Source organism: Poromitra crassiceps, assembly GCF_964638095.1.
Source record: "Poromitra crassiceps genome assembly, chromosome: 1".
Lineage (NCBI taxonomy): Eukaryota > Metazoa > Chordata > Actinopteri > Beryciformes > Melamphaidae > Poromitra > Poromitra crassiceps.
In genome coordinates, this window is record NC_139623.1 from 14,748,779 (window position 1) to 14,889,966 (window position 141,188).

Here is a 141,188-nt window from a genome sequence, read left to right on the forward strand (position 1 = left end):
GTGTGTTTTTGTATGTATATATATATATATGTGTGTGTGTGTGTGTGTGTGTGTGTGTGTATATGTTGTGAAACTCAAGTGTTGTTCCCTCTCCCGCAGACTCTCCTACCCTCTCAGTATTGGTACTACATGATAGAGCTGGGTTTCTACGGCTCCCTGCTCTTCAGTGTGGCCTCTGATGTCAAACGCAAAGTAAGTCAACTCTTGTCTGACCCATTTTAGTCCATTTGCTCCTCCCCTCCTTAGTTCAAAACAAATGCAGGTGAACTGAGGGAAAAGATACATCAGAGAGCCTAAAAATCAATGGAGAGTAAATATTATCTGCTCCACTCAGCTGTAGTACGCTGACAGCATATCATGTCTACTGTGTGTGTGTGTGTGTGTGTGTGAATGGCCTGCATTTATATAGCGATTTTATCCAAAGCGCTTTACAGTCAGTAGGTAAATTCACCCATTCACACACCGATGGCGGCAGGTTACCACGCAGGGTGCTTGCACACCAACGGGAGCAATTTGTGGTTCAGTATCTTGCCCAAGGACACTTCGACACGCAGACTGGAGGAGGCGGGAATTGAACCACCGACCTCTTTTATCCAAAGCGATTAGTGGACGACCCGCTCTACCTCCTGAGCTACATATACAGCTGAGCTATATATATATATATACTGTAGCTCACCTGAGATATAGATATATATATACACACACACACACACACATATATACACACATACATATACACATATATACAGTATATATATATATATATACACATATATACAGTATATATATATATATATATACATATCACGTCTTGTACAAAATATATTGAGTTTTATATGTATGTTCACCTCTCATTGTAAGACACTCTACAGAGCATTAGGATATAATAGAGAGTTGTTACCTTCTACAGTCTCATTACATAATGATCAGCAGTTTGTAGCAAGGCACATTCTGTTATCACTATCTGATCAATTTGACATCTGGCATGGACTATGAGTGGACATTAGACTGTTGTTACACGTATGTCTGAGTGTTGTGTGTGTGTCTGGACTCTGCTCAGCTTGGGCCGGCTTAGCAAAGGGGGTAAACCTTGCCAACAAGGCATTGTGGGTAGTGCTCTGTTTTGGAGGAACACGCTGCTCTTCCCAAACAAAGTCCTCCTGACCTAGATGCTTCTTAAGCACCACACACACACACACACACACACACACGCACGCACGGACGCGTGCGCGCGCGCGCGCACACACACACACACACACACACACACACACACACACACACACACACACACACACATTCTCTCACACACACACACACACACACACACACACACACACACACACACACACACACTCACACACACACACACACACACACACACACACACACACACACTCACACAGTACACACACACACACACTCACACAGTACACACACACACACACACAGAGAGACAAGCAACACACAAATATATCTCAAAAATTTTCTTTCCCGGGCATCTGGGTAGTGCAGTGGTAGATTCCCTGCTTACAACACGGGGGTCACAAGTTCGAGCCCATATTACAGACACAGTTGGCTGTGTCTGCGGGTGGGAAGCCAGATTAAGGGTATGTCTCCTGGTGCGTCCTGGTAGCTCACCTGGTAGCACGCATACCATGACCAAGGCTCGGGCCCTTCGTGCGGCCGACCCGGGTTCGAATCCAACCTGCGGGCCTTTGCCGCATGTCATCCCCACTCTCTGTCCCCACCTTTCCTGTCTGTCTACTGTCCTATATAAAAAAATAAATAAAGGCGAAATGCCCAAAAAATAATCTTAAAAAAAAAGGGGGTATGTGTCCTGGTCGCTCCACTAGTGCCTCCTCTGGTTGGTCGGGGGGCCTGTTCGGGGGGAGGGGAACTGGGGGGAATAGTGTGATCCTCCCACATGCTACATCCTGCCAGTGTAACTCCTCGCTGTCAGGTGAAAATAAGTATGTGCTAGTATACAATTCTCCCCAGACCAGCAGAGGGAGTGGAGCAACGACCGGGACAGCAGGGGGAATTGGTGAGGTACAACTGGGGAGAAAATATGATAAAATTAAGAAGAAAAAGAAAAAAAAACATTTTGCTTTCCCAAGATAAGTAGCATGTCTCTCTGTGTCTTTAGGACTTCAAGGAGCAGATTGTCCACCATGTAGCTACCATCCTCCTCATCAGCTTCTCCTGGTGTGTCAACTACATCCGTGCTGGAACCCTCATCATGCTGGTGCACGACTCCTCCGATTACTTCCTTGAGGTAGATGTCTGCTCCCTCCTTGTAGTACAGTGTATTCATAGTATTCTGTTTATCACACTCAGATGTGTGACTGGAACCAATTGACATGTGTCCCCACAGACTTTCACGACCAGTCAGCTGTATTTATTCTCATCGTGTGACATGTGAATGCAGTGAAGGAGAATATGCACATTATGAACATTACAAGAGGAATGTATCTTATGTTGGTGCCATTTATCTCTATCAGCAAGAAATAAAATGTCTAAATTTCAAATGTTTTCATGCTGGACACCTAATGAAATTTCTTCGCATGTACCGTAATTCATTCAGTGAATGCTGTGAAACCATGTAATGTGTGAAACTGAAAAGTAGCACAAATTGACACCAGTAAACTGATGATACACTGCCACCTTGTGGAGGATACTGCTTGCTTTATAGTGATCTGCATCTTTCTCATCAATCTGTCCCTCTTACTCTGTCTCTTTCCCTCTCTCTTCATCTGTCAGTCTGCAAAGATGTTCAACTATGCTGGGTGGAGGAATGCCTGTAACTACATCTTCATCGTATTTGCTGCAGTCTTCATCGTCACCCGTCTTGTTATCTTCCCCTTCTGGTACATGCAACATCAACACAGTCACAGAAAGACACATACTTATGCTGTTGTTTTCGACGTTTTATTATTACACCAAAACCAAGCCTCAGAACTGAGACTCATCATTCGTTTCTCTCTTTCGGAGTGTCAGACAACCCCCTGCGAAATCCACTGCGGGCAACATTTTAGGACCTACTTTTTCATGTAGCAATCACAATTAAACAGTACTTTCCTTAAACCCAAGTTGTTGTCTGTTGAAACAGGCTATTTGTTTTCTTAAATATTGCGTGGTTTTCAATACCAAGTCGTTTTTGTCATGCCAGTATGTGCCAGAGCCTGTAATTTCTTTTTTTCCGGATGTGCAATTAGCCACAGCAGAGGGCGCTGTTTCCCCACTGGGAAGTGCAAAAACAACATCGGCCATTTTCAATTGAAAAGACAGGCCGAGACAGGCACGAACATGACAAAAACCCCACGGACATTGAAAACTATGCAACATTAAAGAACAGTTGGAATAGTCCGTTTCGACGGACAACAACCTTGGCTTTAACGCATCTACTGTTTTATTGTGATTCCTACAAATAGAGCCTTCTAAAATGGAGCCCACAGTGGAATTCACGGGGGGTTGTCTGAGACTCCGAAAGAGAGAAACGAAAGAGGAGTACTGTTCTGTCAGTTGTGATGCTAACCAAAACCATACTGCTGATGTTACTGAAGTGTTCATTCTCTGTGTGTTGCAGGATTATGTACTGTACATGGATCTATCCAGTCACCATGTATACTGAAGTGTTCATTCTCTGTGTGTTGCAGGATTATGTACACTACATGGATCTATCCAGTCACCATGTATAATCCCTTCTTTGGCTACTACTTTTTCAACGGCCTATTGTTGGTGCTACAGTGTCTACATATCTTCTGGGCTGTCCTCATCGTACGCATGGCAATCCGATTCCTCACCAACAATGTAAGACGACAGGAAGCACAACACACACACACACACACACACACACACACACACACACACAGACACACACACACACACACACACACACACACACACACACACACACGTGTGCACATACACACACACACACACACACACACACACACACACACACACACACACACACACATGTGCACATACACACACTCACAATGTTCTGACATTGGCCAGAGCTCCACTACAGTTTGGAGCGGAAGGTGTCCTTGATGAAGTGTTTCTAAGCACCTTTCTCTCTCATTCTCAATTCAATTCAATTCAATACATTGCCAAAGCAAGTGTAAAACAAAAACAAAAAATGTGCATACAGTTAACTCATTCTCCGCCATAGACGTCCATTTGCGTTATTTAGGAGACAACGGTTCCCCGACATTGACGCAAATCCGTCTTTTCACTGCCAAACGATAGATGGCGTTCTTGGCCACCTTCCTTATGAAGTGGTACCATACTCGTATATTCCTCCACCAGTGTCCCCCCCCCCCCCGCCCCACAAAACCAGTCAGCTTTCTCAGCATCGATCTCCCTTCATTGAGGAAGCTCAAAACACCTCCAACCTGGTGCCTCAAAGCGTACAAGGAGTTTCCCCCGGGCTGGATGCGTTGTCACACGGGCTCTTGACAGTCACTCAACACAGAAGGATTTCTTTCACAATAAACCAATCGTTGCTCCTGTCACTTAGATCAGTCATCCACTTTGTAAACCCTTCACATAGTGTACATTTCAGCAGTCAAATATGCTCCCAGACCTCCACACATCGAGTATCAGGAAGCACCAGCCCCACGGACAACATGAGAGTGTAACCCGCCCCGGTGCGCTCTCCGAACTACAGGCGAGGCCACGGAGCGCCCAAGCCTAAGCGCGCTCGATGCCTCATGTGCATGGTAAATGGTCTGCATTTATATAGCGCTTTTATCCAAAGCGCTTTACAGTCAGTAGGTACATTCACCCATTCACACACCGATGGCGGCAGGTTACCACGCAGGGTGCTGGCACGCCAACGGGAGCAATTTGGGGTTCAGTGTCTTGCTCAAGGACACTTCGACATGCAGTCACTGGAGGAGCCGGGAATCGAACCACCGACCTCTTTTATCCAAAGCGATTAGTGGACGACCTGCTCTACCTCCTGAGCTACAGCCGCCCCAATTGCATACAATTGAAGATCTATAAAGACGTGTCTAAACAGCTGTGCAACGTTGCAACATTGTAAAGTATAATGCCCATAAGAGTAGGTAAAAATTTACTTAAAAGGTACTAAGAGAAAAAATTTGCTTAAATGGCTGTTGAGCAAGATATAAACAAGTAAAGGTAACTTCGAATGAAAATATAAAGTAGAGAAATGTGGACATTGCAGTTAAAAAATATAAATACAAATAAGTTGAATAGGATATGGATATGGATATTGGATATTTGATACATCTCTCTCTTTCTCTCTCTCTCTCTCTCTCCCCGCACTCTCTTCCTCGTTCTCCCAGGAAAAAGTGGACGATGAACGGAGCGACAAAGACGAGACGGACGAATCCGAGGAGGAGGAGGAGAAAATGGAGACAAAGAAAAACGGACCAGTGCAGAACGGTCACGTGGTCCACAACAACAACCATCGCAAAACAGAGTGACAGCAAACAAGTGCCAGGACAAACAAGTGTGTGAGAAGGACTCATATCCCTCACTGGGGGGAGAAGGAGAGAGAGAGAGAGAGAGGGAGAGAGAATGAAGAAAGGTGGAGAAGGGATTGTGGATGAAGGGAGGGGGCAAGGCATTCCCTAAGTCCAAGAACAGCAAGTATCTGATTTATATTAGACACTGTAACTGTCGCACAACACACAAACACACACTCGCTCACATAACGTACGTACTTCCGTGGAGCGCGGAGATCCAGCAGACGAGATACACACCACACACAAAGTAGGTGTGGCCTTTTGCTTTGTCGTCACACACACACACATACACAAATCACATGAACGACACGTGTGGTTGGAAATGCCTCAGCCCTGTGTGGCGGTCCCTTGACTAGTTTGCCCTAAATCTGAAGAAGACAGGAGAGGAAGGAGCGAGGTGTGGAGAGGAAGGAGCGAGGTGTGGAGAGGAAGGAGCGAGGTGTGGAGAGGACGCAGGAGCGGAGTAACGCTGCGCTTCTATTATAGCTTTCCTCACTGTAGCTACGTGCCTTACAGCCAGCCAGTGGCTGTTCCCACATGTCTTTAAATGCCATTTTAAAGCTTTCTGCCTTTAGCATTTTTCTTTTTCCCCACTGTACCTTGTGTATTTACTACTAAAGGAACACGAGAAAGTGCCAGAGTGAGTTTTTTTTAAGTGAGACCAGAGGGCATTTCCCCCACAATTTTCTGTCTATGCAATTTTGTTTGCTCTTGCGATGTCTTTGCACAAACCTATTAACCTGACGCTGCCAGATGGGGACGGTATTGGTTTCACAACTTGTTGTGAAAACAATACCGCCCCCATCTGGCAGCGTCAGGTTACAAATCTATAGTGTCTCATCAAATGTGTGCAGTAGGACGGTGTGCCTCTGCTCTCCAGTATTGCCCATAAGGCCATCCATAATGTAGTCTGCCTTGTAAGGTAGAGCTCTCTGACGACAGAGGTGAGCAGTAAAGTTTGAGTAACTTTGTTTCAATTGACTGTAGTGGCTGAATTAAAAAGCACCCAAATTTAGATTATTTATTTTAATTTCTGTTGATTTCCTGAATCGTTAATTGTTTTAGATTTTCCTCTCTGTCACTATCATCTTAATGTGCCAATGCTCTCTTACGCATAACAGAAAGGTCTGCATGATATTGGAGAGATATTTTTCTGTTTATCTCCCCCCCCCCCCCCCTGAAATCGAAAGTTATATTATCTTCTTCGCCACTATACAGAGTAGATCTTTTCTGTGTCTGTTATTTGATGCTGAACACTGAACAGTTCACACAGCAGATTTATGAATTGTTTTAATTGAGACATATAATATGTCTCAATATTTTATTTAAATATTTTCTTTAATCTAATCTAAAGTAACCTAACCCATCAGGGGTTCAGCCAATCAGGAGCCCAAAAAGATATGATCTTGTTTAGCTGCTTAGCTTGCTTAGCTGACAAGTAGCTAAGTAGTCAGGAATTTCCATAGATTTGATTTGAGGGTGTTTTACAAATGCTGCAATAGAATCACAATCTCCTGCTAGCTTTGACAGAGCTGATGTCTTTCTTTCTGGTTTGGCCTGAGCAGTTTATCCAGTGGAATCCTGAACCATACTGATGATGCCATCCACCTACTGTAAAGAGATGACTATAGCCACTGACTGAAGCATTGTGGAGGCGGATTGGTCTGCGTTTTACGAAGGCGATTGGAAGGAGATTTTTTTTTTTTTTTATTATAATAAATGTAGGCCAGATATCTTGAGGTTGTTGCCTAGTAGCCTGGGTTATGTTATCCTGGGTAAGAATTGAAATGTTGATTTGTTTTCTTCTTTTTTTTACGTGATTTTAGGTATGATTCCTATGTATGAAACGGGTTTACAGTTATGTTCTTGTTTGATGTTAGTACTAAGGTAGTCTCGCTTGACCAGACTATCTCCATTTAGCACTGTACCAGCGCTGGAGAGTAGTACTAAGGAGATGAAACATCTTGAAATCAGGTTTTTAGCAACTCAATCATTCAGTTATGAGAGGTATGAAGAATTCATTAAATAATGAAAGTGTTGTCGTTTTGTTGTTATGCTTTAAGGTTGTTTTGTATGTCAAGTGCCTTATCTGTAATGTATGGGATGCTCTCTCTCTCTCTCTCTCTCTCCTGTCTTTATTTCCTCTCATCCTCTCCTCTTCTCATTTATGTCTCCACTTCACGTCACAGAGCCAACTCTTAAGTGTCATTCACTTCTCACTCCTCTCTTCATCCTCCCTTCAAACTCGCCCCCATTCCACCACCATGTTCCTTTTTTTACTAACCTTGACCAACCAGCAAACCTCTCTCCCCCAATGATACAGAAGAAATAACTGTGTCCTAATTACAGTGTTATTTTTTATTTTTGTGTTTAATGATGCCTAAGTATTGTTATTACAGTAATAATAAAAGCAAAAGCTCATGAATCACAACTACAACTCTTTGTCCAATTTTGTTTGTTTCTGCATTACACACAATGCAGGCAGCCCATAAGTCCCGTTTTCACATCAAGGACCTCCAAATAGATCTGCAATAGACCACCAAGCCCCATTTGATAAGATGTTGTCACAATGAGATCCATCTGAGAGATTATATTTTGTTATAATATTGTAGCTAATATTATAGGTGTGAAGAGGGAAATGGTCCGTGCCTAAAGTGTAGGCCTAATTTGTCTTATTGTTGATGTTGTAGCCTATATTGGATAAGGTTACCGGTAGACAACAGACCATCACACTGACCTACAGACAGACAACAGCTCTTTGAAACCTAATCATTTTACATTTTATCAATGTTATCAAGTAAATGAAATTATAGTGAAATCAAACCATTCCTCTGGGATTGCGTCAGTCAAGGAGCCATAGAGGTCCCCAGACCTGAGTTTTAGAATAATAGGCTACCCATACATTCTTACCATTGGGATAATTGATTTTGATTGCTTAGAGCAGGGATACTCAACTTGATTTGCCCGGGGGCCACTTTTGCAAAATTACAAGAGGCCAGGGGCCAGTTAATAAACAAACATTAATATACATTTTTCTGTAGTGGATTTTAGGATTTTGTCAGCTGGAGTTTAGTCTCACAATAGATAGTTAATTAAGTTAAGTTATGTAAGTACATACTACTGTAAGTGCCTGGGCGCGAGCAGACAATTTAGCTGGAGCTCAGTCAAATTGTATTAGTTTTCATTGTGAATTATAAAATGGTCAGAGGGCCACTCTGCACCCTATCGCGGGCCGCATCTGGCCCCCGGGCCACAAGTTGAGTATCACTGCCTTAGAGCATTTTGAGATTATGACACTTAACACTGAATGTTTGAGGAAAATGTAGAAGAATATGCCTCTGTCAGATCCTCCATTCAATGGAAAGGAATTGCATAAAAATTCCCCCATTCTTTAGGATCGAGTTGTACAATCTCCAGCTTCCACAGGTTACCTGAAAAAGCCCATCAACCTGGGGTCTCTGATCCCTGGGTGGGAGACCCAGGGGTCCCCTTTTCCAGCCCCCAGAGGAAGGACTCTCCTAGGGGTCGGCGACCCTCTCCAACCCCCTTCGGTGGGTCTCCGACCCCAGGGGTCGGACCCTGACCCTAAGGACCCAGGGGTCGAACACCTACCCCTAACCAGATCCTAACCCTAAGGACCCAGGGGTCCAACACCTAACCCTAACCAGACCCTAGTCTCGGTTTCCAGACGTTTGGTGAGCAGCGCCACCTAACCACCAACAGTAGTGAAACGGATTAAGACTGAGAGCTGAGTCTAACCAGACCCTAACCCTAGGACCCAGGGTCCAACGCCTAAAATTAGCATTTTCAGGTGACCTGTACAAGCTGTCCATTAAATTGGCTTTTTCCATAGACTGTAAAAGACTGTCAGTGGCTTTTTCAGGTGTGCAAGCTGGGTTGTAGAGATTGTACAACTCCACCCGTTCTACTATGAATCACCTCATTCAATGGAAAGGAATTGTTTCAAAATGTCCCCATTCTCTGGGATGGAGTTGTACAATCTCTACAACCCAGTTTCCCTTAGCCTGGGTAAACCCAGCCCCCAGTGACCTGCTCTCAGGCTCACCCTGGAACTGAGAGAGCCGGTCACGTGGGGGCTGGGTTTACCTAGGCTAAGTTTCCCTGGGGTTGTAGAGATGACTTGCAAACCCCCATTTAATGGGGAGTTGTACAATCTCTACAACCCAGTTTCCCTGGGGTTGTAGAGATTACTTGCAAAACCCCATTTAATGGATAGGATTCGGGGGTTGTACAGATTACTTGCAAAACCCCATTTAATGGATATGATTCTCCATTGGCTCTTCTCTCGACCACCCTGCCCACCTCTGCAGGCATGGGGAGGGTCTGCTTGGACCCCTGTGTCCTTAGGTTTAGGCATGGGGGGTGGGAGAGGTTAGGTTTAGGCATGGGAGGTGGGAGAGGTTAGGTTTAGGGTTAGGGGTGGGAGAGGTTAGGTTTAGGCATGGGGGGTGGGAGAGGTTAGGTTTAGGCATGGGGGTGGGAGAGGTTAGGTTTAGGCATGGGGGGTGGGAGAGGTTAGGTTTAGGCATGGGGGGTGGGAGAGGTTAGGTTTAGGGTTAGGGGTGGGAGAGGTTAGGTTAGGTTTAGGCATGGGGGGGAGGTTAGGTTTAGGCATGGGGGGTGGGAGAGGTTAGGGATGGGAGAGGTTAGGGTTAGGGGGTGGGAGAGGTCCCGAGGGTCTCCGACCCTCCGTTCTGCCCGCAGACCCCCCGAAGCGACCCCAGGATCTCCACAGGGTCCTGGGGCCCACCCAGGCCTCGGAGACCCCAGGTTTATCCATTAAATTGGCTTTTTTCTGGTAAACTCTGCAAGCTGTCCATTGAATGGGGTTTTTAAGGTAACCTGTGCAAGCTGGACATTAAATGGGGTTTTGCAAGTAATCTCTACAACCCCAGAGAAACTGGGTTGTAGAGATTGTACAACCCCAGAGAATGGGGACATTTTGAAGCAATTCCTTTCCATTGAATGAGGTGATTCTAAATTGAATGGAGCCAGAGCACCAGCTCACAACACCTCATAATGCATCATCTCTACTCTGAGTCATGACATGCTGTCTGCCCCATCTTGAGCATTTCCTCCACATATCGGGGTGGAGCAAAAAACCTGGATTTCCCAACATTGTACGTCATTTGTATCTAGCTTGTGTTATATCCAATAGAATGTGGAGAAATGTAGATACTAGACAGCTTGCATCGACTATGCTCCCTAGCCTGAAACGCCATCTTGAATAGAAGGGGGTTTAAACCGGGGGGGGGACAGTAATAGGGACCCTGAAGTATATGTAGTTATACCATAATTTATCTTAATTTCAAGTCCTCTGGGCGCTGTCAAATTATACAAGCCATGGCGGTGGTGGACATTCACTGCACGAATTAAAGGCACAGGAGTGAGGAAATCGGCAGGGAACTGGTTAGCAGCAAGCTAGCACTGGGGGGCTTGAAGGTTTTTCCGGAGCTGAAGTTGTTTTGTTTGTTTATGTTATTCCACACGGACATGTCCTCTTCAAACCCAGGTACGGTTAAAGTAGAATCGTAATTTAATGGCATGACAGCATGCAGCTGTCAAATGCGCATATAACTACGCATTTATTGTGCTCGGTTAGCTAAATCTGACACTTTTACTAACGATAGCCGGATAGCGTGACAACATCAGCTAAGTTAGCCAAGCTAATACCAGCTAGCATTAACGTTAGCGTAGCAGGCTAGCTAGATGGCAAGGGTAACGTTATTCCAGCTAACGGCGGCTAGATTAGCCTAAAACAGTTGGGACAACTCTCGCTGTGATTTTATCTTACACAGTCAAACGAGCCAAATGTGAACCAAGCATATAAAGTTCGCCAGCTACAGTTGGCTAACGTTAGCTCGGTTAAAATTGTGCTGGTTAGGTGATGTAAGGTTGGCTCAGTGTTGTGATTGAGCTATTTGGCGAAAGCTATGCTCACGACAGGCGACTGCTAGAATGACACATTTTTGATATGTAACGTCAACGCTAGCTAGTTATTGTATGTTAGAAAAACTTTAGCGTAAAACATAACGTTACGGGTAGCCAACGTTAGTTTCATTTCATTTTCTGAGAGTTTGGTTGGGATTCCAACGAGTGGTGAGGTTTCATTTTCAGTCATCATCACCTGTCATCTTCTATGGCGGACACCTGTCATCGGTTATGCTAACGTTACATTGCATCTCTTTATGTCTGTTATTAATAGAGTTACCAGATCCAAATCTGGGTATGGGGGCAAGTGGGACCCAAGCAAGTGGTGGGGCTGTCGTACCAAAAGGGACCAACAAAAGAAGAGCTGCGTAAGTCTGTGTGTGTTGTTAGTGGTAACGCTAGTTAAGTACTCTGTTACGAGTATTTGCCGATAGGAATACTTTTTGATATTGACCATTATGGTCAAAATCCTTTATACTTATGTGAAGCTATTAAAATAGTCTCTCTCCTCATTCTCACAGGTCAGACTTTGATGATGACGATGATGAAGGAAGCAAGCTGTTCAGGTACATACTTTACGGTTCTAAAGCTTGACTAGTTGGTATATTGCTAGCCTCAATGGAGACTCATCAGTCTCGAATGGGCAGCCCCAATATCCACTGGAAGATCGGCTAAAATAGCTGAACGTATATACACGTTATCAATCACAATAAAACTGTACCCATCTCCGACACAATGTTGCTATCCAAGATTTTGGGGCCATGGTATTCCAAAATATTCCGTAGTTTCTAATACAGAGCCCTCATTCACATGCCAGTGCCGAAGTTTTTAGCAAACATATTTTGGGTTTCAACTACTCCACTGCGCAGGATGTATCTGTTCGGTGCTCAGTGGTTTGGTGGTGTACGGCAGTTCACAATTTTGAGCATCGGCTCCGGCAGGTGAATAAGGGCTCGTATTGGAAACTACAGAATATTTTGGAATACCATGGCCCCGAAATCTTGGATAACAACATTGTGTCAGAGTGGGTACAGTTTTATTGTGATAATGTGTATATTGCGTGCAGCGATATACACCATCTCCCGGTGGATATAGGGGCTGCGCATCCAAGACGAAGAAGGAAGAATGACTGATGAGTCTCGCGTTGAGGCTAGTATATTGGCTGCCTGTGCTGCTTATGCCGGGCTCAGACTACACGATATATTTTGTCTTTCACGATGTCACCGTGTCAGACGAAGCAATCATTCTGCCATCAATGTGTGATGTGTCTTGGCTGGGAGAGTGGCAACACTACAAGTCTGATCCCGACCAGGACTACCAACTCTGACGGAGAACATCGGGAACGATCCGCATGCCACAAGTCCATTTTCTCACGCAGTGAAAAACTAAATAAAATTGATAACCTCACGGAGTGAAAACAGGGCACGGGCAGGCAAGGCAGACAGAACAGCGCCAGAGCAGAAAATGAGGAATAGCCTATATAGGTTACAAAATCTAGCCTGGTATATTTGTAGCCTACAGTATAATACGGGGCTTAAAATTCACTTTGCAAACTAGGGGGGAATTCCCCCCTTATGTTCTTCAGATGGGGGGGATTTATAGATTTTGGGTGGGATCTATAGACTTTAGGGGGGATCTTTTCAGCCATTAGCCTACTATAACCGACAAATACCTGCTTCTCCTGTCCAATAAGCGATAATACTGTAATTTCACATTTTTGTTTAAAAAAGGAAGTAGTTTATGCACACCTGAGTCTAAATTACTATGACTTTTGTCGTGTTTTTTCTGCAGAAGCCATAGGCTTTTGGTTCTATGAAAGCCTTTATTTTTTGTATTGAGTGATACACTCTATTAAAACACTAATATCATATTATATCAGAAGTGTTCTTTGTTTTGTGTTCACAATAGTGATGTCAGTTAGATTTGATTAGGTCAGAGCTATGGAATATTAAATCATCCATCTTTGCTCACTACATCTGCCTTTCTTACTGTCATTACTGGCAACTAAACCTGTTCGAATTTTGCATTGGGGAGAGTTCTATTGAAGGGAATGGGCAGGCATGGAAAGTCCACTATAAACCATTATCTGTTTGTCGTTTCACTTTTTATTGAAAATGCTTCCACCAGATTTTCACGGCTGTTTTATGAGAAACGCCATTTAAGTGGCGACAACAATGTTGACATCACTGGCACTCGGCATAAGGAGGATTAACGTTATTATTAACGTCATTATCGATATCAGATTCTTCATCGTCAATAACCTAACGCTAAACATCACTGACACTGACGTTACTCTGTGTTACGTTGACGTTACAGCTAGAAGTGCCTTGTTGTTCGACTTGTCCTGTTTGTTTTTTCTGAGCGAGTCCCCCTTCTGATGACGTAGTTTTACTTTTTAGCCAGCGATCTGCAAGCAGCTGTGTATCCACCGAGAAATCAGCAGAGGAGCGTTGATGTCGAGAGAGGACTGAGCGAGCATGCTAATATTTGTTGTTAACTGGCCACGTAAGTGAAATGTGGTCCGCCCGTGTAACGTGTCCCAGTGATTTGAATGCATTAAAACACGATTTCAGACGGACAAGCCCGTCTTTATTGTCACACGATTACAATCAACACATGCACGGAGGGCCACAACACACACATGCTGACGGTGGCCGGTGAAATTTGTCCTCTGCATTTAACCCATCCTGGCTTTATCCTTTCCTCCGGGGGGCAGGCCAGGAGCAGTGGTCGCTTTCTCGTACAGCGCCCGGGGACCGACTTCGGATGTTGTCGTCACTGGTCGGATGACGATGACGATCTGTAGCCTGTACTACGAAGCTAGTTTAATGCCTTATCCGAGTAAGTTTGAGTTTAAACCTGGTTTAGCCGTACTACAAAGCAAGTTAACTTTAAATCACCATGGCAACTGACGCTGCAAAGCTAACCTGGTTGCGACCAGGTTAGCTTCAGAGGATAAGATCAAAATCCATGACAGACCCATATAATCGGCTCTCTGGAGTCACTCACCGTTCATATAAGATCGCCATATGAAAAATAGATTGCAGTCAACTGAGAATATAACAAGAAAAACATTTGTGGCTCTGTAGGCTACATAATTAAATTAAGCCTACTTACCACTTTATGTCTTAACAGCTCAACTATGCGTGGAGAAATATGATCACTATTAATCACCGCAGCGCATATCATAGGCTAAACGGAGCCTCAAATGGAGTGAGGGTGATATTCTCCTACATGCCAGAAAAGCCTATAGATGGGATAAATATGGGATAGCCCCAATACTAAATATGCAGGCTTCTTGCATGTTTCAGCTGGAACTGTGTCCTGTAGGCTGTATGCCAATATATGAGCAAAAATAGGCTAGTTTTTATCAATGAAAAGTATGCCCGCATCGTCTTAATTCAGTCCAGCAGTTTTCTCTTTTATATTAGGATATCATTATTATAGCCTATATATGAATTATTCGATCAGTGCAACCACACACACATAATGAGTGATAGAGATCATTATTCATTGAACATGCTTTCTAAATCTATGGTCTAAATAGGCTTACAGATTGTGGAAATTTATAGACTGAGATTACACATTTAATGTACATTTACACTCGCACAAAGCTGTAGGAGACAGAAATCGCTGATCAAAATAAATCAAATGACTGATGTGAATACAAGCGGCAGCTTTAGACAGTCCTTCCCCCAACTATATCCAACGCGGATTTTCATTCTGCCATAGGTTACATTAAATATCCGCTAAAATCTCTGATCCCACTGTGGCTGCGCTTTTTCATTCAATGAGGAAATGGGTGTGGAAATGGGTGTGGGCGTGGATCAACTCAGCTGTTCATAATGTGATTGGCTGGCGCACCTCTTTCGCGTGGACGCGCGCCTGTGCACGAGCGAAAAACGTGCGCGTGCACAGGCAGATCCCAGGTCCACTTACACAGTAGAAAACCAGCGTCGTAGTATCAGTTAACTAGATAGCTTTGATCCTGTTCAGTCAAACCAGATCAAAGGGACTTATCGCGGATCTGTTAAACTAGTTTCGTAGTACAGGGCTCAGATCTTCTGCATGTTTTTAATGGGGGGGGTTATATACGGAGGAACCCCCCTGGGGGAGCACGGGGAGAACATGCAAACTCCACACAGACAGAAAGGCCCTTACGACGAGATACCCCACCTGGGCAGTGGGCACTGAAGATATGGGGGGGAACACAACCACAGCGCCCACAGTGTCCCAGGCGAGAATCGAACTCAGGACCTTCTGACTGCGAGGCGACAGCTCTACCACTGAGTCACCGTGCCCCGTTAAGCACCGTTCCGCACATTGATCGGTCTGCGCAAACCATTGCAGGATTACTCCCCCTTTATAAATTGAAAATATGTGGGAATTTGCGAAAATGTGCGGGATTCTCGCAATCACGCGCCAAATTTTAAGCCCTGTAATTGATTGTGTAGCTCACAGCATGCTGCTGCAGCTCTCCCTCTTCTCTCTCATCAGGCAGACAGAGAGTGAGTGAGTTGCTCTGGTTATGGGGAGGGGACACTCTGTGTTTCTCCACACTTCAAGCTGAAGTCAAAAGGAACTCGTAATAGTTGTCAAACTACACGAGAAAATAATTCAGCCCGACGAAAAGACCAGTGACGCGTCCCAGATGCTCCGACACTGGTCTTTGATTATGTCACACTACAAGAGGTAAAGACAGCTGTTCGTTGCTCCCGACGGTCATATTCGGGCCCAACGCTGAAAATATGTTGTGTGCGACCAAATCGTTTTAAAATTGTCTGTGTAGTCTGAGCCCGCCAATAGACATCGAGCCCTGTCTTTTCTGTATTCCCTCAGGTGTGACGATGACACAGGAGGTTCCAACAATGACAAGGAGCGCTTTGCCAGGTAGGGAGGGTGAATTAGGTGTGTGTGTGTGTGTGTAGGGGAGGTTATTAAATGGATATAACAGTTGCCCCTTTTGCTCCCCCTTGTTTTCTCTTCTCTCTCTCTCTCTTTCTGACTCTCCTCCTTTTCACTTTGTTAATGATTTTTGGGTCTGTGTTTTAGTGGGTTGGTTTCAATTACAGGTTTTTTGATGAATATCAGAGTTTTGCAGATAAGGAAAAACTAGCCAGGTATGGCCTGTACCACCCTGGAAGGCTGCCTCTCCTGCTCAGGGCCGGATCTACCATATGGGCAACCTGGGCAGGTGCCCAGGGGCCTTCAGTATGAAGGGGCCCTAAAAAAACCCAAAAAGGTTGGGCTCATGTCGGGCTCCACAGAACTATGACACAAATATAAGACCAATCAGAATGAAATAAAAATAGTTTCCAAGAAGATTAAGTCTCATGATTTAGTGTTATTTGATAGCTCAGTGTTTTCCGCTAGGTCAGAGAATGTCCAGCTAAGTCAAAGTAGTAGCCGGCAAGGACCCCCGAAAGGGGGACGTACATTTTGTACATTTTAAAGTAAAATGCACCAATCTGGTGCACTTTGAGAGCAAAATGATAACCTCAGAATGCTGGTACTGTCTCCCTCTCTGTGGGGCTCCTGGGTGCTGTGTCTCTCTGGTTCTGTCTCTCTCTTTCTCTGTGGGCCTCCTTGGTTCTGTCTGCCTCTTTTTCAGTGGAGGTCCCTGGTTGTGTTTGTTTGTTTGTTTGTTTGTTTATTTGGATCCACCATTAGATACAGCAAATATGCAGTAGCTATTCTTCCTGGGGTCCTCATATCATACTTTTAAACAATTTTTTCATCTTAAACACAATACAGACAATACAACTTCCATAACATTCATACCTACATACATACATACAGTAGCTCTATTATTTACTTCTTAGTTGAAGAAAACTTAGTAAATAAATACAAAACAATACAGAAAGAAAAGTGGAGAGACAAAAAACATAACTCTCCTTACCTTTGTGATCATAGGATAGCTCAATTCACCAGTGAAAAACACAATTGTTTTCAGGGTATCCCATATGTAAACAGATACATCTTTAATTTTTTGTTAAAGCAACTTCTGTTACTATTTAATACTAAAAAGCTTGGTAGTGAATTCCATGCCACCATTGCTCTGTAGTGAACCGTTCCTTTTATTAAATTTGTTCTGCATGGAGGCAGCCTAAATCGACCCTCTGATGCCTGCCGCGTACAGTGCTGATGTTCATCTGAAAAGAATGTTAGTTTATTATAGAGTACTTCTGGGATTTTATGTAAAATAATCTTTTTAATGAAAGACACAAGTGAGTAATGTAACTTACTTTTGACATTTAACCAGGCGAGTTGATTATGCATTTCCATGCCAGCTGTTCTATATGGACAATTCAGAGCTATACGAGCTGCTTTATTTTGGGCTACTTGTAGCTTGTTCAAATTACTTTGTGTTGTATTGGACCAGATGACTGCACCGTAATCTAGATGTGACAGAACTAGCGCCTGAATTAATTGTTTGATCAGGTATCTGGGTGATAGAGAATAGAATTCTATACATCCGCTTAAATGTATATGTAAATGTATATCACAGCTTATCTAATACCAAATAAATTGAAACCAATGAGTCCAGGAAGATTTACCATAAAAGTATATTTAATAGCTTACATTCTCTGCAATATGCATATATTGACAGAGGGCATGAATCTCAATGTACACATGTATCGATGTACAGAGTCAAATATTCAGCCGCGATGTCACAATTTGACATACGCTTTATACTGTAAAGGAGGGAGGAGCAGAGAGGAGGGGGTGATGACTTGACTTGGAGCCTACAGTGCTGCCTGTCTGTATCAGCAAGTGTTCCTGTCTCATGGCCATTGTCATGCTGAGTTTCTGAAGGCCAGAGCAAAGGGGAGAAATCTCCTGCTTGATAAGCTAGTTATGTGTCTCTGCATAGTGCAAATATGCATTTGTGAGATGTCATGGGTGAATCTATATGTCAGATGTCATGTCATAATGTGTATGTCATGTCATTGTTTATAGCATTAATTATGTGTATGCAATTATAGCTTATAGCTTATTGATTAGGAAATATTGATTAGGAAATGGCATGGAACTTATATTTTTCTCCAACAATCCACCCAATTGTTATGTTCATCAACTATAACAATAATAATTACAAAATTTAAGTTCACTATTCACTATAATGCTTGTATCTGTACTTGTGGGCCAGGGCTGGGCAGGGGGGGTTTTGAAAACATAGGAAACATTAAACACTTGAAAGAAAACAGAATTTTTGATCAATATGCAGTCCAGCGCAGTCTCAGCTCATATCACAGCATCTCCATTATCTATTGGAAAGAGAAAACAGTTTTTAGTGATATAATGACAAAATTACATCACCACTGCGGCTATAATATATAGGAGTGGGCCTACTAATCTTAACTCTATATGGTTCAATGCAAACAGTCTATCATTATATAATGCATTGAACTTAATATTCAGTGTGTTCCAAATCACACTTAAATCTTTTCCACTATTGTAAAAGAAGCTTCATACATACAGTATGTATATATATAATCTTTCCAGCTTCACTTTATTCAAACCTTCCTGTAAAAGGAATCATGTCTTTAAGTAAAATATTTTCAAAGTATTCACAACAGGAACAATATTTTCTCATCATTCATGTGATGACTCTAGTTCATTCATTTATTTGTTTGTTCCTGGTGCTGTTGTTATTGTTGTTATTAAACTATTTAATAGCCCAACTCCATGCAGTGGTTTAATTTCTTTTTGGGAACTATTTTATTAGAATAAAATTCTATTTCTAGTTTACTTTAATATTGGTTTGTTTGAAATAGGAACTGAAACTTTCTAAAATACAAAACATTCATAACATTGATTAATCATATTCATTAAACCATAATCACAGTATCATATAACTGATTATTCTTAAAATGATACTTTAAAACACATTTTTATTTAATATTGAAAATAGAAAGAATTTTCTTTATTCTACAAAAACTAGGTCAAGTAGACCTCTTGAACTGTGGATCAAAGTACTCAAAGTACAGATTTATGCTGGTGTTGAAGGTTTTCTGTGACGTACAACCTGTAACTATAAACATTAGATTTCACAATGTGCCTGTATTTTAGACAAAATAACTTCATTACAAGTTATTAGTACAACAAGTACGTACATACGGCAGATAATGTTTTGAGATACTCTGTGAGTACATATTCAATTGTTTACTTTATAATTTGTTTGCAATGGACCTCGTAAACAAGATGACTCCTGAGTGGGCATTCACAGCTTACAGAGTGGCAATGAATTGACCTTGTGGACTTGTGGCAATGTGCAATGGGGCGGAGGGTGACCCCAGAAAGTGCTGTTGGTGAGGGCTTTACATGGGGGGGGGGGGCGGGCTAGACCCCAGGCAGTTCACTTGAGTGATTTTGGGGATGGCAAGACCCCACTAGATAAAACAGTGAGGGCCAACATTGTTCACATGCTCCAAACGCAAACTCAGGACTGTCTGTCCTCCGAGGTCATTGTCTTATCTATAGATACTTTTGAAAACATCTCACCCGTACTTAAGTGTAAATTTTGCTTATGTGTTGAAAACATACCAAAAGTTAAATGTTGGTATGCACATTTTATAATAATATTTCTAATCTTATCCACCCAATTGGTGGTTCAATAAATGTATATTTTTCTGTTTAAGAAAATACTTCAGATTCAGATTATCTTACACAGGAACTCTTCACCCTTCACAACACATTCTATTAGGATTTATTTTCAAAATAATAATCAACAGTCTATTTATTACTATTCAAATTTGCTTACTGCACTTTAAATAATGCACAGCTTACTTCACTCTATTGATTCATAACAAACAAAAATTTCATTCAATCATATACTGTGGGGTTTGAACCTGGGGCTTGTTTCGACATTCAATTTCATAATGTATAATACTGTGGGGTTTGAACCTGTGACAGGGCTTATCTCTCCGACCTAGAAAGGCGGTGGCTGGCTCACTGTTTGCTCAAAGGTTTTGGGGATCCAATTGTTTCTGGCTAAGTTTAACCTTGTTGGAAGACTGACTGTTCCAAGGAAACATAAACAAATTATTTCAGCCTGCTATGTTCCATCACATTGGACCAGCTATAGGGGAAGATTGACCCTCGTGTTGCTGAATCAACAAGATGGCTGTTTGTCCACTGGCTGCTCCCGTTTTTTATATCGGCATTTGTTCGCGTAATGTCCTCTCTTTCCGCAGTGCTTGCATGTATATCGAGGGCATTTAGGCTGAGGGGCACCCTGTGTGGTGTACTGATATGGGGAACTTCCTGAATTGTCTATGCGTACTGGCATGTGGTCAGCTGATATAGAATGCTGAACCATCTGATGTGGCAAATGATTTGGGTCTGTTTGTATGTTCACAGGTATCTGCTTGGCCATATTTGAAACACTTTGTTCGGTACCTGTGTCAAATTTTACGGGCTCATCTCCATACTGTCTGATAACCATCTCAAGCTGTCTAATTGTCTCTCTGGCTCCTTCACACTCTGGCCTTCTACAAGGCCCTTCAGCGTCCATTATGATAGCTTTTTCAGAGAGCAGAACCAGATGGCTTCCTTACAGTATGAAAAGACAACTGAGCAGGCCTAGGCTTATCTACAGTATTTGTTTTAGTTTACACACGACTCGGTGAGCCGTTGTTTTGATCAATTCTGTTACGTCTCTCTCTCTCTCTCTCTCCCTTTGGCAAAAAGCAAAGCACTGATTCCTCTATTTACTGTGAATGTCGCATTCATTTAATGTCTCATTGATTCACATTCAACTCTTTATATTTCAGTCTTGCATTACGCACCAAGGGTATTAAAACCCGTATTAAAAGAGAGAGAGAGCTACTGTTTTTGTTTATCACTTACTTGTGATCTTGAGGTGTCCGTGTGTGTAAAGTAATATTCAACACCTTACCTTTTCGTCGATGTGGGGTGGTGACAGAGGGACGGTTGTTCTCCTGTTGACCAGTTCCGTCCGTGTGTGGGGTATCTGGAATTTACAAATTTGGTGACAGATCAATTTGTTCGATGGACAATTGATTCTGTATTTTGGGATTGGCTAAAATACACTTTTTGCAAACTTCCTTCAACTCCTTTAAAATAGGCTTCTTAAGAAATTGTTTTGTTTTACAATGAAACAGCTGCTTATTTTTGTTTGTTTGTTTGTTACATGCTTGTTACACATTGTAGGTATTTCAAAACATATCAACCATATTGGTTAGACAACTATGATTGCTTCCCAGTCTCGCTCGGTGCTCAATATCTCTGGCCGATCCTAGCCAGCGCGCCATGGGGCTACACCCCGCCGAGTGAGTGGTATGTTATGGGGAGATCTTTCAAAAGCATCAACTTGGTCCTGCGTTTGGACCTGTTGCTGGACTTGTTATGTCCTCTTAATAGCCTCAACTAAGTCCTGCTATCGGACCTGTTGCTGGACCTGTTTCACAAAAGCCTCAACTAGGTCCTGTTTGCTTGGACCTGTTGCTGGACCTCATTTAAAAGGAGATCCATAATGAAAAAGACCCATTTGTTCAAAAGCATCAACTTGGTCCTGCTTCCTTGGACCTGTTGCTGGACCTACAGTATTTATAGATCCATATCACAAAAGCCTTTTGATAAACCCACAACATGCAAATATTTCAGATTCTTTTAAATATCAGATGACAGCTCAGTAATGAATTATGAAATTAATTCAGACTTACCCGCTCTGTCATAGATATCCTGTTCGTGACGCCAATTGATAGAGAATAGAATTCTATACATCCGCTTAAATGTATATGTAAATGTATATCACAGCTTATCTAATACCAAATAAATTGAAACCAATGAGTCCAGGAAGATTTACCATAAAAGTATATTTAATAGCTTACATTCTCTGCAATATGCATATATTGACAGAGGGCATGAATCTCAATGTACACATGTATCGATGTACAGAGTCAAATATTCAGCCGCGATGTCACAATTTGACATACGCTTTATACTGTAAAGGAGGGAGGAGCAGAGAGGAGGGGGTGATGACTTGACTTGGAGCCTACAGTGCTGCCTGTCTGTATCAGCAAGTGTTCCTGTCTCATGGCCATTGTCATGCTGAGTTTCTGAAGGCCAGAGCAAAGGGGAGAAATCTCCTGCTTGATAAGCTAGTTATGTGTCTCTGCATAGTGCAAATATGCATTTGTGAGATGTCATGGGTGAATCTATATGTCAGATGTCATGTCATAATGTGTATGTCATGTCATTGTTTATAGCATTAATTATGTGTATGCAATTATAGCTTATAGCTTATTGATTAGGAAATATTGATTAGGAAATGGCATGGAACTTATATTTTTCTCCAACACTGGGCATACATTTTTTACAGTGTCTTACTACTGCCATGCCTCTGCCCATTTTTTTCACCTTCTGATCAATGTAGCTGTTCCACGACATTCTGTTATCAATAATTAATCCCAATAACTTCACCTCTGTCTTTTGTTCTATATGTTTATCTCCTATAATTAAGTTCAAAGCTGGTGCATATTTCAACTTGTTCTAAAGTTTTCCATCCTCACACTCTAAAAACCCCAAAAGAAATGTTTTATTTTTATTTTCTAATCAAAATTTTCAACAACCAATGTGCTCACCCCCCCAAAAAAGTCTTGATTCAATTCACTCTGGTGCTGGATCACTCCATGGCAAGAGGTTTCAATAGAATATAAACTGACCCGCACTCAGGAAAACCTAACCTGATCAGGTTAGTTTATACTGACCTTTTATACTGACCGGTCAGTTTATATTCTATTTTCTAATCAAAATATTTCTTTCTGGGATGAAGTAACTACCAGTCTATCTGTCTATCTAGCTAGCTAGCTATATCTATAAACAATAATAATAATTAGAATATTATAATATGGATGCCATTATTAACTTACTTTATTTTTTTCCCCTTTTTCTCTTGTTTTATCATTTTGTATAAACTGACCAGCAGCCAGTTTCCTAAAGATCTTGAAGGAGTGAGAGGCAGGAAGCAGCCTGTGGGCCACGTAACCCACATTCCTCCATTATCCTACATGATGTAATAATATAATGAGGGGTAGCCTTAGCCTATTTTCTTTCCTTTACATTTTCATAATATGGTAATGTGACGTCACACCCGTGTTGTCGTTCCATTTAAACAGTCGGGGAAACAGCCAGGGTTGACTCTAGTCAGGCTAGCCATTGTTATCAATAACAGTTGATAACAATGCATTTCGTGGTATTTTGTGTACACAAACACTAGAAGTTAGACAGTAACTTCTAGCGGTATCTGTGTGGACTGGACATGTTGCTACAACTGACACAAGCCAGATGACAAAGCATGACAGTAGCCATGAGTGACACACACTCTAAAGGTTTTTCCTTTTAGCGTGTGTGTCACGGTTAGCATGACAGGTGATGATAATGTAACGTTAGTCAAGTCCGTTTAACGTAACGTTACTGATTAGCGCTAATAACCACAAACGTGCACGGTTATATAACGACTGTTTTGTCAATCAAATGTACTTCAAATCTTGCCGTGCTGTAGCCTATACCTGCCTCGTTGTGTCCATAAAAATGAGGGCTATCCAGTCGACATTATCGTGAGCGGTGCTTCGCACAAACCAAAACACTGGCCCATGTGTCTGACTGTGATGACGTAACGTTACACAGAAAGGAGGGGGCTCTGCTCTGCCTGCTGCTGTCAATGCTGCTCGCTTCCAGGTATTTAAAGTGACAGCGAAAAATGGTGACGGTCAAAAGTAGTCGGCTGGAAATTGTTTAATGAACGGCTAATTAGCCGGCGCTTATGGAAAACCCTGATGGCTGTGGGCAAGTGGTGACTGGTGAGCCATTCATTTTTCCATAGACATTTTGTAAAATGCTTCTAAAAATAGATTTACTTGGTCAAACAAAGGAATTCAGTTATATTTAGAATCAGGAGAGACCATATACTGACCAAACCCCCCCCCTCTTGTGTCCGAGTGTAATGTAGGAGCTTCAGTGCCTAGGGGCCCCTGGGGATGCTAATCTGACCTTGCTCCTGCTTGCGTCCATATCAACATTGAATGCACTGAATCTGATCAAATACTATCCTGTACTACCAGGGCCCCAGAGCATTACTATCCTGTACTACCAGGGCCCCAGAGCATTACTATCCTGTACTACCAGGGCCCCAGAGCATTACTATCCTGTACTACCAGGGCCCCAGAGCATTACTATCCTGTACTACCAGGGCCCCAGAGCATTACTATCCTGTACTACCAGGGCCCCAGAGCATTAAGCTTCTGGCATACTCTTCGCGCACGCGCTGGAGGCGGGGCTCCGAGGAGGGCGCACGCACTCTGCGCAGGCCAAAACAGAACAGACTCAGTGCTCAGCTCGCTCCTCCAGGCAGTCTGAATGAAATTGAATGTAACGTTCCCAATTCTATGTATTAAATTCTAAAAAACAACCCTCAACATTTGGGAAGGCTAAGCCACACAACTAGTTCGTTATAATCGAACATCATGCTTTGAAGGCGACTTTACGACGGTGAGGACTCAATCACAGCAGATATCCGCTGATAGCCTACCACGGAGATCTCACAGGCACAGGCAGCAAAACCCAATGCGCTGATAGAAAAATCTCCATGGACGCGCCGCGCTGCGCTCAGGCCTCGCCCCCCGACACGCCCCGTGCAATTACGTCATAATCGCCGCGCGCCCTATGCGCTTGGCTGGGCGCAAAGAGTATGCCAGAAGCTTTACTATCCTGTACTACCAGGGCCCCAGAGCATTACTATCCTGTACTACCAGGGCCCCAGAGCATTACTATCCTGTACTACCAGGGCCCCAGAGCATTACTATCCTGTACTACCAGGGCCCCAGAGCATTGCCATTTGGTAGCACAAAAATATGGTTCTATTTCACAGCTGTATATACATGTGTTTTTGTTCCTGTCTGAATGATATACTTCTTTGCCCAAGCCAGTTGGTTAACTGTCTCAACCCACCACTGTTATGTGTCACTAACTGGAAGGCTGTATGTCAGGGACTTCAGTTCACTTTTTGTAATCCTGTACTCTTGAGCAACACTCCTCTCTCCCTCTCTCTTTCTCTCTTTCTCTCTTCCCCTCTCAGGACATCTGAAGAATCTTTTTCTTTCGGCACTTGCTCTCTTTTGTCACTCCGACTGGCTTTGAAAGACCAGGCTCTCTTGCTTCCTCACGATCATTTCGATAGCTCATTGACTTCTCTCACTCTCTCTCTCAATCCCACCTCTTCCCAATCTGCATACCTGCATTGCAACATTAACTCTAAACTCTACCCCATGTTGTCCACCTGCCCGTCTGTTGACCCCATCTCTGTCCCTCCTGTCCCGTCCACCTCTGCCTCCCTCATTCCCTCGCTCCAGGGAGAACCACAGTGAGATTGAGAGGCGGAGGCGGAACAAGATGACCGCTTACATCACAGAATTGTCGGACATGGTGCCCACATGCAGTGCACTGGCACGGAAACCAGACAAACTAACCATCCTACGAATGGCCGTGTCCCATATGAAGTCTCTGAGAGGGAGTGGCAATACCAATGCAGACGGGACACACAAACCATCTTTTCTCACTGACCAGGTATGAAGAAGAGTGACAGAGAGTTGTGGACATAGAGGGCGGGTCAGATGTTCTAACACATTGGGAGAAGCATAGATCATCCCTAATGAGAAAGAGGGTACATTCTGTGATGTAAACAATTAAGCAAAGACTTGACCAATTCACTTCCACTGTAGGCTCCTCGTCCTCAATGCTTAGCCTCGCTCTGATATTTCTTCTCTGTAGGAGCTGAAGCATCTCATCCTGGAGGCAGCCGATGGCTTCCTGTTTGTGGTGTCATGTGAGACTGGCCGTGTTGTTTATGTCTCTGACTCCATCACACCCGTCCTCAACCAATCACAATCTGAATGGCTTGGCTCCTCCCTTTATGACCAGCTCCACCCAGATGACACGGAAAAGCTCAGGGAGCAGCTCTCTACTGCAGAGAATAACAACACAGGTACGACCCCCCCCCCCCACCACACACACACACACACACACACACACACACACACACACACACACACACACACACACACACACACACACACACACACACACACACACACACACACACAGACTTTGTAGACTGTGTATTGTTAAGCTCAGACAAGACTTCTTTGAATAAATGACTGTGTTTGACATTTGCATGTGCATGGACACTTATAATAATTTCCATGAAAGATTTAGAATGATATCATCCATTGATTTAAAACCGAAAACATCAGAATAAAGGCTTTTGCCCACCAAGTCCGTATTTTTCGTCCGAAATTGTTGCACGTTTAAAAAATAAATACGACCTCATTTGGTGTCAGTTACGTTTACACATTGACTCAGAAACTTTCGTCCGTCATTAAAGTTTTCTGAACAGGTTAGATTTTCTGCGCCTTTCGCATCCGTCAAAAGCTGTTTGAGAGCTGTTTGACCTGTCTGTGTTTGGGGGAGAGAGCCTGTGGAGCAAGGCTCCAGCTCCCTTGGTCTGAGTGGATAGGCAGCCGGAGAGACGCCGGTGCTTTGCTCCACCTGAGCGGCCCCTCTCTGCTCCCTCTCCCCGGAGCGGTGCTGCGGCACCCGGCCATGGCGCACCACAGCCAGCTTGGCAAAGTGAAGGCGAGTACGGAGCCCCGGTCCAGTGCGATACGGTTACCATCCCCCGACCTGCCCTCATATCTGCCTTCTCCAGTCCACATCACTGCCTGTCACCCTATGTTGTAATGTAGATACGGGCGGCTGTAGCTCAGGAGGTAGAGTGGGTCGTCACTAATCGATTTGGATGAAAGAGGTCGGTGGTTCCATTCCCGGCTCCTCCAGTCTGCATGTCGAAGTGTCCTTGGGCAAGATACTGAACCCCAAATTGCTCCCGTTGGTGTGCCAGCACCCTGCGTGGCAGCTTGCCACCATCGGTGTATGAATCGGTGAATGTATCTACTCATTGTAAAGCGCTTTGGATAAAAGCGCTATATAAATGCAGGCCATTTACCATTTATTTTACCATTTAGATACAGGAGAGGACGACTATTTGTCTTGTATTGCGAATAAAATGACAAATATAATAGCAATATAATATATAATAGTGTGCAGCATTTCTGTGCATAATGATTTTTATCGGATGATGGATTAAAAAAACGCATGGCGGGGGGGGGGAAATTACTGTGTGTGCAAAGACCTGTGTGACCAAGTGTTGGCCCACATGCACCTCATTACAGCCATGTTTGACCCTGAACATGCACCTCATTACAGCCATGTTTGACCCTGAACATGCACCTCATTACAGCCATGTTTGACTGAACCCACATGTACCTCATTACAGCCATGTTTGACTGAACCCACATGCACCTCATTACAGCCATGTTTGACTGAACCCACATGTACCTCATTACAGCCATGTTTGACTGAACCCACATGCACCTCATTACAGCCATGTTTGACTGAACCCACATGCACCTCATTACAGCCATGTTTGACTGAACCCACATGCACCTCATTACAGCCATGTTTGACTGAACCCACATGTACCTCATTATAGCCATGTTTGACTGAACCCACATGCACCTCATTACAGCCATGTTTGACTGAACCCACATGCACCTCATTACAGCCATGTTTGACCCTGAACATGCACCTCATTACAGCCATGTTTGACTGAACCCACATGCACCTCATTACAGCCATGTTTGACTAAATCCACATGCACCTCATTACAGCCATGTTTGACTGAACCCACATGCACCTCATTAGTCATTACAGCCATGTTTGACCCTGAACATGCACCTCATTACAGCCATGTTTGACCCTGAACATGCACCTCATTACAGCCATGTTTGACCCTGAACATGCACCTCATTACAGCAATGTTTGACCCTGAACATGCACCTCATTACAGCCATGTTTGACCCTGAACATGCACCTCATTACAGCCATGTTTGACCCTGAACATGCACCTCATTACAGCCATGTTTGACCCTGAACATTCACCTCATTACAGCCATGTTTGACCCTGAACATGCACCTCATTACAGCCATGTTTGACTGAACCCACATGCACCTCATTACAGCCATGTTTGACCCTGAACATGCACCTCATTACAGCCATGTTTGACTGAACCCACATGCACCTCATTACAGCCATGTTTGACCCTGAACATGCACCTCATTACAGCCATGTTTGACTGAACCCACATGCACCTCATTACAGCCATGTTTGACCCTGAACATGCACCTCATTACAGCCATGTTTGACCCTGAACATGCACCTCATTACAGCCATGTTTGACTGAACCCACATGCACCTCATTACAGCCATGTTTGACTGAACCCACATGCACCTCATTACAGCCATGTTTGACTGAACCCACATGCACCTCATTACAGCCATGTTTGACTGAACCCACATGCACCTCATTACAGCCATGTTTGACTGAACCCACATGTACCTCATTACAGCCATGTTTGACTGAACCCACATGTACCTCATTATAGCCATGTTTGACTGAACCCACATGCACCTCATTACAGCCATGTTTGACTGAACCCACATGCACCTCATTACAGCCATGTTTGACTGAACCCACATGCACCTCATTACAGCCATGTTTGACTGAACTTTGTATCTCATCTGCCTTATAAGGGAGGATGTTGGATTTAAAGACAGGAACAGTGAAGAAGGAAGGCCAACAATCCTCAGTCAGAATGAGTATGGGAGCCCGACGATCGTTCATCTGCAGAATGAGGTGTGACTCACTACAGTTAACCCACAAGTTAATTACTCATAATGATATATGTGCATAGATACGTAGATTGTTCTAATTATATATGTGCATGGATACGTAGATTGTTATAATAATGATATACGGTACCTATGGGATGGGCATTTCTAGCAAAAACACTAGTTGAAAATTCGCTGGGCCAAAGTCAAGGCGCCAAGATGGCTCAGGGAACAGTAGACGGAACAGTAGAAAGAATAGCTTTTCCTCAAGCAGTAACAAGCCTTGAAACCTTTTCCTTGTGGCTGAGTGTTGCTGTAATATAGACAGTCAGTTTAAGACCATTCCTACTAGGGATGTTCATCAATTATCGAAAATCGATAATCGATCGTTAAGGATTGGAATCGATCCTGTGGCATTTGGATCGATTTTTTAATTATTAAAAAAAAAAAAAAAAAAAATTTTTTTTTTTTTTTGGACTAGGTTTGGGTGGAATTCGTTCCTCCTCGCCCCACTCCATTGCACAGCCGACTAACGTGAGGTGGAGCTTCATATAGTCTCTAGTTTTCTGGCTGGGCACGGGCCTTTGTGCCAACAAAACTGTTTTAAACATGAGAAATTCAAACCGGCATGCGCCGGGGACAGCAGTGTTGGAGAGGAGACACATTGAAATAAAGAGTTCATTGAGGAGAACACGTTGTCTTTCGTATTTTCTGCCATAGGCATTCATTTTGTTAAAAAAAATTGAAAAAATTGAAGAAAAAAAATTGAAAAAATTGAAAATTTTCTAAGTATTAATAAAATCGATAATCGATAATTGATCGTTAATTCTCACCGATTATCGATTTTGGAAAATTTTCAAAATGAACATCCCTAATTCCTACTACATTTCTAGTGTTTCTAGAGCTACTGGGTGCTGCACTCCGCAGCTCTGGTGCGCAGCTCCTACGGCAACGTCACATGGACAAACGGTGTCATTCTTAAGAGACAGGCACGTGTAAAAATAAACAATATATAAATAATAATAAAAAAAACGATTTTCGACTTTCAATAATAAGTCAATCTTGATAATAAAAAAGATTATTCGAAAATTCGAAGTTTGTTCCCAATCCCTAATGTGCATGGATACGTAGATTGTTATAATAATGATATATGTGCATGGATACGTAGATTGTTATAATAATGATATATGCATGGATACACAGATTGTTATAATAATGATATATATGCATGGATACACATATTGTTATAATAATGATATATATGCATGGATACGTAGATTGTTATAATAATGATATATGTGCATGGATACACAGATTGTTATAATAATGATATATATGCATGGATACGTAGATTGTTATAATAATGATATATGTGCATGGATACACAGATTGTTATAATAATGATATATATGCATGGATACGTAGATTGTTATAATAATGATATATGTGCATGGATACACAGATTGTTATAATAATGATATATATGCATGGATACGTAGATTGTTATAATAATGATATATATGCATGGATACGTAGATTGTTATAATAATGATATATGTGCATGGATACACAGATTGTTATAATAATGATATATATGCATGGATACGTAGATTGTTATAATAATGATATATATGCATGGATACGTAGATTGTTATAATAATGATATATGTGCATGGATACACAGATTGTTATAATAATGATATATGTGCATGGATACACAGATTGTTATAATAATGATATATGTGCATGGATACACAGATTGTTATAATAATGATATATGTGCATCGATACGTAGATTGTTATAATAATGATATATGTGCATGGATAGTTGGATACACAGATTGTTATAATAATGATATATGTGCATGGATACACAGATTGTTATAATAATGATATATGTGCATGGATACACAGATTGTTATAATAATGATATATATGCATGGATACGTAGATTGTTATAATAATGATATATGTGCATGGATAGTTGGATACACAGATTGTTCATGTATTGGGCTGTCTGTTTGCAGGTGTGGCACGTGTGCAGTGGAACCCATGTCTATGAACAGACTCAGCTTCCTTAGGACTAGAAACAGGTGACCTAAACCAAGCTTTTGTGCTGGCATTTATTTAGCAATGTTATGTTGTGCACAGTCTGCAGGGAAGATAAGCATCCTACCTTGAATTGCCCAATAGGAATAAGATGTAAGATACGATATTAATTGTTGACCCTCTAGGGGAAATTCAGGAGAACAAAGTGATTATTCACATAATAATTCTGACTAATATGATTGATTTGCGGTGTGTTTTCCAATTCCTCCCTCCTCCTCAGGAATGGTTTGGGTGCAGCCAAGGAAGGGGAGCCCCAGTATGTAGTTGTCCACTGCACCGGATATATCAAGTCCTGGCCTCCAGCAGGTAAAACTAGTAATTCTATGAATGTGGAAATACACACTCATCTATTACATACGTTTGCTTTATAAGTTGGCTAGCCGGCGTGTAGGAAGCTCAAATGGGGTTCTTCATTTGTACACATCATTGTTAGAAGTGATACAATGTGGCAAATGTTGACACAGTTTGTGTTTGTACATGTGTGTTAGGAGTGTCGTTAACAGACGAAGAAACAGACAGCACTCAGGGGAGTCGCTATTGTCTAGTTGCCATTGGGAGACTACAGGTACGCAACTCCCGCAATCTGCCAAAACAAATACATTTTCAACACTTTTTGGGGGGTGAGGGGGGTGGGCCCTATTGAAAATGCATATCAACTACCAATAGGCAGGAGCTTTTGGTCACTTTCACAATCCTATCTGATATGGATTAGGGCTGATATTTGCACTGGTACAATGTGTTTTGAAATCATTTAAAGAATTCTAATAATGATTTTTCCCATTTAATATACAGTATAACCAGAAGAAATATTAACATTATAAAAATATCCATTATTGTGATTAATGCACTGTAAGATTCAGTTTGTTGTTTTTTGTTTAGCTCTAGCTTTATCCCATTTGATTTGACATAAGCGATGACAGAACGTGACTGTTCATTCTGCAATGCGTCGTGTTTCTACCAAAAAAAAATTTTTTGCCTTTCTTCCTTAGGTGACTTGCTGCCCAGGTGACTCAGACATGAACAGCATCAGTGTTCCAGTAGAGTTCATCTCACGCCATAACTGCCAGGGCACCTTCACCTTTGTAGACCACCGATGTACAGCCACCGTGGGCTACCAGCCCCAGGTAAGCTGCACATGCGGTGGTTACGTTATAGGAATGGGCCAGCTTCAGGACTCACTTGGCTACAGGCCGGACTGTGCTAAGAGTGTGGAGGTCGTAACGTTTTATGGGCTAATAGCTGTTGTTTTATCTGTGTATTACAGGAATTACTGGGTAAGAACATTCTGGAACTAGCCCATCCTGAAGACCAGGGCTTACTGAGAGACAGCTTCCAACAGGTGAGGCTGTGTGCAAGTGTGCAGCTTTTTGTGGAGTCAGTTTCTCTATCATTTATCTTTTGTGCTTATTATCTATTTAAAAAAAATCAAATTGTTTGACTTGTTGGATGGTGTTCTGTCTGCAGGTGGTGAAGCTGAAGGGCCAGGTTCTGTCTGTGATGTTCCGGTTCCGCTCTAAATCCAGAGAATGGATCTGGATGAGGACCAGCTCCTTCACCTTCCAGAACCCATTTTCAGAGGAGATTGAGTATATCATCTGTACCAATGCCAACGTCAAGTGAGTCACACGCACATTTAGTCACTCCGATCCCACCAGTACAGTACCAGTGGTTGCACAACATGATTGCACAACCATAAGCAGGACATAATTATTTGACAGCATTCATGCCAGTATATGTCTCTGTATGTTTACTTCTTGCCCTTATTCCCAATTCCTCTCACACCCTTATCACCAGGGGCCGGTTGCACCAACTGGTCTTAACTATGCCTGGTCGTAACTCCTACGTCGGTCTTAGTTAAGACCAGTCTTTAGAGTGGATTTACGCCTGTTGCACCAACACGGCTTACTCTGGTCTTAACTACGCTGGTCGTAGCAATGCGCGTTCATGTGAATTGTCGGGGAATGCCCTCTGATTGGCCCACATGTGCCTCGCGCTGTCACCCACTACTGTATGTGCGTCACTACACCCTCCCTCCTCCCACCCCCCTCCTCCTGTGGAAGCCCCGGGGGAAAATGGCGGCGGCGATTAGTGTCAGGGAGTCTATATGAAATTGAATGTAACGTTCCCAATTCTATGTATTACATTCTAAAAAAGTAACGGCAACATTTGGGAAGGCTAAGCCACACAACTAGTTAGTTATAATCTAATGTTGTGCTTTCAAAGACGGCGAACTGGCGGTGTTACGACGATGACGGTCAAAAAGGTCTCCGCGGAGATCTCTGCTACGCCTCCTCCTGACGAGGCGTAGGAGTTACGCCTGGTCTTAGTGAAAATAAGGCTTAAGTCGTCTTGGTGCAACCGGCGTAGCTGTTAGGTCGTAAAGTTACGACCAACTTAGCTTAAGACCAGTGTAAGACCAGTTGGTGCAACCGGCCCCAGGCCTATAGTGAGGGGTAAACACTGTTTAAGTACAAAATCACCTTTTTTATACCACCGCCGGCGATAGCCAGGCCGGAGGCATTATGGATTCGGGTTGTCCGTCCGTTGGACAAAAGGATGAACTGATTAGATTTTGGTGGTCAAAGTTCAAGGTCACTGTGACCTCACGACCGCTCGTTTCATGCTCGTTAACGTGATATCTCAGGAACGCCTTGACGGAATTTTATCCAATTTTCCTCAAACGTCCACTTGGACTCGAGGATGAACTGATTACATTTTGGTGGTTAAAGGTCAAAGTTCAAGGTCACTGTGACCTCACAAACCCCATTTCCAAGCTCTTTAACGCGATATCTCAGGAACGCCTTGACGGAATTTCTTCCAATTTGCCTCAAACTTGGACTCAAGGATGAACTGATTAGATTTTGGTGTGACATCACGGCCACTTGTTTCATGCTCGTTAACGTGATATCTCAGGAACACCTTGATGAAATTTCTTAACATTTGGCTCAAACGTCAAAGTCTGGACAGACATGCATGTCAACTGCTCACTTGTTGACGGAGGCATATATCCATGGTGCGGTCGTTCTCGGCCGACATTACTGTGTTTCAGAGGCTGTAGCGGGCTCATTTTTAAACCTGGAGTGAAGCTACTGATATCATATGAAACTAGAAGACTAACCATGTCATGCTAGCTGGATGATGATGATAATAACATGATATACTTATAGGGATATGATTGGGTTTCAGTTGTCCTAGTCTCATATACTGAAGTTTATAGTTTATCCACCTTTTTTATAATGGCGTGAGAGAGCTGCCGCAGACATTTATCGTTAACCCACATTTCCCCCCCCCCCACTACGACAGCCCTGCTTATCACATTCCTTTAATAAATCATACTCTGATCACTCTCTCCCTGCACCTCTCCTCTGCACCCGCCTGTATTTGCGGGGTAGTAGAACCTCGACTCAGGACCCCCTCACACCCCTCTCCTCCCCAGGGGGTTCGCTGCCCCCCTCCCTGGGCCAGAGCAGCCCAAACTGCCCTCCTGTGGTGCTCAGCCCAGGGCAGGTGGCCACCAGGTGAGACCAGGCCTGACCTGACCATCCTCCCTCCCTGCATGGGAGAGCAGGGGCTGCTTCTTCGTGGGAGACAACTGCCACTTCCATCAAGCTATATAGCCTTTTTCCTGTTTTTGTTTCCCCCTCTCTTTGGGTGATTCTGCATGTCCTCGTTTCTGTCTGTCTTTTCCTGTAGTGTTGGAATGATAGGGCTGTTGTCCAATGAGAAGCATGTATAGTTCTTTTCTTATGGTCATAATAATAATACGTATAGTAAAAAAGGGCAACTGTTAACACAGGTGGTGGTGTAGCATGATAGTGGTGCCTATTTGTATACCTGTAACTGAGCCTTCTGCTAGAGCGTGGTACTCCTTTCCCCTGTCCTCCTTTCTCTTCTGTGTTGCCATGGTGACTGGTGGTGGGTTGAGTGCTATTTTGTCGGCAGGTGTTTGGGATTTCTCACTCAACGGTGGAGGTGGAGGAAATGGAAAATAGACCATTTTCAACTAAGTTCAGCTCTTCCTTCCTATGTTTTCTCTCACTCTCTGTCTCTCTGTGTCTGTCTCCGTCTCTGTCTCTGTCTCTCTGTATTTCTCTCTGTGTCTGTCTCTCTCTCTCTCGCTCTTTGTCTCTCAGGCAGTTACAGCAGCAGCAGCAGGCAGAGCTGGAGGGAGGTGGAGTAGGAAGAGACGGTCTATATGAGGCAGGACCAATCACCCTCTCACAGGTTAGGCCATGCATCTTTGTGCATGAATGCATGTGTCCAACAATTAAACCTGTTTTAACACAGAAGAGCAATGGTATGTTTGGAGTGTGATACCCCATTGGTAAATGTTTTTGTCCTCAGATGCCAGTGCAGGCGGTGACAGCGGCAGGGCCGGACCACAGTAAGAGCCTAGAGAAGCCAGAGCTCTACCCCTCTCTTTACGCAGGCCAGGAGCAGACCAAGGGCATGCCCTCCACCTCCACTCCCACCGCCCAGATCTACCCTCCAGCCAACAACTACACCGCTACCCGGCCCAATGATGCGTACAGGTAGGCACGGCAGTCTGCTGTGTGAAACAGTATTCACCTTATGTTCAGACGCGGGGGTGGGCCAAATTCTTCCGGGTCGTGTTAACACTTCCGGCGGTCACGGCGGTGAAATATGAAAGAACGTCATGAAGATGAGAGTTGTTTTTGTAGCGGACAGTGCAGGGGGTAAAATAAAGAATGTAGCCTACTACTTTGAGCTCGGTACACAGCAAGCAAGCAGAGTATCCACTGTTAGCCAGGTCAGATAACGTTATCGTCGACAATGACGAGCACTTTCTTGTAAAACATACCTGGACTCCAACAAAGAAAGCTTCAGATAGTTTTCTCTCCTCCGAGCGCAGCTCGAGCCATTTACGTCTATAAGACCCGCAGATGTTAACCTAATTCCCTGGAATGCAAGAATTAACGAGCCAGTTACATGGCTTTGCACTCTTAGACATTGCCTTTTGCTTTTATTTGGTATGTTACATACAATTGGCTAAATTATTAGTTAATTCAGAGTTAGATTATATTGGAGCAGCCAGCCATTTTCTTTTTCTTTGTTTTTTAGCCGGAAGTCGTCACACGACCACACAACCGGGTCAAATGGGCGTGGCTACATAAGGTGAATAGGGTAGAGAAAAAAGGGAAAAGTGAATGTAGTTGAATGAATGAATGAATGAATGAATGAAACCTTTATTGCCCCTCAGGGAATTTGTTATGCACAGGGAGAGCCCAAAAAGAACACAGGCACACATAAAGCACAACATATAAAAATAAAAATATATGAGCATAAAATACATACATCATAAAAAAGCATAAAATTGCATGATCAATAAGGCACAAGGTGCAAGGTGCAAATTCAAAGTGCTAAGAAATCAAGCTATGAGCTAAAGCTTGTTAAGCAGCTGAATGCTGCGTGGGACGAAGGATGTAATGCCTCGTTTAGTTTTCATCCTGGGCATACAGTACCTTCGCCCTGAAGTGCATACGTATACGGTAGTTGCTGCGTGAAGAAGAATGTATCCCCTGAAAATGTGTTTGCGAAGTTATGTATGTTTTATGTTCCCATATTTACCACGCCATGTCCTATGTATAATTTTCATCTTTGCTACTGTTAACTTAGTCTCGCTAGCCAGCCTCTCTTCCGTTCTGTCAGAGAGTCTGGCGTCGCAGGTTTCCATTGTGGGATTGCGAAAAAAATGCTCTGTTTGGGTTAACCAATCAGCCTCGTCTTGGGCGGTGCTTAACGTTAGTGCCCTTGGAAAATAGTTTCGGGGTGGAACTTGTGCCGAGCAGGCCTTCTTTATTGCACAATCCAATTTTTCTTCAAAACTTGCCATTTTCAGCGTGTAGCAACGAGTTAGCCTGTAGGTTTCTGCCGTTAGCTTTCTACGCTAGCTAGTTAGCGTTCGGCGGGAGCATTACAGCGACACACATGGGAGCGGAAGCCGCTCTGATTGACATATGGTCGGAGCCAATGAACAGAGCGTGACAGAGCTTGCAAGCGGGGGAGCGGATATCCTGCTGCCACCGAAACAGCCGCTCGAATGGGAGAGCAGCTTTAGAGTAGGGGAGGGCTGATCCCTGTTGCCTGTTTCCACAGCGCCAGACTCTCTGACAGAAAGGAAGAGAGGCTGGCTAGCGAGACTACTGTTAACTTGAATCAGCTGTATTCTTTTTGCACAAGAAGTGGTTCCCAACTCCTTGTTTTCACCATAGTCGGATCACTGGATCACATTTTGCTATTCTTTTCTCCGTACTACACGGGTCGGTAAACAGCTCACTCCCCGTACTCTTGTCCCCAGGCCTGTTAGTATGACCCCTCAGATGGTGCAGACCGCCCAGATGGTGCAGACCCCTCAGATGGTGCAGACCGCCCAGATGGTGCAGACCCCTCAGATGGTGCAGACCCCTCAGATGGTGCAGACCGCTCAGATGGTGCAGACCGCTCAGATGGTGCAGACCGCTCAGATGGTGCAGACCGCTCAGATGGTGCAGACCCCTCAGATGGTGCAGACCGCTCAGATGGTGCAGACCCCTCAGATGGTGCAGACCCCTCAGATGGTGCAGACCCCTCAGATGATGCAGACCGCTCAGATGGTGCAGACCGCTCAGATGGTGCAGACCCCTCAGATGGTGCAGACTGCTCAGATGGTGCAGACCCCTCAGATGGCTCATTCGGCAGGGCAGATGCTGGCTCAGATGTCTCGTCAGAATGGACCTCCCCCCTCAGTCACCCCCGCCAGCACCAGCCGCCCCCTCCAGGGAGGGCCATCAGGAGGCTGGCCTGGGCCAGGTACAGGGGCTGGAGCTAGACCACCATTCAACAATCAGGTGAGTTAGAAGAACAGGAACCATGGACTGTTTCATAAATGAAATAAACTTAGAATCTTCTGTGCTTTTAATTCATGTTATTTTTATTTATTTATATAGCGTAGTCATTGAAAGGTTTCCCATATCGAAATGATCACATCATTTATTCCCACAGTCAATTTAACACCATCTAATCCCCATTCAACCACCTTATCAGTAAGGAGTTTATTTTCCTATTCTGACCAGCAGGTGGCTCCCCAGGCAGCAAAGACCATGTCTCCACCATTTTCTGCCATGGGGGGATTCGGAGGTGGCTCCTCCAACTCTTTTGGCCAAATGCCCACAGGTGCCGCTCCCACGCCTACCAACGGTGCAAACTACCCACCTATCAATGCACGTGCCAGCATGAACACCAACGGTTATGGTAGGTACAGTACGTATGTACAGTATGTGTCTGTATCCATGTCTTTGTGTTATCCTGGTATGTCCTCAGGCTCTCACCCCTCTATCCTCTCCCAGATGGCTCTCAGTCCGGGGCACAGTTCCCCTCCCGGGCCGCGGAGGCAGTGTGGCCCCAGTGGCAAGGCCAGCAGCACTCCCAGAGTAATGCAGAACAGCACCCTCATGCTCAGGGCAACCAGCAAGACATGTTCCCTGTGAGTGACTCCAGCTCGTTCTCTTAGATACACTATCTTGCTCTCTCTCTCTCTCTCTCTCTCTCTCTCTCTCTCTCTCTCTCTCTCTCTCTCTCTCTCTCTCTCTCTCTCTCTCTCTCTCTCTCTCTCTCTCTCTCTCTCTGTTATAACTCTGCGTCTCCTCCCATTTGCTTCAGGATGTGCTGTCTATGCTGGACCAGCCTGCCAACTTCAACAACGATGACTTTGAGATCCCCATGTACCCTTCATTCAACGAGTGACCTGGTCCAGATTTTGCTGCCCATTTACCCCTTTGTTTTCTCTTCTCTTTCTCCCTCGCTCTTTCTTACATTTAGCTCCTTGGCTCCTCTTTTGATCCCCCCCCCCCCCCTTAGTGCTCCTGAGAGTAGCACTCTTTCCCCCTTTGCCTAGCATGGCTTAAATTGCACTGCCACAAGCCAGTTAAAGATGGAGGGATAGACTTGAACACAGACCATCAATAGGGGATGAGAATCAAGGAATTGCTACTGATAGAAAGAGGATGATTGAAACAATATTCAGGCCATTGTAAGAGAATTCTCTAGCTAGCACTGCCCAAAGCTCAACAACTCATTACATTGTAGATATGTGATATATTATAATGTATACAAGCGCACAATCACACAACCAGAACAATATGGATAGACTGCACCGCAACACCCTCTTACACTTTGGCATCCAAGGAAATGTACACAACGGTCTTTCAGTAATGGAAATCTCATATACTCCTGTTTTTTCTCAGGCATCGGTGATGAGCTGTATTATACTATTATAGCCGATAGCATCTAGACTAATCTATCCAATCATTGTTTTAAACTCAGGAAATTGCGGGGATATACAGCTTTGGTGATTTTACATTCTTAGCTATTGCACGCAAACCACCACTGTCTGTGCTCACCTCAGTCACTGTTTCAGACCCACAGCATGTACAGTATATGCATGTCAGCACTCCCATGGCTGCTTTCATGGAGTGCTTCTACATGGTGCAGATTCATACAGAGTAACACTTTTCTATGTACATTTATGACATCACCTATAAATTGATTGATTTTTTTCCTCCCCCCGGGGAACATGTCAAGTTTGTCAGGGGTTTTCAAAAACTGACACTGCGGGACTCCCCTCAGCCGTCGGACAAAGCCTGGAACCCCCCCCACCCCAGTTTACTTGCTCAAATCCTAGATGCCTATGGGATCGTGATTATGTTATTTGATCCCATAGAGTAGACACTCAATAATTTAGCCAAGATAGCCTGATATTGCTGTTTGACTTAAGACTTTATCAAATACATAAACAGTTCTGTCTGAAGGCATTTATTTGTTTCTGACTCTGGGAGTCACACACATTTAGGCTATTCTATGTGATCAACTTTTGATAACTAATGTAATAATAACTAATGGAATATTCTTTCACTTCCATTCACTGAGCCTCCCCTGAAACTGTTTGGAGCCCCCCTGGGGAGGCCCGCCTCGACCTTTGAAAACCTCTGATCTAAATAGTTTTAACGACAAAGTGTAATATTGGATACATAAGTCTGGTGCCCTTTTGAAATGTGTGCATTCTGTTACCTTTGACTACATGTACATAAATATGTATGTTTGTAAAATGGATGCATTCTTAACTTGAACACAATCATGGGGTTTCTGACTTGCTTGATTTCCTCTTCTGTTGCCCTGTATTACCTAGCACACACTTCCCTTTTCTCTCTGTACCAAGTATGGGCTTTTTTATACTCCTTTTGTAAAAGAAATTTAAAAAAGAAATCGCACAGCAATAATTAACGAGCAGGAATTATGTACTTTTAAAGCCATTCTTTATTGTTCTAAATGTTTTTCTTGGTTGATGTTATTTTAAAGGGGAGAGACATGGTAGTAATGTTTGATTTAATTGAAATGTTTCCCAAGTATTGTTTATTGTTATTTTCGAGCTTTTGATCTCTTGACCTCTCCATTACCGTTTTTTGATTGGTATTTTAATAACGGTTTAATCAGGGTTGTATTCAGGATAAAAATGGAATAAACAGAGCTGAAACAATATGTTCTACAAGTGAGATAATTTGCAAAAGTATTTTCTCCGCTTTTTGCCCTCTTGTTTGTGACAAACATTTGGACTCCGGCTGAATTTTTGCCAAGAAGATCCCAACAACATTATATCCTGTGTTTTACAATAAATTGTTGGTATGTTTGTGGTCTGGAATAATATTGAAGTTATGTGGGATGAGAGATTATACTTCTAAAAGGTAAATGTTTTAATTTTGAAGGTGTGGAATTTGTTTTAATTTGACCCATTACAGTTTTTCATTGTGTACACTTGCACACTCATGCTGACAAATGTAAATTTTATGTAAACCCATGTTGATAGTGTCCCATTTTCATTTTGAAAAGGGTGGTATTTTGGTGATTGTGTTATTGTTTAAAACCTCTTTGGTTGCTCTGTATCCAGGTTTTTACAATTATGTGAACTGCAGTTTATATCACACATAGAAACACAAATATATAAATATACTGTATATGTATATGAAATGTTAAATGAGAGAAAGATAAATGTTTGGTTTTTGTATTAAATTGTTATATTGCCAAAAATCAATGGGTCAAAACACTAAGTTATTTGCATTACTTTTAAAGTACTACTGACAGTTAAGTACCACTGGGGTTAGTGGACACTAGTCTCACAATATAAAATATTGAAAATGTTTTTAACATTGTCAGTGTTTTCATGATGGGTGTGTAGAAGCCCTGTAAAGTAGCGATGCACTTTGCTGATGACACTCATTAGGCAAGAGTCATCATGTCTGTTAGTTACATCTGTCCATCAGTGTTCACTTACTTGCTTTGTCAGTTTTATGTTCTTAATTGGTATAAAGAAACGGAAGACAACGTTGCTTTGATTGGCATGTATCCGTTTTCTTTCCCCACTCTGTCTATCAGCTGGTGAGAACGCAGAGATCTGTGGTTATCTCCGAGGATCAGTTTCCTCCCTCCGCCTTCCCTCCTCTCACAGCCTGGGGGTGACAACGGATGGAATTAATGCTAGTAATGGATCTAACATAGGGTTACTGTTTCTCAGCTATGATCTGTTTGGGTTACGCTTGAGTGAGTCATTTCAAGACAATCCACACGATACAGGTGGACATACTGGTACATGTAGGTTTCCCCCTGCTCTGTATCTCTCTGGTGGCTATCCCAGCTTTTTCAGGTCCACCCTTATTTGCATATAGGGTCACTTTACTCTTAACTTGTGTGTGTCTCTGTAGTGGCATCAGAATACACGCAATCTGCATTTTTTTGGACAGGATCAGTTTCCAACCCCTCTCAAGTGAATTGCCACCAAGGCGTCATATCCTCTTTCTCTCCCTCAACCATTCCTTTTTCTTTTATGCATTTTTTCTTCACCACTCCATTGATTTGCTGACCTATTTTTATACGGACAACCCTGTGTCAGTGTATGTTTCAGCAAGCCGATTGGTGCAGCATAGACAGGGCATCTTTGGCCACTTTTGATGGGTACTTTTGCAAAGTCCATCTTGTCTTAAAAGAGTATCCTGTTGTCTGTTGGGTCCAGTGTGTAGGTCTCTTGGGAGCAGGAACCGGTAGCTCCTGTTCAGATGTCATCTCCTGTAAAGCTCTACTCTCCCAGACCAAAGCCATGCCTGGGTGTCCTAATCTCAGGAACGGCCTGATCGTTACCAAACTCCTTATTAAGTATTCATGGAGGACACAGGTGCCAAGTGTGGCTCTGTGTCCACCAATCCATCCTGTCTTGGGGGGTGGAGGGGGGAACATGCTGGGGAGGAAGACAGAAGGTGTCAATGTTGAGAAAAAGAGGCCAAGGAAGACACAGAGAGAAATGGGCTGTTGAGTCAGAAGGAATAATAGAAACGACAGGAGCAAAACGGATTCACTGTGAGCACCAACTGGGAGGTTTGGAGAGCTTATCCATGTAAGGACATACTGGATCAATACCTTTTGGAACAATTTACAACATTCATGGAACTAGTTTGGTGAACTATCGAACGAGAAGTTAACAAATGAGAGAAGGAAGAGAAGGAGTTGGGAGGATAGACCGTTTTCCTTGGAGTCTGTGATACTGTCAACATGAATGTACCACTACTACCCGTTGCCAGGCTGAATCCGGATGTGGACGTGGACCTGGGGTTTGCCGTCTTCTTCTTCTTTATCCTCTGCTTCTTTTTGATGGTGACCATAGTGCGCTGCTTTAAGCTGGCGCTGGACCCTTACAGCGGTATCTCTGTTTCCACATACCAGGTAGAAGACGAGGAAATGGACGACTGATGGAGGCCCGACCTGCTCTCTGTCACAGACCTTATACAAATGATAAGGGAAAGGATCTTCATCATCATCAGATCTTCAAACGAGAGCAATGATATCTACTCCTACTCCGCAGATGGAACTGGAGATCAATGAGCTGCCACAGGCCGGATTTTTAGGCTTTTGTTATGACTGAGCAGTCTGGTGGGAAATATATTTCTACAACTACCTTATGTTCACTTTTGTATCGTCCCTGCCTGCCTCTCTGAAATGTGCCCAATGACTTCAAATATAAGTATGCCATGAATATCATTATAGAGAATGAGATATACTTGAATGTTTAGTTTTGTTTATGCTTTACTCATGGATCGCACAAGGCATAGATAAACATGTAGCCTGCATGTCTTGGTGAATCTTTTTTACCCTTTAATCCTTGATGCTGAAAGATGTCATCCTTTGAAATTAACCGAAATGTATTAAAATGGCTCATGTGTTTGCTGTAGGCCTGCTGGTCTCTGTTACTAGACCAGTGGGGGATTTCACAAAGCAGGATTAGTAAACCAGACTTATCAACATGTATGATTGAACCATAAACCCAATATTCATGTTTTCTTTACAGATTTACAGATTCAACTCGGTATCATCAGGATATAGCATACTCTTTTTTCACAGTTATCTGGCTAACTTTATAATCCTGCTTTGTGTGTGTGTGTGTGTGGGGGGGGGGGGGGGCCCAGGTGCATAAGATGTCAGTGATGACATCTCTGTGTTCACACCCATCCCACAGTGCAAAGTGCTCAAACATCAACATCCAGTTCTACCAGGACAGATATTTGAGAGCAGCAGTGTTTCATACCTATTTTTATCTAGAAATGAAGGACATTTATTTTGGCTTCTCACTGCCCAGTTCTGGCTTGCTGGTGTGATCAACCTAAAGGCAACACTTTTTAAAGGCAAATAAATCGAACTCATCTGTTAAGATGCACACAAAAATCAGGATACAGCATCAGTTAGGCATACCTGGGAAAATCTAACATCAACCATGGTGCGCACATCCATGGTGAGCACTGACTCTCTTGTTTTTGGCTTTGGCCTGATCCTGTGTGGGTCCCCCCCCCCCCCCCCCCCCCCCACAGGGGGGGCATCCAGGTGACTACTGCAATCTATCCCTATTCCCCTATCCCTATTCATAGGTCCACACAAGCTGAGTGAGATACAAAGCACACGCAAGCTACTGCCTCGAACCCAAGAGAACAGAAATGCTGCTGTGATCTGTATAGAGACATGGGATCTGTTCATCAGTGCAGAAAGTATAAGCGAAGCTGCTGATCAGCTTGACACAGGCAAATGTTTTCCCTTTCACATGGCCAGTAATAGGGCACAGATGTTTTTGTAAAGAGTTTTCAATGATGGAAATACAATTATAATGCACAACAGATTTGTTTCTCTCTCTCATTCTGTCACGCTATGTTTTGGAGCTTCTGGAAAAACATTCCATTCAAGTTGTTTGTTGTTCAGTAAAATATAATAATAATAATAATAATAATAATAATAATAATAATAATAATAATAATAATAATAACGTCAACCTTTTTCATCTAGCAGAATAATATATGGGGCAGGAGAGATGATGACAGAAGAACGGATGGGTACACCAGGAGGCCGGCATCTAATTTTTCTTTCTGAATCCTCTTTTGGGACTAGGCAGGCCTCGCCCGTCCTGCAGCTCGCTGAGCTGCCCCTGCAGCTCGTTGAGCTGCCCGTGCAGCGGCCAGCTTGGCTGCTGCACAGCCTTGCCCGCAACTCGGCTGCTGTGTGGCCAATGAGACCAGCATCACTGATGATGTCATCAGTGGGATTTATGACAACACTGATGACAATCACAGTGGGACAGAGAAACAGAGACCGAGCTCGCCCAGTGGGATTTATGACATCACTGATGATGTCACTGATGATGTCACAGTGGGATTTATGACATCACAGATGATGTCACAGTGAGACAATCACAGTGGGACAGGGACAGACAGAGCCCGAGCTCCCATTTATGTTGGGGATATATATATATATATATATATATATAGGCTATATATATATACCGTAAATCCTCTAATAGTGGCCTCTATTCCATTGAAGGCCTCTACTCTAATAATGGCCGGGGGCCACGGTCTGCACGGACAAATAGAGGCCTCCCTCCAATACAGGCCTCTCTGATTTGTTTCGTTGCCACAGGGCGTATTTTCACTGTGAGGTCACTGTGAAGCTGAATCTGATTCTTATTGACTGTGCTGAAAACTGGCCAGTCTGGCATTTGTTTTGTTTTTATGTGACATTGGGCACATTTAGAGGGTATGTTATATTTTGCTAATACCTGTGGTATTCCAGTTTACTGATCTGATCATTATTAAGACAACTTATCGTAACTGTGAAATTAATTTATTTGCTTTGTGTTTGGTTTTCTGCAATATTTTGCAATAAAAGTCAGGAAATTAAAGGAGTATGTCCATGAGAGTTTAATATTAAGAAATAAAGGCCTCTACTCTAATATAGACCTCCCTCCAACAAAGGCCCGGGGCTCTCTGCGGCTCAGTAAATAAAGGCCCCGGTCACTATTAGAGGATTTATGGTACACACACACACACACACACACACACACACACACACACACACACACACACACACACACACACACACACACACACACACACACACACATATATTATGTTTCCCCAACATTTATGTGTATGTATGTATGTGTATATATATATATATATATATATATATATATATATATATATATATATATATATATATTTTATATATACACACACACACACACACACACACACATCTACACACATCTATATATCTATCTATATCTATATATCTATATCTATCTATCTATCTATCGATAGATATATCTATCTATCTATCTATATATATATATCTATATATATATATATATATATATATATATATAGATATAGATATATATATAGATATAGATATAGATATATATATATATATATATATATATATATATATATATATATATATATATATATATATATATATATATATATATATATATATATATATATAATGGTGGGGGTTCCGCTGATTCCCTCACATGATTGATGTTGTTGAATCTTGCTGTGCGAAAACGCCGCTCAGTTCGGGTCTGGGCACCTTTCATCCCGCTTTTTGTCATGGGGCGTAAACCACGGAACCAGAATGAACACCGGAAGGCAGTACGCCCAAAAACGTCTTTGTTGCCGTTAGCTTGACGTCTCTTGCCTCGATTAATTGTCTGATGCAAAGCTTCTGTATTGGCTTAAAATGTGTGAGATTGTGAATCCGCAATGTTTCTAAAATAACTTCTTCAAAAACTTCGTTCGGTACGCCCATCTTTTGTTTTGTTGTTTGCCGTTCTGATACTTGGGTCAAATTGTCAAGTTAACGTAAAAGTTGACGAGCTAGAAACGCTGCCCATCCGGTCTAGGGCGGGCTCTAGGCCGGAACCAGGTAGGGTGACAAAATCAATTGTGAGCGGAAGCCAGGCTCAGGTTAGTCCGGCTAGCAACCCTGGGAGACAGAGCGTGCGCACTGCGCTCTCAATGAATGTGGCTAGCAGCCTAGCTAGCTAACCGTTAACTACTGGGAACACAGAATGGATAGCAGCAATGGGTGAGTCTTGAGTATTGTCTCTGGATCAAATTTGAATCGCATCGTCTCACACCTCTTTTGCAGTAAGCGCACAGAACATAATACAACGTATCTTGAAGCCTGCTGCACTCAGTCGATGATGAGAAAATATCCCTCCAGTTAATGCTAGGCTAACAAGCTATTTCCACCATGTCGTTCTAGTTAACTCTCGCTTGCTTGGATGCATGCCATTAAAGTCTCGATGAAGCTATATTGGGTAAAATGTACAATAACATTAACTTAAATTAGTACATTAGCCTCGCCAGCTAACCTTGCCAGTAAGCTTTTGCTAACGTTACGTTAGCTCTCATTAGCTTTATCAGTGTTGAGTTGTAAGGGTAGCTGCAATTTGTCTATGATGATAGAGCTACGTTATATTATAAATTATCGCGCGCTTTCATTCAAGATAGTTTGTCTGTGTTGCATAAATGGCAAATCTACATATAATTGTTTGCCATTCTTTACTTTACAAAACTACAATTATCATGAAGTCGATTGGTTTGTAAACAAAAGGAGGATCAGGACGAATCAGCGTGACGTCACTCGACACCCAGAAATGCGGAACCCCGCGGCAGTATGAGTTGTGCCCATGGAATATCGTGCATTCCTTTATAACTGGGGACTGGTAATCTTATGACTTCAAAGGTCATGAGCTGGGCGGTGACGTCATCAGAGCTGGTATTTCCCATTCCAAACTCGTAGGAGCCTCAGCAGCCCCAACCTAATCGTGCATTCCTTTATAACTGGGGACTGGTAATCTTACGACTTCAAAGGTCATGAGCTGGGTGGTGACGTCATCAGAGCTGGTATTTCCCATTCCAAACTCGTAGGAGTCTCAGCAGCCCCAACCTCAAAAATCCAAGATGGCTGCGCCGCGCAACAACAGTGCGTTCCTTTATCGCAAAATAACTGGGATGTGGAGGCTAAATGACATCACATCCGTTTTGTTAGCGTTCCATTTGCAGAAAACTTGAGCTGGGAAGTTCACTGTTCATTGGTCAGATCCATTCGCTAGCCAGGCTAGCCATTGTTAGCAATAACAATTGACAACATGGCATTTCGCGCATACAAACACTGCAGCCTCATGTCCACACAGATAGATGTTAGGCAGTGCTGTGTGTACAGCTGATTTAATGAGACACAAACAAAACAGAAGTGCTAAACAACATTACTACGATTACTACTACTGTTGTTGCGCGGCGCAGCCATCTTGGATTTTTGAGGTTGGGGCTGCTGAGACTCCTACGAGTTTGGAATGGGAAATACCAGCTCTGATGATGTCACTGCCCAACTCATGACCTTTGAAGTCGTAAGATTACCAGTCCCCAGTTATAAAGGAATGCACGTTATTGTAGTAATCGTGCAGTCGCCAGTCCCTCTCCTCACATTTTATTTTTTTATTTTGCCTTTATTTATACAGGGAAGGCTCTTGAGAGCAAGCTCTCATTTTCAAGAGCGCCCTGTTACAATGAACATATACAAGGGGTTACAGACAGACAAGATAAGAGCAATAAGAACAAATGATAATCAACTAAAACATGTGCATTCCTCGTGCAGTGTGCTCTCGAGGAGTACTCTAAATGAGTCCAGAGAGATCAATTTCTCCAGCTTTAGAGTGTCCTGGAGTATATTCCACTTGTTAGGGGCATAAAATGAAAAAGCAGTCTTTCTTTGTTCGGATCTCACTCGTGGAATACGCAGCCTGAGGTGAGATTGCGAGCGTGTACAATAACTGGTGTTGATGTGAGTAAGAAGTGAAGACAGATACAGTGGAAGCTGTCCAATCAAGGCTTTGTAAATAAATAAGAGACAGTGCTGTTCTCTTCTAGCTGTCAGAGAGGGCCAGCTCACCTTTTCATACAAAATACAATGATGAGTAAGAAAACAATCACCTGTTATGAAGCGCAGGGCGCTGTGATACACAGTGTCGAGCGACTTCAAAGCAGTTGATGAGGCATGCATGTACACAATATCTCCATAATCAAAAACAGACAATATTAGAGATTGAACAATCGATCTTCTAGTGCAGAATGAAAAACAAGATCTTGATCTCGTTCACATGCTCCAGGTAACGCTTTCTCAAACGTTATGTGTGAACAGCCCCACACACAGCACATTACCCCTGCACCGCATTACCATAGTAATCACACAGACCCCCCCCCCCACCCGCGCGCGCTCGAGTACTCGTTCATAATAGAAGGAGAGTACTTGAGTATTTAAATTGCTTAAAATGCCCATCCCTAATACATAGTCAAAGCGGGGCCCCAATGACCCTCCGGGGTTATGGGATAGATCAGTGATCCTCACTATTTTCGCGGTCAAAGTCAAGAGGAGAGCCACTTTTACCACAAAACCACACAGTAAGCGTTTGATTTAGTTTTTAGTTTATTCAATGATAAAACCAATGATAAAAAATGTAGAACCAATGATAAAAATGTTAGAAACAATTATAAAAATCATAAAAACATTCAGACCGACTTTATAATTAAAAAAAAAAAAAAAAAAAAATATATATATATATATATATATATATATATATATATATATATATATATATATATATATATATATATATATATATATATTAGGGATGGGCATTGTAAGGGATTTAAATACTCGAGTACTCTCCTTCTGTTATGAAAGAGTACTCGAGTACTCCCCCCCCCCCCCCCCCCCGGGGGAACGACACACACACATGAAAGATCCTAAGTTTGGCTATGTTAAGCAGTTACCATTAGCATTCGCCAAATGCCTGTGATGAGAGCAGGGGTGATCTGCTTTGTATGGGGCTGTTCACAGCAACTTCACACACATTACCAATTTTGCATGGAAAAAGCGCTGCCTGGTGCACTTTTTAGTTTTTACAGATTGACTGTGATAAGGTGATCCGGTGTTAGCCGTTAGCCTACCTCAGTAAAAGTAATTCCCAATACATGTCGGTAATCATTCCATACTGCTTCTTGATCACTGTTAAGTAAATCCACTTATTAAAAACTCTGGTGTTCTGCCAAAAAGTGATAACTGCAAACATGATAACTGCAAACAGTAATAATGTTCGCTAACGTTAACCGCAAAAACCACCAACAACATCCGAGTGATGGTCCCCGCCCGTGGTGAAACACGGAACGTTTGGCTATGGTAAACAAAGTTACTGTCAGGGGTCCGTTAGTCAAAGTGGTCCGTCCGAGTAAAAAACATCTAACGTTACCATCTTTGCTTGCACATCTATATATAAATTGGCCATGAACGGAAAACAACTGCAATCAAATCTTGTTTATTTTACATCTGCTGAATATAGATTGCGTTAATATACATGGACGTCTGTGTTGCTGGCGATTCGCCAGACGCTGTTAACGTTAGATCGGCCATTTTTATAGGGGAGGGGGGTGGGGCGAGTACCCGGACAGCGGAAACGGTACTCGAGTACTCTCGTTACAAACGAGTACTCGAGTACCCGAGTACTCTCCCCCATCCCTAATATATATATATATATATATATACGTGATATATATACGTGATTGGGAATCAAATTAATGCAAATAAATGTACTTTGTGATCTTGAATTTTAGATTTATTTTCAATTCAATAGAAGTGCAATGTAGACAGGAGGTCACAAAATGTCTACAAAATGCATCTTGAATAGAAAATAAATGCACAATAATTGTAAACACTCCAGAAGGCTCCAGAACTGATACTTCCGGCGGCGGCGCTGTGGAGCAGTCGAAACCCAAAATGACACAGCCGAAGAAGGCTGTATCTGAGCTAAAAACTTTGGCAATTCCATGTGAATAATGGCTCGGTATTGGAAACTGTGTATTGATAACGTGTATATCGCGTGAAGCCATTGGAGCCGACCTCCCAGTGGTTAGAGGACCCACGCATCCGAGACTCTGAAGGAAGAATGAGTGATGAATGAGTCTCACGCTAGCTAGCTGGCTGCTAGCTGGCCGCTAGCTGCTCTGGTATGCTTAGCTTTTAGGTGATAGCTCAAACTCAATGTACTTCGGTGATATTTTAATTCCGTTTTACACAAGGTGCAAACTACTGCTCTTGACTTGTCCACTGTGCCATTTGGGTGTTATTTAAAGTAAAACGAGCCATTTAGAAGCGTATTACTCATTGCTGTCTTTACTGTATGTCTTCCATGCCTCCACAGGCAGAAGACAGGAAACGGCTGCGAATGGCTTGACTACAAGTACGGGTGCGACGAAGGGACAAAATAGCGTCATGCGATTAACGCGATTAAAAAAAAAAGCGTTATGGGCGGCACGCATTAACACGCGATTAACGCGTTAACGCTGACAGCCCTAATATATATATATATATATATAGGCTATATATATATACACACACATATATGTTATGTTTATGTATGTTTATGTATATGTTATGTATATGTTATGTTTATGTATGTATATATATATCAGGGTATCTGTGGGGTCTTGGAAGTTGGAAATTAAATTTAGTGAAAATCAAGACCCTTGAAAAGTATTGAATTTCAATACGTTTTACAGAAAAGTCTGAAGTAAATTTCAAATTCAAGACCCTTTAAATGTGTTTAAATGTGTTATTTTTCGATGTGAATAGCATATATGTCCAAAGATTTTGATAAAAGTTTACGTGAATTCATTCATTTTGGTCCTCACAACAGTGCACATGTTTTGTTTATCAAGTCATTCTCCGCCTCCCCACCGCTCCCCACAGTATCAGCTTGAGAGAAAGTGCCCGGGTCGCTTGACAGAGTGCATTTACGCCCCTCCCCCCGGCTACATGAGCAATCAGTGTAGCTGATGGGAGTGATCATCACTGACTGATTGCCAAGAAGTCATCAACTGTTTACAACTGTGCGTAGGCTATTGTTGCAATTCAACGTGATAATGGCTGCTGAATGAGAAGAACCCGAGAACCTCCAGAACTTTTCCTCTGTCGAAAAATACAAATATAATATTGTGGGAATATTTTGGGTAAAAGCACAGATGGCCAGGGAGGATTAAACATGTGGGAATGCCAAATTCAAGGTACGTTAAAACTATACTATCAATGGTTAATGGCTCACCAGCACACGGACAGAGGCTGTGTGTGCATCAACATTGAAACTATGACGCCACAGGTCTCTTTCTGAGGAATTGTAGCATTGGATCAGTGACAGTTGATCAGTGTTTCTCACGCCACAATAGAGTTTGACTGCCACATATATTAATTTCAATTCAACCTCTTCATTTTGCTCTGAGTGCACCAGATTGATGCATCTTACTTTAAAATGTACAACATTTTCTTTCAAGAGGTTCCAGGGTCTATCCACCATGATCTCTCCAAATCCTCAGGGAAACACTGCTATGTGCACGTGTGAGTGAGCAAGTGAGCATGTTATTGTTATAATTAAATATACTTTTTTTAAAAAGTTTAAATAAACCTTGCCTTTGGGTTAGTCACGCAATTTATTCTCTTGAGCTTTATTCCTTCCCATCTGAATTCTGTTGTATTGATACAGTGGATAGAAGTTATGGCAAACTAAGACCGTTTAGTTTTGCAATCTCAAACTCAAAATGTATAGTAATTGTGTTAGTTGAAAGTGTGTCGTTGATGTAATCGGTTACAGCTCGAAGTGGCGATGGGGTCTTGAAATTTATTGGAAGGGTCTTGAAAAAGTCTTGAATTTAACTTCAGGATTGCTGCATATACCCTGTATATATATGATATAAAAAACATTCAGGCCAACTTAATAAAAAATGATAAAAGTGATGAAAACATTCACACCGACTTGATTAAAAAAATATGAAAACATTCTGATGTCCAGTCTGTCTCTCTCTAGCCGTTTTCCCACATGCGTACCGGAAAATTACCTGTAAGTCAATATCGGACATTTCCCTTCACACCTCTCCTCTCGCATATGGGAATCTAGCAGCGAAATTGCCTGTATGTTGGGGGGCGGGGCGGCACTGCAGAGCGGGTGGGGAGTGACGTGTCGGCAAAACTCCGAATGGTGAAATAAGTTTGCTTGTTTATCCGTTCACCTGCGTCGCGTTGAAGCACTTTTTACAGACTGGCTTCGTTTGATGTGTCCGGGCTTGCCTTCGCTGTCGGCAACGTAAGCAAAATACTTCCACATTTCGCTTCGTGCATTTGCTTCGTCTGTGTCCCTGTCGGGCTGTGACTTAAGGAGGAGGAGGACTGACTGTGGCCAGAGAGCGAGCAGGCAGCAGAGAGGAGAGAGGGGAAAATCAGCACGCCCACACATTATTATCACAAGATCATTTTGCCAGTTTGCTTTAATGTGCGCGAATGATTAGATTATGCCCGCTGGAACATTAAGCAACGTGTGTACACCTCGCCCATGAGAGTGTCGCGGGAAATGACTGGACCCGTTCTACACTTGAGTCCGCTATCGCGCATACCGCTCTTCTGACTGGCTCGAAACTGGTGAAATGTCCGCGATGACGGGGTCGCGCTTATACCGGAAAACAACTTTCACACATGCAGGCATTAGACCACGTTCCGGTCATTTAGCGGTACAAAGCGCATGTTGGAAAACGGCTTCTGGGATGCAGCTCCACACACCTCCAGCTCAGCCTGTGCTTTCCTGGTCTCCACACCCAGCTCAGTAGGCTAAACCAGGGTTTCCCAACCTTTTTTGTGCCAAGGACCGGTAGATAGATGGAAAAGAAAGTCGCGGACCGGGTGTCAATTTTATTTTTATTATTTTTTTTTTTTTAATAAACATAGGCTATAATATTATAGACGGTTTTCACCAGAGCGCAACCCCACAGCACTTCCTTTTTCTCAGCATTCGGCAAACTGCAGAAATATTCACTTGACATCGTTACTTTTGTTTTTGCCGCTCAGCTTTATAGACGGTTTTCACGGAATGGTCAGTCCTGCACTTGAAAGTTTTTTTCCTTTTCTGTCCATAACAAACACTGCAACAGGAAGTGAGCGGGGGTTCAATTTAGAATGCTTTTGTTGTCAAGTTAAAACCGTCTATAGGCTGTGTGGTAGTCGTCAGGCTCACACAGCTGTTAATGCATGCAGAGAAGCTTCAATATAACAGCCTGTTTGTTTGCATCTCTACCTGGAGCGCTTTGTGAGGAGAAATAAAAAGCTATCAGGTCAGTAATCAGCTGAGAGAGCTACAGCCTGCACTGCATCGCTTCCCCATTCACTGTCTGACTGACTGCATTAGCTCTGCAGTTAGCCACGTAGCCTGCAACAAGCTAGAAAACGTTCTGTTCAACTTCCAGGTTAACATTAGTTGTTCTTCTAGCAGACAACACACTGCTGTGGAACAAGCAAAGGCTTACCAGATCGTTGTAATATGTGCTACGTGTCCCGTAATCCATACTGCCTTAAAGTTTAACGTTTTAAAAGTGGAACTAACGTTAATTTCCGTGAATTTAGCAACAATTGTCAAAATTTCACTTCCGGTTTATTGGTTTTGCCTTCAAAATAAAAGCATGATAAAGTTCGTTTTTTACAATAAAGATTAAAGTAGTAATCTAGCTACGAGACCCAACATAATGAACATAAACGCAGGCTGCACAGAACTACACCATGTCACTACATCAGAAAATAGTAGCTAGAGTCAGTGAATGTGCTTGAAATTAGAGTGCAAAAAGTATTCATAAAAGTGACTTTATCTTGAAAAGTAAAAAAAGACAGCAGAAAACCCTTGAAAGTGCTCTTCTTTCAGAGGCTGTCATTTCATAATGGAACTGTCTAGAAACAAAATTTCTTCTTTGAAAGAAGCAGGAGTGTCCAATGTTTCATTAGAGTCCAGCCCTGTTCATATAGCCCTAATAGAAAAAATTCTATAGCTGTTTTCAACTGAATGGAAGTGAATCTGGCACAGGCTCCAGACAATTTTACTGAAGCGCTGTGGCACTCAATGTGTTAAATGGTTGATTCATAGCATACTTCTTTATTTAATGGGAAACCTTATTTCCTTATTTAATGGGAAACTTTTGTTTCATAAGGCATCAAGAGAAGAGACTATCAAGTATAGGTGATACCCATTATGCGAAATTTGTGTGGTCTTGTGAAACCTATACTTCTGCAGATAATAGGCTATATACTTAAGAAAATGACTAAAACCCATTATCTTGAAAAGTTATCTTTTAATTAACCATAAGGCATAACAAAAACACGTTGTCGACCCCTAATTAAATACTCGGTATCGGTATTCGGTATCGGCAAGTACCCAGATGTCAGTACTCGTACTTGTACTCGGTCAGCAAAAAAGTGGTATCGGGACATCCCTAGTTTCAAGTTGACGTTTATTTATGTTTGTAGTTTGTAAAAAATCTTTTTTTCTTTTTTTCCGCCAATGAAAGAGTCTAGAGCCGCCATCGTCTCACGAGCCGCGCATCAAGGTTCTAGGGGATAGGTGATGGTGATAGTCAAATTACTTCCACCCTGATCTTCGGCTACCACCCATCTCACAGTTTTCCCATTCTTTCATCAGAATGGAGGTGGAGGGCTGGGACTCTGATCTGGAGGAGGAGATGGGCATGTCTCTGGAAGAACTGAGGAAGTGTATTGAGGAAGCGGTGGAGAACAGCGAGCCAGTGCAGAGGAGAAAGGCTCAGCTGACGGAGCTCCAGGAATGGGTGGAGCAGAAAGAGGAGGAGAAGGCCAAGACCGAGATGCTCTTCGTCGATGCCAAACAGTGAGTAGATGCAACATGTAGGGCCCAATGAAAACTGAATGGGCCTACAAAACTTTTATCTGTTTATGATTTTAACATATTTTCTGTTAATAGCATGGATATTATGTGGTTGATACTAGCCTAGTGCTATACAGTTCAGTGAAAGTAATGGAGCTTTCAGGGTCAGTGTAGGAAATTAGCGAGGGGCAAGGGCAATAATGTCCCAAGAAATCTCAGAATGCCCCTCAAACCCTGATCGAGGGGCAAAGAATGCCCCCAAGGTTTAGATAATTTTATTTTCATTCAATTAATTTAATTTCCATTTCCATCTCTAACACACACTCAGCACCTGCAAGCTGGTTTCCGAGAAGAACACACACAAACAGCACTGTTGTTCACACTACGCTTTAGCAACTTCAGGCTTGCCACTGTTTTGTAATGATAGCCTACTTTTCAAGGCCTTTTCAAGGAATAAAGCCCGGGGGGGGGGTATTAAAACAAAAATGTATCCATCGCAACTTCCACAAGTTACCTAGGCGACCAGCCGCAAATATGAGCTAAGAACGCCTATGAGAGCAGGGCTCAACGTTAACTTTTAAAAGTGGTTGCCGGAAGGGCAACCTGGCAGGAGCTTTTGGTTGCCCGAATAAAAATATGGTTGCCATTTTTAGTCGCCTTATATTTTGAGTAATTAAGATACTATGCAGTCATAAGCCGGCTTAATAATGACGATGTGACAGAAAAGTAAGTATAATAGTCTATAATATATAGTATAATAGGCCTATTCAGTGCGCGCACCGGGTGTAGTAGTAGTAATAATGATAATAATAATAATAAATCTGTGTAATTTTGTTTTCTAAACAAATCTTAGTTATTTTTTTTTGTTTTTATAATGCATTTGCACTGAAAGGATTTTAACTAATATTTGTGAACTTTCATTTTCATATATTTTTTAACAGTTATTGTTTATATTGTGCTTAATTCATTAATTTAAAGTCTTATTGATAATGAAGTAGCCTATGCCTCTCATTCATGTTCATTCAGGGATACTATGAAAATGTCAGCGTGTCACTCACAAGTATTAAAGCCCCATTCAGCAACTTTTCCAAGTTTTGCTATTGGGGAACTGCGCCCTCTGCGTGCAATAGTATCGATATCGATATCGCCGTTCAAAGTCAACAAAACACAGCGGCAGAAAGCTCTATGTACATCTTGTGACATCGGGTACTCACCACGTGATGAAATAATAATCCATAGTTACGTGAAACGTCATTTTCGTAGCAAATCCGCACCGAGTTACTTCCTTGTTTTCATGAAGACAGTGCTTCCGCTGTACAGCGCATGCGTGCATCTTGCCTCCGGGACGCTGGCACAAAAGTGCTTAGTCCCAGGAGAGGCCTTTGGAGGGCGGTGTGTGACCAATAGAGGTGACATTCTCCCTGTTACAAGTCACTGTACCATCTTCAATGACTAAAAAGCTGTTATATTAAGGTGAAAAAGTTACTGATTGGGGCTTTAAGCATATTTTGCTGCTGTGCTTATTTTTTACATGTTAAAACGTGGTTGCCACTATGGCAACCAAAGGCCAAGAAATGGTTGCCATTTTTTTGTTATTGCCCGGGGCAACCGGGCATCCGTTGATGTCGAGCCCTGATGAGAGGGCACATCAGCCAATGACACAGCTCAGCAATCAGCAAATTGTTGTATGCTTGTAGCCTATGCGGTAGGGCTGTGCAATTAATAAAATGTAAATCTCAATTACAATTTTGGCTTCCCACAATTATGAAAACAAGAAAATCGGGATAAAACAATTATTTTTTATATATGAATTATTCTAGTTAACCTATTTATTTATCTACATTTTTACTTTTATTTTAGTTTATTTCTTTGTTTTTCAGTTCAATTATGTTTTTTCAAGTTCAATAAATGATGTTGCAAAAGTCAATGAGTAATCACGTTAAATAGTTGTGATCTCAATATCAGTCAAAATAATCGTAAAACTCAGAGAACTGCCCCAGAATTTTGTAAATGCCCCCATTTTCTAGACAGTGGGGGCAAAAGCTGCCCCAAATATGTTTTAAATGTCCTACACTGTTTGTGGTACACCATTATACAGTACACAAAATCGTATGATTACAGGATTAAATGCCGTTTTTAAACGCAGATTCTGTTTTTCTATTCACAAATTCTGCTAGACGGATAACAGATGGATATGTAGCAGTTGGGTGTTTTGAGCATGTAGTATAGGCTAACATGCTTCCTCCCCACTGTTCCTCAGATCATTGATGGAGTGCGAGAAGTTGGTGAAGGAGACGTACCGTGCGAACGGCTTGGTCTACCGGGAGAGCAGCTCGGAGGACGAGGTGGGTGGAGGAGGGGCCTTGTCCTCTGAGGTCATCGAGATAGATGATGACGATGACGACGACGACGACGATGTCATTGCTGTTGGCTGCTGTAAGTTGTGCTCCTTTGTGATGAGAAAAGTTGCCATTCACTGCCATTAAAACCTTTAGGTAATTATCTGTCCTTTTTCTGTTTCTCCTCAATGTTTCAGTGGTTCCTCCTAAAACTCCTAAGGATGCAGTGGTGAGAAGAATTATGAGTTCTGTTACATTACTTTATCAATATTCAACCACATTCCCACTGTATCATATCATTGGCTTTTCAGCATTCATACTTTATATTTAGCAGAGTTATATATATAATGGCAACATTAGCTGACTGTTATACTTCCATCTGGTCATTAAGGCATTGTATCAAACTGTTTCTCTATCCAGTTTGTGTTGGCACAGACAGCGTGACTCAAAGGCAATGACTTATACTCGTAGTTCACTTACACACTTGGTTGGCAGCATTAAATCTTGTTTTTCTGGGAGGGGGCATCAATGAGAACCACCAGTTTCATGCCTCACGGCACCCAAAATTAGTTCAAAACAAAAATGTACCGTACTTGGCAGGCACTGGCAGGCCAAATTACCTGGGGCAGGCCCTCCCTAATATTAACATTGTATGGGAAATACTGGATATTGTGGGTTTGCCAGTACAAATCTATGAATGGTAAACGCTGCAAGGATGTTGAAGTAGGTCCTGTCTGTTGGGCAGTCCACAGCGCTACAGAAGACCACCCAGCAGGTGCAAAAGTTGGTCCACATAGTCACCAAGCAGTCACCTGTTCCTTCAATACTCAGACCTCCAACACATCCTTCAGACCTGTCAGGTGAGTGCACACATACACACACCTGAAATCTCAAGCACCATTTTTTTAGGGCTGTGCTGATTCAGATTATTTTTGGATCCGGGTTGTCCGTCCGTCCGTCCGATGTTCGTTAACGCGATATCTGAGGAACGCCTTGACGGAATTTAATCAAATTTGCCTCAAACATCGACTTAGACTCAAGGATGATCTGATAAGATTTTGGTGGTCAAAGGTCAAGGTCACTGTGACCTCTCAAACGCCATTTTCAAGCTTGCTAACGCAATATCTCAGGAATGCCTTGACGGAATTTCATCAAATTTGCCTCAAACATCGCCTTGGACTCAAGCATGAAATGATTAGATTTTGATGGTCAAAGGCCAAGGTCACTGTGACCTCTTGAACGCCATTTTCAAGCTTGTTAACGCGATATCTCAGGAATGCCTTGACGGAATTTCATCAAATTTGCCTCAAACATCGACTTGGACTCAAGCATGAACTGATTAGATTTTGGTGGTCAAAGGTTAAAGGTCAAGGTCACTGTGACCTCTTGAATGTAATTTTCAAGCTTGTTAACGCGATATCTCAGGAATGCCTTGACGGAGTTTCTTCAAATTTGCCTCAAACATCGACTTGGACTCAAGGATGAACTGATTCGATTTTGATGGTTAAAGGTCAAAGTTCAAGGTCACTGTGATCCTCACACCCAATTTCCAAGCTCTGTAACGCAACATCTCAGGAGCGCCTTGACGGAATTTCTTCCAATTTGCCTCAAATGGCGATTTGGACTCAAGAATGAACTAATGGCGGAGGCATAAATCGGTCATTCTAGTTTATGGAAGCGGGGGGGGGGGGGGCTAAATATGGGCACTTGTAGGCTGGCGCTAGGACCCCACCCCGGGGACATCAGTAGCAGTGGGCTGGTCAGAAAGAGTGAAAGAAGAGGAAATGTTTTGGCAGAGAAGAGATTAAAATTTAACCAAGTTACTTTGTTGCCTAAACCTAACCAACGGCACAACACACGGCACAACACATTTACTTTGGCTTTTAACGACAGAGGAGCGTAAGCGGGCACATTGGTATAGCGGGCTAAGGAGTCCACGGACACTAACAACTAGCAAACCCGTGAGGACCCCCCTGTGAGTTAGGCCCCCCTGGTCTGGAAGATGACATCACTGATGACATCATCACTGAACTATTTAGCCTCAGTTATGGCCCAATTCCACAGCAGCTAGTAGCGCGGTCCCGCTCCGCTCGACTCGACTTTTGGTCTCATCCCACCGTCAAAAACCGGCCCAGCTCGGTTTGATTTAAGGCCGAGTCGTGCTACTTTTGGTCCCTGCCTCGTCGGGGTACTTCGGGCTGGCGAGTAGGTCCCAAATGGTGACGTAAAACTCTGATGGCTACTGATTGGTCAGAGAGAATCGTGTTTACTCTGTCTACTGACTGTCAATGCAATGCTGGCGGCTGCATACCAGTTTAGTGGTCTTACCTTATCTTCTGTTATGTATATTTCCATCAGTATTTTGTGTCGCTGCCTTCACCTCCGGTGAAATAAAATCGTGGCGGGTGTTCAATTGTCTGAGAAAAAAGTCCGCTGCTCGCTCAGGGAGCTCTGTAGTTGAGTGCAGGCTGCAGCGCTCCGCTAGGCCGCAGCGGGTGTTTGGAAGCCCCGGTCTTGCCTGGTGAGAGGCTGCGGGGTAGAGGCTTCACTCTGTTGCGCCTCTCCCGTCCCCACACAGCGCAGCGCATGCCTGTGATATCATTCTCTTGGCCGATTGTCACATTTGCCCATGTACACTGTAGGTCATTTAGAGGCACCAGTATTTCATAAACAGTTTAAAAGTTCTGTGGATGGATTTAATTGTAACGTTATGTTATAGCCGAAGGACAGATATGCGGTCGCTATTTTTAGACGACCAGCTGTGGGCGGGGGGGGGGGGGGGGGGGGCAGATGATCCGCGGTGGAAGCAAAACGTCCATAGGGCTGATACGATTAGAGCCGAGTGGTGACGAGCTGTACAGGGCAGTAAAATGTGGTGGAAATGAGCCATAAGTGTCCTCTAGAGAGTGGTGTCAGTGGAGGACCAAAATGCATGACTCATTAGCCAGGAAGGGGTCTCGCGCTACTTTTGAATGCTAAAATAAAGCTGATAATGTACAATTTGATCAAATAAAAATAAAATAAAAACCTTTCAAAGTACAACACAAACTGTCCATTTTGCTGCAACTCGACAGTGCTGCTTAATCCAGAACCTTACTTCCAGGAACTCTTGAGAGTAAAAAAGTGGTCCATTGGAGTAATGGAGATGTCGCGACTCTTCTATATACACGGCTCTGGCCTCACTCAGCCAGGAAGGATGACATTACTGATAACATCATCACTGATGACATCACATCATTAGGTAATCAGGGCAATCACCTAATTAAAAAATCCAGCTCTGTCAGGTCACCTGCACGGGTGTTCTTTACAACCCCTGAAAGTTTCAGCCTGATCGTACGTTAAACGGCACCGCTGCGGCCGGACAAAATTCTGCTCACACGCACACTTCTGTAATTATAATTACTTTAATTATAATTATAAGAAGATAAGATACTAGCGGCCCCGTGGGGACCCCCCTGTGAGTTAGGCCCCCCTGGTCTGGAACATGACATCATCACTGAACTTATTAGCCTCAGCCAGGAAGGATGACATCACTGATGACATCATCACTGACATCACATCATTAGGTAATCAGGGCAATCACCTAATTAAAAAATGCGGCATCAGGTCCCCCGCACGGGTGCTCTTTACAACCCCTGAAAGTTTCAGCCCGATCGTACGTAAAATGGCACAGCCGCGACCGGACAAAATTCTGCTCACTCACACAGACACACGGATTCTCAAGTGAACGAGCTATATAGGTGGCATTTCTAGCTAAGAAGTTGTAATTAGGCTGTCTGAAACCAGTTTGATACATAAGTTCACTGAATTTGCAACCTTTCTAGGTACCTGGTTATGGATAATTTTCAAGGAACCATACTAGGGATGCCACGGTGTGGACATTTTCCCACCGGGTAATAAGCACGTGACCACACCAGTGTTACCGGGAACACAGGGAAATGTAAACAATAGGATTGTTAGTTCCTACTAGACTAGTGCATGTTGTTCCCGGGAACAATAACAGTGAGACACCAGTCGGGTATCCTTAGCAGCTAGACTAGAGCGAACGTTACGTTATATGTCTGTTGATAATACAAGTTTTAAAGTAAGCAAGAGTATGCTTTAACCGTCCATTCTGTAGGTTCATAGAGACAAGACGCACGCTGCTGCTGTTTAAAGTACTAACGTTAGCATGGACGCTCACAGTCATACAACACTGGCTGCATCACAACTCATGGCTGCATCTGACTCGAGACAACTTTTCAGACGCCTGTGGAGACAATCGTTCTCAAAAGAAACTAACGTTAGCGACACACCTGGAGACTTTTTCTGACATGGGATTAACCATACCAGCAAGCAGCAGTAAGCAGGCACTGACTGAATGCTGGTAAGTCCTCCCTCCCGCTAGCATTGATGCTAAGTTAGCATCGACTTTTCGCTGTGGAAAAAAAGGCACATTTCCAGAGATGGCCCGCAGTGACAACAGTATGCACACACATGTAGGCTTAGCTAAGGGTCTTACCTACATGTGTATGAGGAGGGCATAATTTGTGTTCATAAGATGCATAGCGTTAACTAACGTTAGTTGGTGGTCTAACCAGAACAGCGGGCCCACACTGCAGCCAGAGGGAGCGCTTGTAATTTACACCGGCGCACGCTGAAACTGCGGAGTTTTCCTTTCAATTCTTCCTCCATAAAAACAAAAGATGTTACCGGTGGGCACGTTATGTAATCGGTGTATGTCTCGCCACCGGGTAACCCCGGTAACACTGAATACCGCGACAAGCCTAAACCATACCATGCACACTTTGGTGGGTTCCATCTGTGTGGCCCGCGATGGAATTGCAAAAAAAAAAATCACGCGATCATATGAGGTAGGCTGTTTTTGGCATTTCGGGAGACACATCGGACCAGGGAACATAGCAGGGAACATAGGACCCTATTTGGGAAAAGCGGGGAACATAGGACCCTTTTTCATAGAAAGGGTTCTATATTCCCCGGTCCCACAAAAACGGGGAACATAGGACCCGGGGAACATAGGGATGACCCCCCCCAAAGCAGGACTTACACTGTACAGCCAGGAGGATAGCAGCATGGCAGACCTTCAAGTGTAAGTGGAGTTTGTTTTCACCGTGCTTTATTAAATGACAAGCTGTCATTGCTTAAGTAAAGTTACAAATCTGTTGGTGAAATGCAACATTCTCGTTAGCTTGGTTTCACGCTTTTAATTTGAAGGCCGAAACGGGAAATGGCTTGAGTAGATTGAATTGACACTGGTCTCTCAATTCTATCATTTCACCCATACCATTTCCCTTCTTCGCCTTCAAATTAAAAGTGTAACAATGAAATGTTCGCCTGTGAAGCCTCGACCTGTTTGGATTATAATAACGTTAGAGAAAACAGCCATCAGCCATGCAGTTTTATAACAATTTATTGCCAAATGCTTTGGGAAACAACTTCATCAAGCTTGGTCAGAAAAGGTCTGTCTATTGAATGGAAACAGCACCAGTGCGACCTGTCGCGTGCGATGCTACCTTCAAGAATGAGGACGTCTGAAACAAGTTATTTTTTAATCGCCTATATTAAAATGAGATACCTAATTAAACAATCATCTAGTTGGGTAACTAGATGATATTAAGCTTCCTTCCATTACAGTCACAACCTTAGATTTTGGGGCACTTAAAAAAAAGTAATTAGTGCATAAAGTTTCTAAACCGTAGTGTGAGCAACACTTCTTCTGGCAACCAGCTTGCAGGTGTTGAGTGTGTGTTAGAGTAAAATAAAATTATCAAAATATTGGCGACAATTTTTGCCCCTGGATCATGGTTTTTAGGGGCATTATGAGATTTATTGGGGCATTTTTGCCCTTGCCCCTGGCTAAATAACCAGCAAATATCCAGAGCCCAAAGAATGGTATTCGGGCCAGCCCTAATAATTGTCTGTTCAGACAAGACCTACTGGGCTGGTGGCTGTTGCATGCACCATACCTTTGTGAACATGTTTGATAATAAAACTGTGTGGTATTTACCTCCTCCTAGGTGTGACCTCCATGCCAGCAGTGTTTGTGTCCCAGGCTCCAGCCAACACTCCGACCCAGCCAAACCCCGCCTTGAAAGAGGATGAGCTGAAAGTAGGCATGATCATTCTGGGAAAGAAACGCTCCAAGACCTGGCACAAAGGCACTCTCATTGAAATGCTCCCCGTTGGTGTGTTACCCTTTTGCTTGATCTAGGTTCTTTAGGGATTTCACCCAAAGACAACTTGAATTTATTCTATGCTTCTTCTCTATTCTGCTCTATCATTTACACAACTATCCCTGTCTGCATTTTAGGGAACGGTACATTCAAGTACAAAGTGAAGTTTGACAAAGGGAAGAGTCTGCTGTCTGGTAATCATGTGGCTTTCAACTATCACCCCACTCTGGAGAGTCTGTATGTGGGGGCCCGTGTGGTTGCCAAATACAAGGATGGAAACCTGGTGTGGCTCTATGCTGGAGTAGTAGCAGAGATGCCCAACAACAAGAACCGCATGAGGTGGGTGGAGGAAGCTGAAGAACAGGGATGTACCGGGCATCAGGACAATCTCTCATCTCCCAGCTATATGTGGTCTGATCGATACACCGGCCCACAGATCGTTGGGAGTGCTTCTTGATTATAAAAATCTTGAATCTTATAATCTATACTATAATTGTGATAGCATCTGTCCGTCTCTCTCTCTCTGTCCTTCACGTATCTCGAGAACCGTTGGTCGGATCGACTTCAAACTCGGGGAGTGCGCTCAGGGGGACCTGACGGAGTGCAGTGCCCTGTTTTCGTGCGATTCGAATGCGAAACACGTTCGATATTTGAATATTTGTCTTCAATTCTGCGCTCCTTCAAGCCCTAAGCCCCAGCTTTAAGTAGGGTCGTTGACAGTAGTGAGAAAAGTAAACATAGCGTCGAGAGTGAATGGCCCCCATTCACTGTCAACGACCCTATGTTTACTTTGATGTAGGCAGCATCCCTCCTCAGGTTCCAATTAAAAAATGTCTTGCAAAGAAGGCAGCATGAAATGAGCAGAGAATGTTAGAACATGTATTTGTAAGCTGAATAAGCAGCATTAATATTCATGTGTCATCAAGTCTCTCATGAATAAAATCAAGGGGAAATAATCAGTAGAGCTCAGTGATCTTAGTTAAGTGAGATTTCTAAGAGATTTTTATGTGGCTATAATGGTAGGCTATAATGAGTCACGCATTCAGAAATAATATCCTCTAGGGCAGTGTTTCTCAAAATGTTTCAGACCAAGGACCACTTAAACCAATGAAAAAAACTCGGGGACCACCTAACTCCCAAAACATCCCCAAAAACAATAGGCCTACTACTTCAACTGTAAATTACAAATTACATGCTAATTAAATGACAAATAGCAGTACAATTAATCAAATTTTTGGCTTCCCACAATTATGAAAACAAGATAACCGATATAAAAAATATATGTAATTTATTTTAGTTAGTCCATTTACCTTCTTTTTTTTTTCATTTATTTCTCCTGTTCAGTTCAAATATATTCAAAGTTCAAAGAAAGTTTTTTCAAGTTCAATAAATGCACAATGTTGCCAAAGTCAAATAGGCTATCTTTTGCCATCTTCAAGTTGCATTCAGTGATGTTTTTGTGTTCAAATAAGTGTTAAATGGCTCTATATTCTGACAGCAATGTCTCTCTCCTGTAGCCCTGCAGGCAGAGTGGACGTATCTCCGCAAGCGTAAGTCGTAGAGAGTCAGTGGTGGTGGCATTGGATTCGGGGTGAAAAAATACATATAGTCCTTCAAAAGGCATCGTGATCTGACCTTGAGTTTCCCAGAAAATGTAAACAATTCTCTTATTGGATAGTGGGAGGTAAAAAAAAGGAAAAAAATATAAATCTACTCGCGGACCACTAGGGGGCGCCCGCGGGCCACTGTTTGAGAAACACTGCTCTAGGGCCATGCCACTTCCGGGAACCCCCATCCTGTGTAAGTAGGGTTCCCAGAGTAAAACCTGGCCATTTCCACCACTGCTTATGGATGAGCATCATCTGCTGCATGCCATCGAGAACCGTTGGTCGGATCGACTTCAACTTTGGGGAGTGCGCTGATGGGAACTCGACATAGTGCAGTGCCGAATTTTGTGCAATTCGGCACAGCGCCTGAGCGCCACCTACTGGCCACACAAAAAGTGGTTTTAATATCTTTTGAACCGTTCATCCGATCTACTTCAAACTCGAGGAGTGCACTTAGAGGGACTCAATGGACTGCAGGGAGCTGAATTCCGTGCAATTTGGCATAGCGCCACCTACTGGCAACACAAAACGCGGTTTATCGCGAGAAACATTTGTCCGATTGACTTCAAATTTGGGGAGTGCGCTGCTCAGATGGAGTGCGGTGCAGCATTTAATGCAATTTGGACTTTTTCCAGGACTGTCTGTATGTCTGTCCTTCGCGTATCTCGAGAACCGTTTGTCGGATCGACTTCAAACTTGCGCTTAGGGGGACCTGACAGAGTGCAGTGTGTGTGCGGGGGGGAAGCGCCCACGGGGTGGTGCATGGGGGAACAGGCACTGCACTAGTATCTTTAATTTTATGAATTTAAGATTAAAGCTAACTGTATAGTGATATGTACATTATAGGACTGAAATAGCATACCATTGTGGTGGGCTGGTTTAAACAACAGTCCAGGGCAAATTTTTTATCCCAGTCCCACCCCGCTGAGGAGAGATGGAAAATGTGTGGGAATGTGCTGACTGCTTGATATCCTGGTTGTGTGTTTCAGGTTTCTGATTTTCTTTGATGATGGCTATGCCTCTTATGTGATATTACCTGAGCTCTTCCCTGTCTGCCGACCGTGTAAGTAACTCATCTCTCACTCTCTCTCTTGCTGTTCCTCTCTGTTAGGATGAGTATAGGCCCTTTCCACAGCAACTGTTTTGAGGTGGTAAAGCAGGACCTAAAGCAGGTGTAACCAGGGCCCTGGCACTGGAAAACCTAAATGGAATGGAACCATCGTTAATGGTATTGGATACACCTGCTTTACTTCCTGCTTTACCACCTCAAAATTGTTACTGTGAAATGGGTCTATATCCCACTAGTCTGACTGGGTTGAAGCTAGGGGTGTAAAAAATAATCGATTATAAGATGCATCGCAATGCGGACGTGGACGATTCTGCATCGATTCACAAATGTCAAAAATCGATTATTACATTATTTACATTTTTATATATATATATAAAAAAAAACATTTTCTGGTAAACGGAAGGTCAAATCGCGATCCCTATAAAGAACTATTTGTATTTTTTCACCCCAAATCTAACCCACAAGTCTCTACGACTTATGGTTACGGAGATACGTCTGCCCTGCATGCAAGGCTACAAGACAGAGACTGCAGAGTAGTGTCAAGCCATTCGTCGGCTAGCAGCTAGCTTTAGCACTTTTGCTTATCAAGTGTTAGCTCCAGTGGAATGGTGTCCAGCCTGTTATTTTGTGTCCTGTCGCATCATCAAGGTTCTGCTTCTGGCACCATGCATGTTTATATGATGGATTCCCAGTCAGGTGATATGTTTTGACTTCTTTATTGCAACTTAACGTAGGTGAAGCTTGTGCTTCTTCTTCTTCTACTATTGTTTTACCTTCTGAAATGGAGTGTGGATCAGAATGGACTTCTAAAACACTATCCTGGCTATATTCTTCTATTTAGTCCAGTTTCCTCTAAAAATGAAAATATAGCCCTATACCCCACATTCCCTGAATTCAACTGCAATAGTTCTTTTAACTCCAGCTTGATGCGATTTCTCTCCAATGTGTTACTTGTGGTTCTTCTTCTGCACTCTCCGCTTTTACTGTGGCTTTCCTGCATTCTTGGAACCCTGACTGCCACCTGGTGGCTAACTGTTGTAACAGAGGGCAGCATTTGTATTAATAAAAGATAATGGAAGTACGGTAAATGCATTGCTTCTATGCAAATGAAAATGCATGCCAGTTAACATCACTGATGACGCGTCCCAGCGCATGCTGAAGTATGTATTTTTAACATTTGTTTATTTTAATTATGGATCATAATACAATGCAATTCCAAATGCACTTTATTTTAAAAGTAGCCACACAGTGAGAAAAAAGAATGTATTGGGGCAAAAAAAGTGATGCATCGAGATTAGGGCTGTCAGCGTTAACGTGTTAATCGCGATGCGATTAAGGGCCGACCATAACGCGTTTTTTTTTATCGCTTTAATCGCATGCCGCTATTTTGTCCCTTTGACGCACCCGTATTTGTAGTCAAGCCAGTCGCAGCTGTTTCCTGTCTCCTGCTGTTGGTGCAGGCATGGAAAAGAAAGAGCAACAAGCTTTTAAAATGGCTTGTTTTACTTTAAAAAAACTCCCAAATGGCACAGTGGACAAGTCAACAGTAGTTTGCACCTTGTGTAAAACGGAATTAAAATATCACGAAGTACATTGAGCATACCGGAGCAGCTAGCGGCCAGCTAGCAGCCAGCTAGCTAGCGCGAGACTCATCAATCATTCTTCCTTCAGAATCTCGGATGCGCGGGTCCTCTAGCCCAGAGGTTCTCAAATGTTTTTCAGCCAAGGACCCCTTACAAGATAGAAAATATACCGGGGACCCCCTCATTCTGATTTGTGATCTTGGGCTAAGCTTAATTGTTTCCACGGTAACGTGCTTGACTTTTAATTTGATAGGTTTGTTATTAGAATGTAATCCATGAACCATTTTAGATTTAAAGCATAAACTATTTTCGTTGAACTATGAAGATTTTGCAAAAAAATATGTATATTTTTAAAATTACATTACATTTACAACATTACGTCATTTAGCAGACGCTTTTGTTTTGTCCAAAGTGACTTACCAATATCACAATTTGTCAACAGTACAGAAAACCACTATGCAACACAATCAATGACAGCCAAGATATTTTGATAGACTAGCACCATGTAGGAAGTAGTTTGAGAAGGAATAAGTAACATGTAGCATTTTTTTTTTTTTTTTTTTACCTGAAAACTTTTCGCGGACCCCCTGGCAAAGTGCCACGGACCCCCATTTGAGAACCACTGCTCTAGCCACTGGGAGGTCGGCTCCAATGGCTTCACGCGATATACACGTTATCAATCACAATAAAACTGTACCTACCATTATTCACATGGAAGTGCCAAAGTTTTTAGCTCAGACACAGCCTTCTCGGCTGTGTCATTTTGAGTTTTGATTGCTCTATAGCGCCGCCACCGGAAGTATCGGTTCTGGAGCGTGTACTGCACTGTTTACAATTGTGCATTTATTTTCTGTTCAAGATATATTTTGTAGACATTGTTACCTCCTGTCTACATTGCACTTCTATTGAATTGAAAATAAATCTAAAATTCAAGATCACAAAGTACATTGTATTTGCATTAATTTGATTCCCAATCACAACACACTGGTAAGAATTATTAATATCGAATTAAAAATGCTTTGAAATGCAAAATAATGGCATTTTAAACGTGCGATACAAAGATGCGATTAATCGCGATTAACTATAGTTAATCGCAAGATTAATCGCGATTAAGAAAATTAATCGTTTGACAGCCCTAATCAAGATGCATCGATAATCGTTTTATAATCGAATCGTAGCCCTCTGAATCGTAATCGAATCGTGAGCCCAGTGAAGATTCACAGCCCTAGTTGAAGCAGCATGCTGGACTTAGCTCTCTCATTGGTGCCGACCATTTCAGTCGGTGCCGGATGGAAATCCCATTCCGCTCCCTGCAAGCTCTGCATTGGCTCCGACCCGCTCTGACTGCGGCTCCGACCATATTTGGATTCCCTTTCCACTTCCCCCGTGTGGAATCTGTATGCCTCTGCTGCTGTACGTCTCGAATCTGCCCAGCTCAAATGCCTGCGCCGCTGCCTTTGGTTGATGTGGATTATGCAATGAAGCCAGCCTGCATAGTACGTTCGGTGGATGGCTGTAAACAGCCTTTTTCCCCTCTAGTCCACAATAGAAAGCGTCCATAGCCAGACTCTCCCAGCCCCTTTGCTGGGAGAGTCTGGCAAGCGAGACTAATATCCCACTGATAACGAAGCAATAAAACAATGTTAAGTTAAGAGTTAACTTTCAGGATGTTGACATTGGCTATACAGTATAAGCTTTTGAAGAAGTAGAGCCAATTCATGGTAACATGATAGATACATTATGGGTGTGATATCTCTTGTCACAGTCATGCGTACATGGGAGGACATAGAGGATGCGTCGTGTCGTGACTTCATCGAGGAGTATATCACTGCCTATCCCAGCAGGCCTATGGTGCTCCTAAAGGTCGGCCAGATCATCAAGACGGAGTGGGAGGGAACCTGGTGGAGGAGCAAAGTAGAGGAGGTGGATGGGAGCCTGGTCAAGATCCTCTTCCTGGTATGATTGCCACATCAGAAGAGAGGAAAATAACTACCGTAAAACTTCAATTAATAGCCCTGGTGTTTTAATTGCTTCAATCACTGTAGGACGGGCATTTAGTGAAGAGATGCAAATTATTACACCGTTACCCATTGTCTACCCAGTATCTGCTCTTTTTTAAATAAATGTCCTGGATGGTTGACTTAACATTACGGTAGTAAACTGTTAGTAAACTCCCAGTATTGTGTGGTTTGATCAGGATGATAAGAGGAGTGAGTGGATCTATCGAGGGTCCACCAGGTTGGAGCCTATGTTCAACCTGAAGCAGACAACTGCCAACACAGAGGAGAAGAGGCTGGCTAACCCTAACCAGCAGAGGACACGACCAAACATGGGTAACATACAGTACACACATATGCATGCATGCACGCACACATAGACACAGATTAGTCATATATATTAATACCATGTTTTATGTCTCAATTGTTCAGAATGTCCCACACCTTGTCTGTAAAGTATGTTGCTTTCCTGTATTATTCACACATTATTTTCAGTCTGTACATGTTTTCCACATATAATTTCTCACTCTCCACTTCAATCCCCAGGAGCACTGAGGAGTAAAGGCCCAGTAGTCCAGTACACCAGTGAGTATGTAGAAGCATCTCCCTCCAAAACACCTGTGCCTTCGCCTACGCAGCCTCCACAGACACCACAGCTTCCCCAGCTTCCACGTGTTGAGTGAGTAATGCCTGCTCAGCCATCTTTCTATGACTGTACTATTGAAGGCACTTTGTTCTAATCGGTGTTTAATGATGACATCACACTGGAGCTTAGAATGTTGTTATTTAAACACATAGGACAGCCTTTTGTTTCTACGCTGATTTTGCTGGTTACTATATCCAATTCAAAGTGAAAAATAGTGTTGGGGTTTTCATTTCAGGTCTTGGGGCAGTGTTGTAGTCAAGTCAGACTCGTGGTCCTGGAAACATTTTCAGGACTGGTGACTCGACTTGGACTTGGCACTGGTGACTCGACTTGGACTTGGAGTTTCCGTTGTTCAGTAATTGCCAGACTTTGACTGTTATAATTCATCAAAGTCCGACAAATTAAAAATCTGCTGGTCACCAGGTCCAGTAAAAATAATCCCCTCTCAGCACAATTTGAGTTGTATTAAAATAGGCTCAAATTACATTTCCACCCAGCTCCTCCTATAAAATAGCCTAAATGAATATTTGTACATGTAGGTTATAGTGTAGGCTACTGTATGATGAATGAAACAACCAAACATAGCCTCATTCACAATTAGAGTGCATGCAGCAGCTCTCAACAGGAGCAGCTGCTCGTTAAGAAGATCAAAGGAAAAAAAGACAAGAGCTCACCAAGCCGGCACAGAAACAGGACGGGTAATCCATTCAAGTGTTCTCCAAGACAAGGTGCCGAAAAATCTTCCTATTCCACGTCTTACGAGAGGACGGACGTACTGCGGATGCATGAATATATAGTAGCTTAATTGGGGAGTTGAAGATCATTTGGAGGTGAACTGGAACAGCTCCTGTGCATAAAGCCAATCAACATGGAGTTTTGCATTATTTGAGAAGTTGTTTTGCTCTCGTTTTATGAAGAAAGGTGACTTTGAAACAAGGTGCTAAAACTTTTGCATTGAGCAACTCACTCATGGTGTTGAGTTGAGCACTTTATTATTCAAACCAGCGTGTATCAAAGTCGACGCTGCGCTTCACGGAGAAATGAATTAACCCCGAAGCTTGCATTTCAGGTCCTTGTTTGATTGACCGGTCATAGAAGCATGGTTAGCACAGAGAATTTATAGCAATATTGAGATTATAGAGGCTATAGCCTGCTATCAATTGTTTTTAAGCTCAATAAACCCAGATCTTTTTATTTAATTTTTTATGATTTCTCCCCATCTTCTCCCCAATTATACTTGGTCGATTTATCCCCATGCTGCCCTATTGGCTGCTCCACCCTCTGCCGATCTGGGGAGAGCCGAGACTAGCACCATGCTTCCTCCGACACATGCGCAGTTGCCAGCCGCTTCTTTTCACCTGACAGGGGGAGTGTCACCAGTAGGACGTAGAGCTGTCACTTTCTCCAAAAATAAAGTTTGAACGCACTTTAATTGACCCGCAATCTGTTCGAATATATCCGAAGTTAATTGGTTAATTCCACAACCAACCCCCCACCCCTGCGGCCCCATACAAATTAGGTTACACGTTACATAAGCGATGGCCTATGTGAGTGGGGGGACTCGCTAGCAGGTGTGTCGGCAGGTTTGTTGTACTCAAGTAACACAACAAAACTGTACCTACCTCCGACACAATGTTGTTATCAAAGTATCCGTGGCCATGGTATTCCAAAATATTCTGTAGTCTGTAATTTCCAATAGCGAGCCCTTATTCACATGCCAGAGCTGATGCTCAAAATTGTAAACTGCAATACACCACCAAACCACTGAGCACCAAACCGATACATCTGGCACTGTGGAGCCGTTTAAACCCAAAGTGACACAGCCTAAGAAGATCCCGTTTTATAACGTGAGTTGCTTTGAGGGGTTGAGGCTAGTGTTGTGATTGTCAGCTCCTGGCTTTGTTGTTGTCTGCATCAGCATCGGCCGCATCCATTTTGTCTTGTGTCTCTCATCAAACAACAACTTGTGTGAAGACATGTCAGGTGGTCAGGATAGGTCAAGCTGTTAGAGCGGCGCGCTGGATCATCAAGGAATTAGATTTAAAAAAATCCCCCCGTCGCAAAAAAACCCCCAAAACAATATTATTATTATTTTAATTTGGATGGGTCAATTTACATATCGAACATCCCCCCCTCCCCCACATTCGAAGTTACATTCGAATTTTGATTAAAAAGTGACAGCTCTACTAGGACGTAGCACGTGGGAGGATCACGCTATTCCCACCAGTTCCCTTCCACCGCGACCAGGCGCCCCAACACAGATCTAATATTTGACCGGAATTTATTCCAATTGTCTGGGAAACTGAAATCATGCCGGACACGTTGTCCGGCCCCATTTTTCTCTGGCAGAAACGCTGAGCTATATGAATAACATGACATTATTCAGTGAGTGTCATGCAAGGCCAGGCATGTGTGTTCCACCTACATGTGGATTCATGCTCATGTTCAGTAACTCTGGACTAATGGGGACTCGACTTGGACTCGAGATATAGTGCCTTGACGAGACAATAAAAAAAACTGAATATTTAAAAGGATGTGTTGACACTTTTTATATCTTTTTGTCTTCTAGTAATAAACATCAGATGGCGAAGAAGAGTACTTCTCCATTTGTCCCTGGGGTAGGAGGGACTCACGCCTCTAAAGTCATGCAGTCTCTTGCTTCCAGCTCCAGCTCCCTCCAAAGGTGAGGCTAGCTAGTCATCTAATCTTACTATACAACTTAATGAGTTGCTAAATGAGATTCATCTTAGTAAGAAATGTTATAAAGTGCTGTACAGTGCAACACAGTGAAAAGAGCAAAGACCAGGGGTGCCAAAATTATTTCCCATGAAGGGCCAAAATTCAATTTGGGTGGAGGGCCGAGGGCCAAAAATAAACGTTGTGGAATTACATTAAAATGTATTGTGTTTTATAGAAAATTAACATTCTAAATCTAAAATAACATTTCAATATAATAATCTACTTTTTATCTGTTTGGTAATTGTAATAATTTGCAATTGGTTATATATATTTAAAAAAACATCTGCATTTGTGGGGAGCTTAAACACCCAGTTAAAAACAGTTGTATTTTCCACCTTTGTAATCGAGAGAGAAATTTGACTTAATTCACAACTTGAAAAATCCTCAAGGTACCGGTACTTTGAAAATCAGTTTCGTAGTGGCGACGTATATTGTACTCTTTCAAAACAGCCACTCTGTCTGCAAATGAGACAAACCGCTGTTGAATTTACTTCGGTAAAAAAATACTCGTCTTGCCACTCCGTCCTAAACTTTCTTTTGTCAGTGTGCCACTGCCGTGATGATGATCTGTCCATCTTGCTGAGCTGGTGTAAAGCCAGTGACTGGGGAGGGATCAAATATCAGAGCTCACCCCCCAACCAGGTGATTCAGCCAACCAATCAGGAGCAATCAATCCTCAGATAGCAATGCCTCACACCCGTGTGATAGAGTCGGGGAGAGAGAATACCAGCTGCACAAAATTAACGTTAATCGTAGATAGAAGAGTCCCGACATCTCCATTCAGGCGCGGACTGCATAATCGGGCACGTCGGGCAACTGCCCGGTGGCCTGGCCTGCAAATTTTAAAAACCAATAAAAAATAGGGCAACCATTTCTTGGCCTTTGGTTGCCCCAGGGGCAACCACGTTATAACATGCAAAGAAGTACAGCAGCAAACAGCAAAATATGCACCAAATAAATATGTTTTAATACTTGTTGTGAGTGACATATATGTGACATTTTATTGCTGTTACAATCGGAACGATGTTACTAATTCCCAGTCGGAACCTACGTGATGCATGCTGCACGTGCAGTGTGTTTAACGAGTACTGACTCGGACAGGTGGGGCTGCTCGCACACAATCACAGCGGCTGCAAGACGCACCGTGAAGATGTCAAAAGCAGAGGAAGTCTGGCTGCATGGGTCCAAGCCCCGACTAAAGGTCTCATGCTTCCCGCATCGGCGAGGACCGCGAGTGTCCGCACGGAAAAGTGAGTCAAATCAGCAGACGCGCCCCTCTACTCCACAATGCTCCTGTGCAGACGGTTTTCGCCTGGCCGTGTACACCCCGAATTGTGTAACTATGTGGACGCGGCTGGGCGGACAAAGTGGAGTTTTCAAGACTCCCGCTCACTTCCGCGAGCAGAAACCCACACAGTGTATAAAAGCTCCACACGTTTCCTCGTCAAGATTCAGTGTCTCTCATTTCTGTGCGACAGTCCAAACTTCAAGCATAATTCCAGCTTAATGCTATACTGCAAAGCATGTAGCCTACAACAAGCCTACAACATACACCTCGACCAGGACATCCTTCAAAAACGTTTTACCACCGCGTATATGTGCTGAGGAATGTTTTGCATCCCTGCTTCGTCAGCCTCTCATACTGGGTGAGAGAGAGGGAGTGCTCAGTGCAGCCGCGGCCAAGGCCGCTTCTGGGCCTTTTGGGGCCCTATGCAACATGTTAGAGTGGGGGCCCCAAACCACTGTCATCATAGTATCCCTGAATGAACATGAGGAGGCATAGGCTACTTCATTATCAATAACGCTTTTAATTAATAAATTAAGCACATTATGAACAATAACTGTTAAAAAAAAAATATGAAAATGAAAGTTCACAAATATTAGTTAAACAAATCCTTTCAGTGCAAATGCATTATAAAAACAAAAAATAAGATTTGTTTAGAAAACGAAATTACACAAGTTTATTATTATTATTATTGTTATCATTATTACTACTACTACACCCGGTGCGCACACTGAATAGGCCTATTATACTATATACTATATACTATAGACTATTATACTTACTTTTCTGTCACATCGTCATTATTAAGCCGGCTTATGACTGCATAGTATCTTAATTACTCAAAATATAAGGCGACTAAAATTGGGCAACCATATTTTTATTCGGGCAACCAAAAGCTCTTGCCAGGTTGCCCCTCCGGCAACCACTTTTAAAAGTTAACGTTGAGCCCTGGACGAACAGTAAAACAGATGGAAGTATCCGAATTTATGAGTTAAACTGTGATGCTGCACTCTCCACACTCTGAACTCTCCCAACGTGATAGCTGATGTGTGGTGAGCGCTCTGGTGCATCACCCAGGTGGGTCCTACACATCAGTGGTTGAGTTCCCTCCCCCTCCCTCCCCTCATATGTGAAGCGCTTTGAGTGTCTAGAAAGGCACTATATAAATCAAATCAATTATTATTAATAAGAGAGTGCTGATCTCATCTTAGATATTTGAGTTATTGTATCTTGAATCTTAACTCTCTCGCTCTCTTTCTTCCCCCATCTTTTGTTCATCAATCCAAAGTGGAAGAACGTTCCCTCTCCCCATTGGTGTGACCCCCACTTTCACACAGCCAATCGTGAAACCGCCGCTGCTGATGATGCCTCCTATGCCTCCTGTCCCTCCTGCCCCTCCTGCCCCTCCTCCAATGACCCATAAAGTCGCCAGCGTCCCACATCACTCCTCCTACAAAGCCCCGACTGACCGCATCTTCTACATGGCACACACCTGCCAGCCGGCCTGTCTGAATCGCATCCGGCCCACAAGGCCAGACAAACACAGAGGAAAGAACCCTCTCCTTACCCCGTTACTGTACGACTTCAGACGCATGACGGGACGGCGCAAAGTCAACCGCAAGGTAGGCCTCACCAACAGCAGAGGACTGCTCTCTGTGGCGGGATGGAGACAGGAGGAGTGGACTTAGCACTCCTTGTAGTTAGGACTTGTAGTTTCCTTACCTCATACTAAAGGCTTTGGTTGTAATTAGGGATGGGTATTTTGAATACATTTCCATAATCGAAATTCGGAAAAATGTACGATCAATTATCGATATTATAATAATTATATATATGTATATATGTATATATATATACCGTATATATATATATATTCAAGATTCAAGATTCAAGATTTTTATTGTCACTCCATGGTACAAGTATCACGTGTGAAATTCTTGTGCTCTGGACTCCGTTTACGACATAGTACAAATAGGCAACAAGCAATGAGCAATAGGCAATAAGAAATAGGCATCAATAAGCAATACTAAGCAGCAATAGGCAATAAGGCAGAATAGCGATAAGACAAGTCAGTGGCTTATTCATTGCACATAGGTGCACATGTCATGTGCATACGTTAGACGTGTTCAGACATTTTAAATTCGACGTATTTGACATACAGTGCAAATAGCATGTACCTTATTAAACATACAATTAAACATTAGGCATTGTGCATACGTTAAGACGTGTTCAGACATTTTAAATTCGACGTATTTGACATACAGGTGCAAATAGCATGTACCTTGTTAAACATACAATTAAACATTAGGCATACATAATGGTAGCAGCTGCAGTACGGTACATATATATATGGTATATATATATATATACCATATACCATATACGGTATATATATATATATATATTAGGGCTGTCAATCTCCCTCTATAATCAAATTCGAATTTCAGTGCTTTATACATTTTAATATTCGAATTATATTCGAATATTTTAATAAATTTTTAATTGAATTAAAAAAAAAAAAAAAAAAAAAATTGGTCTGAGTGAATTGTTGTCTTCTCTTATGTTATGTTCTGATTCTAAATATAGCTGAATCTTTGGGTTTGTCCAAGTAAAACTTTTTCTAAGCATTTTACCAAATGTAGATGGAAAAGTGAATGGTGGATGAATATTCAAAATAATATTAGGTTTATCACAAATAGTCCAGCAATGATGTTTATTTAAGAAAACATGTTCCTTGTACAATGTACATACATTCATTGCATTAGAAAATAGGTCAGATAACCAGAGCTTAGTTAATATTCATCAGTGATGTATTGGTGCTGTCTGAAATGCTAAAATAAAATAATTGATAATAAAAAAAGACACAGCCTTTGTTTGAGCTCCTTATCAATAAACAAATAAGTAAACTTTGCCAAAACAACAATGAGCCATGAACAAAAAAAAATCAGTCACGTATTGCACTTAAGAGCTACATGTTTACATTCAGTATAGCAGCTTCAACAGTCAACTTCAGTTAACAATGAATGAACATACATTTTAAGAGCTACAGGTAGGTTTACATCAGTATAGCAGCTTCAACAGTCAACTTCAGTTAACACTCTTTTCTTCAAGTATGTTGTCAGAACTTGTCACTGTTCTAGTGTTCTAAAAAAAAAAAAAAAAAAAATCGTTAAAAAAAAAAAAAAAATCGAATTTCGTTCATAATTATTAAATTCGAATAATATTCGAATATCAAAATTCGTTTCAACAGCCCTAATATATATATATATATATATATATATATATATATATATATATATATATTTATAAAACGGCTCTCTCAAATCAAGCAATCTGATTGGTTCACAGCCATTGTATAAATCCAGTAACCCACTCCAATAACCCATGGCCATGGGTTATTGAGTTGCCATGGCAACTCTCTTACTAAAAGGCTTTGGTTACCTCAAATGACAATGTAGAAAAAACAAATGGCGGAGACAGCTGTCAGATCCTTGTGAATCGATCTTCACTTATAACTTTACTAATACTTCGCAGAAAATTATGTTTTGTACAAGAATAGGCTAATGTCTTCTTTGCAAAAAAAAAGGCTGTTAACCCCGCATTTAACCCCGTAACGTTAGTTGGTGTCGGGCTTTGCAGAAAAGCTCTCAGCTTCTCAGCAAGCGCTGAGAATGCAGCGCTGCGCTCGAGCTGCGTGTCGGGCTTTCCAGAAAGCTCTCAGCTTCTCAGCAAGCGCCAGGATTGGCCAATGTCAACTTCAGTCTCCAGAACGATCCAATCAAATCACCCGCACGTTCTTGCGGTCCCGCCTTACAGTAGTGTTTCAACTGACTATCAGAATGACATGCCAGTCGGACTTATAGTATTATTATTATTATTATATTATCATACTTGGAAAACGTTTTATAAAAGCAATATAGCACTCGAGCAGCGTGTGTTGTTGCATATATCCCGCTGCTCAGCTGTTATCCCACGAGGCCGCACAGCTGAGCAGCGGGGATAATATTTGCCACAACACACTGGCTCTCATGCTATATTGCTTAAATATACAACTGTATATACCCCATTGCCACCGCGTCTATGACGAGTCAGAATGTATGAATGTATGCCTATTTAACTTAGAGCCTTAGGAGGTGGTGACTAGTGTCCACTCATAAACAACAAAGTGAAGTGACTCCAGCTAGGGTTGCCAACTTTTTGAAATGGAAATAAGGAACGGGGGGCGGTCAGTAGTGGACTTATATTAACAATCAGATTACTGCAATTGCTTCAACTTCAACCATTTACCTATTATTTTTAACACAAGCAAACAAACAAACCTGAATTTGATCCGTTTTTGCATTTTTGCACATAGCCTGTTCCTAGATTATCATTCAAGAATTTTATTTGGGTGTTCCGGTAATGCAACTTCGCATCTACTCAATCAATTTTCTTTTAACAGTGCAAACAGCAACGTTACATATTATTTTGAATAGAACAAATCTGGTATTATGAAAGTTTAAATCATTAGTGCAAAAACATTTTAGATGTACTAAAATGTACGATCTACTTTCGGTTCTATCAAAGCCTTTATTTTTTGTATTGAGTGATACACTACTAAAACACTCATATCGTATTATATCAGAAGTGTTCATTTTGTGTTCACAATAGTGATGTCAGTTAGATTTGGTTACATCTGCCTTTCTTACTGTCATGTTACTGGCAAAGCTGTTCGAATTTTGCATTGGGGTCCGAGTTCTATTGAAGTGAATGGGCAGGCATGGGAAGTCTGTCCCACTATAAACCATTATGTGTCGTTCCACTTTATTGAAAATGTTCCCACCTGATTAAAGAAAAGACATTATGTGATGTTGACTGATGTTTTTATGTATTGCATCAAATATTACATGTTTTCTTTAATCAGGTGGAAGCATTTTTCAATCAAAAGTGAAAGGACACACGTATTATAGTTTATAAAGGGACTGACTTACCCTGCAATTTAACGTTAGCTCCCATTAGCCACCGTAACGTTAACCGGAGGGTTTTTTATATGGATTACGCCAGCTCTGGGAGTATGAAGTTCGTTGAATGTGGGGATATTTGGTCACAAGAAGTGGTTTGCTGCTTGCCGAGTGGGGAGGCTACGCCTGCTGAAGCTATGTTCAGCAAAACAGTCTGTCGTTAATGTGTCCGACCAGTCGGCTGTATTCAGCATCGTTGGTTCCGCACCGTCGGTTTAACATAATAGACATCGGCGTGCAAACAATTGTGCGAATTGACAAAAATATGCGCGATTCTCGCAATCCCGCGCTGAATTTTAAGCCCTGCAATGTAAATAGCTTACTCAATGTGCTGTCGTCAGAGTTTAGTTGAATCTAGCAACGCTGATCGAGCTTCTCATTGGTCGTGACTCGTGACTCACAACAATCAATGGGGTAGTTGAACGTAGCATAACACCACAAAGGCTGAGGGGCAGAGCAGCAGCGGCTGCGGAGTTTCTCGCCCAATACAAATAGCCATTTACTCTTTGCACTGCATTGTTTGTTGTTGGTGACAGTTGGCAACCCTAAGTCCAGCGTCCAGCCTAAGGATTCTTGTTTAGGAAGATGAGCACTCAGGAAGATGAGACACGAACGCACGTTAACGAATGTTAACCAGGCTCGGATGTACGCTGTTCAAGTGGTGGATCATTGTGGCCGTATTGTACTTATACACGGCATCGCAGTGCTTGCAGTGAGCAAATTAGTCTTTTCACTCGAAATGGTCCGAAACAAATCTCCGCTTTGCTGTCTTCATTTCCACTTCCGCTTAATTTCCGCTGGCTGCTGAGTGCTGATTTCAAAATAGATCCATGCCCCACCCCCGTAGTTTTCTGTCTCCTAAAACTAGTTAGATTGCGCCCTCACCTGGTTGCGACCACATAGTGAAATACATTCTTTCAGCACATCTTTTTTTTTTTTATATATATAATGTATATTTCCCCAGATTTTTCATCCCATTTCTATCCCCCATTAGTGCTAATTTTAATTTATTTATCCTGGTTGCTGCTCCACCCTCTGACGATCTTGGGAGAGCCGAAACTGACTCCATGCTTCCTCCGAGACATGGGCAGTTAGCCAGCCGCTTCTTTTCACCTGACAGGGGAAGCTTCACCGGTAGGACATAGCACGTGGGAGGATCACGCTATTCCAACGAGTTCCCCTCCCTCCGAACAGGCGCCCCTAACGACCAGAGGAGGCACCACCTCAGCGACCAGGATATTGCATGTTTTGGTGTGGGGTTCCTATATGAAGGAAACCCCCAGGGGGCACGGGGAGAACATGCAAACTCCACACAGAAAGTTCCCTTTTGACGACCCCACCCGTGCGGTGGGCACTCGAGGACATGTGGACGGGCACGCACTCCTTCAGTGCTCACAGCGTCCCAGGTGGTTATCGAACCCAGGACCTTCTAGCTGTGAGGCGACAGCGCTGACCACTGTGCCACCATGCCCCCCATTCAGCACATCTATTTGATTTTTTTTTTTAAACGATAAAAATTCCACATGATCACGTGATTCCTTAACTCATTGAGTGCCAGCCACTTTTGGAGAACGGACGCTCCCAGTGCCAGAGTTTCAGAGCGTTTTCAGTGATTTCTCGAGGCCCACAGAATATTGTGTGATATTACTATGTAAACACCGAACACGCACAAAGAACGATGAGACTCTCTTCTATCATCTGCAAAAAAAAGTTTATTGATACCATTTTCGGTTCTTTAGTTTTCTTTAGCCGGAGAAGATAGGCTGTTTTGAGCAAAAAGACAGGTTTCAAATTATAAGCTGAGATATTCAGCCTTTTGTGAAATGAAGCATTTCAAGCACATTCACTGACTCTAGCTAATATTTTCTGATGTAGTGACGTGGTGTAGTTGTGTGGTGCCTGCGTGCCCCACCCCCCTCTCCCCCCCTCAGCTGCAAACTCCTCCCCACACTAACACACAGCCTACACGCACCCAGTCTATTTTCGGAGCGCTTCGTTTTTGTGCGCCGGGCGGCTCCCAGCGTGACACGGAAATGCCAAACCAGACTGCAGGGAAAGGTTTGGCCCTTCGGCGTCGGGTGCTGCCTTTCTGGTGGGTAATCGTGTGGAGAAACTATATGCAGACAGACAGAGGCAGAGGAGCTCAGTTGTGGGCGCGGATGGCTTTTTCCATGGGGGCGGGGAGGAACTTGAACTGGTGTCTGAGTTCAAATACCTCGGGGTAATGTTAGACTCTACCCTAACTTTCAAAAAACATGTAAAAAAGGTTGCTAACACAATTAAGTTCAACCTTCAAAACTTTAAACAAATCAGACCTTATCTGACAGTAGGGGCCGCCAAATCTTATCTCCAATGTATGATACTATCACATATTGAGTACTGCTTCACAAACTGGTCTTGCACAGGAGTAACGATCCTCAAACCCATTGAACAGTTATATAAAAGTGCACTGAAGGTTTTTGACAGAAAACCCTACTCATATCACCACTGTAACATCCTCAGTAAGTATCATTTTCTAAGTTTTGTCAACTTTAAAGTTTTTAAACAGGTTGGTATTGTCTATAAGACCTTACATGGACTTTGCCCGCCCCCCCTGAGGGAATTCATAAAACGGAAGCCTGACACAGGACTCAACACTCGGGCTTTCGCCAGAGGGGACTGTGTAGTACCACACCGGACAACTGCCTTCGGCAAAAACACCCTCTCAGTCCAGGGCTGCCAAATCTGGAATTCGCTACCTCAAACTATAAGAAACTGTCTGTCATTCCCATCTTTCAAACACAACGTAAAAAAATGGATTTTAAATAGCCAAATCTGCGACCATGTGTAAATTGTACTGTAGTGCTCTTGTTTTGCTTGCTCTGTTATGCTTCTTGTTTTTGTTTTGTCTTGTCTTATTAACCTAGTTTAGTTCACTTTGGTTTACTTTAGTTTCTGATCCGTTTTGGTTTTGTTATTGCTCATGTTGTTTTTTGTATTGTTCTGTTTAGTTCTGTCCTGGTGCTGCCTCTGTCGTTTTTCTGTCTCTCTGTGGGGACTACGGATGTAATTTAGCATTCTTGCTAACTCCGGCTTATTTACGTTGCCTTGTGTAATGTTCATGAATATGCACTGTCCCGTCCAAATAAACAAATAAAGTAAAGTAAAGTAAAGGATTGACTGCGGTTCGCAGACAACGTCAGCTGCAGACAGAGCAATCTATATGGCTCTGGCTGCAGCATGCATCGGTTTCTCTTTGATCACGGCTTTTTCCTCCTGTTTTCCGGACCTTTCTGTAATCTGGAGAGCACTGTCGCCACCTAATGAGTCCGTAAAATAGGTTATCCACCTTCAATAGCTCCCATATTTGTACAGGAGATGCCTGAGGCTTTGATCCACGTCCCACCGTCAAAAAACGCAATTGACGAACATACTCGTCCTTGGCACTCTACGTTACTAAACGAAATGACGAACATACTCGTCCTTGGCACTCTACGTTACTAAACGAAATGACGAACATACTCGTCCATGGCACTCAATGAGTTAATGATCAATTATCGATTTTCGATTATTGATGCCCATCCCTAGTTGCAATCGCTTTGAAATAGAAGTGTAGTGTTTTAAGCTTTCACTTTCTTTTCCCATAACAACAACATAATGCAGCCCTTTTCTGTGTGTTTTTTTCTCCTCAGATGTCCTTCCACGTGATCTACAAAGCTCCATGTGGGCTTTGCCTACGTAACATGGCGGAGATCCAACACTACCTTTTCCAGACGCGCTGTGATTTTATTTTCCTAGAGATGTTCTGTCTGGACCCCTATGTGCTGGTGGACCGGCCCTTCCTGCCACAGAGGCCCTACTACTACATTCCAGACATCACTGCTGGAAAGGAGGATATCCCACTGTCGTGTGTTAATGAGATCGATGGCACCCCACCTCCTAACGTAGCCTACAGTAAGGATCACATAGAGATCACATAGAGATCATAGAGCCTACAGTAAGGATCACATAGTGATGTTAATAAAGGAGAGATCCATTTGGACTAGTGCATCTATGTCTATCCATCCTTCACTACCCAGAGGAAATTCAATTGTCACCATAGAAACACACATTTAACACGCAATAAACAAGATGAAAACTTAGACTAAAACTACAAAACACAAGTAATGCATTATTTGCTGCCTTGTACAATCGCTCAAATATTGATTGATTGATTGATTGACTTTATTTGGTGAATGTCAACAAAACAGGGCACAAATACAGAAACAGACAATCACCGAGGATAAAAACACAATAAAGCCATAGGCTTATTTCCATTGCGGTCCTCATGAACATAAAACATAAAAGACACATACATGAGGCACGGATGGGTATCACCGTCAACACTCAAATTAAGATTAGTAACATTATTACTAGTTTGAAGAGTAATAAAGGCACACTTCAATATTATACAATACATAAACATTTGTTGTTATATGTAAGGAATTTACAGACATAAAAACACATACAAACAACAAGAAGAAAAAAAAGGGGGGGGGGGCGGAGGGGGGGATGTGGCGGGGGCGGGGTGGGGGGTTTAGGGAGGGAGGACTAGCTCGTCAACAAAACACAAGTGGCTATGCTGTCAATACAGCTCCAGAAGGATGTATCTGAGGAAAGGGGGGGGGGGGGGATGCAAGAGAGCTATAGGGGGTAACAAGGCGGGGGTTTGCGTCGGGGCCTGGATGGGGTGGGATGTGCATGTGTGCGTGTGTGTTTGTGAGTGTGTAAATGTGTGCCCGGAGTGTCCAAATTGTATATAAAATATTGACATATTACATAGTTATCTCAGTAAATGCTGCCCCCCTGCTGCCATCACTGTAGGGGACTGATCCATTTGTGTCTCCTCTCATCTTCCCAGGTAAGGAGCGCATCCCTGAGGATGGAGTATACATCAACAATAGTACAGACTTCCTGGTTGGATGTGACTGCACTGACGGCTGTAGAGACAAGTTAGTCGGGTTGATCACCTTTAACCCCTCAACATTCACCTCTCTCCCAGTGTTAATTCTATGAAGACATTTCTCTGTTTTCATTACAGGTCCAAATGCTCTTGCCACCAGCTGACCCTTCAGGCTACAGGTTGTACTCCAGGAGCACAGATCAACACAAATGCTGGATTTTTGCATAAACGACTAGAGGAGTGCCTGCCCACAGGGTCAGACATTTATGCCTGTGCAACATGAGCAGTCTCTCACACGCACGCACGCACACACACACCAAAGCATATCCCACTCCTGGTCTGCTCTACCTGCTGTCACCCCTGAAAAAAGAATTAGTGTTGAACATGAAGAAGCTTATTCTGCAGATGTCTTGTCTAAGAAGTCATTATCTCTCTGTCTCTGCCTGTTTCTCTCTCTTGTCTTCTCCCTCTCACTCAGGATCTATGAGTGTAATAAGCGGTGCAAATGCTCCGTTCAGATGTGCACTAACCGGCTGGTGCAGCACGGCCTGCAGGTACGTCTCCAGCTCTTCAAGACCCAGAACAAAGGCTGGGGCATCCGCTGTCTGGATGATGTGGCCAAGGGCTCCTTTGTCTGCATCTACGCTGGTGAGGGCGAGGAAGAGACTTGCAGAATGGTTGGGCTTGGGGGGGAGGGGGGGTATAAAACATGCACACTAAGACCTTATTGTGTATTCATGATAAGCTTAGAGCCTGACAACTAGATTCAAGCACTTTCTCTTCTCCTTTCCCCCGCTTTACCAGGTAAGATCTTGACAGACGACTTTGCAGACAGGGAGGGACTAGAGATGGGCGATGAGTACTTTGCTAACCTGGACCATATAGAGAGTGTGGAGAACTTCAAGGAGGGCTATGAGAGTGAGGCCCACTGTTCGGACAGCGATGGGAGTGGTGTGGACATTTCCAGGATAAAAATCCAACCATCTGCCTTAGTATCGGAAGGGCGTAATCCTGTAGGGCGCCCGTCCAAGAAGTCTGATGGTGCCAAGGGCAAAGGTGAGAGATCAAGGCAGTTATTACACCTGGTTAGAATAAAAAATTTGTTTTCCTCCCTTTGATCTCCACTCCTTATTTCACTGATTGATAAAATCTAAGGCTGGTTGTTGACAACAGCTAACATCCTCCTTCCCTCCGTTGCTGTTTCTTACAGCTCGAAGATCCGACTCGTCCAATGACGAGGATGACAGAGACTCTAAGAGTGATGAAAGTGACAGCTCAGATGACACTTTTGTGAAGGAAAACCGCTACAACTCCAGCTCAGTTTGGAGGAGTTACACGACACGTGGACAGACCAAGGGCAACAAGGAAGGTGAGCTGATAGCATCTTTGGGGAGTTTAATGCAGGTTAAGAGAGTGATTAGGCTCTTTCACACACAGACCGCGGCAAAAAAGCAGTTTAGGGGTCCCGCAAAGCCCGCAGCCTCGCCACAGAAATTGCTTTCACACAGAGCCAAGCAGCACGGCCACATTCCCGTGCTGCAGTGTACTTTCAGGTGAAATCCCCTGCTCCCGGATTGAAAGGCGAGCACCACTCGCATGGTGGGCGGACTCGCCTTAATATCAAAACGCATGCATCTGCTCCTCAGACCAACTCGCCACAGACAGCTATAACCCTCTGAAGCTTATTATTATATCCGTTAATTTTACCTACCAATGTCAACATCGTTTTGAGCATAAAGCCTAACCGCACGGAGCATTCCTCCTGGCGTCCCTGCAGTCATGATTGTATAGGCTACTTTTTTTTACTTTCACTCGTGCACTTTCTTGCTACATGATGTGATTTCCCCTGTCATTTTTTTATGAATGAGCTGACCATTCGCACCTTTTCCGGCTTGCTGCAACGACGCTTTCAAATGGAGGCGGGTTGCCAGGTAACCCGGCGCTGTTACTACCTACCGTGCCGGGACAAAAGGCGTAAAACAATTATCCACCAACGCGCGTTCACGACTTTCACATCGGAGGCGCGAATCCTATTTTCCGTGCATTTTTCGGCTTTCAAGGCCGGTGTGAAAGAGCCTTTAGTCACTCCCGGTTTCCTGGAGAATCTCCCATTCAAATTGTCAAAGGACCGCCTCACCTATCTTGGCTTGACCATACCTAGAGATCCTAAACTAATATTTAAGTTAAATTTTGTTGATTTTTTCCCCCGAGACTTAAAGTCGAAGTGAACCAGAACAGAATGCACTAGCACCAGCGTCGGAGACTGGAAACAAATCTTGTCTGAGATGACAGGGTTGAGAGGCGGACCATATATGGTGTCGATGATTTGATTTGACAATTCTGGGGACTGGCTTTGGCATTGGCCAATCCTGGCGTGTTCCACCCCCAAATCGAGTGGGATTCAGCGTGTTGTCGTGCTACACGAGTGGGATCCGCCGAGTACCAGGCAGCCAGCTACTTCTGTGTGGAACGAGTGGACAATCCGATGCATGGGTGCTGCCCGCCCGAGGGGCGACCCCTGACAACCAGGCTCTCAAGCGCGCGCCATTATCGCTATTGCGGTAAATACAATATTCCTTGAATGCGAGTTTTAACGAGCCAGTTACATTTCTTTGCATTCTTAGACATTATCGTTTTTGTTTTTTGTTCATGTTTCATACAATACAAAAGTTAGTACGGTAGTTAGTTTATGGGATAGGAATTCTGCCAGATGACAGGTACTAGGCGCCATTTTCTACTTCATTTGGAAGAGAAAATCAGTGTAATCAGCGCAGTCAGCGCCGCCGATTTCGCTCGAGCATAATTTGCGCTTAAGGCTTATAAAATAACCCTTCAGCCGGAGGCGGAGCTTGCCATCTTCGGCTGTTCTGAATCTTCCCTGCTCCTCCCTACGGCTGTGCAGCAATCTCTAACACAGGGGACGACTGTCGCCAAGAGTCTTATTCTGAAGGAGTGGAAGTCCCACTCTCCACCTTCTTTTCAACTGTGGCTGGCAGACATGATTTCGGTTGTTTGTATGGAGAGACTCAGGTTCCTGAGGACCAACTCACTTTTCGACTATTTGGGACCCTTTCCTGGCCTACTTTGACGAGATTAGAAATGATGAATAACTGGCCCAGCTGATTTGTCATTTAAGCACCTTAGGCAGCTGATAGCACCATAATTGTAATGTTGGTATGTTTTTTTTTGTTTGTTTGTTTGTTTTTTGTGTGTCTGAGTTTGTTTTGCCTTTGTTCTGAAAATTGAAAATTGAAAAAAAAAATTGGGTAGAAATTTGATAGTACTACGTGACGTCAGCAAACTGTAGATTACTGTTATGAATGAAATCTTGGAAAATGAACTTTTGATGTGAAAAAGTAAAGAAATTAGATTTTTGTGATTTCTTTTGCATACATTATTAACACATTCACTGCCAGCCGTTTTTTTTTACTGTAGATAGCTTCTGCCAGAGGGTTTTTTTGAGGATTCTGGCTCATCTTTCAAGACCTGAGGATTCTTTTCTGCTAAGATTTTGTGAACACAAAATATCTAAAAAGAACTAATAGAATGTGTGCTTTCTCTGTCTAAAAGAGTTAGTTTGTAGAGTTAGTAGTTATGTAGGCATTAGCACTTGAATACAGCATGGTTTCAGCGTCTGAAAATTTAAGCTGAGATAAATAGCTTTTTGTGAAATTCGATAGAACAGTCACTTTAACCATTCATTTTTGGCATCAGTAAGACGTCAGACATCTAAACAATAGTTTTGAACAGTAATTTCCTCCATAACAGCAGGAAACACCCCTCTCCTTCAAACTCCTCCCTCCGTGTGTGTTCTTCTTGGCTGCAGCGGGCGTGTCACAAGCTCGTTTCTGTTGCTGCTGTAACCTCGCGTCACCAGGCTCACTGCTTTGCTGCTGCTCCTGTCTGCTGGCGGCCGCTGGGCAAGTCTGGATGGGCTCGCTCGTTTCTTGGAGTTTCGGTTGAGAGCTTTGATGAAGCTTTTGCGATTCTGGTCTTATTTATGCTGCGTGTTTCAAAGTGTGTTCCACCCGTAATCTATTATGCAAATTTGCAATCCCTCACCGCCAGCAATCAGCGCGAAAGCGAAAGCGTTTTCGCCAATCCATTCTACAGTATGAGAATGGTTTCATCGCGCGTTCCCCTGCAGTTTTGGCTCTGCTTTTTCTAGTTTGGAGAGCACTGTCGCCACTTAGTGGGTCGGTGGAATGGGTTGTACACGTTCGGTGGCTCCAATATTTTTATAGGAGACGTGGGGAGCGTTGATCCACGTCCCACCGTCAAATTTTTTTTTTTTTTTTTAAGCCGAGATATCTCGTCATTGGCAGTCAACCGTTGGATTTTGTAAGCCGAGATATCTCGTCAATGGCAGTGAACGTGTTAAATAGGTGCACTGCATACCCAGGTATTTGAACTAAAAGAAAAGAAAAGTCATTTTTGGGTTCAGCTCGACTTTAAACAATGCATAGAAAATTAGAAAATCCTACCTTTGTCCATGATTGGCCGTACTTTTACAGATATCTACAAATCGGGGATTATGTTCGATCCAACATTCATAACTTTGAAGCTCTCAAAAAAAATGTTTTGTTAAGCCCTCTCCACTCCAGGCACCTTATTTGTAGATGTGTGTGACTGTTTGACAGCTGCATCAGGGCCCCCACTGAGGATTAGAGAAGTGTGGCAGGAGGAACTTTGTGTTGATATATCTGAAATTATATGGGACAGGAGTCTGTCTGTGGTCCAACTCTGCTCAGTTAATAGCAGACACCAGCTCATCCAATTTAAAGTCGCTCACCGTCTTCATTATTCCAAGCATTCATTATTCCAATAAGGTTGCACAAGATTTTCCCTTCTGTCTCACAACTATGTGATAGGTGTCGGGTGTCAGAGGGCATGCTGTCCCATGCTTTTTGGTTTTGCCCTTCACTATCTGGTTTCTGGGCCAAAATATTTGATTGGTACTCTTAAGGCCTACAAAATAACCCTTCAGCCAGAGGAGGGAAACTGTAACCTGCCTTTAAAACATTTACAGTGTTTCATTTACATTCATTTTGTGAGTCCAACAGTGTGTTTGGGACATTTTTTTTCTCAACACGCCTCTCTCCATCCTGCACCAGGGAGTCAAGACAGTAAAGATGGGTTGAGTGTATCAGCACAGGCGACAGATGACCAGAACCCACCATCCATGCCGGAGGAGACGGGGAAGAGCAAAGTGGCTTCCTGGCTTACCAACCAAGGGCTCAAGAAGGCGAGTATGACCCAACCAGAAGTCTAAATTCAGTGGGTCTCAGCATTCTTGCACGTCGGCTGATCATGCACATATCTTTTGGTTGTGCCCATGTATCCAACCGTTTTGGAAAGAAGTGGACCAATTAATTTCTGAGATCCTGGCCCTGAAGGTGGACTTTTCTTTTGCATCTCTATACCTCGTAATCCTCCCTGATGGACTCGGCAGAAGTGACACATATCTTTTGAAGATACTTATAGCCGCAAGCAAGAAATCAATTACCAAATGCTGGCTACAGAAGAATCCCCCAACCATTGCCCTCTTTATCAATACAGTTAACTCTATCCTCTCAATGGAAAAGATGACCTTCTCTCTCCGACTCCAAAAAGAGAAGGGGGATAGATATTGGGAAAAATGGGAATATTACTACAACCTAGATGTCTAATAAGTTAACAGTCAACCCTTATCTTGGTCTTGTCTCTGTCTATTAGAACTTTGTTATTATTGTGAACCACCCCTGCATCTTTAATTTTACAATTTGAATTGTAAGGTCCTAGACTCCACCTGTTACATGTCTGCATAAAAATGAAAAAATTTAAGTGTAAAAAAAAAAGAAGGCGAGTATGGAGCAGAGAAAGTGTTGGAAAATGGTATATTATGCCTTGCATGCTGTTCCATAACCTTCCTCTTTTGTCTTCCATCACAGGAGTCTGGAGACGGCAAGAGGTATGTTGGAACTAGCAGGATAGCTCAAATGGATGTAGAGGTTTTTTTTATGATTGTACTTGTCCCTGACTTACACTTAGAATTAATAACTGTTGAGTTGAATGTTGTGTTTGTTTGTTGCAGTCAAGTTAAGACTGATGCAGTGAAGAAGCAGGAGGTGATGACTCTGTCTGACAGCGATGACGTTCAGACCATCAGCTCTGGATCTGAGGACAACAAGGACAGAGAGAAACTCACTCATGGTGAATAGAGGGGGGGGGGGGGTAGAGGTTGAAATGTAAAAATACTCATTTGATCTACTTAAGAGGAAATTTGAATTGCCTGGCAATACGGCCTCTACTCTGAGATGATTAGAGAAGCATGGCAGGGGAAACTTGGTATTGATTTATCTGACATTATATGGGAAAGGAGTCTGTCTGTGGTACAACTCTGCTCAGTTAATAACAGACACCAGTTGATTCAATTTAAAGTCGCTCACCGTCTACACTACTCCAAGCGCAAATTGCACAGGATCTTTCCTTCTGTCTCGCCATTGTGTGTCAGGTGTCGGAGGGCACATTGTCTCATGCCTTCTGGTTTTGCCCTTCATTAACGGGATTCTGGGCCAAAATATTTGATTGGTACTCTAAGGCCTACAAAATATCTACAGCCGGAGGCAGAACTTGCCATCTTCGGCTGCTCGGAGTCCTCTCTGAACTTCCCTACGGATGTGCAACAATCTCTGACACTGGGGACAACTGTCGCCAAAAGACTAGTCCTCCTCTTCACCTTCTTTTCAGTTGTGGCTGATGGATATGATCTCTGTTATACAGATGGAGAGACTCAGGTTCCTGACGACCAACTTGCTTGGAAGGTTCTCGGCTATATGGGACCCATTTTTGGCTTACTTCGATGAAGTTAAAGTCGAACTGAACCCGTTTGTCACGTGCATATGAGTCCGTTTCAGACTGAAAACATAGTTTGTCTAAGATGACAGGTTGAGAGGCGGGTCATAGTACAGTGTTTCCCATACATAAAGGAATTTGTGGCGGGCCACCACAAAAGGATTTGGACCGCCACAAAAAGATGTTGACCAGTGCACCTGAACGCAACATGCAAGATATCCGCTGAATAAGTGTCCAATAAATGTTCATGTCATTCTGGGCAATACTTCTGTTATAGCATTTCAGTCTGGAATATGGAATATCTTTCAATAATCTATGATTTAGCTGCTAAATTGTCAAATACCGCCATCTGCTCGCTACCCAGGCACTTATGTATGTGCTTAACCTAACTAACTTAACCTAACTAACTATCCGGTGTGCACAACATTGTCAGCCTAAACTCCGGCTGACACCCCAAAAACCTACAATCCGCTACAGAAAAATGTATATTGTTTGTTTATTAACTGGCCCCTCGCCTTCTATCATTTCACGAAAGTGACAAAGCAAGTTGAGTATCCCTGACCTATAGGGAGAAATTTAGTTTGTCATTGTAAACCCACAGCACAGTAATGATGACATGTTCTTCATAGATTTAGCCTTTTAATTTTGCTCTTAATCTTTCTCAAAGTACACCAAATTCATGCATTTTACTTTAAAAATAAAAATAAAAAAATGCGGGGGGACATGCCCCAGTCCAATTCTTTGGACTGGATTGGGCTTTGGCCAATCCTGGCGCGTTCCGCCTCTAAATCGAGTGGGATTCAGTGTGTTGTGGCGCACCCCTCGGGAAGAGCCCTTTGACGGGAGGAGTGGAGCTCAGCGAGCCACAGGCAGTCAGCTGCCTTCGTGTTGCCGAGCGGAGAGTGCAGCACGTCGGCCTGGAATCTCCGAAGTGCAACCCCTGACAACCAAGCTCTCGGATGCGCGCGCCATTATCGCTGCTGTAAATACGATATCCCTGGAATGCGCATTTTAACGAGCCAGTTACATTTCTTTGCATTCTTAGAGATGATAGTTTTTGTTTTTTGTTCATGTTTCTAACAATTGGCCAAGTTAGTAGTTAGTTTATGGGATAGGAATTCTGCCAGATGACATTTTCTACTTCATTTGGAAGAGAAAATGATCTTGAAATGAAGATTTGATTGACAGCTGCATGTCGTGATATGATTGGTTGAAATGGGGTAGAAATTTGATAGTACTAGGTGACGTCAGCAAACTGTACATTACTGTTATCAATGAGATCTTGAAAAATTAACTTTTGATGTGAAAAAGTGTGAAAAACGAAATAAATTAGATTGTTGTGATTTGTTTTGCATACATTATTAAATAGGTGCACTGCATACCCAGGTATTTGAACTAAAATAAAATAAAAGTCATTTTTGGGTTCAGCTCGACTTTAAGAATGACTAGAGACTGAGGTCAGGGGTGACGTCCGGCGAGTATCTAATGGACCCCTCACATGGGATCCCATGCATACTATCTCTTGCAAACACATAAGCACCTTACGCGGCTGGTAGCACCACGTTATAATGTTTGATATCGATGATGATTTGTTTTTTTGTTTTTTCCTCTTTTCCTGTGTCTCAGCCTGTTTGTCTTGTTCGTTTGTTGTTCTATAAAAACTGAAAATAAAATATTGGGGAAAAAAGAAATGTAAAAATTCTGCTCACTCGAATGTCACTGATTATCCCTGACCACACAGTTTTCACTTTTCTGTTGCCCTCTTTTAATCTTGTGATCTGGCTGTGCATTTCTCGCTCAGGTGCGCCTAAAAGGCAGGTAGCGGTGAAGTCGACACGTGGCATCGCCCTCAAGTCCAGCCACGCCCTGAAGTCCGGCCACAGCCTGACGGTAAAGTCAGGTATGCATGGAGGGTCAGGGGGCCAGGGGGGCAAAGGCGGGCAGCAGGGACAGCCTGGAGACAACGCTCACAAAAACACTCGGCTGTTCTTTGATGGTGAAGAGTCCTGCTACATCATCGATGCCAAGCTGGAGGGCAACCTCGGACGATACCTCAACGTAAGTGTTTTAACATATGTGTCTCTCATTTAGTCTGCCAGTGCCTATAACCATTTGCTGTCATTGAATTGAATTCTATTATTACTATCTTTTCATCTTTTAAATTGTTGTCCCTGTCTCCTCTCTACATTGCAGCATAGCTGTAGTCCTAACCTGTTTGTCCAGAATGTGTTTGTGGACACACATGACCTCCGCTTCCCCTGGGTGGCATTCTTTGCCAGCAAGTGAGTGTTGAAACACATTTTAAATTCATTATAGTGCTTATTACCTTGACGACAATTTTCATCAACCTCAGAGGCCAGGGATCGCTGCTGGGCTTTGGGAGGCGTACTGTTTCAGTTGTCTCTGGGCCAGCTAACTGGTGTTAGAAATGGGATATTCTCTATTATTTTGTTGTAATTGTTGTAAATTAAACTAAATTAACTAAATTGTTCCCATGACTCAAAGAGAACCTTTTACTGGTGTTGGATCCCGAGACCAAAACAACTAAATAAACACTTCTGCATGACTTGTACCAATAAGTCATACAGAAGCATACTGCTGTTAATTAAATTTTGATTGGTCAATTCCGTGATTACGTCCGCGATTCCGTGAACGTGGATTTCATATGGCTCTACCCTTTTCCGTAGCCCCGTTGCTTTCCCTCACCACGCCCCTTCCCACCACCAACACCCTGTAGCCACTCCTCTCCCCCTACACAACCCTCAAATCCCGACTCTCTACAACCTTCCTATCCCTACTAGCTATGGTCCCCCTTCCTTGATGGAACAGATGGACATTTGGCCACAGTGACCTTGAACTTTGACCTTTGTCCACCAAAATCTAACCAGTTCATCCTTGAGTTCAAGTGGATGTTTGAGCCAAATTTGAAGAAATTCCCTCAGCGATCACATGCTCATGAGCATGAAACAGGAGGTTGTGAGGTCACAGTGACCTTGAACTTTGACTTTTGACCACCAAAATCTAATCAGTTCATCCTTGAGTCCAAGTGGACAATTGGGCCAAATTTGAAGAATTCCCTCAAGGCGTTCCCGAGATATCGCGTTAACAAGCATGACACTGCTCGTGAGGTCACAGTGACCTTGAATTTTGACCTTTGACCACCAAAATCTAATCAGTTCATCTGACACTCCGCCGATTTTCAATGCTGACTTATTTTGTACATAATCTCACACATATCCAAAAGTGTCAACAGTTTTGCAGACATTCATTTAGTTTGACAGTTATTGGGATTTGATGTGAGTTCAGGTGTGGACCAGTGATGTCATTCATGCACAAATGCCATCACTGGTCCACACCTTAACTCAAATAAACTCTCCGTAACTGTCAAACTAAATTAATGTCTGCAACACTCTTTATACTTTTCAGATACAGTATGTGAGATTATTGTGCAAAATAAATCAGCATTGAAAATCGGTGGTGTCCCTGTCCAAGTGGATGTTTGAGCCAAATTTGAAGAAATTCCATCAAGGCTGAGATATCACGTTAACGAGAATCAGACGGACGGACGGATGGACACCCCGAAACCATAAGCATAAGGCCTCCGGCCACGGCTGTCGCCGGGCTGCCCCCCACCCCCTTGCCCGCTACATGGCCTCGCCCGCAGCTCGGCTGCTGCGTGGCCTCGCCTGCTGTATTGGCATGCGCAGCGCACAATATACCCTTTTCACGGGGGCCATTTTATGCCGAAAAAGGGAGAATAACCACAGGTGCAAGCAAAACACTAATGAGGGTTTCCAAATTCCAATCATGGAAGTTTGAAACCCTCATTAGTGTTTTGCTTGCACCTGTGTTTACCCTGCCTTTTTGACACACAATGGCCCCCGTGAGAAGGGTCTATTGCCCAACTTTGCATCACTGATGACATCACTGTCACTGAAGATGTCACATTGGCTATGACATCATCAGTGCCTATGACATCATCAGTGATGTCATAAGATGATTTTGGTCAATGACGTCACTGATGATGTCATAGACATTGTGACATCAGTGATGTCATCAGTGACATCATTATTGACCAAAATCGTCTTATGACATCGGCATTGTGACATCAGTGGGACAAAAATTCAAGATTCAAGATTTTTATTGTCACTCCATGGTACAAGTATCACGTGTGAAATTCTTGTGCTGTGGACTCCGTTTACAACATAGTACAAATACAACAGGGCATATGAGTGCAAAAACAACAAGAGACACAACAACCATAGGTGCACATGTCATGTGCATACTTTAGACGTACTTAAACATTTTAAATTCGGCATATTTGACATACAGGTGCAAATAGCATATTCCTTATTAAACATACAATTAAACTCGGCGTTTTAAATTCGGCGTATTTGACATACAGGTGCAAATAGCATATTCCTTATTAAACATACAATTAAACATTAGACATACGTAATGGTAGCAGCTACAGTACGGTACAGCACGGCTACTACACTATTTGTGTATGTTAAGGAGTCTCGTGGCCTGCGGGAAGAAACTGTTCCTCAAGCGATTTGTGCGCACCGCTGTGGCACCGCTGTTTGTACAAATTGAATCAGACAAACAGAACCCACTTACTCAATTTTATATGAAGATGATGTAGTAATACATTAGTTTTATTGTACACCTTACATTTCGTCGCTGTCAGGGGCGAAAACTCGGATCTCCAAAACAGCAACTTTTCAGGAAGTTAAACAACCTGTGTGCTCTTAAAATACACCACGTCATCAATGTTGGCACGTCTTCATTATAGTCAATTTCCCGCTGGATGTGTCATTACATTATTAATATCTTACCTGAATAAGCTCAAATGATGTTACAGGATTATCAGTCCGAGTTTGAGGCACTTTCTCCCGGCTGAGCGTGGCCGCAACCCTTATGGAGCGCGCTACCGCCGGAGCAGCAGCAGCGGAGCTCCCAGGCCGAGAAAGGGGCTCTGTCATGGGGATGAGAAGCATCTCACCAACACAAACATTCTCATCAGAAACCACTTCGATTTGCATAGTTTAAATTGAGTTTGCAGCCTAGGGATAACTCAAACACATTTTATTGATCTATTTACGTCAGAGGAAGCCAGGATTAAACAAAACGATATCAGAAATACACGGCCCGTCTCCCGTGTGTCTTTTCCAGGTATAGAGTCCTGCCTGGTGGGTTCAGATGGAGGTAGGGGAGGAACTTTGAGCGACAGTTTGAGGGCGAATGGTGTTACGAGAATTACTCACAAGATTGGTTTAACGCTGTTCCATTGGTTAAATTGTGTAAAACCCACACAGAGACGTGAAGGGTGACCAGTGGCATTGATTTATGACAAAAAATAAAAATGTGAAAAATTGACATTCGAGGTCCCGCCCCGACAGCGACAATTTGATCGATTCTATCAATTCCATTATTACAAGGAGTCATAATCGACTCCAAAAAAGTGGAATCAATCCTCCATCCCTACTGTAAATATAATCAGGCTCTTGTTCTCCACTGACTGGCCTGCTGGTGTCTTTGTGCAGACGTATCCGGGCCGGTACCGAGCTGACCTGGGACTACAACTATGAGGTGGGCAGTGTGGAGGGCAAGGAGCTGCTGTGCTGCTGCGGATCCACCGAATGCAGAGGAAGACTGCTGTGATCAGTCCCTCTGCTGTACCTCTGTGCTGTCTTCTCTCAGTCCTGCACAGAATAGGAGAGCAAAAAAGACGTGTTCTTTCTAGTTGATTGTCGTTTTCTCTTAGGCTTGATTCACACAGACTCCACCCCTCCATATTGTCCCCCGCACTCCAGTAGAATTCCCCCAAACTACTGTATCAATGAACTATCTCTTTAGAGTTGGGGCGTATTATCAGATATTTGACCAATCTGTGAATAAATTCCTTACCAAAAAAAGAAATCTTCACTAAAGTTTGTAAAGGTGTCTCTTAACAATCACCCACATTTGGGCAATTCTATGTGATCTCCTTTTGAGAGCTAATGTAATAACGGAATGTTTTTCACTTCCGTTCACTGAGCTTCCCCTGAAACTGTTTGGAGTCCCCCGGGGGAGGCCTGCCTCCCACTTTGAAAACCTCTGGCCTACAGGCTTTTAAAAACCTCTTTCCCTGCTTCTCTTGTACATATGCTTGTATTGAGGGGGGGGGGGGCAGAAGTGGGGGGGTTGGATGGTGGTTGTGAGACAGTCCACACACCGCCGTACTATACTGTAGCTGCTCTGCCCGCAGCAGGTGCTGTGTCCTGTTGTAGTCTGTCTGAAACGGCTCTTAATTGTGAGACAATACATTCACCTCACCTTCTCTGTCTGTGTTAAGGGCAGAGAATATGACAAAACCTCCATTTGCCTCAGCCGATGCATTCTCTCTTCTCGTCTGTTTTTGTTTCACATGGGTCCATCGCTAGAAGGAGCCTTTCAACACTGTAATCTCGTTTTTTAAGGTGACATTGTGCGTCATGAGTGTATTACTTTGTTGCCCTTTTTATATTTGTATGCATTTCATTGAAGTTACAACTGTATCCTTATTATCTTAATAAAATGTCCTCTTAATGAACCATGGGTTGAGAAAATGCTCTTCTGTGAAACAATATTTAGCTAATTTCATAGACAACTAATGTATGTTATTGATAAGCTTGTGATGTAATATAAGGAATGAAAACTCATAGGAGAGCGCTTTATCAAATGAAAAGGTACCAATGCTTGTCTGGTTACTCTGTAGTCAGCAACAGCTGGAGAAGACACTGAGCAGCCTGCACTGAACCATCCTGCTGCTCCATAAGAGAACATAAGATATCACCAACGAACCCTAACTGTAATACAACAACAAAATATATGCAGGGCTTGCAAATGCTCAATCTTCCATATTATCGAGACGAGATCACCAGATTTAGCAGACTATATCTTTACAGTTAGAGCAACAAAAAAATGTTTTCACCACTGATCTGCACACCATCCATCCACAGCTCCCTTCCTCCCCCTTTTCTGTTCTAGTTTGAGGGAGTTGATTTTGCTGCTGATCATCCATATGTGATTAAATTCTGGTTGGCCCAAACCGGTGACTTCCTAGAGAGGGTGAGAAGCAGATGCTAAGACCCACCTTGCCTCCTTTCAGATGAGGGTGGAAATGAGAGATTTCAAGGACATTCTGTAGGTCAGTCATAGTGATATCTGTGAAGTTGTCTTCCCTTTCACTTCAACCTTTTTTTAACATGTGGAGACTGAGAGGGAGTGACAGCGGCAGAAGGAGAGATGGAGAATGGAAAGGGAACATGAGGGAGACATGGGGAGAAAGTGGAACAGAACATCAACACAAGCACACACAGACACTGACGGTCTCTCACTTTCCACTGTGTCAGACTGCAGCCGACTACTACTCTCCAGTGAAGCCATGGTGCTGCCCCAGCAAGAGACTGGCCTGCCTGTGGAGGAGCCTGGGCCGCCAACAGAGGAGGTAACCCCAGTGTCTTTGCCCACGGCCCCTCACCATCTGGGGCAGAGGAGCGTGAAATACGTAAAAAGAGTCCAAGGGTAGAGGTACATGTTTTTGTGTTTTCTCCCCAATTGTTTTGGCCAATTCCCCTTGCTGCCCCAGTCGCTACTCCCTGCCGAACTGGGGAGAGCCGTAGACACACACATGCCTCTGATACATCTGCAGTTGCCAGCCACTTCTTTTCACCTGACGGCGGGTAGCTTCACCGGCAGGATGTAGCACGTGGGGAGGATCACGCTATTGCCACCACCACCAGTTTCTCTTCCGCCCCGAACAGGCGCCCCCACCCGACCAGAGGAGGTGCTAGTGCAGTGACCAGGACACATACCCTCATTCCGGCTTCCCACCCGCAGACACAGCCAATCGTGCGCCTGTATGGACGCCTGACCAAGCCGGAGGCCACATGGGGGCATGAACCGGCGACCGTCGTGTTGGTAGGCAGGGAATCTACCGGAAAAAAATCTGGTGAATTTAAGTATACAGTAATTCATTTTTTGTCACGTCTCCTCTCCTCGGACGTCCTGATATCACCGTGTTGGTATCGTTCCCGGACCATCATTTTTCCCTAGTAATGGCCGGGATGACCACGCTCCGAACTAATTTGATTGGTCGCTGCAACTGCTTCTTCCTGAAAACGTGTGGCAAGTAAAAAAAAATGATTGATGAATTAAGATTAGGGTTAGGGTGTGAAAAAAGTGCAGCTCAGGGTGTGTTCATTCCTGTGGCTTAATGGCTAAGGTGCTTGGGTTCGACGGGTTCAATTCCTGGTTGAACCACACACATTTTTATAGTACATTAGGTTTAGGCAAGTACAACAATTTAGATAGGGTTAGGGTTTGGTTATGATCATGGTTAGATAAGAAAACCCTAACCCTAATCTTAACCACATCTTTTTTACTTGCCGCACGTTTTCAGTGACCAATCAAATGAGTTCGGGGCGTGGTCATCCCGGCCCATACTAGGGAAAAATGATGGTCCAGCAACGATACCAACACGGTGATATCAGGACGTGCCGTCTCCTCCCCACTATGTGCCTGCTCCAGAGGTGAGGAGGAGGAAGAGGCAGCTGACCTTCGTCAACCTAGAGACACAGGTGTCGCGGGACGTGCTGCATCAGCAGATCCACGACCCTTGTACTGAGACAAAGCATCCGCTTCTCCTCCTGCCTCCTTCGCACAGGATGCTCCCACCCTCTGACCTCACAAGTCCAAGTCAAGTCTCAAGTCTCTTTGCATGAGCTGCATGCCATCCGGTCTGCTTAGAACACTGCATAGCTAAAACTAAGGAATTCAAAGCTTGTACTGTATGATCCTCACTCTTTTATCTATTAGCATACAGTATCAGCAGTGATTAGATGACATTAGTAGAGATGTCCTTAATGTTAATGCACACAAAAAAAAAGAGAAAAGATTGTTCACAAGTCCCAAACCACAAGTCCAAGCAAGTCAAGTCTCAAGTCTTTGAGGATGAGTCTCAAGTCAAGTCACTGTTCGGGTGACTTAAGTGCGACTGAAATCTAAGTCCCAAGTCCAAGTTCCCATCTCTGTCCTCAACAAACCCTGCATCTGTCAGTAACACTTCTGTCTAATGTACATTGTACAGCCATGCACCCTCCAGACCAGTCAGTAACTGTATTCTGTTACAGTTTAAAGTAGTATTCAGAATTCAGTTACTGTCTTCAAAAATAGATTACTTTAAGGGATTACTTTTTTTTTTTTTTTTTTTTTTTTACCTTTATTTATACAGGGGGAGTCTCACTGAGAGCAATGCTCTCTTTTTCAGGAGTGCCCTGTTCACATTCACACACACATTCATACCTGGAAGCTGACCAGTACAACCACAGTCTGAACTGCTGGCCACTGATCAGCTCCACTGGAGCAGTTGGGGATAAGGGCCTTGCTCAAGGGCACCTCAGTGGTGGTAATGAGGGAGGGGCAAGCGCTGCCTTTTCACTTTCCCCAACCAGATTTATCCTGCCGGTCCCGGGGATTGAACCGACGACCTTCCGGTCACAAGCTCGCTTCTCTAACCATTGGGCCACCACTGCCCACGATACTTTGTTTCGTTTTATTTGCTCTAAAATTCATATGAGGCACACCTTTCCCATAAACAGATTAAAAAAAATGTGCAATAATTTGTGTGCGTGTACTGCACCTGCCACACACCACAAGACAATGCAGTGTCGGAGGAGATACAGCCAGGACACACTCAGGAATGCATTACATGGAAATATAAAACACGGCATCTCACGCTCGATTCCTAGGCTCGCATGGCCTCGCCCGCCCTGCAGCTTGATGAGCTGGTCCTGCAGCTTGCATACGCAGCTCGGCTGCTGCGTGGCACTCAAGCAATTGTCATCACTGATTATGTTGATAGACATTGTGACATCATCGTCTATGATGTCATCAATGACATCGTCTATGATGTCATCAGTGATGTCACCCGAGCAAACGTCTACATCAGTGATTATGTCACAATCTATGACATCATCAGTGATGATGTCACAATGTCTATGACATCATCAGTGATGATGTCACAATGTCTATGACATCATCAGTGACATCACAATTGCTGAGCGTAACCAAAAACGTGACCAAAATGTGACCAAAATTGCAGAACCCACTTACTCCCTTCTATATAAAGGATGCTGAAGAAAGTCGCAACTTGACATCAGTTTGCGTTGCGACCGCATTGCCATCGCGTTTGTGTACATTCAGAGTGACCCAGACAAATGGGATCAGCAAGATGATTTTAAAGTATTCCAAAAGTAATCCAAAGTATTTAGAATACATTACTTAACTTGCCCCCACAGCTATTTTAATGGAAGTTAGTGGAATAACCTTGAGAAAATAAATAAACCGTAAACGAACAATGTGTCTTCTGTCATCCTCTGCAGTCTTGAACTATCAATGTGTCCTCCGTCGTCCTCTGCAGTCTTGAAATAACAATGTGTCTTCTGTCGTCCTCTGCAGTCTTGAACTATCAATGTGTCCTCCATCGTCCTCTGCAGTCTAACAATGTGTCTTCTGTCATCCTCTGCAGTCTTGAACTATCAATGTGTCCTCCGTCGTCCTCTGCAGTCTAACAATGTGTCTTCTGTCATCCTCTGCAGTCTTGAACTATCAATGTGTCCTCTGTCGTCCTCTGCAGTCTTGAACTATCAATGTGTCCTCTGTCGTCCTCTGCATTCTTGAACTATCAATGTGTCCTCTGTCGTCCTCTGCAGTCTTGAACTATCAATGTGTCCTCCGTCGTCCTCTGCAGTCTTGAACTAACATATGTGTCCTCTACAGTCTTGCCTGAGAAGTTGCAGTTGCTATGAAGACCGGCTGCAACCATCACGCCTCTGTCTGGCTCCGGCCTGCAGGTGGAGAGGGCCCGACTCCGACGGAGAGAGAGAGCGCCAGACAAGACGGCCCAGAGTGAACAGGAGAGAGACGAGCTCAGCACTAAGGAGGTGTGGAAGGGCCTTTTTCTCTCTGTGCAGTACAGTCTCTGTACAGGGAGAAGGCTGGAATAACAAATGTCACAAACGGAATAAATATGTGTGCGTGCGTGTGTGTGTGCGTGCATGCAAATGTGTGTGTGTGTGTGCGCGTGTGTGCGTGCGTGTGTGAATGTGTGTGGCACGATTGCGCGTGCTTACATTTGTGTGTGTAGGTCCCCTGTCCTCTGGGCTGCATCTAGACTGTGGGACATTCCAGAGGAGGTCGATGCAGCGCTGGAGGTAGCAGCAGGGAAGTCCCCTGAGGCTTAACCCAGCCCCGGAGCTGATCTGCCTGGGTAACGACAGTGACACCACACCCTCCACTGACCTGCTGCCATGGAAACTCAGAGCTGAGCACATTGAGTTTTAATTGATGGAACGGTCATTCCAATTCCAGTGTAAATGCTTGAATGGTCATTTGGCTGCCTGGCACACTAACAATACAGAATGCCATGGGGTGTTGTCATGGAAATCAGTGCTGATTTTGGGGCATGAGACTTAGAAAGCTGGTTGTTACCATGGCAACGGCAATCATTTATATTCCACTGGCATTTGTGAGGAATATTTAAACTTGGCTACAAAATGGTCTGGCGTACGAACCTACATTGTCCGTTCATGTCAGGGCCGGCGCCAGGATGAAATGACTGAGGGGGCGGTTATAACTGGGGAGGGGGCTGATTTTTTTTTTTTTTTTTTTTTTTAATGATATTTTTATATCGTAAAACATAGGTTAGGTTATATACCCGCTATGCCTATTTCTGGACTTTTGAACCATAATAACCTCTGAAAAGCGCAATAACAACACAAGAAAGACTACTATTCAAAATCAAATAAAACATTTATTTCACAGCAGCAGATTAAGGCATTAATAGAGCTGAGCTTGGCATAACGTGAAATGCGGGACCTGTCTGGATTACTCTGAACATATATGTCTATATGAAAAGTCATAGAATAAACAATTGCTGCAAAAATCGACAAACGTCTAAACAAAATAATAGCCAGTCAGTGCCAGGTTCATTAAATTAAAGAAATAAAGTGATCAGATGCGTTGTCTCCATCTTTCTGCTCATGGCATGCTGTGTGCTTGGGTGCAGCTGATTTCTCTCTCTCTCTGTGTGTGTGTGTGTGTGTGTGTGTGTGTGTGTGTGTGTGTGTGTGTGTGTTTTAATCACGTCATGATCACTACAACATGCAGTGAGGTTCTAATTTAATAAATAGCTACATCTCTGACACCTTGTGACAACCAAAGCACAGCAAATAGCGCTTCCCTGCCAATTCTGAAACAACAGAGCTATGTTTATAGGGGGTAGCCTACATCAACTTAAACTGATCAAATTTGATAAAGACTGCAGAAACAGCAGCCGAAACATGTCAGGTACAAACATTGCCTAACTGGCCTTTTTTTTTTTTAAGTGAGGGGGCAGAAAATTGAACTGAGGGTGCAAAAATCCCTGGCGCCCCCTCGTGGCGCCGGGCCCGGTTCAGTCGTCATCGTGTTCGGTTTACCAGGCCAGCTAATAATGTCATACTGTCATAGCTTTGTTTGTTTTTATCTCGTTTTTAATGTATTTGGCAAATACTCGGTCTTGTTGAAATAATTAATCAAGTTAATTCTCATGAAATAGTATAAAGTACTATGGGTGTCACCGTGTACATGTGTAACCGGATAGTAATTAATATCCATTTAGAAAAATTAATAACCAACAACCCGTCTTTTTTTTTGGCCTTTTAAATAACATTTTCAAATAAAGTTTTGACAATGATTTTACTGTGTTTTGGACTCGCAATCATTAATTTCTCATAAAAAATAAACAGTTTAGAGGTGATAATGCTGCCTGTAAGCTACAGATGATAACTTTAACGTTACACTAAAGTACAGTAACTAACGTTGCACGTAATGGACGCATGGCCCATGTGACCGCAGCGATCACAATGTAACGTTAATAAAGCGGGCAAGACCTTGCGGGGAAACCAACAAGGGACAATTTTGTTACTCGAAAACTCACAACATTGTCCCAGAAGTACCCGCAACTGTATGACAGCGAATGTTGCCACCACTTCCGCTCTGGACCAGACAACGAGTTCAACGAAGAGGGAACAGACACACAGAGGTATTTGGCGACAGTGCTTTCTAGTGATTATATAGCCCAAATGCGGTCCAAAAAAACCCACAACAGGTTAACACAGTGCCAAAAGGTCCTGTGTACAAGTTTAGATTCCCCCCCCACCCCAATATTTTATTTTAAATTTTTCTGAACAACTTACGAACAAGACAAACAGGCTCAGACACAGGAAAACAAAAGAAAAAACAAACAAACAAAAACACATCAGACACCCCTATAAAGTACGCTATCCAACCGTCCTACTCTGATTGGTTCGTGCTTCACCGCTTCCTATTATTACTGTTGTATTATTGTTACTATTATTATTATTATTATTATTATTATTATTATTGTAGTATTATTATTATTATTACTACTCTATTACTACTGTTATTACTATACTCCCTCTGCGGGATATAAGGAAATAGTAGGTACCTCAGATATTTCACTTTACTAAATGGTACTTGAGAATGACTGATGGAGAAGGCACATATGTCTCTATAATATAATGTTTGATGCTTATGTTGATATTTTTCCATGCCTGAGTACGAGCAACTGTAGCATGCCCCAATTTCCCCTCGGGGATCAATAAAGTTTTTTATGCCTCCGCCGGCGATAGCCAGGCTGGAGGCATTATGGATCCGGGTTGTCCGTCGGTACGTACGTCCGTCCGTCCGTCCGATGTTCGTTAACGCGATATCTGAGGAACGCCTTGACGGAATTTCATCAAATTTGCCTCAAACATCGACTTAGACTCAAGGATGATCTGATTCGATTTTGGTGGTCAAAGGTCAAGGTCACTGTGACCTCTCGAACGTCATTTTCAAGCTTGTTAACACGATATCTCAGGAATGCCTTGACGGAATTTCATCAAATTTGCCTCAAACATCGACTTGGACTCAAGGATGAACTGATTAGATTTTGGTGGTCAAAGCCCAAGGTCACTGTGACCTCGAACACCATTTTCAAGCTTGTTAACGCAATATCTCAGGAATGCCTTGATGAAATTTCATCAAATTTGCCTCAAACATCACCTTGGACTCAAGCATGAACTGATTAGATTTTGGTGGTCAAAGGTCAAAGGCCAAGGTCACTGTGACTTCTCGAACGCCATTTTCAAGCTTGTTAATGCGATATCTCAGGAATGCCTTGACGGAATTTCATCAAATTTGCCTCAAACATCGACTTGGACTCAAGCATGAACTGATTAGATTTTGGTGGTCAAAGGTCAAGGTCACTGTGACCTCTCGAACGCCATTTTCAAGCTTGTTAACGCGATATCTCAGGAATGCCTTGACGGAGTTTCATCAAATTTGCCTCAAACATCGATTTGGACTCAAGGATGAACTGATTAGATTTTCGTGGTCAAAGGTCAAGGTCACTGTGACCTCACGAATGCCATTCCCAAGTTCGTTAAAGTGAGATCTCAAGAACGGCCTGATGGAATTTCTTCCAATTTGGCTCAAACGTCGACTTGGACGCATGAACGGATTACATTTTGGTGATCAAAGGTCAAAGGTCAAGGTCACTGTGACCTCTCGAATGCCATTTTCAAGCTTGTTAACGTGATATTTAAATAAAAAAAATAGTGTGTGTTTGTGTGTGTGTGTGTGTGTGTGTGTGTGTGTGTGTGTGCCTGCACGTGCGTGCGTGTAACTAGGACCATGCCCCAGAGCTTGCAGAGCATGATATGCCATTGCGTGTCCTTTTCCACTCTCTGCTGCCACCAGAGCTCAACCGCAGAACTGTCACCAACAGCTTCTGGAGGCTCTTGTTTCAAGGTATCATCCAATCATCCCACTTCCCATGTTAGAATAGTGTCAAGGTGACAACAAGAACATCAACAGAAGTCTTTTTAATCAGTATGTGGTCAGTCACTGAGCGCATTATTAGGTAGGGTAGGTATCATCTTTCAGCTCAATGTCAACCGGCTACCAACGTGACACCCGCCTCAAGGATTGATCTGTTGTGCATTCTGAGAGTCATCAAAGAAGAGTCTGAGTCGAGTCCGAGTCATCAGTGCTCAAGTCGTTTACATATCAAACATCTAGCAGTGGTCTTGCTGGAATTTGATGTTAAATCTGTGAAAGCGATTTGTACGATTTCGGGGCATCTCTTCAGGTATCTTAGTACTAACTGTCTGTTAATTAACACGAACGTGAATCCGCATGTACTGTAGTTGGAACACACGTGCCGGCCCTTGCACGAAATTGAATATCTATCAATATCTTATGTCAAATTATTTGGGCCTATTACCACAAAAAAAAACAGTCTTTATCAACAGAGCACCACAGGAAAATGAGTCCAGAAAGCATGGCTGCTAACACTTCCTGCTCGTAGGTGTAAAAGGCAATGGGATTTTTGTATGGGGATTTCAGTTAAAGTTTGTGTTCAGCAAGATAATCTTCAGAAATGAGGACCACTTTTATGACTTTTGAAGCGTTTTCTGAAAATCACGTTTCATAAACTTTTGTAAACCACAGACCTTATTTCATGCATTTAACTGAAATTCCCATACAAAAATCACATTGCCTTTCCCCCCTATAACCAACAGCGCATGGCCTTCTGGGTAAGTCCGAGTCCTTGTCTCCAACTTCCAAGTCTGAATGCATGAATGCTCAAGTCCACTTGTATCATTAATGGTACAAAAGTTAATTTGTGCCACTAGGCATTTCGTGCACTACAGTACAGTGTATGCGCGCGCTCGATTCCTAGGCTCGCCCGCCCTGCAGCTGGCCATCTTGACCCTGCAGCTTGCATACGCAGCTCGCCCGCTGTGCGAGCTCACTTGCTCTTATGACATCACTGATGACCACTGCGCGTCGCAGCTGCGCCTGCTCTATGACATCACTGATGACAATTAGGGTAATCACCTAATTAAAAATTCCGGCTCCGTCTGGTTCCGATTCCTCTCATCACTTATATAGCCACGGACTGATGACATCACTGATGACATCATCACTGATGACATCATCACTGAACTATAGCCTCACCCTTAGGGCAATTAGGGCAATTAATCTGCCCTAATTTGAAAATCTGGCTCCATCAGGTCACCCTGATGCACGGGTGCTCTTTACACTTCCTGAAAGTTTCAGCCCGATTGCAAGTAACGGCATAGCTGTGGCCGGCCAAAATTCTTGAAACAGACAGACGAGTCCACATTGCCAAATTTATATATATTATATTATATATATATATATATATATATATATATATATATATATATATATATACAGTATATATATATATATATATAATATTATATATAGATAGATAGATAGATAGATAGATAGATAGATAGATAGATAGATAGATAGATAGATAGATAGATAGATAGATCGTGTGTGCGCACGTGTGGCACACGTGTGTAGAGAAGATATTGACCAGCAAGATGTGTGTGGAGCAAGATGAGCCTTATTAAATATATGACGACATCAGGATTTTGCCTGGACCCAACTGTGAGGAGGATCTGATTTTGTGAGACTCCAGTTCACAGTCCCCCACAGCAACACAGTCCCCCACAGCAACACACCCCACAGCAACACAGTCCCCCACAGCAACATAGCCCCCCACAGCAACACAGTCCCCCACAGCAACACAGTCCCCACAGCAACACAGCCCCCCACAGCAACACAGCCCCCCACAGCAACACAGCCCCCCACAGCAACACAGTCCCCCACAGCAACACAGCCCCCCACAGCAACACAGCCCCCCACAGCAACACAGTCCCCCACAGCAACACAGCCCCCCACAGCAACACAGTCCCCCACAGCAACACAGTCCCCCACAGCAACACAGTCCCCCACAGCAACACAGCCCCCCACAGCAACACAGTCCCCCACAGCAACACAGTCCCCCACAGCAACACAGCCCCCCACAGCAACACAGTCCCCCACAGCAACACAGCCCCCCACAGCAACACAGTCCCCCACAGCAACACAGTCCCCCACAGCAACACAGCCCCCCACAGCAACACTCATGTTCAGTCTGATGGAGGATTATTTGGCTCACTTCTTCTGTTCAATTTTCTGTGAGCTTTTTCCCCTAACCCTAACCCTAACCCTAGCCCTAACCCTAACCCTAACCCTTACCTTTTTTTTTTTTTAATATCATCACATATGTATTCTAGATCAGTATTTTAAAATAATTTTTACTGTTCTATTTTTTTAAACTATTTTTAATTATTTAATTTAGGTGCTGACAGAAATGGGTTTCAGCGTTCATGTGCCCTCTGAGCTTTAGCTACAAAATAAACGTACAGTTACTTTACATGAGCTGTGTCGATTTATTACAGTAAAGAAAGCTATATAATGAAGAGGCATCTGTAGTATGCAGAGCGGGACAGGTGTGGAGACAGTGGTGGTTAAGGAGGAGAGGGAGTTGGGCGAAACTGGATCTCCTCCCCTCCTCCTCCTCCTTGATTCTAGTCTGAACACTTTCTCAGGAGAGGGGTGTGTGTGACCAAAGTTTATTATTAGCATCTGTCTCTCTCTCATTCTGTTTCGCTCTCTCTCTCTCCTCCTTCTCACTTTCCCTCTCATTTCCGTCCTCGCTTTGTGTCTGTCGCTTTCTGTCCTGTTTACTTTATCTGTCCTGTGCTTCTTTCTTTCTTTGTTTCTCTGTCTGTCTGTTTATTCCTCTTAAACCCACCCTCTGTCTCTCTCTCTCCTGTTTCATGGTTTGACTGCTTTTGACTATTACTTGTTGTGTCTCTCCTTTGCTTTTGGTTTCTGCTGACTACCTCCCTGGCTTGCTTTTTGCTTTGTCACAAGTCCGTGTCCTGGCTTGTGTTTCTGTGTCACTGCTCTACATTGTATCGTCCCTCTCTCCTCTCTTCTCCTCTGCCTCTCATCCTCCACTTCCTCTGCTTCTTCTTCTCCTTCCTCTCTCACTAACCTTGCTGCAGCCTCTCTCCATCATCTTCTCTTTCTGTCCTCACACACTCTTCTCTGGATCTGCAATTCTGCGCAATGGGAAAGACAGAGCTGTATTCTCTGTGTAAGGGTTTCCTGGATTGTATTTGCCTCTGCCTCTATGTGAGTATCTACATCTGTTTGTTTGTGTTCTTTTATCTTATCTTGTTTATTTCTATATTCTAATACTTCATTCTGGCCTCCCATTGACTGTTTGACTTTTGACCTGAAAACATCTTTGTGGAACTTTAGTTCTCTATATTGGCTGCACGGTTTAATTCCGTATTCATTTTGAAGCTTCTCAGCATAAAGTTTCTTCTTCAACAACAAATCACCCTCCAGACTGTGTTTGTGCATGTGTTATATAAGTATGTTTTTGTGTAGGTACTGTGCCTCGGTACACGGTCTACTTTGCAGCCCTATTTTGTGTACCCCAAATATCGTGTATCCTCAGTAAGCCCTGTCCTGCAGTAAACGTCTCCTCAGCACATGCTCCTCAGTAAGCCCTGTCCTGCAGTAAACGTCTCCTCAGCACATGCTGGGCTTCTGATATTAATAACAGTCTCAGAGTGTGGATGGAAATAGAGCCTCCGTTCCTCCACAGAGGCCAAGAAGTCATTTGGCGTTTCTTATTAGAACAGGCTCAGGGCATTAGGATCAACCTCATTAAACGAGCTCATACTCTTTAGAGAGAATGTTTATCATGGCCAACATGGCAGGGTTGGCTCTGGGGTTTTTAAGGAGCACATGTATTGGAGGAAGCATGTGCTAGTCTACTGCTCTTCCCAGATCGGCAGAGGAGGTGGACCGGAACAGCAGGGGGAAATGGCCAAGTACAATTGGGGAGAAAAATCCGTAAACAAAGTGTGTATGTGTCTGCATGTGCATTTATGTATGAATGTATTGAGCAGAGCTGGGGGTCAGTCCAGGCGATGACCTTTGCCCTGTAAAGGCCGTGAGGTCAAAGTTCACTCAACATCAGGCATTCTCCACCTCAGTCTTCAATAGGCCTTTTTTACAGCAGCCGTGTTGTGTCTAAAAGGCAGGAAGTAGCACAGGTGCACCAAAACATTGAGGCTTTCAAACTTCCAGTCCATGGCCGTTTCTCAATAAGGGTTCTTGTGTGTTCTTACGTTTTTGTGTCCCTGTGAAACGTCACCAGTCGCAGTCCAAGTACTGTTCCAATGCAAAGTTCACATTTCGCCAAGAACGCTTAAAATTCCCGTATGTGTTCTCGACATGGCCACTTTAGCGAGGATGCTCAGGGATGCTCTGGGTGGTGACTTGTGTCAACTTGGCAAGGCACATAATGCCAGCATTCATTTCAGCATAAGCGGAGGCAGAACGCAGCAGAGAAGACGCCATAAGCTCCGGGAAGTTTTTTTTACAATTTAAAGTTTTATTTCATCACTAAATTAATTTCTGATGACTTTTGATGCCTACAAGCAGGGTACCGTAGTAGGTTTCAATAAGTGCCACTTTATGGCAAAAAATGGCAAAAAAAATCCAAAGCACAATGGCTGCATCTACATCAGCTGTGCTTTTTATTTGTGTAGTACTGCAGGCGGCCTCTGCGCTGGTATTGCGCAATACCCTCAAGAACGCATCGTCTCAAACTGCCAACAGCGTTATGTGTGCTTGTGACCTAGCAAGTTCATTCTTCCAAGAACGACTAGCAAGAACGTTCTCCCCAAGAACACAAGAACAAGAACACATTCTTGGTATTGAGAAACGGCCCATTTATGTGTTCCAGTGATGGGGCCCTAATTAGAGAGTTGGTTGCACCTGTGTTTACCCTGCCTTTTAGACACAAAATGGCGGCTGTGAAATAAGCCCATTGGACAGTGAAGAAAGGGACAGGTTGATCCACTACCTGGTTCTTCCCTTTTTTTCCACTTCGCCTGTCACACTTTCCATTGATCCTGCCTGCAGCGGAGCAGCAGTGAGGCTCCAGGCAAGAACAAGCGGGACACTGAGAACGGCCACCTGATCTACAAAAGTGGAGACGTCCTCCAAGAGAGATGTAGGTCTCAGTTCAGGTGTAAGTTAATAGTCTCTCAAGTCAGTCTATCTCTTCCACAGTCTTTGAATGCTCCAGAGACAGTATGTACTTCAGCCCATCTCTCAAGTCAGTCTATCTATCTCTTCCACAATCTTCAGACTGAAAGGAAGTTCGATGGTACTTTACCAATCATGACACATGACACATATTCATGAAAATAAATAGGGTAAATAACAATATCTTCTCCAATTTCCATTTCTGCTCAACAGCTAGCTAGCTAGGATTCGACTAGTTTGTTTTCCAGTTGAAGCTATTAAGCGACTGCACAGGGGACACGGATGTTTGGAAATTATTATTATTTTGACCAGATATCCTGCCTTTTTTTTTTTTTTTTTTTTACCAACTTTGAGAGCCGCTGAAGTACAGACGCATAGGCAGGAGCATTTGTCAATTAGGGGAGTAAATACATCTGTCTTGAGAGACTTTGCACCCATCATAATGCTGCTGCTTCACTCTGTTCTTTCTCTTTCCACCTCTGCTTGTCTTGTAGATGAGATAGTCAACACTTTAGGTGAGGGGACTTTTGGGAAGGTGGTACAATGTTTGGACCATGGCAGGTAAATAGCTTCGCCTAACAATGGAATTTGGACCAATATACAACATGTGTAGTCTGGAATCACTTAGTGATAAAAAACAAAAAAACAAAAAAAAAACAATTCAGTATAGCCTTTACTACCTAATAATTAAACACACAGAGGTGGGGCACGAACAGCTCTCAAGATCATTAAGAACCTGGAGAAATACAGAGAGGCAGCCAAACTGGAAATCAATGTACTGGAGAAGATCAGTGAGAAAGACCCACTCAACAAACAGTGAGTACTGTGTGATTAGAGTTAAGCCTCCTCAGCAACTTGTGGTGTTTCTCTCCTTCTGTCTTGTGCATCTCCTCAATTGATCTTCCCCACTCTTTCCCTCTCTCTACCTTGCCAAGCTAAGTAGCAATCCTCTCTGTATTTCCTCTCCCTGTCAGTCTGTGTGTGCAGATGCTGGACTGGTTCAACTATCACGGCCATGTGTGCATCTCGTTTGAGCTGCTGTCCCTCAGCACCTTTGACTTCATGAAAGCAAACAGCTTCCTTCCCTACCCCATTGACCAGATCCGACACATGGCCCACCAGATCTGTCATGCTGTCAGCTGTAAGTCCAATATGCATCACACTAACTATACCAGTGGTTCTCAACCCGTTTCATGTCAAGGACCCCTACACTGACACAAATTAGACCATGGACCCCATTTGATAAGATTTTGTCCCAGGGTCCGCCATCTAATAAGATTTTAGCTGTTGTGACGACCCTCCCACTTTCCTGGCCCTGTCTTGTGTTGGGGTCATTAGGCTGATTGGGTGCACCTGGGTGCTGTGCACTCATTGGGCTTAAGACGACCTTCAGACCAGTCTCTCTCCCTCCTCACATTTGTCTAATGTAGTTTGTGTTGTCTAGTTATTCTCCCTTGGTTTTAGTTAATAAATTATAGTTTTAACTTTTACTTTTGTGCATGACTCCCCTCATAAATAAATAAGGCAAATAAATAATATATTATAAATAATAAATAAGGCATAAGGCAAACAGTGAAAAACACAATAGAATAGAAATAGGATTGAATAAATAAAATAGCACCACTTATCAGTGGATGGTGCAGTCAGGGCAAGTTGTGAAGCAGCAGTGTGCAAATGGCAATTCAACAATACAACAGAATTATTGCACTCAGACAAGGTTGTGTGTGTGTGTGTGTTGTGTGTGTGTGTGTTGTGCGGGTGGGTGTGTTGTGTGTGTGTGTGTGTGTGTGTTGTGCGGGTGGGTTGAGTCCTTGATTATCTTCTTGGCTTTCTTTATTTCTTGGCACCTCTGATTGTAAACTTCTTGCAGGTTGGGCAGTCTGCACCTTGTGATATGCTCGGCTGAGGGCATCACTCTCCTTGCAGTTCTTGATGGTGCTACTGCCAAACCAGGCGGTTTCTATGGTGCCTCTGTAGAAGTATCTGAGGATTTGTTGTCTTATTCCAAACTTCTTCAGCCTCCTAAGGCCGTAGAGGCGCGTTGGGCTTTTTTGATGACTGTGAAGTTGTGGTTGGCCCATGTCAGGTCCAGGTGGATGCTGACGCCCAGGTATTTGAAGTGGTCCACTCTCTCCACTGCTGTCCCGTAGATGGATGACTGGGGGAAAGGGGGGATGCCGCCTCCCTTCCTATGGTCCATGATGATCTCCTTGGTCTTGAGAAGTTAGGTTGCCAGCACAACTCCATAGCAGCCTTCTCCAAAACTGAAGTCAGTGGGGACCAGTTCTTTATACTGTGGTTACAAAAAGACCTACTGTAGGCTATAATTACACCATAATTTAGTGCAAATCCTTTTTTTGTGGTAAATTCTAAAAACATTTTAACATACAAGAAAAACAAGAACCTAAAACAAACAACAACATACAAAATACATGAACAAACAAATTCACTCAAAAACATAACCCCCCACCACACAGGACCCCCCCCATCCACCAACCCACAACAATTGAGGTCACACAGAGGTCAAAGGGAGCCTAGCTGTCACGGCGATGCCCATGGCCCCCACGCATGGCTTCAACAAATGCAGACCACGACATCATGTTCTACTTTAGTGCCAGGCAGGCGTACGGGCCACAGACATGTCCATGACAGCCAGGTCCACCACAGAAGATATCCATTGTTCCAAAGGCAAAGTATGAGGGGCCATCTATCTATGAGCTACCTTTCTTTTAGCAGAAGTAAGGCCTCTGCCTCAAAGATACATTTAACCCAGTCAAATCATTTAACAACAAAACGACAGGAGAACAAGGAACAGTGATACCAAGCACTACAGACATCTTCCTGGCAACTTTTCTCCAAAATAAAGAAACGGCCAAGCATTCCCAGACCATATGAACAAAGGTACCAGGGGGCATAATGTGCAGTTAGGGTTTGGAGACAACTTCATCTGAAATAATGTACGAGGGGTACAATATAGTCTGTGGGCGTAGGTTTAGGCTGGGACGGGTGGGACATGTCCCACCCACTTTTCTGAGGAGCTAAAATGGTCCCCACCGCTTTTTAGTAGTGTTGTCACCATACCAAGATTTTACCCTGCGATACTATACCAGCCAAAGTATCACGATACCAGGTAGTATCACGATACCACAGATAAATCTATATATTTTTTGTTTTATGAATGTGCAATGTATTTACCTCCACAGCTCCACTAATTATATATATATATATATATATGTATATGTATATGCAGATATTTTACAATAACACACAGATAGATAGATAGATAGATTGATTGATTGATTGATTGATTGATTGATTGATTGATTGATTGATTGATTTAAGGCTGGACAGTGTATGCTGTGTTTATACTATTGTACTTTTATACGATTATACTTCATTCGAAAATGTTTTTTTCCTCTCTCAGAAGTGACACAATTTATGCTTTTACTCTGAAGGCAGAACAGCCCAATTTCCTGTCCAATTCCTACCTAACGCTGGGCAGCTTGGCACAGCTACACCTAACTTTTTAAAGCTAGCATGATGCTTCTTATACCTATGAAACTAGAAGACCTAAGGAATCGATTGGTATCAACCAGAACTGTATAATAGAAGAGTTCCGACATCTCCATTCACTGCAATGGAACAGTTTTTTTCCAGGAAGTAGAAAGTGGAACTCTTGAGTAAAAAAGCAGCACTGTCGAGTTGCAGCAAAATAGACAGTTTGTGTTGTACTTTGAAAGGGTTTTTCATCCCTTGAATCAAATTGTACATTATCAGCTTTATTTTAGCATGCAAAAGTAGCGCGAGACCCATTCCTGGCTGTTCATTGGCTAATGACTCTCGCATTTTGATCCTCCGCTGATGCCAAACTATATCTACACTATAATGCCAGCAGTGTCTGTCTCTCTCGCTCTGTCATTCTGTCATTCGCGTATCTCAAGAACCGTTTGTCCGATCGACTTCAAATTTGGGAAGTGCGCTGATGGGAACTCGACACAGTGCAGTGCCGAATTCCGTGCAATTCGGCACAGCGCCACCTACTGGCAACACAAAAAGTTGTTTATTTTGAGAACCGTTCATCTGATCGACTTCAAACTCGGGGAGTACGCTTAGGGAGACCCAACAGAGTGCAGGGAGATGAATTCTGTGCAATTCGTCATAGCGCCACCTACTGGCAACACAAAAAGCGCATTATCTGGATAGCCATTCATCTGATTGACTTCAAACTTTGGGAGTGCTTTGCTGGGAACCCGACATAGAGCAGTGCCGAATCTTGTGCAATTCAGCACAGCGCCACCTACTGGCAACACAAAAAGCGGTTTATCTGGAGAACTGTTCATCCGATTGACTTCATACTTGGGGAGTGTGCTGCTGGGACGTAGTGCAGTGCTGAATTTCTTGCAATTTGACATAGCGCCACCTACTGGCAACACAAAAAAACAGTTTTTCTCAAGATTAATTTATCTCGATAGTCATTCATCTGATCGACTTCAAACTTGGGGAGTGCGCTGCTGTGAACTCGACATAGAACAGTGGCACATTTTGTGCAATTCGGCACAGCACCACCTACTGGCAACACAAAAAGCGGTTTATCTTGAGAACCGTTCATCCGATTGACTTCAAACTTGGGGAGTGTGCTGCTGGGAACTCTTTTACACTTTTACATAGTGCCACCTACTGGCAACACAAAAAGCAGTTTATCTCGAGAAACATTCGTCCGATTGACTTCAAACTTAGCGGGTGTGTTGCTGGGAACCCGAGAAATTCCAGTGGTAAACTTTGTGCAATTCAACCAATAAGATCACAGCTTTCACGTATCTCCAGGACTGTCCCTCCGATCGACTTCTGTATGTCTGTCCTTCGGGGGAGTGTGCTTAGGCGGACCTGACAGAGTGCAGTGTGGTACCCTGACGAAGACCCAGTGAGGTTTAAACGCGTTGTGTTGTTCTTGCCCGTGTCTCCTTTTTTCTGAAGTTGTACATTGTATTGTAAACCTGTGCAGGTTACCTGTGTACCAACACTTCTGCATTAAACCTGTGCAGGTTACCTGTGTACCAACACTTCTGCATTAAACCTGTGCAGGTTACCTGTGTACCAACACTTCTGCATTCAATCTTTCTCTAAAAAGAAACCAAGAAGCTCCTTTTTCCACTGTTGACTTTAAAGTCGAACTGAACCCATTCGTCGCATGCATCTGAGAGTCAGTTTCAGACTGAAAACATAATTTGTCTGAGATGACAGGTTGAGAGGCGGGTCATAGTATCATGTCGATGATTTTATTTGACAATTCTGGGGACTGGATTGGGCTTTGGCCAATCCTGGCGTGTTCCGCCTCCAAATCGAGTGGGATTCAGCGTGTTGTGGCGCTCCCCTCGGGAAGAGCCTGCTGACGCGAGGTTAGTGGCTGTTGCCAGATGACAGGCACTAGGCACCATTTTCACTTTCTTTTGGAAGAGAAAATTATCCTGAAATGAAGATTTGATTGACAGCTGCCATGTCGTGATTTGATTGGTTGAAATGGGGTAGAGATTTGATAGTACAGGGTGATGTCAGCAAACTGTAGATTACCGTTATCAATGAAATCTTGAAAAATGGACTTTTGATGTGAAAAAGTGTGAAAAAAAGTATGAAGAGCACAGAGTGTATAAGACCAAAAATAAAATTTTAAGTTAGGGAAGCCAAGGCCACCACAGGTTTTCTGTCTTTGTAAGATTGCCATTTTGAGACGTGGCCGTTTCTTATTCTATTATTAATTTAGTGCAAATTATTAATTTAGTGCAAATCCTAACTACAGCTGATTGATTTGCAACAATTAATGGTAAATAATAAGTCTTTCTATTTATTGTGTGGTTGTTTGGCTGTTTTTGTTTTAGAAATCTAAGGAACAGGTCCGAGCTCGGCTCCAGTTGTTATGGACAAGGCTGCTACAAAGTTGTGCTGGTAAAGTCCCTGTGTTATATGGTATAAGGGATGGTATACGTACGTACCAGAGCCCTTCTCCCCCCCGGTCCCGGCAGAGTAGTTCCGGACCAGCAGATTGAGTGGCCCTGACCACGTAACCACCTTCGACCCTTCCTAGAGGGCTGACCGTGGGTAGCTACTGGGACGTAAGTTGGGGCTTGGCCAGCCCCGGCTGGGTCACCTGGGCGAGGGTGTATGATGTTGCGAGACCCAAAACATCCTATGACCCCAGGGTACATCACTGAGGATACGTCCCAGTTGCATCCATGCGATGTTTTCTCTTTATGGACTAACACATTTCACCCGTGTTTCATTTGACATGAGGATCAGTAGATGATGACAGAATTTCCATTTTTGGGCGAACTATTCCTTTAACCCAGTGGCCAAAGGTTTCATTTACAACTGCAGCTTCACTGATGGTTCCTGTTCTGCACGACTTTTTCGGTTCCTTCACAAATCTTCGAATATGCCTTTATTGTTTGACAAAATTTGATTAAGTTGTCCAGAGGAGGGCGTTGGTTTACTCTTAACTCTCTGCCTTGCTCACTGTCTCTCTCCTCTCCCCCTCCCTGTCTCCACTGCAGTTCTCCATGACAACAAGCTGACTCACACAGACCTGAAGCCAGAGAATATCCTCTTTGTCAACTCTGACTACACCATCACATACAACGCAGAGAAGGTTAGGAGGCATGGCAGGTTCTGACTACACCCTCACATACAACACAGAGAAGGTTAGGAGGCATGGCAGGTTCTGACTACACCCTCACATACAACACAGAGAAGGTTAGGAGGCATGGCAGGCTCTAACTACACCCTCACTTACAACACAGAGAAGGTTAGGAGGCATGGCAGGCTCTAACTACACCCTCACTTACAACACAGAGAAGGTTAGGAGGCATGGCAGGTTCTGACTACACCCTCACATACAACACAGAGAAGGTTAGGAGGCATGGCAGGCTCTAACTACACCCTCACTTACAACACAGAGAAGGTTAGGAGGCATGGCAGGCTCTAACTACACCCTCACTTACAACACAGAGAAGGTTAGGAGGCATGGCAGGCTCTAACTACACCCTCACTTACAACACAGAGAAGGTTAGGAGGCATGGCAGGCTCTAACTACACCCTCACTTACAACACAGAGAACGTTAGGAGGCATGGCAGGCTCTAACTACACCCTCACTTACAACACAGAGAAGGTTAGGAGGCATGGCAGGCTCTAACTACACCCTCACTTACAACACTGAGGTTAGGAGGCATGGCAGGCTCTAACTACACCCTCACTTACAACACTGAGGTTAGGAGGCATGGCAGGCTCTAACTACACCCTCACTTACAACACTGAGGTTAGGAGGCATGGCAGGCTCTAACTACACCCTCACTTACAACACTGAGGTTAGGAGGCATGGCAGGCTCTAACTACACCCTCACTTACAACACTGAGGTTAGGAGGCATGGCAGGCTCTAACTACACCCTCACTTACAACACTGAGGTTAGGAGGCATGGCAGGCTCTAACTACACCCTCACTTACAACACTGAGGTTAGGAGGCATGGCAGGCTCTAACTACACCCTCACTTACAACACTGAGGTTAGGAGGCATGGCAGGCTCTAACTACACCCTCACTCACAACACTGAGGTTAGGAGGCATGGCAGGCTCTAACTACACCCTCACTTACAACACTGAGGTTAGGAGGCATGGCAGGCTCTAACTACACCCTCACTTACAACACTGAGGTTAGGAGGCATGGCAGGCTCTTACCCTGCTAGCCGGGCGCTAACGCTCAGTGGGGACCCTATTAGCATCTCCCATCAGACCGCCGTGCCACTCTCGCGTCTAGGTCTTAAAACGAGTCCTTACCTGAGCCAGAAACTTGAAGTGAAGACGCTATCCAATGCCTAACATCCTCTTCTTCTAAATAACTGTTGTTGCCGCTTCCAAATTGTTGCATAGAATCCACTTTTATATCGTTGATATAAAAAAATCCTTGATGCAATACCATTCAGGAAGTGTGGGGGGCAGTAGTGTAAACACAGTGCGTCGCTGTCCGTACTGCCCCCGAATTCTGACGTTATAATTGGAGAATTCTGAATTTAAGCTCAGAATCCTGACATTAAACTCAGAATTCTGACTTTTTTTCAGAGAATTCTGACATTAAAATCAGAATGCAGACTATTTTCTCTGAATTCTGACTTAATCTGAGAATTCTGACTTTAATCTTAGACTTTAATCTCGGAATTCTGACTTTACCCCCCTAAAAATTCTGACATTAAACTCAGAAGTCTTTTGGCTTTTTTCTCAGAATTCTGACTTTTCTCTCTCCAGAATTCTGACATTGAACTCAGAATTCTAACTTTATTCTCAGAATCCTGATTTAAACTCAGAACTCAAATACATTTTTCACATGTGGCCCTAATCCTCTTCGGTAATATATTAAATTGTGTTCTGTGATTCTTCACACTTCTCCCTCTGTCCTCCTTTAGAAACGTGATGAGAAGAGAGTAAAGGACACCACAGTGCGACTTGTTGACTTTGGCAGTGCCACCTTTGACCACGAACACCACTCTGCCATCATCTCTACACGTCACTACCGCGCCCCAGAGGTCATACTGGGTAAGAGATGTTGACTTAGAGTGGAGGCTGAACAGGGACTGTCCATCCTGTCTGCTTAATTTTGAAGTGTTGGTCCCTTTCCCCTCTTCTCGTAGAGTTGGGTTGGAGTCAGCCTTGTGATGTCTGGAGCATTGGCTGCATCCTGTTTGAATACTATGAAGGCTTCACACTGTATCAGGTTGAATGCGCGTTTATACTAGTATAATTTCAGCATGTTGAAAGCACTGGCGTAGCCAGCCTTGGCACATTGGGAATGCCATAGAAAGACAGGGTGTGCCAGGGGGCGAACCTTTTGGTGGCGGCCGCCACCCAAAATAATTTGGGCCTTTCCAAGCCAGATTTAGAGGAATATTTAGATAGGACCATATGGCCATAACCATCAATGTTTGCTCCTTTTCGCACTCATTATTAGCAGATAGAAGCAGTCAATTAAATTGTATTTTTTGGCAACATGTAAGACCAGTTTGGTCTTCTTGATTTGGCGCTGCATTTGTTTACTTTACTAGACAACTTAGCTAGTTTCCCATGATGCTCTGGTGCACAGAGTCATAGGTCAGCGGACAACACTTAAGCATGACAGGCTGACTGTGCATGACAGCTGATGTGTTTTGCAGACAAACAAACAAAAAACTTTATTTCCCCCCCTTTTTTTGGACACACCTGTAGCTACGCCGTTGGTTGAAAGTAGGAATGTCCATGGTCTTATGTGATCAACATCTTGGTCTCACCTTGTGTAATGGTTACTCTATCTGTGTTGCTTTAGACTCATGACAATAAGGAGCATCTTGCCATGATGGAGAGAATACAAGGACCAATCCCACAGAGGATGATCCACAGGTGCAGGTATCACAAAGATGTACACACGCGCGCACACACACACACACACACACACACACACACACACACACACACACACACACACACACAGGCGCACACACACAGGCACACACAAGCATGCATAAACAGACAAAACTCTATCTGCTTTTGTTCCCAGCAAACAGAGGTATTTCTGCCGTGGGCGTCTAGACTGGATTGAGAGCTCCAAGGCCGGACGCTACGTTAACACCAAGTGCAAACCATTAAGGGTGAGTTAAGACAAGTGCAAACCTTTAAAGGATGGGGCTACTCTATGATCTCTGCTCCACAAAGTACAAATTCTCTGAGGTAACCAATATGTTTTATCTTTTGATCTCTGCTTCTTCAGAAATACTTGGCATCGAAGACAACCGAACACCATCGGTTCTTTGATCTGCTGGAGAGGATGCTGGAGTACGAGCCCGGGAAACGCATCTCTCTCTCCTCTGCTCTGTGTCATCCCTTCTTCCGGCCCCTTCGTCGTCCGGGAGGGAGTCAGGTCTGGAGGAACAGCTGGGACAGCTGCAGATGACCCAGAATAACCACTTGACCCTTGAAGCCTGAGCCCCACATGCCAGTAGATGTTGATTCTGTTACAAAATGCTATATATACATTTTGAAAGAAAGGAAAAAACCTTAAGTCAAGTCCATCATTTAGTATCTCTAAAATTTAGAGGAACCATTCTAAAATGTAGGCAAAGTTTTATGCTGTCAATCATTCTGTAAGAGTAAGTGTCATTTTTTTATGATCCCCTTTCATGTATGACTGCTAGAGACAGTTTTGTATCCGTCTACCTCCTCTCTGTCTATCTCTCCTTCCCTCTCCCATCTCTCTGCTTACACATTACATTACGTCATTTAGCAGACACTTTTGTCCAAAGTGACTTACAATAGTACATTTTGTCACCAATAGTGCAACCAACTGTTTATTTTTTATTTTATTTTTAATAAAGAATGGTAAAAATAATATTCTATAGGTTAGTTCCAGACAGGAAGGGTTAGTTCAAGAGGGGTCGAGGTTTAACCTGAAGAGGTGTGTCTTTAGTCCCCGCCAAAAGATGGTCAGTGATTCAGCTGTTCTGACAGAGGGGGGGGGGGGCTCGTTCCACCATTGTGGCGCCAAGGATGTGAAGAGCCGACGTAGGGATGGAGGGGTGAGGCGACCTGCAAGGGTGGAGGAGCGGAGGGATCGAGAAGATGTTTGGAACCTGATGATAGATTGCAGATGTGTGTGTGTGTGTGTGTGTGTGTGGGGGGGGGGGGGGGGGGGGGGGGGGGGTTTGCAGTCTGATGTACTGCCCTGTAGGCCAGTACCAGAGATTCTTGAATTTGATACATGCAATGATGGGAAGCCAGTGAAGTGATGGGAAAAGGGGAGTGACATAAGATCATTTAGGTTGGTTGAACACCAGAAAGGCAGCGGCGTTCTGACTGAGATGCAACAGTCTGATGGCAGAGGCAGGTACCCCAGCCAGAAGAACATAGCAGTAGTCCAGGCAAGAGATGAGAAGTGCCTGGACCAGGAGCTGTGCCACTTCTCTTGTAAAGAAAGGTTGGATTTTGCGGATGTTGTACAGGGAGAACCTACAGGAGCGAGTAGTGGCAGCAATGTCGGCAGAGCAGGACAGCTGATTGTCCACGATCACCCCGATGTTCTTAGCAGCCCGTGAGGGTAACAGTGGAGACGGATAGGTCTGTGAGAGGGCAGTCTTTCCCAGGGAGAAAGAGTAGCTAGTCTTACACTGTGCACAGTACAGGTATTGTATGTTTAAGTCAGTTTATGTCACTGATTGACAGGCTCTCTAACCCAGTGGTTCTCTTTTCTGGTCAAGGCCCCCTAACTGAAACTAATTAGACCATTTGATAAGATTTTGTCCCAGGGTCCCCCATCTGATAAGACGTTTTGCTTTTGTGATGACCTTCCCACTCTTCTGGCCCTGTCTTGCCGGGGCCTGGTGTTGTGGTCATTAGGCTGATTGGGTGCACCTGGGCCTGATGCACTCATTGGGCTTTTAAAAGACCTTCAGACCATGCAGTTTCTCTCCCTTCTCCCCGGTGTACCTTTTCTTTCCTTTTGTTTGTTTAATATAGTTTGTGTTGGCTAGATAGTTTCCTTTAGTTTTAGTTAATAAATTATTCTTTTAACTTTTACTTTGGTGTATGACTCCCCTCATTTGTTACTTTTCTTGAGCCAGGTTGTAACATATGAGGGGAGTCATATACCAAAGTAAAAGTTAAAACTATATTTTTTTCGTAACTAAAACCAACTACTAGGGGAATAAAATAACAACACAAACTACATGAAAGAAACAGAACAAAAGGTGCATCGGTCAGGAGGGACAGTGATTGAATGGTCTAACTCTAAGGTCTTCTTAAGCCCAGGTGCACTCAACACCAGACAGGGCTAGGAGAGTGGGAGGGTCATCACACTAAGGTGTTTTATTACAGAAACTATATGAAAGCCATGACCAAAATAGTCGTTCATTCTGTCATTGTGTTACTTATGGATGGAATTCTAGTAAAAATAAAGTATTAGCCTTTTTGCTGGTGACCCTCTGGAACCCCCTTAAAGACCCCTGTGGGTCCCCAGACCCCCAACCACAAAGATAGATAAATAAATTATGGCCAGTATCAGAGTCACTGTAAAATAGGATAATCTCATAAGCACCAATTCTGACCCACATAAATGCCACAAAAAAAGAGAGAATAACAGAAATGATTGTAACCTATCTTTTTGTAATTTTTATCTGCATTTTGTAATGATGTTTTGTATGGAATTAGTTCATTAGCATTTAATAAATTGAGCTCCTCTGTCCTTGTGTTTTTGATTCAAGGCTATTCCAGTGAATTGCCGGCCACACACGTCAGACACTCCTCACGTAGCTTCCATTGACTTCCAGCCCTCCCTTTGGCATGGAGGCAGTCTGATCTTGATGTGCAGCATATGGTCACAAGGCTGAGCACGCGCTCGCCAGCTTTGCTTCCTTCTGCCTTGGCAGAGCTGAGAGACTTGTCAGTGTGTGGCTGTCTGACTGAACGAGACCTTACTTCCTGAGTGTGCGTGTGGTTGTGTGTACTGTGTACATGCACCTTGTGAGTTTGAATGCATTTGTGTATAGGCTCGGCTTGTGTGTGTGTGTGTGTGTGTGTGTGTGTGTGTGTGTGTGTGTGTGTGTGTGTCTGTCTGTGTGTGCATTTGTGGTTTGTGGGTGGATGTGTAAACATACAGTACACCTCTCTGTGTGAATGTGCATGCGTTGATGTGGATGTATTGAAGCTTGAATGTAGCTCATCTTGAATTTGATATCGATAGTATGGCTCTAACAAGCAACAGGCTGGTTAGCTCAGATGGTAGAGAACCAGACTTACAATGTAACAATCTTGGGGCTGAGGGTTCAAATCTCACCTGGAGCGAGTGCTTATTTGATAAGGATATATTTCACTTTATATTAGGGTACACAAAAAGAGTAACAAATGGACAGATAATGATTCAGTATTCATAAACTACTGAGTATGATGCACCACTTTACAATAGGGTACAAAAAGAGTAACTTTGTACAGGTAATAATTAAGTAATGATTCAGTATTCATAAACTACTGAGTATGATGCACCACTTTACAATAGGGTACACAAAAAGAGTACCTAATGGACAGGTAATAATTAAGTAATGAGTAACTAACAATTAACTATATACTCACAAACTGACCATTGACTAACCATTAACTAATGAGTAATTACTCTACTAAGGAACTAACAACTAATCATGAACTAATGATTAACTACTATACTCACAATGTGACCTTAACTAATGATTAACTAATATATTCACGGGAAGCACGTTTGTGTGAGATCGCATGAGGTCAAGTCAAGCTGAGTCATGGTAATTAGCTTAAACACTAACATCAGATTGTCTTTTTATTCTGAAAGCCTCTGCAGGCAGTGACCCCAGACCGTCTCTGACCCTTTGGGTTGTCTATCAGACTGTGTACGCTGTAAAGTGACATGTATGTAATATGCAGCTTATCGATAAAGTCACTCCTACAGTGTGTGTGGGTGTGCGTGCGTGCGCGTGCGTGCGTGTGTGTGTGTGTGTGTGTGTTTGTGAATAGTTAATGTATGGGTCTCAATGGCTGTCCTTCACGTGTTGGACTGATCCACCTGAGAATCCTGTAAGTGGCTCTCTAGTGGACCTGCATGAGAGCACTGGCTCGCACTCTCTCTCTCTCTCTCTCTCTCTCTCACACACACACACACACACACACACACACACACACACACACACACACACACACACACACACACAAACACACATGCAAGCACAAACATATTGTCAACCCAGTGCAGCAGTTTGCCAAACCATGCATTTCTCCTGAAAGATTAGCTTTGTGTACAATAAATATTGCCAGTTGTTGTTTTTGGTTTATGTTCAGTGGTTTCTATTAATAGATTAACCAATTTTGCATATTAGCAATGAATATGAATATGTCAGATTGGACTGTGCTGCTGCTCTAACTCTGTTTTTCTCATTTTGACATATCCATGCCAGCTGTGGATTAGTGGCACCACTGACAGGACCAATGTAACCTTGCCTTCACTCTGCTCTGCACTTCCTGCTATGGTAAACTCCTCCCAGCTCTGTGGCTGAGCAAGCGCCAGAGGGGGCGTGGCTTCTCTTGGTGATCTCGTTAAGGCATTGATGTGCCTCACCTGTCAGAAACATAATCATGCCTTTGGGCAGCGGAGGGGAAGGAATAGGACTAAAGGGGACTGGGAGTTTAAATGGGATGGTTAAAGCCAGGGAACAGGTGCACTAAAGGGGACTGGGAGTTTAAATGGGATGGTTAAAGCCAGGGAACAGGTGCACTAAAGGGGACTGGGAGTTTAAATGGGATGGTTAAAGCCAGGGAACAGGTGCACTAAAGGGGACTAGGAGTTTACATTGGATGGTTAAAGCCAGGGAACAGGTGCACTAAAGGGGACTGGGAGTTTACATTTGATGGTTAAAACCAGGGAACAGGTGCAATAAAGGGGACTAGGAGTTTACATTGGATGGTTAAAGCCAGGGAACAGGTGCACTAAAGGGGACTGGGAGTTTAAATGGGATGGTTAAAGCCAGGGAACAGGTGCACTAAAGGGGACTGGGAGTTTAAATGGGATGGTCAGGGAACAGGTGCACTAAAGGGGACTAGGAGTTTACATTGGATGGTTAAAGCCAGGGAACAGGTGCACTAAAGGGGACTGGGAGTTTAAATTGGATGGTTAAAGGGAACAGGAGGACTAAAGGGGACTGGTAGTTTAAATTGGATGGTTAAAGGGAACAGGAGGACTAAAAGGGACTGGGAGTTTAAATTGGATGGTTAAAGGGAACAGGAGGACTAAAGGGGACTGGGAGTTTAAATTGGATGGTTAAAGGGAACAGGAGGACTAAAGGGGACTGGGAGTTTAAATTGGATGGTTAAAGGGAACAGGAGGACTAAAGGGGACTGGGAGTTTAAATTGGATGGTTAAAGGGAACAGGAGGACTAAAGGGGACTGGGAGTTTAAATTGGGTGGTTAAAGGGAACAGGAGGACTAAAGGGGACTGGGAGTTTAAATTGGATGGTTAAAGGGAACAGGAGGACTAAAGGGGACAGGGAGTTTAAATTGGATGGTTAAAGGGAACAGGAGGACTAAAGGGGACTGGGAGTTTAAATTGGATGGTTAAAGGGAACAGGAGGACTAAAGGGGACTGGGAGTTTAAATTGGATGGTTAAAGGGAACAGGAGGACTAAAGGGGACTGGGAGTTTAAATTGGATGGTTAAAGGGAACAGGAGGACTAAAGGGGACTGGGAGTTTAAATTGGATGGTTAAAGGGAACAGGAGGACTAAAGGGGACTGGGAGTTTAAATTGGATGGTTAAAGGGAACAGGAGGACTAAAGGGGACTGGGAGTTTAAATTGGATGGTTAAAGTGTTGAGCAGGCAGACCTTTATGTGCTGCTAATGGCAAAATAGGGCATTAGAGTAGGCCATCAGAGCACAACACTCACCATGGGGGAGTCATGTTTGCCCTGTCAGACAAACGGGTATGTTAAATGTGGCAAATGTATCACTGCTGGAAGAAATTATGAGTGGAGACAAGTTGTACTAATGCAGTAATAATCATATTTTTGTCGGTTTATCCAAATGATGACTCACGCCAATTACAAACTAGCTACTGCAAAATACATTCAATCTGTCTTTGCATGTAGGGGTGGTTATGTGTGTGTGTGTGGGTGTGTGTGTGTGTGTGTGTGTGTGTGTGTGTGTGTGTGTGTGTGTGTGTGTGAGTGTGTGTGTGTGTGTGTGTGTGTGTGTGTGTGTGTGTGTGTGTGTGTGTGTGAGTGTGAGTGTGTGTGTGTGTGTGTGTGTGTGTGTGTGTGTGTGTGTGTGTGTGTGTGTGTGTGTGTGTGTGTGTGTGTGTGTGTGTGAGTGTGAGTGTGTGTGTGTGTGTGTGTGTGTGTGTGTGTGTGTGTGTGTGTGTGTGTGTGTGTGTGTGAGACACACACACGTGTGTGACTAAAACGTGACTGGTCTGTCTCCGCGGCTGCTGGACACACACACTTGGTGAAGTAGACTTGCTGTGCCATGCCAGCTCCTATTTCTACCCATCTCACGCTCAGCCAGGCGGACAGGCAGAGCTCAGCCCTACCCTGCCTCTCTCTTTCAGTCTATCTGTCCTCAAGTCCTGGAGATGACCAGTGGATCCCTGCCTGGTCATTCACATGGCAGGTTGGAGGCAACACATCAGCACAACCGACCTGAATAGATGTAATGGACACTTCAGAATTTGCTGTACGTCTGTGATAGCTTGCTCTACCTCTTTTACCAGAGTATTGACTAATGCAGTGGTTCTCTTCACGTCAAGGAGCCCTAAACTGACACAAATTAGACCACTGACCCCCATTTGATAAGATTTTGTCCCAGGGGGGCCCCCCCTCTAATCAGATTTTAGCTTTTGTGAAGACCCTCCCACTCTCCTGGCCCTGTCTGGTAGGAGCCTCGTATTGGGGTTGTTATGCTGATTGGATGCACCTGGGCCCTGACTGATGCAACTTTTGTTCTGTTTGTTTGTTGTTTGTTTAATGTAGTTTGTTCGTGTTGACTAGTTATTTTCCCCTTATTTTTACTTAATAAATGGTTTACTGGGGTGGAGCGGAAATCATCAATGGAAACAAACTGTTGCTGGTTGGAGAGGTAGGATATGAACCAAGAAAGGGCCGTGCCAGTGAGGCCCAGGTGGTGAGAGAGGCGGTTGAGGAGATTGGTGTGGGAAATTGTGTCAAAGGCTGCAGACAGGTCCAGGAGGATGAGAATACTGATATGGCCGGAATCAGAAGTGATGAGGTCATTAGTGATTTTGGTGAGGGCAGTCTCTGTGCTGTGATGGACTCTGAAACCAGATTGAAGGGGTTCATAGAACTCATGGTTGGACATGTGTTGGTGAACTTGGGAGGCAACTGCTCTTTCCAGGATTTTGCTGAGGAAAGGTTGGAGGTTGGAGATCGGGCGGTAATTGTTGAGGTCATCCGGGTCCAGAGCTGGTTTTTTGAGGATGGGAGTGACTGAGGCCATTTTTAAACTGGAGGGAACTGTGCCGGATTCCAAGGAGCAAGTGATAATGTCCGTCATGATGGGGCAGAGGGTGGGAAGGGATGCCTTGACCAGGGCTGTGAGTATGGGGTCCAGAGAGCAGGTGGAGGACTTGGCCTTGGAGACCAGCTTCGCCACGTGGGGAGTGTCCCACAGGGGAGAAAGAGGAGAGGCAGCACTGAGGCAGGCAAGCAGTGGGGGGAGTGACACTCTGAGGCTGCGATGCAGGTGATCAAAAACGTGGACAGCCTGGGTTGAGTTGGGGTTGAGTCATGCTGCTTTTGGTCCCTGCTCTGTTGAGGTTCTAGGGCTGTGTACCCGGTACCATACGGTGACGTGAAAACACTGCAGACGACTGATTGGTCAGGCAGAATCGTGTTTACTGTAGGCATCTACTGTCAATGCTGGATACCAGTTTAGTGGGGCTTACCTTCTCTTCTGTTATTTCCAGAAGTAATTTCTTTTGTGTTGCTGCCTTCGGCTCTGGTGAAATAAAATCGATCTCCTTGCTCAGCTTTAACGGTGGTTTTCAATTGTTTTGAGAGAGAAAAAGTCCGCTAGGCCGCAGGCGGGGGTTTAGCGAAGCCGCGGTCTTGCCTGGTGAGAGGCCGCCGGGGTAGAGGCTTCCTTTCTCCCCGTAGCGCCTCTCCCGTCCCCGCGCAGCGCATGCATGTGAGTTTGAGTAACAACAAAGTGATATCCATTCTCCTAGCCGATTGTCACATTTGCCCATGTACACTGTAGGTCATTTAGAGGCACCAGTATTTCATAATCAGTTTAAAAGTTCCGTGTATGGATTTCATTTTAACGTTATATGTTATAGCCTACTTTGGCTATGGGCGGAAGGCAGATATGCGCTTGCTATGACGACCAGGTGTGGGCGGTGGCAAGTAAACTTGCTATAGAAACAGAGTCTATATCAAGTAGAGCCGAGTAAGACCAGATCGAGTAGAGCTGTACTGTGCTGTTATATGTGGTGGAAATGAGCCATAAGGGCCTTAAAGGAACACTCTGCCCATTTTCAACCAGCTTTGTATCATTAGAACATCAGTAGTATATCAGAAAACTGTTAACGGTTTTGAAGTCTGTCATTTAATTTGACAGTTATTGAGTGTTAAAGTGTGGACCAGTGACATCACTGGTCCACACTAACTCAAATTAATAACTCATTAACTCAAATCAACTCTCAATAACTGTCAAACTAGATGAATGATGAATAGTTTGACAGTTATTGAGAGTTGATTTGAGTTAATGAGTTATTCATTTGAGTTAGTGTGGACCAGTGATGTCACTGGTCCACACTTTAACACTCAATAACTGTCAAATTAAATGACAGACTTCAAAACCATTTACAGTTTTCTGATATACTACTGATGTTCTAATGATACAAAGCTGGTTGAAAATGGGCGGAGTGTTCCTTTAAGATGGACAGTGAGGCCAGTTTATTTTTTTTACCTTTTTGTACCAAAGTTCTGGGTTTGAATCCATCCTGGGACCTTTGTCACATGTCCCCCAAACTATCCTGTCTCTCTACTGCTGAGTTATAAATAAAAGCAGAAATGGCAAAGGGGGGGATCGGAATTAATTAAAGTCAAGATCTATACCAAACAAAATTATTACCTTAGCAAAGATAGTGCAGCATTATTTGCAGAAAAGATATAGGGGAAGGTGTGACTACAGTATGTGATCAAATGCAATCACACACTTTGTGCAACACGAGTGACAACGTTGTCACACAATCTGACCGCTGTGTGCTTTGTCACTCAACATGACGTCAGCTAAATAGTGTCTCTTTAGTCTTCCTCACACACACGTGAGTCATCGGGTGCATTCCCTGCCGCAGCTAACGAGATTCCCCCTCATTAAGTCCTTTAAGACATAATCTGTATGAGGAAGGTGCATGAGGGATATGGGGGGAAGGAGAAGGAACAAGTGTTGAAATGTGGAGTAAATCCTCACAACAGAGAGAGGTCATTTGCTCCTGAGAGGGAAACTGGGCACACAGCACACAGCTTTCTCTGCTTTCTTCCACAGCTGTGAGGAGCTTTCTCTGGTGAGGAGCTGTGGGGAGCTTTCTCTGGTGAGGAGCTGTGGGGAGCTTTCTCTGGTGAGGAGCTGTGAGGAGCTTGCTTGTTGGATATCGGTGGAGGCCATCTGGTTGATAAGGATTTCTTGCTGTGAGCCTCTAGGCCTCCTGTGGCCACCTGGGTAAGAAAACAGCGGACTGTCTGGACGGCTGAAAGTCTGTGTGAAGGCTTAGTCTGAATAAGCAGCAGTAGCGAATAAATAATTAAACTGAATAGCATGGTTTCTTTGAGTGTCACCTCTGTCCCACTCACTCAATCTGTACTTCCCTTCTCTCTTTGGGTTTCAATCTAGATGACAAACATTTCATGTAACCTCTGTATGCAGGAGTGGGAGTGTGTCTGTGTCTAATTATAAGCCTTGTCTGACTGTCTGTCCTTGTCATAGACAGTAAAAGAGTCCTTGTCCTTGGCAGGTCTCCACCCTTGAGTTATCACCGCCGCAGATCCTGGCGGTGACTGCTTCACTTGAGACACTTGAGTGCATGTCCCGCAGGCTCATCACAGTAACAGAACATGAGCGAAGGAGACTACCATTATATATTCACCCAGCATCTGGCAACTAAGTAGGGTCGAGGACAATCCCGTTCTGACAGAGCACCGGTGCGTCATGGACTCTGCGGTGAAGAAGTCTCTGAGAAGGCCCATCAAGAAGCTGAGCAGCTGTGTGTCGGGGGTGAAGGAGAAGGAGGTGTTGGCCAGGCACAGGAAGAGGAGGAGCAGAGGTGGAGGAGGCAGAGGAGGATGTAGCAGGCTGGCCAAGAGCCCCCTCATCCGAACTCCACGCGCCAAAGACCCCTCAGTCGTCTGCTCCTACCAGGCCGACCTGGAGAATGCAAGGTACTGAAAGTGGACACAGTCTAAACCCACACGGCCACCACTTGCAGGAGAGAAGCATATAAACTATTTATCGATTTATCGGCCGTATATCGGTATCAGCCGATATTCGCCTTGTTGCCTGCCATCGGCCTATCGGCAAAAAATATGACATTTACCGGTTGCAGTGGCCGATGTTTATCTGTTGTGTTGCATCAATTTTGCGCTGGCTAAATGTCCAATGCTCATTCAAAGATACAGTGTGAGGAAGGGCTGAAAGACTTTAAAACAGCTGTTATTTTTTATAATGAAGATTTCTTTGTTTCACTGTCACAAAAGGGATAATATATAACAGCAAAAACAAAACAAACAAACAAGAAAAAAAACGGCATCGGCTATTGGCCAAATTGTTATTTTAAAAGTTTGTATTGTATCGGACCAGAATTTCACAATGGGTGCATTCCTAACAAAGCACATGAGATGGTTGGATGCTGAATGGAATATGGATGTATCGTTCTTAGCAGAATACAGCTTTTCCCTTGGTGTTGAAGTTATAATAGCATGTCGATAGAGTCACAGTGACTCTATCACTCACATAGGGCTTTCACACCGGCAGGGCTCCGTGCCGGTTCCGGTTCCAGAACCCTAATCTGAACTGGCCGGCGCGTTCAGACCGAAAAAATAATTGGTTCGGAACCTGAAAAGTTGGTTCTCAGCGGAACCAAAAAATAGTTGGTTTTCCTTGGGAACCGTGACATCATCAGTGGGCGTGTCTCATTCTAGGCTGTGAAAACGAGCAGGAAGGAGAAGAAGGCAGTGACAACACAGAGAAAAATAATTTGCAGTGTTCTCCTGAGGAAACCAAATGTTTAGTGGCGATTTGGACATCTACCGAATCTCAAGAAAAGCTAGAAAGCCGTACAAGAAAGAGCAAGTCATATGCTGAACTTGCAGAAGAGAGGGCCAAGGCTGGGTTCACTCGAACGCCAGACCAAATAATTAATAAACTTAAAAAAATAAAAAAAAATTAAGGAGGACTACCGAATAATGTCCTCCCACTTTGGTTCCGCTTAAACTGGTGTGAACACGGGCTGGTTCGCCAGAAAGCACCAAGGTTCTGAGACTCCAGAACGGAGCCAGAGCCAGAACCAGAACCGTGTCTGTCTGAAAGCGGTAACAGTGACTCAGTCATCTGTGAGTGCCTGCTTCACTTTGCTTGCATTATACCAGGCAACTAGAAACAAACCAACTTAATTCAAGTCTTCTATGCTGTGAGGTGGAAATCCATTTAGCTGAATTCAGTCTGTCTGCCATAAGCCTGCTGAAGTTGTGTTTATTTTGCTGTGTGTTCACAGAAAGCTGCGAGAGGCAATGAATGCTCAGAAGAATGCGGAGAGAGCAGCTATGAGAGCTCACTTCAGGAGAAAATATCAACTGTCCAAGGTCTGTGTGAGCATGGGTGAGAGAGAGAGAGAGAGAGAGAGAGAGAAGAGGCAGACACTGACTGTATTTTCCCTTAACTTTCAAAAACAAAATAATGTCTGAGTTTTCCGATCTGCACAGGCTATTTCTATTACATTTCCCCCCCAAAACTGGTCCATGTCAAATGTAACCCTTCACCCCTCTTGTTCTTCCATCTCTCCTCCACAATTAGAACCCTAAGGACAGCAACCACCTGAGGTCTGTCGGAGGGAAAGTGTCACTCCCCCGTGAGCTGGCTAAAATGGTTCATCCCGAAACCAAGAGCAAGGACGAAGGATACAACCTGCTGAGGGCATTCCAAGGCCTCAGCTTCAATGTGGGGGTGATCCCAGGGAGCAAACACACAATACACACAAGACGCACACCCCTACGCCAGCAAATGGGGACCCTTGTAAAGTCATGTGAACAGTATGTCATCAGACAGAGCACCAAACTGCAAACTGTCAATCATCCCAGTTTCTTTTCTTATTGTTTGTGTATTGGTTTATTACAGTACTTTAAGTTAAGTTAAGTTAAGTTAAGTTATCCTTTATTTATCCCCATGGGGAAATTCATCCTCTGCATTTGACCCATCCTCTACTAGGAACCTTCCTAGAACTAGGAGCAGTGGGCAGCCGCAGTGCAGCGCCCGGGGACCAACTCCTGTTCTTTACTGTACTTTACATTTATTGGGGTGTCTGGGTAGTGCAATGGTAGATTCCCTGCCTACCATCTCAAGGGTTGCAGATTTGAACCCCCGTGTTACCTCCGGCTTGGATGGGCGTCCATACAGGCATATTTGGCCGTGTCTGCGGGTAGGAAGCTGGATTATCCTGGATGCTGCACTAGTGCCTCCTCTGGCCGGTAGGGGTGCCTGTTTGGGGGGAATAGCACACAGACTGTTTGAAGTTAGTTAGCTTTATTGTCTTCCACTCAGATACTGAGCTGTGTAAGGCGAGGGGTCGTGGCGAGTGAGTGAAGCTCGCGAGCTGCGCGAGCACACAAAGCGTCCAAGGCACACGAAATGAGCACACAATTTTTCTAGTTGTAGTAACTGCCAGATAATGCGTATCATTATCATGTCATTACGTGATAATGTAATGACCATTTAAATAGGTTGAAAATGTGATTCCCAGATCATTCCCAGATAATGTTTTTTTTTTTTTTTTTTTTTTTTTTACTTATGATGTAATAATAATTTGACTGATAATGTAATATCTCAAGTTATTTAGTAGATTCTTATTCATGAGTATGCGCTTATTATGTTTTTTTCTCGTTTTTTCACAACAGGCAAAAGGAAAACAAAAACATAATGTGCGAGTAGAGACAGGAAACCCTAGGTGGGCTTGTTCTGAGTCTTACCTCAGAAATAAAACCAATATTGATAATAATCCGTACAAAGCATTACATTACATTACAGTACAAAGCATTGCATTATTAGTCAATATTATTATTACATCAGTTAAAAATATGTTATACCCCTTCCTTATTATGTAAACTGCCGTATGACTGTCATTATATTATAATGACAGTCATACGGCAGTTCTAAGTGCCTGTTAATGTAATAATGTGATTACATCACTTATTTAGGAATTTATTACATTAACAGGTTTGCTCACATTTTCAGCTTTCTTAGATGACCATTCTGTTACATGTTAACAAGTTATTACGTTATCCAGCAGTTATCACATGCAGTTGCTACAAACTGAACAGCAGACATTATGTCGTAAGACACTATTGTTATTGTACTAGAATCTATAGGTAGTTCGTAGCTGCATGCAGGCGTCTCAGCCTCTCTAAAGCTATAGGTCCAGTTTGGTGATCTATACACAAGTAAGGAACCTCAGAGCAACACATATCCACCAAGTACAAGGGAATGTTTGATGAAATCTACTTTTTATGTAGCCTACTTATATGATTAACTGATTAACTGAACAATTTGTTGTGTTTTTCTTTTGTAAATAACCTCTGACCTGTCTTGCGTAAATGTGTAAGCCAAATGTGATGTTGTTTTGCTCTGATAACTGGTGAATTTTGCTGGCATTGACCTGATGCTGGAGTGTAAATACTTGAAATGTAGTCGACTATAAATAGTCTCACACCGACCAATCGTTTTTACACTATGAAGCCAAGCTACAACCGAAGCACCTTGGATGGTTCTCTACAAACACTTTGCCAACCAACCAACAGACATTCTGAGCCTTTTTATTTTTTGTTGACTAGATTTGACCAAACTTGTAATAAAGACTTGTTCGGCCAGCGCTGGACTTACTATCAAAATATGTACAGCCGTGTGTGTGTGTGTGTGTGTGTGTGTGTGTGTGTGTGTGTGTGTGTGTGTGTGTGTGTGTTTATTTGTTTATTTGTTTATTTGTTTATTTAAAAGGATCCCCATTAGCCGCCGCCGAAACGACCGCTAGTCTTCCTGGGGTCCAAACACAATACACATTACGTTACAAACAATTGTAAACAGTAGACAGTAAAGTGCAGTAGTAAAATACCATATTAAAAATGATAAGAAATATTAAATGCATTGCAATACAGGCAAAATCACAGAAAAACATAGTAAAAACCAATACAAAATAGGATAGAAAAACAACAATAGTTTGGTCAGCTAATTATATAGCTGGCCTATTGCGCAGACAACAATTTGTCTAAAAAGACACTACTATTCAAAACATAAAATTCCAAGTAGTGTTAAAGTGTAGTCCTGAGCATCAATGTGTGTTTGCTGGTGTTTGAGAGTGCAGCTGGGATCTTAACTTCCTTTTAAAACCAACCCTCCCATGAATGGAGGAAATATTTCCTGGTAGACAATTCCAGGCCTTTATAGATCTGTATATGACAGTCTTCTTCATATAGTTGGTGTTGGGTCTAGGCAAAATCAGTTGTCGCCTACTAGCCCCTCTTGTGGAGTGTGTGTGAGTACTTGAGCTATAAAAAATGCTGCTGAAAATAAAACCAGGAATTTGGGTATGAATAACTTTGTGAAAATGTAAAAGTAGGATGGATGATAGTCTCTGCTCAACAGTGAGCCATATGAGACGTGTATGCATGTCAGCTATGCTAGACCTAGGTGTGTGTGTGTGTGTGTGTGTGTGTGTGTGTGTGTGTGTGTGTGTGTGTGTGTCTGTATGTGCGTGCGTGCATGCGCGCGTGTGTGTGTGTGTGTGTGTGCGTGCGTGCGTGTGTGTGTGTGTGTGTGTGTGTGTGTGTGTGTGTGTTCTAGATCAGCCTGACATTTGGGCTATGTTGCGTTTCTCTTGAACTCTGGGCCTTCAGATCATAAATCATCACCTTTATCTATTCCTCAGAGTGATGGAGGACAGGACAGGGTTAGGGGGATGAGACAGAGGGAGGGAGGTAACCACAGAGAAGGAGATCAGGGGATGAGACTGGAGGGCAGAGACTCCATCCCATTGGTTAGACCATGTGGAGCATGTCTGTCCGGCTGGCTGCGTGTATCGGTGAGCAGGGGATGAGTGGGCCCGGCAATCCACTTTTTAGTGCAGCAGCGCGAAGGCCTCTGTGTGCGTCTGCAACTGGGACGGTGGCTGGAGGAAAGGTGGAGAAGAGAAAAGCAGCAGCCAAAGACAGCACAGGAGTTCAGAAGAGGGCTGTGGACGCACGTGTGCGGAGCTTTGAGGAGATCCCTCACACAGGGAGGAGCGGCTGGGTCAACCTGGTGAAGTTCTGGAGAGAAGATCGGTTCCGGCTGCTCCATAAACACATGGAGAGGACCTTCAACACCCTCGGCCCAATCTACAGGTAGCTGGGGGAGATACTAGAAGGACAGTGTCACAAGCCTGTTTTTTATTTTGAGAGAGAGAGAGAGAGAAATACACCTGCATCTTGGGATTAGTTGGGCACCTGCAGCACAGGAACCAGAATACTGAGAATTATGTGCAACATGGAAGTTTTAGTATGCATCTGTGTCAGGCAGCAGTGTCTATTGGTTATAGCCTGCAGTACAGTCTTTCTGCCTCTGTGTGTGTGTGTGTGTGTGTGTGTGTGTGTGTGTGTGTGTGTGTGTGTGTGTGTGTGTGTGTGTGTGTGCGTGCGCGTGCGTGTGTGCGCGTGTGTGTGTGTGTGTGTGTGTGTGTGTGTGTTGGTTATAGCCTGCAGTACAGTCTTTCTGCATCTGTGTGTGTGTGTGTGTGTGTGTGTGTGTGTGTGTGTGTGTGTGTGTGTGTGTGTGTGTGTGTGTGTGTGTGTGTGTGTGTGTGTGTGTGTGTGTTGGTTATAGCCTGCAGTACAGTGTTTCTGCCTCTGTGTGTGAAGGGAGCGCCTGGGCACCCAGAGCAGTGTGAACATCATGTTGCCGGCCGACATCAGCGAGCTGTTCCGCTCTGAGGGCCTGTACCCTCGACGCATGACCCTGCAGCCGTGGGCCACACACAGAGAGACACGGCAGCACAGCAAGGGAGTCTTCCTCAAGTCAGTCAAGCTTGTGTGGAGTTGGGATTGGAGTTTGGGGAAAGAAAAAATACAGGAAATCAAATTGGAATCTTAGGAAGTTTAATTGAATTCAGTGAAATTCCATGCTTTTTTGTCCTAGGCTATTTTATGCACAACATGTAATTGTATATATACATACCTTATTGTTGAATGTATTTGATATTTTTATTTCATTCATAATTTTGTATTTATAATGTTTAGCCTACCAAGTCAAGACAGCCTCTATTAGAAGTGCAATTCCACTGAATTCAATTGTGTTTTCGTTGACATTCCTATTGAATTCCCATTCTGCCCATAGGGCTCCTTGAGGGTTTTCCAGGGGGTCCCCAGCAAAAAGGAGAAACATTTATTTTCACTATCATTCCATCCATAAGTAACCCAATGACAGAATGCATGACTATTTTCTTCATGGGCTTCATACCCTTTCTGTAATAAAACATAAAAAGCAAAAATCCTATCAGATGGGGCACCCTGGGACAAAATCTTATCAAATGGGGGTCTGTGGTCTATTTTGTGTCAGTTTAGGGGTCCTTGACATGAAAAAGAAAACCACTGCCAACTGGATGCAATACCAATCCCAACTCCAAATCCAGGACTTTATTTTCAAATCAGGGTACCATGCATACTCAATTGAATTCATGAATGGCCATGACCCTGGTATGAGTGTGTGTTGCATCATCATCATCATCATCATCATCATCTCACTAAACGGGTGGATTTGGGCATTTGAGCGTTTCTCTTCTCTGCACAGGAACGGGGAAGAGTGGCGATCCGACCGTTTGCATCTCAACAAGGAGGTGATGATGAGTGCAGCCGTGCAGCGCTTCCTCCCCCTGCTCCATGAGGTCGCAGGGGACTTATGTCGGACGCTGCGGGCGAGAGTAGAGAGGGAGGGGCGCGGGGCGGACGGGAGGCGGAGTCTGACCATCGACCCCAGTCCGGACCTCTTCCGCTTCGCACTGGAAGGTCAGAGGTCATCCCATGACCATTTGAGATCTGTGATTTCTTCTGTGTGTGATTGTGCAGTGCCAGTGAAAGTACGTCATCCACAGTCATCCACTTGAGTCATATAGCCTACCTGCTGACATCAGCTAGCCTACCTGCTGACATCAGCTAGCCTACCTGCTGACATCAGCTAGCCTACCTGCTGACATCAGCTGTACCAACTTATGTCTGAAGAATCCTTCTCATGTCCGAAGAATTGTGTGCTCAGTAGGCTCGGAATAGCCCCTCTCTCTCTCCCTCTCTCTCTTTATCTCCATCTCTCTCTCCTGTTATCATGTCCCTTTGATTTTCAAATATTCACACCTCTTATATGCATCAAACCACATTTTAACCTGAGGCACATGCGTCGTTAACATAATATAGATTTAGGAGGTCATGGAGTGTATTTATGCATATATATATATATGCATAAATACACTGCATATATGTGTATATATATATATATATATATATATATATATATATATATATATATATATATATAAATAGATACATCAGCGTAGCTTGAGATGATGTGGAAAGCTTCAGCATTCTTTCACCAGGTCTGCTCCTTTCATGTGCCTATCTGGAACGTGTAACATTCACAAGTGTGAATGTGTGTGTGTGTGACTCAGTGTGGGCCTGTGTGTGTCCCTATACACGTATCCATGTGTGTGTGTATAGGAGTGTGTGCGTGTGCACATGTATCCATGTGTGTGTGTATAGGAGTGTGTGCGTATGCGTGAGAAAAGGGGGGAGGGTTGATGACTTTGAGTCATGTCATGGGTGAATGTCTGCTCTTAATGGGCCACAGCACAAGAAGCCAAGTGCTAAGCCAGGGTAGGAATAGACCAGCAAGAAACTCTATCCCAGTCACTGATCTGTTGCTAATAACACAAACATGTCTGCTGGCTGATGGATGTCTGGTGGATCTGCTGTCTGTGGAGAGATGATTCATGCAATCAGAAGTTAAAAGTCACTTGTTGTATGGAGCTTTATTGAAAAAAGTTCTATCTCCAAAAGGCCACCCCCCCCCCCCCCCCCCATTCTCTCCCCAATTGTACTTGGCCAATTTCCCCCTGCTGACCTGGTCACTGCTCCACCGTCTGCCGATCTTCCTCCGACACATGTGCAGTTGCCAGCCGCTTCTTTTCACCTGACAGCGGGGAGCTTCACTGGCAGGACGGAGGACGTAGCACGTGGGAGGATCACACTATTTCCACCAGTTCCCTTCCGCCCCGAACAGGCGCCCCGACCGACCAGAGGAGGCGGTGGTGCAGCAACCAGGACACATACCCTCAATCCGGCTTCCCACCCGCAGACACAGCCAATCGTGCCTGTATGTACGCCCAACCAAGCCAGAGGTCAAAAGGCCATGTTTTACTTAGGGACTAAGCTAAGGGAGCTTCATCATGTGCGGATCCTACTTCTTTCCTACATTTGAAGGTATTTTTGATCCAGCACCCAGGTCAGTGTTTTTGTTGGATGTGCGTGTCTTTTTTTCCAATTTTACTTATAGGGACGAAGCCTTTCCTTTAGCTTGACCACGATGCATTTTTGAGGTTATGCAACAAGTTCAGAAAGGCTTTCAATAACCCAAAAGTCATAGAATATGTTCAACCCATAGAGGGTGTGTAAGCCTTTATTTCAAGGCATGTAGGAGAGGACTGAATGTTGACTTCATTCAAGTTACAGTATGAGGTTCTGACATGACAACAACGATATACTGTTTATTTAGACTTTAATGAGTATTTACCTTTACCCTTTGGTCAAAAGAAAGATTAAAATAAATTGTAATTTGCTTCAATCTTGTGGCATTTTTCATTTTATAAGTGCCAATATATCACTTATTCCAACTATTAACATGCAGTAACTAACCTTGAAGCAACTCTATCTCATTCTCCCCCCCCCCCCCCAAACCCTTCCCCCTGCAGCCAGTTGCCATGTGCTCTATGGGGAGCGTATTGGCCTCTTCGCCTCTTCTCCCTCCCAGGAGTCCCAGAAGTTCATCTGGGCGGTGGAGAGAATGCTGGCCACCACCCCTCCTCTCCTCTACCTGCCCCCTCGCCTACTGCACAACATCGGCGCGCCCCTGTGGAAACAGCATGCCACTGCATGGGACCATATCTTCAGCCATGGTGAGATGCATTACCTGCACTGAATGGACTCAGAAAGTTCATCCAACACTCTTCGCTCAGGACCACAATGGAAATAAGTTTAACGACTTTATTATGATATCCTGATGAATTATTTTATACTGTATGCTTGTTGGTGTATTGCATTTTTTATTTATTTTTTCTCAGTTTTCACAAAAACATGGATGTCACGAAATACAAAAAAACTCTTTTTCTTTTTTCTCCCGCCTCCCAGCCCCCACCCACCCCATGGGGACTGAAAAAAAACAACAACAAAAAAACAACAACACCAAAAACAACTACAAAATAAAAACAACTACAACAACAACAATAACAATAATGGACAGATGTGTGTGCGACTGTGCGTACAGTAATTTGGCTCACAGTAAACCACTTCTTCTCTGCTGCAATTAAACACTGCTCTCTCACAGTTGGTCAATAATATATTTAATAAAGGGTTGCCATATGCTATCGAAATTATACTTAGGCCCTCGTACAGCAAA

The 141,188-nt window shown here is 43.5% G+C and overlaps 5 protein-coding genes across 8 annotated transcripts in view; all 5 read left to right on the forward strand.

Moving 5' to 3' along the window:
- Positions 1-6,172, forward strand: part of cers2b (ceramide synthase 2b) — a gene marked incomplete at its 5' end in the record, with an annotated part of 16,417 nt that extends 10,245 nt beyond the window's left edge. Inside the window, 5 exons of the mRNA XM_083636218.1 lie at positions 100-192; positions 2,147-2,275; positions 2,761-2,867; positions 3,657-3,810; positions 5,319-6,172. Coding sequence (XP_083492344.1) covers positions 100-192; positions 2,147-2,275; positions 2,761-2,867; positions 3,657-3,810; positions 5,319-5,459 — 624 coding nt within the window. The 3' untranslated portion in view covers positions 5,460-6,172. The remainder of the gene's footprint in view (positions 1-99; positions 193-2,146; positions 2,276-2,760; positions 2,868-3,656; positions 3,811-5,318) is intronic.
- A 4,601-nt stretch (positions 6,173-10,773) lies between these two features.
- On the forward strand, positions 10,774-40,846 carry arnt (aryl hydrocarbon receptor nuclear translocator). Of its 3 annotated transcripts, none has more exons than XM_083646662.1 (20): positions 10,774-11,034; positions 11,728-11,821; positions 11,975-12,019; positions 16,293-16,343; positions 25,829-26,042; positions 26,247-26,460; positions 29,128-29,230; positions 31,233-31,298; positions 31,535-31,620; positions 31,803-31,879; positions 32,304-32,438; positions 32,579-32,653; positions 32,779-32,930; positions 34,710-34,832; positions 35,448-35,538; positions 35,659-35,846; positions 37,634-38,162; positions 38,388-38,565; positions 38,661-38,797; positions 38,974-40,846. In XM_083646662.1, the coding sequence occupies exons 1-20, from the start codon at positions 10,998-11,000 to the stop codon at positions 39,055-39,057; spliced, it is 2,679 nt and encodes an 892-aa protein (XP_083502788.1). In that variant the 5' UTR covers positions 10,774-10,997; the 3' UTR covers positions 39,058-40,846. The 3 variants fall into 3 exon arrangements, with proteins under 3 accessions (XP_083502788.1, XP_083502789.1, XP_083502790.1); XM_083646663.1 differs by having other exon boundaries at positions 38,391-38,565; XM_083646664.1 differs by lacking the exon at positions 34,710-34,832.
- Positions 40,847-46,680: 5,834 nt separating this feature from the next.
- Positions 46,681-98,202, forward strand: setdb1b (SET domain bifurcated histone lysine methyltransferase 1b). 2 transcript variants are annotated; one of them, XM_083640155.1, is made up of 26 exons: positions 46,681-46,764; positions 55,241-55,444; positions 57,702-57,877; positions 57,978-58,009; positions 58,526-58,640; positions 63,798-63,965; positions 64,091-64,292; positions 66,550-66,623; positions 67,278-67,325; positions 69,978-70,168; positions 70,410-70,545; positions 70,756-70,888; positions 73,425-73,538; positions 76,168-76,501; positions 83,551-83,812; positions 84,759-84,849; positions 84,939-85,055; positions 85,279-85,448; positions 85,605-85,856; positions 86,011-86,169; positions 89,915-90,045; positions 90,731-90,750; positions 90,874-90,992; positions 93,436-93,692; positions 93,828-93,916; positions 97,181-98,202. In XM_083640155.1, the coding sequence occupies exons 1-26, from the start codon at positions 46,748-46,750 to the stop codon at positions 97,296-97,298; spliced, it is 3,729 nt and encodes a 1,242-aa protein (XP_083496281.1). In that variant the 5' UTR covers positions 46,681-46,747; the 3' UTR covers positions 97,299-98,202. The 2 variants fall into 2 exon arrangements, with proteins under 2 accessions (XP_083496281.1, XP_083496282.1); XM_083640156.1 differs by lacking the exon at positions 67,278-67,325.
- An 11,501-nt stretch (positions 98,203-109,703) lies between these two features.
- Positions 109,704-121,667, forward strand: clk2b (CDC-like kinase 2b; the record flags this gene model as incomplete). Its single annotated transcript, XM_083633452.1, has 11 exons — positions 109,704-109,769; positions 111,579-111,669; positions 112,199-112,265; positions 112,404-112,520; positions 112,679-112,845; positions 118,250-118,344; positions 120,151-120,280; positions 120,376-120,458; positions 121,044-121,123; positions 121,275-121,365; positions 121,485-121,667. The coding sequence occupies 11 exons, from the start codon at positions 109,704-109,706 to the stop codon at positions 121,665-121,667; spliced, it is 1,170 nt and encodes a 389-aa protein (XP_083489578.1).
- Positions 121,668-131,441: 9,774 nt separating this feature from the next.
- The window catches only part of cyp11c1 (cytochrome P450, family 11, subfamily C, polypeptide 1), a gene marked incomplete at both ends in the record, with an annotated part of 12,897 nt that continues 3,150 nt past the window's right edge, over positions 131,442-141,188 (forward strand). The window contains 7 exon segments of the mRNA XM_083633725.1: positions 131,442-131,671; positions 133,003-133,090; positions 133,302-133,451; positions 136,674-136,876; positions 137,390-137,545; positions 138,318-138,532; positions 140,485-140,688. Of these exon segments, the coding sequence (XP_083489851.1) occupies positions 131,442-131,671; positions 133,003-133,090; positions 133,302-133,451; positions 136,674-136,876; positions 137,390-137,545; positions 138,318-138,532; positions 140,485-140,688 (1,246 nt within the window).

Coding starts and splice junctions, on each gene's coding strand:
- setdb1b (XM_083640155.1), top strand. Junction 64,293..66,549: donor AACAACAAGAACCGCATGAG/GTGGGTGGAGGA, acceptor TGTGTGTTTCAG/GTTTCTGATTTTCTTTGATG. Junction 83,813..84,758: donor ACCTCCTAACGTAGCCTACA/GTAAGGATCACA, acceptor TCATCTTCCCAG/GTAAGGAGCGCATCCCTGAG.
- arnt (XM_083646662.1), top strand. CDS start 10,998: ATGTTATTCCACACGGACATGTCCTCTTCAAACCCAG. Junction 32,439..32,578: donor CCGTGGGCTACCAGCCCCAG/GTAAGCTGCACA, acceptor TGTGTATTACAG/GAATTACTGGGTAAGAACAT. Junction 38,798..38,973: donor ACCAGCAAGACATGTTCCCT/GTGAGTGACTCC, acceptor CATTTGCTTCAG/GATGTGCTGTCTATGCTGGA.